The sequence below is a fragment of the Lepus europaeus genome, chromosome 7 (assembly GCF_033115175.1).
Source record: "Lepus europaeus isolate LE1 chromosome 7, mLepTim1.pri, whole genome shotgun sequence".
Taxonomy (NCBI): domain Eukaryota; kingdom Metazoa; phylum Chordata; class Mammalia; order Lagomorpha; family Leporidae; genus Lepus; species Lepus europaeus.
The window spans coordinates 98,614,120-98,758,298 of NC_084833.1; the positions used below are offsets into that span (position 1 = coordinate 98,614,120).

The 144,179-nt window shown below is 42.8% G+C and overlaps 2 protein-coding genes across 3 annotated transcripts; one reads left to right on the top strand and one right to left on the bottom strand.

Moving 5' to 3' along the window:
• Positions 1 to 540: 540 nt before the first annotated feature.
• Positions 541 to 65,000, bottom strand: RDX (radixin). Of its 2 annotated transcripts, none has more exons than XM_062196972.1 (14): positions 64,882 to 65,000; positions 48,973 to 49,048; positions 39,126 to 39,209; positions 34,914 to 35,009; positions 34,162 to 34,436; positions 29,000 to 29,083; positions 28,710 to 28,856; positions 25,320 to 25,416; positions 24,218 to 24,381; positions 15,425 to 15,555; positions 9,037 to 9,197; positions 7,291 to 7,383; positions 3,761 to 4,003; positions 541 to 2,942 (listed from the first exon to the last, which is right to left on the bottom strand). In XM_062196972.1, exons 2-14 carry the CDS (start codon positions 48,982 to 48,984, stop codon positions 2,778 to 2,780), a joined length of 1,752 nt encoding a protein of 583 aa, XP_062052956.1. In that variant the 5' UTR covers positions 48,985 to 49,048; positions 64,882 to 65,000; the 3' UTR covers positions 541 to 2,777. The 2 variants fall into 2 exon arrangements, with proteins under 2 accessions (XP_062052956.1, XP_062052957.1); XM_062196973.1 differs by lacking the exon at positions 64,882 to 65,000 and adding an exon at positions 49,268 to 49,286.
• On the top strand, positions 52,480 to 53,997 carry LOC133763399 (non-histone chromosomal protein HMG-14-like). The gene is made up of 2 exons (XM_062196974.1): positions 52,480 to 52,629; positions 53,305 to 53,997. Exons 1-2 carry the CDS (start codon positions 52,480 to 52,482, stop codon positions 53,461 to 53,463), a joined length of 309 nt encoding a protein of 102 aa, XP_062052958.1. The 3' UTR covers positions 53,464 to 53,997.
• Positions 65,001 to 144,179: the final 79,179 nt, after the last annotated feature.

The window sequence follows — 144,179 nt, forward strand, 5'->3', positions numbered from 1 at the left end:
AACAGAAATCAGGTGACAGTTGAGTATTATAAACTGAGAAGACACAGGGCTTTTTCTCTTTTTAGAATTGATGTATCACTTGTTTAAGAACTGATAATAATTAGTAAGCAAGCTTCTTAAAAGGCAGTTAATCTACAGACTTATAGTAACTGCTGTAATGTAGGTTGAAAACAATATACATTAAATAAATGCACTTCGCATCCAGTTCCTTAAGAATATTAGAATTTTAGAGCGAAATGAATTTGTCTTGATGCAGATGCAGTTTCACTATCAAACTAAACACTGTGACTTAAAAGCCATAATTAGAAACCCTAAATCACCATCAGTTGACAAAGAATCAATTCTTCCACAGAATTAATCACTGTTACTTCCAAACCAAAGGGTTTTCATTTGGGGGTACGTGTCAATCTACTACTACTATAAATTTTCCTATCCACTTCTTAGACTTCAGAAGTGATGATGCATGGCTCTGACATGACTATAATTTTCAGGAAACATAGAAAAATCCATGTAAAATAACAACAGTGGACCTTTAAGGCATGAGTTTTTGTCACTTTATTGTTAACCAATGAATATTATCCAAAATTAGAGATGTAATTTAATTGTACAACACAAAATTATGCTAATGGTAAAAGCCTATTGGAATTTGCCAAATACTCATTAGTGTATATTTTTTACATTGTTATATAAACATGTGCTCAACTGCTAATGATAAAAATTATAGTTGATTTTTAGTCACTACGAAAACCATATTGCAAATGGTTGTTTCTGTTTGGAAAAATTCACACAGCTTTAAAAATGGATTTAATCCATTTTAATCCTAATCTACAAATAGATTATAAACAGCAAATATAACTGGTAATTTTTCAACACTGTATCAAAGTGGTGTAGCAGTGGTAGTGCACATAATTCAAAACGAAGAAAATGAAAGTCCAGGTTTTCACCTATTATGGCAATTTTTAATGCTTTGGAAAAGTGAAACTTAAGTTTCAAAGCCTGGAGAGTGGGCTCCACCATCAGGTCCCGATTCTTGCCCACAGTTTTGAAGCATGTGTATAACCATTGAGCAACAGCCACTTCAAGTTAACCAGTTATCTTTTGTCCTACAAAGTCAAAAAAATATATTAAATGCAGCCTTTTCCTTTTCATGTCTGCCCAGATTAATCCTTTTAAAGTCAGCAAAATAAAGCACGAGATATTTTCAGACACAAAGTCAACTGACTGTGCATGAAAAAATGTTTAATAAAATGGCAATTTTAACAGATAAATGTAAATTTGAGTGCATAATACCAAATGGAAAGTAGCTGAACCACACAGAGAAAACAAGGCTCTCCATAGCTTCAAATCTAGGTGTTTTCCAAACTGTATCACAACGTTTTTTTCTCTAACTGGGAGGATTTCTTCAGTAACTCATAACAAATTAATGTAATCTAAAATAGGATTAACCAAAATTTAGGATAAAAAATAAGCACAGTGATTTAGAAACCAAGTATGATTATGTTAACTATGATACCAAGAGATGAAGGTACAGACATTCTTCATATGCTACAAGGGTAATTTCTCTTTCTCTCTCAAACACACACACACCCCACACTCCTCCAGGAAGATAGTATACCAGTGAAAGCTTTGAATTTTAATACAAATCAGAGTCCCACAGTTCAATTCAACAATAAGGCAGTTAATTTAGCACTCAGGTATTCAGAAAGAAAATGAAATCTCGAAAGTATTCCTTCATGATTAAGACTATCACATAATATTATACAATGTACAGCTTACACACTCCATCGGGTTGGAACAACCAGTCACCGCAGGTGTAACAGTGAGGTAGTATTCTTGTCCCCTTCTTGGGACTGATGTTTTCAGATGCTGCCCTTCCAGAAAGGTCCAGGATTTTTGTTTTAGTGAATAAAATAAACTACCAACAAATCTGTATTTTATTTTATTAAACATTTGATTTTCTTAAAAAAAAAATCTATGAAAAACTTTTCAAATCTTTCAGACAACTCATTTGCAAGTAATATTTCATCAAGAAACTGTCCTAAAAAATTTGTTGTCTATATCTCTGAAGCGGCAGGCAACAAAAAACATAAATGGACTCCAGGAGATGAAACGCCAACCAGTTTAGCTGTTAAAGATGACTGTGATTAAGCAAACACCCAATACTGCAAATTAAACGGGGAATAGCTGCACTGTAGCACTAAACATTCTAATTCCTTTTATTATTCATAGACACCTCCTACGCAATGATCAAAGACTATCCACTCTGCTACTACCATCATTTCCAATGATCTGTGTCATGGCAGAATTATGGATGTGGCAGGACATGAGAAGGGCACACTGAAAAAATGCAAGTGTGAGAGAATGTGAAAATGCATGCAGATTAAATATAGAAGGGGCAAGGGGAAACAGAGCGCTCTAAACATCCATTAAAATCTCACCAATTATGCTTTAAAATGTAGAAAGTGCTCAAACCACACATACACATTCATCAGACATGATAATTAGTGTTAATTTTCAACAGAAAAATGGAAAATGGACAATGTGAAAGGAGGTGACAGATCACTGTTCTCCATTCCCTGGCCCAAAAGAAAACCAAACACAACATCACACTGCCTTAATGTTGAAGAGTTCCCCTTAAATTTTTCATTTAGCCACCACAGTCAAACTGGTGTTAAGTGCTTTGGCAAGGTGGGCTGCATTCCATCACATCTGCAAAGGCCTGCTTTTCTCTGATGGTGGTTCAGCTTATGAAGAACATGTATGCAAAGGAACAGTTCTCACATTGCTTCAAACTCATCAATACGCTGCTTTGTATTGCCTTGTCGAATCTGTCGCAGAGTCTTGTACTTATCACGGCCTGCTTTAACATTCTCAGCATGAAGAACGTCATTTTGTGTTTTCTTGGTCTCATCTCTGGCTTGGGCTAATTCTGAACTTAATGCCTATATTTAAAAAACAACAAATATAACTATTTCTTAGATTTTTTAAAAAAATTCATGAAAACTTTAAAGTTACAAAAATACACATATGAAAATTTTTTAATGGATTAAAACTTTCAGTGTGAAATTTTTCTTTATCAAGTATGTAGGTTTTTTTACTTTCCCTAATTGTGCTGGTAGTGGTTAGGGAGGAATAGCATGGCCCTTCATTTCTGCTTTTATCAACCATGGTATCTGTTGATTATTGTAAATTTCTTTGCTTTCTTATCCAATACTTGAAATGACTTAAACATTCAAAATAGATTTTTTGTTGCTATTATTCTAAAATTTACATCATGAGGAAGGCTTTCTCCAAGTCTTAATAAACATATTGCAACTGTCAGTTCATTTTCTTAAAGACTTTACCAATTAAAAAACAAAGCTTTCAGAAATACTCTCATTAAAATTTACTATTCTGACCTCATGTACATTTCCAAATCTGAAGAATAATTCAAATTACATAGCCTCTTACAGGTAGTCAAATGTTACCATCATTCAATGCATATTTCACTGTTTTAAAACTACATTTATCTTTTAACACATTAATGGGTCAAGCTATAATTAACCAACTCACTAATTAAGGCCTCATTAAACAAAGCTAACAAGTATTTGCTAATGAGGTCATGCAATGGACAAAAAAAACATGACAACAGGACATACCAATCACAAGGCCAGCCAGTGTTAGACTTTTAAATAAGAATTTTGTAAGAAGAAAAGTATGTGTTCAGTGCAGAAAACACAAACAATGTTCTAAATGTGCACACAACAGTAATTCTAAATACCTGGAGTTGTTTTTTAACACGCTCATTTTTCTGTGTTTCTGTTACGCGTTCTTCCTCACTTCTGTGGTTCATTACCCCTTCATTTGATAATTCAGCACTAGCCTCAGCATTATTCTCATCATGTTCATCATGCTCATTTTCTGTTGGAGCAATGACTGGTGGTGGTGGAGGGGGAGGGGGAGCAGACATCACAGTTTTTAACTCTTCTTTGGTTTTTTCCAAGTCTTCCTGGGCTGCAAAAGCCTGAATATTAAAAACAAATTGAAAACTGCTCATTAAAAAAATCAAATTATCTTCATAACAGACAATTTCAGAGTAATGAAAACAGGCCCTATCAATGAAAGGTCTGTTATCAGAAAAATGATATAATGTAAAAGACAATTTTTAAATTACCATTTTGCAAACCTAATAAAATTCTGCCAAAGATTATAAATTGCTGCTAAAACTGTTAGTTGATAGGACACTGATATTCATATAAAAATGCCACATTTAAGGGCAGATGTTGTGGTGCAGCAGGTTAAGCCACCCAGCTGCTCCACTTCTGAGCTGGCTCCCTGCTACTGCACTGGGATGACAGCAGAGGATGCCCCAAGTGTCTGGGTTCCTCCCAACCATGTAGGAGACCCAGATTCTAGCTTTGACCTGGCCCTGCCCTGGCCATTGTGACCATTTGGGGGAGTGAACCAACAGATGGAAGATCTGTCTATCTCCTTCTCTGACTTTCAAATATAAATATTAAAAAAAAAAAAATCATTAGATTACATAAGTGCAACTAGAGGAAAAATATAACCAGACAATAGTGGAATAAATTGCCACTACTGTAATCCAATGATTGATTAAAACTGCTATAAGTGGGTTACTGACATAAGTATCTTCAGATATGATACAAATACCCAACAACACCAATTACCTCAGTAATCACATTATCCCTGTTTGCCTAGTACAGTCCTGTGCTTACTGCTGTCCTGGTGTAATGATTAATAACACTCCCTTATACTTTCACAAATGCTCCAGTTTGGATAATAAATTATATGGAAGTCTTATCTATAATATACTCCAGCTAAAACTTTCATTTAAATTCTTTAAATTTCTAGTGTAAATTATTACAGTTTACAGGAAATTCTAGGGACTAAAGGGACAAGCTGAATGACATCGTAAGTAACCTAATGCAGAAAGGACATTCTGCAGTTCCCTTTAATAAAGCCACTTCAAAAAAAGATGACTGTCACACAGTAAGACAAAGAGCAAAGCCCTACTCTGAACACTGGTCTGAAAAATTAGCTAAAAAAGAGTTTTGGATAAATTGACTCATTCTGAGTATAATCTAGTATTAGATGAAATGTAAATTGACAAAGACCAGCATGAATGTACATGGATTTCTACATTGTTTGTAATAATGCATTTTTTCCATCAACATTTTGAATTACTCTTATCTATACATATACATTTTCTTTTTTTTAAATATTTATTTCGAAGGCAGAAAAGTAGAGGCAGAGAGAGATAGGTCTTCCATCTGCTGGGTCGCTCCCTCCCAAATGGCCACAATGGATGGAGCTGGACGGAGCCAGGAGCTTCTTCCAAGTCTCCCATGCAGGTTCTGGGACCTGAGGATTTGGGCCATCTTCTTACCGCTTTCCCAGGCCACAGCAGAGAGCTGGGTCGGAAGTGGAGCAACCAGGACTCGAACCAGTGCCCACATGGGATGCCAGATCTGCAAGCGGCAGCTTTACCAGCTTTGCCCCAGTGCCAGCCCCTATACATGATTTTCATGTACTAAAAAACTTTATAGCAATTTAAATTGTATTATAAAAAAAATGTAAGACTGAAAGAAAGCCATTTTCTTTGGTAAGCACATTTTACTGCAGCATTAATCATATACATATGTATGATCTGTGAGTGTAAAAATTTTCTAGTGAACTCTGATTATCTTATATGCCCCATTCCTGCAACTAAAGCCTGATTTAGGGCACCGTTGGTTAAGCCAAGGCCTGAAACTCCAGCATTACATATGGGCACTGGTTCAAGTCCCAGCTGCACCACTTCTGCTCCAGCTGCCTCCCTGCTAATGCACCTGGAAAAAGCAGCAGCTAAAGGCCCAAGCTCCTGGCACCGGCCTGACCCAGCCCCAGCGATTACAGCCACTTAGAGAATGAACCAAGGGATAGAAGATCTCGTCTCTCCCTTTGTCTATAACTCTGCCTTTCAAATAAATAAATAAATCCTTAGCATCATTAATTGCACCCCTCTAATTCACATTTAATCATCTACTGCCACACTCTTCTAAGAATATCATAAAATGTCTCAACTCTTCGTGTTACTCTATATTCTCATTTTCATGTCTGTAGTTTGGGTATTTTAAGAATCCACTATCATAATCTGTTCTTCATACTGACTACTGAGCTTTTTTTATAAAATCATACTTAACTTGGTTACGATCTGTTTTAAAATCTTCAGGAACTCTTTTGTCTCCAGATACTCCTTGCTGCCTTGCTTTGGCAGGGAATTTACTTAAAACCTTTCTCAACTTAATTCACAATTGTCTAACTTACCAACCCCCTCTCCCAACATTTTTTTCTTAAGACTAAGTCATTTATTTGAAAGGTGAAGTTAGTAGGACAATCTTCTATCCACCAGTTCACTCCAAGGCCACAACAGTGGGGGCTAAGCCAGGCTGAAGTCAGGAGCCTGGAACTCCATTCAGGTCTCCCACATGGCTGGCAGGGGCCCCAAGTACTTTGGCCATCTTCTAGAAGCTGTTTCCCAGGCACAGTTGCACGAAGCTGGACTGGAAGCCAATCAGCCGGGACTCCAATCAACACTCACGGGGTGATACCAGCAGCTTAGCCTGCTGCACCACAAAGCCACCCCCAACAGCTCTAAGCCTGAAGTTCTAGTTATTTGATGGCTGTCCTGACATCTACCATGGATATTCATATTCCCTGTACTCACTGAGTCTGTTGTCTGGAATGTTCAGTCCCTCAAAATACATCAGTGAAGACCAGTTTAAATATGTATGGGTTTCCCAACCTTTGCCATATTTTCAAAGAAATTAATCACCTCTTCTGTGCTCCCACAATACTTAGCTTACATTCATTTTACATTTGTTCTTCTCTACAAGTCAGCATATGGCTGAAAACAAAATAACCATTAAATAAAAGATACTAAATGAGCTGGCACCGCAGCTCAACAGGCTAATCCTCCACCTGCGGCACCGGCACACCAGGTTCTAGTCCCGGTCGGGGCGCCGGATTCTGTCCCGGTTGCCCCTCTTCCAGGCCAGCTCTCTGCTGTGGCCCAGGAGTGCAGTGGAGGATGGCCCAAGTGCTTGGGCCCTGCACCCCGTGGGAGACCAGGAAAAGCACCTGGCTCCTGCCTTCGGATCAGCTCAGTGCGCCGGCTACAGCGCGGCAGCCATTGGAGGGCGAACCAAGGGCAAAGGAAGACCTTTCTCTGTTTCTCTCTCTCTCTCCGTCCACTCTGCCTGTCAAAAAAAAAAAAAAAAGATACTAAATGAACAAACAGATGATTACTTTGTGCTGCCACTCAGTAGCTTCCTCTTCCTTCTTCTTCTTGGCTTCTTCTAGAAGTGCAATCTTGGCAGTGAATTCAGCAAGTTCTGCTGCCTAAAATGAACAATGCAGTTACTAACATGACATGTTGAGCCAACAAAACTTTAACATACATGCTTGGGCTTTTTAATATATTTTTAAATTTTTACTTGGGAGGGAAGAAATGCTGGACAGAAGGGGAAAGAGATAGTGAAGGAACTCCTATTTGCTGGTACACTATCCAAATGGTTGCAAAGCCCCGGGGCCAGGAGCTGGGAACTTAATCCAAGTTCCCAGTAAGGGTGGAAGGAACCCAACCACTTAAGCTGCCTTCCTGGGTACACATTAGCAGAAAGGCAGAATTGGGATTAGAGCCGGGATGTGAATCCAGGCACTCTGCTATGAGATGCAGGTGTCTAAGTAGAATCTAACTGGTAAGCCAACCACCTGCCCCCTACTTGAGCTACTATACATGTTTTCTGAGATAAAGATACTGGCTTTTTTAACATGGAAAGTTAAGATCTTAGAAGGTCCTGAGATAATAGCTAATAGGGACACAAAGTAAAAGGATTTTTATTCCATAGATCAGTTAACCCTAATTCAGTTGAAGGAATTTAAAATGTGAAAGTTAGCTACTCATCACTTTTTTTTTTTAAGGGAAAGTGTTTTTTGGGGGAACCCAACAGATCGGAAGGAAGTGAAGAAGGAAAAGAGAGAAGGAAAGCTAGAGAGAGAGAGAGAAAGAGAGCGAGCACCACGTGTTCAGGAACAGTTCCTCTTAAACCTTTGCCGGGGTCGGGCAGGGAAGTAGCAGCAAATCCCATTAGGGTGGTGTTGGAGCTGACACCAGTGGTTGGGCCATGTGGCCACCTGGCTTCCAGCCACGGCAGCTGGGGCTTGAGCCTAGGATGGTGTCCAGGATGTAGATCGTGCCATAGATAAGACTGCCTGATTTTACTAACCTTCCCCCCTTTTGCTTTTTATAAAGCAGGAGATGTATATGATTACATTAGTCCCAAAAGTCCAGGAGGGGTAGAGGGACGATGAACTGGCTTTAGAGCTACTTCCTGCTGACATGGGGTGACGAAGTACTCTGCTGGCATGGGGCCAGCTACTCATCACTTTTATCAACAAACAAGCCACTTGCTAAAATCTACAAAAGAAGAAATTACACTGACATAGTGCTTTATAATTAAAGAGCACTTTGTCAAAATAATGTCACCTGATTGTGCAATAATCCCATAAGGAATATCATCGCTCTTTTCAAGGGCAGGGCACTGAGTCTAAAAAGACCCAAAGCAAGTAGATGCCTGAGCTTATATTTAATTCCAGGATCTTCCAAGTGTCCGGCATCCTCAAGATTTCCAAGTCCACTAAATGAACAAAACCCCAGCCAAGTCTGATGTCTACTTCTCTTTTTAGGAAACAAAACATACTGTGTCAGTTTATCTAAAGCAAAACACTCCAGTTGGCTTACTGCTGAACCTGTCCAAGGTCCGAGTAAATCTTCTGTTGCCAACAGGCTCCATATATAAAATGTAGAAAAACAGCTCTTAAGAATTTTATTTTTAGAGTTTTGGGGACAAGAATATACTTTTTAGGTTTATTTCTACTCTGTTACTAAGCTGTATCTTTGGTTTGCTTTCCAGAAGGTGTATCAACATAGTTTTACGAACGTTCACTGCGTGCATGTATTTTTTCACTCCAAGAACTAGGCCCGTTCCTTACCAGCTGTTCCTGATTCTTCATCTGGTCAGCAGCCTGTTTTGCTATGGCTGACTTGGCCTCTTCAGCAGCTCGACGCTCTTTTTCAAGTCGTTCTGCTTCTTCTTTCGCTCGCTTTCGTTCCTGATCCAGCTCTAGAGCTTTTCGAGTCTGTTCTTCTAGTTCTGTCAAATAGAAGTGCCACCCCCCGCCCCCAAGAATGATTAATTCCAATGATTCTCCTTATCAAAAAAGCTAAAGTAGTGTAAGGACTCTCATCTATACAACTTTCAAAATTTAGCACATGCGTAACTGCATATATAACCTCATTTGTAACTTGGCAAAAGCCTAGAAATTTTCACAAAGCTGTTAAACAATTTCAAAATGCCAAGAAATGAAAATCTTTAAGTTCTAGCACAGGTTTGAAGCACATACTTCCTCATAAAATAAAAAACTCTCCATTTAAAGTTGTGACAAATTGTCATGTTCCAGAAATCTATAAAATAACACATTCTAAAACTCAGGTAAATCCTTACTTAGCCAGATTAATACAGATTAAATATCCCTTATCCAAAATACCTGTGACCATAAGCATTTTGGACTTTGGATTTTAGAGTATTTGCACATACATACATAATATGTTATGTAGGGGACAGCACCCAAGTCTCAATGCAGAATTCTTTTATACATGTAGTCTGAAGGAAATTGTATACAATTATTTTAGTAGCATTGTGTTTAGACTGTAATCTAAACTTGAGGTCAGATGCAGAATTCTTCACTTATGCATATTGGGATTTTTGGATTAGGGAAACTCAATCTGTATTAGATAAGTAAATATAAAAATCTGGAAAAAAAAATACCCCAAATAGTAATGTTATTGAAAATTTTGAGTCACTGAAACAAAAAATGGCACTTTGATGAAAGCTACTGATAAAATAACACAAATTCTGGGTGCTTTTGGCTATAAAGATGAAATGTGTATAACACTGGATGTTACCACAGTTAAACCCAAGGATTTTTCATTTTAAAATTCACCGTTTAAAATCTGAACAATCAAGCCAACCAATAATAAACTTTTCTTAGGATCAATCTTTCCACCTGGTTGACTGATATGTAAAACAATTGAAAGCATGGTCTCTAGAGACATTTGTAGGGCCTGTCAGTGAGGCACAACAGGTTAAGCCGCCCACCCCACATGGGTGATGGTTCCAGTCCCAGAGTTCCGCTTCCCATCCAGCTCCTTGCTAATGGCCTGGGAAAAGCCGCAGAAGGCGGTGCACTGTTTGGACCCCTTCTTCCACACGGGAGACCCAGGTGAGTTCCAGGCTCTTGGCTTCAACCTGGCCCAGTCCCAGCTGTTATAGTCATTTGGGGAATGAACCAGCGGATAGGTCTCCTTCTCTGTAACTCTGCTTTTCAAAGAAATATTTTTTAAAAGATACATGTACACCCAGATTCATGGCAGCATTACTGACAACAACAAAAATGTACAAGTAACTTAAGTGTCTACTGACAAATGAATAGAGAAGCAAAATGTGGTATATACATACAAAGGAGTATTATTCAGTCGCAAAGGAAGGAAATTCTGATATAGGCTCCAACATGAACAAACCTTATAGCGAGTAAAATAAGCCAGTCACAAAAAGACAAACATTATATGATTTCCCTTATCTTAGGATAGTTAAAATCAGTGACAGAAAGTAGAATGGTGGTTGTTGGGACGGGATGGGGGGAATGAAGGAGTTAGTTTCAAGGCAAGAGACTTTGTTTTTAAAGATGAAAAGAATGACATTTTGAGTGTATTTATTATCACAGTGTATATTTAAAAATGGTTAAGATGTTAAATTTTTGAGTTATGTATATTTTACAACAAAAGCAAAATGTTTTTTCTCTAACAATACAAATTCTTCTGTACTAAGACAAAAAATTGAAATAGTTTGGGTTACAAAGTTAAATTTTGAAATTCTAAAATTCATTATTTTCTAACACCTCTTTGTTGTAAAAGTCAAGTTGAAAAATGGCAAATAAGGCTATTTTGGGACATTTTACCTATTTTTTTTTTTTTTAATAAACTCTGAAAACTTCAATTCCAGTGTCTTCCAGGATGCAAGGTTTTAAATATTCATAAATGATTCCCTTGATTCTTTGCAGTTGACTGAGTTAGAACAGGGGTTAGCAAACCATGGTATGGCCCAAGTGAAAGGTAGAGCAACAGAGACAGGGGAAAGATAGATCTTCCAATCATTTGATTCACTGCCCAAATGGCAACAACCAGGGCTGGGCCAGGTCATACTAGGAGCTTCATCCAGGTCTCCCACGTGGATGGCTGGGGTCCAAGCAGTTGGGCCATCTTCTACTGCCTTCCCAGGCACATTAGTAGGAAGCTGGATCAGGAACAGAGTAGCTAGCTGGGACTCAAATCTGCACTTCAATACAGGATGCTGACTTTGCAAGCAGTAGATTAACCCACTGTACCATAATGCCAGCTTTTTTTTATCAGTTAAATGAAATTTATCAGAACAGTCACCTTCACCCCTTAAGGTATAAGAAAAAGCTACTTTCACACTGCAATAGCACAGCTGAGTAGCTGGCACAGAGACCATGTAGAGTTTGATATTTACTATTTAGTCCTTTGTAGAAAAATATTTGTGAATACACAAGGTAGACTATTTCTAAATTATTTTTAAAAGTTTTATTTTATTTGAAAGGGAGACAAAGGGAAACAAATCTATCCACTAGTACATTCTGCAAAAGCCCATAACCAAGCCACTCTGTAAAAATTCATTGAGCTTTACACCTAAGAGGTATGCATTATTTATCTGTAATTCAATGAAAAAGTAGCTTTTTCTATTTTTAAATACAACTGTTTGGGTGGGTGGTTAAGCCACAAATTTGGATGCTTGCAACCCATATGCGAGTATCCGGTTTGAGTCCTGGCTCCACTCTTGATTCCAGCTTCCTGCCTGTGTGCACCCTGGGAGAGAGCACAAGTGATGGCTCAAGTACCTGGGAAATATAGGGTTTCCAGCTCCTCAAATTAGGCAACAGACCAGCAGGTGGGAACTCTCAAATTTAATAAATTTTTTTAAAACTCAGGACACAAAATTAGGAATTATTTCTATTTTAGCAACTAGGAACATAAGGAAATTGAAGTTTAAAATGATTTGTGGGGCCCGCACTGTGGTGTAGCAAGTAAAGCCACCGCCTGCAGTGCCAGAACACACATGGGCACTGGTTTGAGTCCCGGCTGTTTCACTTCCAATCCAGCTCTGTGCTATGGCCTGGGAAAGCAGTAGAGGATGGCCCAAGTCCTTAGGCCCCTGCACACATGTGGGAGACCTGGAAGAAGCTCCTGGTTCCTTTCTTGGGATCAGAGCAGCTCTGGCTGTTGCAGCCAATTGGGGAGTGAACCAGCGGATGGAAGACCTCTCTCTCCCTCTCTACCTCTCCTTCTCTATGTAACTCTGACTTTCAAATAAATAAATAAATCTTTAAAAAAATAAAATGATCTGCATCTAGCCGTACTCTAAATCACTGTCTTCCTTCACTAAGAGTTAAGGTCCATGAAAGCAAGGACCTTATCTGTTCAATACTACATCCCCAATACCTAGAACACTGTAAGTACACACAAGATACTAAAGTATTCAAAATAAATCATTAAATCTCAACTCTTTTTTCTGAATATGGGAATCCATTTTAAAATTGGTTGGAATAGTAAACAAAACCAAGTCTGTATCTCAAATATCACCAACATATCTTCAAAATGGTTATAAATATGGGCACCAGTATGAGTCAGGCTGCTCCACTTCTGATCCAGCTCCCTGTTAATGGCCCAGGAAAAGCCAAAGATGGCCCAAGTGTTTGGTCCGCTCCCACATATGTGGAAGACCCACATGAAGTTCTTGGCTTTAGCCTGGCCCAGCATTAGCCATTGCTGCCATCTAGGGAGTGAACCAGCAAATGGATGATAAAACAATCTCTCTAACTCTGCCTTTCAAATAGATAAATTTTAAAAATATTTTTAAATGGTCACAAATGATAAATATAAATAATTTAACAATGACACTATGGAAATGTAAAATGGAGGAAGTGTGAAATAACAGACTCAGTTTAAAAATTACAAGAAAATAATGAAGTCTAAAAATGTGTTTTCTTAAATAAAAAACATAGGTTATATCATTACTTATATCTGGCCAAAATTAATGCATTTGAATGAGAAGGCAGCACAAATTATAAGACAATCATACAGACTTTAGGACAGCCTGGGAAAGGCTTTATTAGAAAACAAAAATTAGACCTCCTCTGCCATAAGATGACTGATTTGAAATTGTCTTGATAGGGATGTTCTACGGCCTTTATGTTCTATCTTTCCCATTTTATATCCTAAATAAATGAGATTAAAGATTTAGTAAATAGCTATTCTCCCAGAAATGAAGACAGGTCAAAGTGCTATGACTCAAATCTTTTCTTTAAATAATGTTTGTAAACATTCCTTTTTAAACATTTTAATATAATCCAGCTTTTATTTACAGCGGTCTTCCTCTAAAAGTATTATATTATTCACATATTACTTTGTACAGATCTTTCACTGTATTAATATTTTGCTGCATTTCTTAAACTATATATTTATATTTCTAGAACACAACACAAAACAGGCATGTCAGCCTCTGATGGATGAAAAAGGTACCTAATGGGGCCAGCACAGTAGGTAAAGCCACTGCCTGCAGTGCCAGCATCACATATAGGCACCACTTTGAGTCCCAGCTGCTGCGCTTCCTATCCAGCTCCCGGCGAAAGCAGTGGAATGTTGTCCAAGTCCTTGGGCCCCCTGTACCCATGTGGGAGACCTGGAAGAAGCTCCTGCCTCCTGGCTTTGGATCAGCCCAGCTATGGCCATTGCAGCCATCTGGGGAGTAAACCAGTGGATAGAAGACCATTCTGTCTCTGTCTCTCCCTCTCTCTACCTTTCAAATAAATAAACAACAAAAGAAAACCTTAAAGGTGAAAATCCTTAAAAATTAAAGAAAGAAAAAGGTATACCCAGAATGCCAGAAACAGCATCAAGATGCAATTCAGGAAACCAGTTCTACCCTTGAATTGTAGCCTATAAACAAATACTTTACTACACTTGGTCTTTGAATCACATCTGTTTCTAGGTCTTTGACAGCCATGAGAAGTCAGGCTTCTAATGAACTAGAACAACACCCAACAGCCAGTGCTGTGGCTCAATAGGCTAATCCTCCGCCTTGCGGCGCCGGCACACTGGGTTCTAGTCCCAGTCGGGGCACCGGATTCTGTCCCGGTTGCCCCTCTTCCAGGCCAGCTCTCTGCTGTGGCCCGAGAGTGCAGTGGAGGATGGCCCAAGTCCTTGGGCCCTGTACCCGCATGGGAGACCAGGAGAAGCACCTGGCTCCTGCCTTCGGGTCAGCGTGGTGCGCCGGCCACGGCGGCCATTGGAGGGTGAACCAACGGCAAAGGAAGACCTTTCTCTCTGTCTCTCTCTCACTATCCACTCTGCCTGTCCAAAAATAAATAAATAAATTTAAAAAATTTTAAAAATAAAAGAAAAATAGAACACCCAGGATTTTTGTCTTATAACAGTATTCAATTTTTTTTCTTTTATAATAGTATTCCACTTCAGAGGGATTGCTATAAATCTGGAAGCTGATTCATCCCAATCTTTTTGACTTTTCCCCTAACTACCCACTGTTCAAGAGCATCTCCCTACCACAGGAAGCTGGTGTATGGAATGAAAAGACATCTCAAATAGGTAAGACTGCTCACTATTTCCAAGGGAACCGAATGGCAATTTCTACTAGTTGTTAGGAGAGCAGGTATTAGATCTAATTTTATAAGCAATACAGATTTCACATTACTCCCTGAGATCCTACTGCTTAGGAAGCAATACAATACTTTGGCTCAATAATTATTCTATCTGTTGTGGGAAATTAGTATATGCTAGAGTTAACTAACAGAAATCACATATTTTATACCTAATGTACCATTCTGGTTACATTGTGTCTAAGAAGTAAGTTCTTCTGTTTAGAAGAACTTCTGTCTATGTGTTGTCTATTTTCTGACACTGAAATGAAATCTTTCTTATGGGTTGAGCTCCAAAAGTTAGAACTGAAAATGCATTCAAATAATTAAATGCCTCAAAATACTTAATATGATTTTTGTTTATATAGCCCGAAAGAGTAATAGGTATAAATTGATGCATACAATCATTTACAAAATGTGAGTACAAATGAGAAATATTTGTACATCCAATTAAATGACAAAATTGTTTACAATATGATTCCATGAATTATTGATTTGGCAATTGAATGCACAAACAAGATTTAATAGCAGCAAAGAAATACTATCTGACAGCAGAGTAATTGCAAATTCACTGTCAAAAAGAAACTTGTACCTTTTTGGGCTTTCATTGTCTGTTCTTCAATTTGCCTTAGACGTTCCATTAGTTCCTCCTTCTCACGTTCTATTCTTTCCTTTTCCTTTTCTGCTATTTCTCTTTTCTTCTTTTCATTCTCTAATTGCGCTCTTAAAAGAGATTACAATGTTAAAAATTAATTGAAATGTTATTTATGTGAAATCCAAGTACTAACTATGAACCAACTAAGAAACTGCAGCACATTTTTTTTTTTTTTAAAGATTTACTTTATTTATTCGAAAGGCACAGCTAGAGGGAGAAACAGAGAAAGAAGCCAGGAGCTTCTTCAGAGACTGCCACATGGGTGTAGGGGCCTGAGGACTTGGGCCATCTTCTACAGCTTTCTCAGACATATTAACAGTAAGCAGTATCAGAAGTAGAGTGCCCACTGTGTCTGGCGCTAAGGCGCAGTGGGTTAAAGCCCTGGTCTGCAGTGCCAGAATCCCATATGGGTGCTGGTTCAAGTCCTGGCTGCTCCACTTCCAATCCGGCTCTCTGTTATGGCCTGGGAAAGCAGCAGAAAATGGCTCAAGTCCTTGGGGCTTTGCACCCAGATGGGAGATCCAGAAGAAGCCTCTGACTCCAGATCGGCACAGCTCTGGCCGTTGCAGCCATCCAGGGAGTGAACTAGCAGATGGAAGACCTGAGTGGCCAGGACTCAAACCAGCACCTCTATGGGATGCCAACATTGCAAGTGGTGGCCTAATCTGTTATGCCAGAGTTTTCTTTATATTTACATATGTTCAAACTATATGGTTAAAAATACAAGACTATATATACATTATACTATATACATTATACTTATATACACTCATGTGTATGCAAACATGCTGCATTTCAATGTATGTCTTACTGGAGTTATAAAAGAATTGATTATGTAAAAAAAAATACTAAAAATCAGACTTTCGGAAGAGTTATAAAGAATATACAAGGAATATACTTAAGGCAGATCTGAGTGGAGAGAAAAGACATCAGGATTCTTACCATTTCCATTCAGGACAAATTGCATGTCAGCCCTTAATAATAAACTGGACAGTTACCATACCTTAAGAAATGCATTCTTTACATTAGCAGTAACCCTGCCCTGGGAGATAACTATGGCTTGAAGGAAGCGCACAGGAAAACAACCTGGAGAGTGACAATTCTCCACCACTAAAGTAAAATCATGCCAGTTTAATTTCTCTGGTAGTACCCATTTACATCTAGATTACAAGGTGACATGTCAGTTTTATCCCTTTTGAAAATTCCATTAGAATGACAGTAGGGTCTTGGTGGGAAAGAATGCCTTGATCACATAGCTGCATCTGCCATGGGCCTGTAAGATTGTTTCTTTTAAAAACAGTAAATTCACTCATCAAACATATATCGAGAGAGTACCCTGCGTCAGATTCTGTTGGTTGGGAGCAAGGGAAAAAAAACTGAATGAAGAACTTAACAGATAATATACTATTTCCTAGTTAATAAGTTTAATCAATATTCAAACCACTACTTCAATGAAAATAATTTTTTGGTTTAATAAAACAATTGTAATTTCAGCTCTGACACTTACTGAGTATGCTTTTATGTTCCACAAAAACAAATAACTGCACGGGAGCCAGCATTGTGGTGTGGAATGTGAAGCCACCACCTGCGACACTATCATCCCATACGGGCACTGGTTCCAGTCCCAGCTCCCTGCTAATGGACCTGGGAAAAGCATCAAAAGATGGCCCAAGTGCCTGAGCCTCTGTACCCACCTGGGAGACCAGAATAAAGCTCCAGGCTACTGGCTTTGGCCTGCCACAGCCATTTGGGGAGTGAGTTCCTGTCTAACTCTGCCTTTCAAATAAATAAACCTTTGAAATCACTGCCAGGCCAGCATTGTCGAGTGGCAGGTAAGGACATGACTACAATGCCAGCATCCCATACAGAAACTGGTTCATGTCCTGGTTGCTTAATTTTTGATCTAGCTCCCTGCTAGTGGCCTGGGAAAAGCAGCAGATGGCCCAGGCGTTTGGACCTCTATACCTATGTGGGAGACCCATACAAAGCTCCTGGCTTCTGCCTGGCCCAGCTCTGGGTTTTCTGGCAATCTGGGAAGTCAACCAGTAGATGCAATCTCTCTCTCCAACTTTTTTTTTTTTTTTTTAAAGAAATCGCTGCCATCTGGTGTCCATTCTGAATTATAGGCACAAAACCAGTTATTCAAATTCTAATTTCTGAACAACAGTTTTCTTTATTTTCTAAACTTAAAATAAATCTTCAAAAGAAATCTATTTATTTGAAAGGCAGAGTTACAGAGAGAAAGGTCTGCCATCTACTTGTTCATGCCCCAAATGATCACAGTGGCCCTGGCTGGGCCAAGCTGAAGCCAGGCGCTTCATCCAGGTCTCCCACAACGGTGCAGGGGCTCAAGCACTTGGACCATCTGCTGCTGCTTTCCCGGGTGCATTAGAGCAGGGAACTGGACCAGGAGTCGGGCAGCTGGGACTAAACCAGCAACAAATGGGAAGCCAGTATTGTAGGTAGCAGCTTAACACACTATGCCAGCTCCAAAAACCTACATGTTAGTATTATTGCAATTCTTAGGTTCCCATCTCCATCTAACAGAGTCCTGCCTGAGGGCAAACAGATATAACTGTCAATACAGCAGGAGGCAAGACAGACAATGAGGGTAACTTTCTAGTGTACCCAGCAAAAACAGGAAGTTTAAGGGTCCCCATGCTTCCCTGCTGATTTAATGAATCCTCAAATCATTTAAAATCTGAAGACTTGTAAGTTCATTCATACTAGGGAAGATCAATTTCTCTCTGAGGTTCCCTACAAGGTATTTTTTCAGTAGCCAATGAGAAAAGCCAAAAACTATATATACCCCACCACCCCCCGACAGTACCTTCAACTCTTTCTCCTTATTCTATTTCAAGCTAAAAAGCATACAAAGCCAACGGAATTGAAGGAGTTGGGAACTTCTACCCCTGTAGAAGATCATAACTGATAGAGACTGGGAATATTTGTGTTTCCCAATTTTCTTGGACAAAAGAAGGGTCTGGTGGAAGCCTAGCAGGCTACTGCCTTGTGCTTTTAGGTAGCAGAAATATCAGGCAATATTAAAAAAAAAAAAAAAACAGTACTTTTCAAGTAATTGCTAGTATGGCCAAGAGCCGCTCTTTTTCTGTTATGTTGGGATGTTGATTAACAAACCCCAATGAGAAACCCCATTCTCTGTGCAATCACATTCAGTGCTGCCACAGTTCCCTCAAGATAGCTATCTAAGGCCACATGAAGACTCATGCTGCAAACCAGATCTGAAGGCTACAAGCATACTCCATCAACTCAGAACCTTTCAAGTTCAACTCTAGCAACATGGCCCTCACTGAGGATGCATGCTGGTTTTACTTGGCTATTTCTCTATTGATATTTTGTTGTTGTTCTTCAGGGATGAAGTGAAAAGATAGGGGAACAGAAAAGGAGACTGAAAGTAACCTAACCACATGTAACTTGGGTAAAAAAAAAAAAAAAAAAAAAAAAAAAAAACTCTCCTAAGTATATAGCAGACAAATAATCTATTTGAAAGTCAGAGTTACACAGAGAGAAGGAGAAAGAGAAGTCCTCCATCCATTGGTTCACTCCCCAATTGGCCGTAATGGCCAGAGCTGTGCCAATCCGAAGACAGGAGCTTCTTCCGGGTCTCCCATGTGGGTGCAAGGGCCCATGGACTTGGGTCATCTTGTATGGCTTTCCCAGGCCATAGCAGAGAGCTGTATCGGAACTGGAGTAGCTGGAACTTGAACCGGTGCCCATATGGGATGCCAGCACTGCAGGTGGCAGCTCCTGATTATAATTTTTAAAGTACTTTGCTGTACTCTATGAGGCTCATATCTCACATATAAGAATCCTCCCCTGGGGCCAGCATGGTGGCAGAGTTAGTTAAGATTCAGCCTGCAATGCCAGCATCCCATATGGGTGCCAGTTCAAGTCCCAGCTATGCCACTTCTGATCCAGCTCCCTGATGATACACCCAAGGAAGCAGCGGAGGATGGCCCAAGTTCTCAGGACCCTGCAGCCACACGTGAGAGAGACCCAGAAGAAGCTCCTGGCTTTGGCATGAGCCAGCCCTGGCCATTACAGGCCATTTGGGGAGAGAACCCTGTTTCTTTCCTCTTTCTAATTCGCTTTTCAAGTACATTTTTCTTAGAAAAAACAAAACAAAACAAAAAAACGAATCTTCCCTTGACTTCAGCCATCACTAGCTAACTCTTCATTCAACTAATATACATGCCTTTGGCTCTCCACATAACTGAGTGAAACCCAATTTTTGCAGGAAACTAAAAATTTCTGACTCATCTCTAAACATCATTCACTTGGGATAACTTACCTGCTGCACTCAGTCTGCCCTAGGTACACCACACACCTTCTCACTACACATTTGTTGATGTTGGCATCCTCTTCTGTCTCTCCCCTTCCCCATCTAAAAAAGGCCTTCAAACCTGAGTCACATCACCCTTGCCCTAAAAAGCCTCTATGATTACTCTAACCATGGATGGTAGGTAGACTCATTTTGACCTAGTTGGTCTATGTCAAGTGGATAAATAACTGACTATTCTGTAATATCCTTTTTGAAGAGTAGCACAGCAAGTTAAGCTATGGCCTGTAGCACCAGCATCCCATATGGGCGCCAGTTTGAGTTCAGCTACTCCACTTCCAATCCCTGCCAATGCACCTGGGAATGCAGCAGAAAATGGCCCAACTGCTAGGTTCGGGTCCCTGGTCCAGCCCTGGCTGTTGTAGCCATTAGACAGAAGACCTCTGTCTCCCTCTAACTCTGCCTTTAAAATAAAGAATATCAAATGTGTTTAGTTACATATTCTCAGGAATATTTATAATTATATTCAACTTAAACTATGTATTAAATACTGGCTATTATAATAACTTTTAGTACTTTGCTAAATGCCTGCCTACCAGTGTCACTACTTCTTAAGACAAACCCTTGAAAATTAAACTATTTTTATATTAAGAGTAAGGAACATAGGCTTAGAAGTTATCTGATTAAAATTCAAACTCAGAAAGCCTGCATCCTTTGATGTAATACCTAGTGATATATGTGCCAGCTCGAAAGATTCCCAAAGCTAACTAACCTTGACTACAAACTCGACGCTCTCAGGTTTTAAATCTGGTAACAATTATGGTAAATGGTAAGAACAACAACAGGAAACAATCATCCATAGTAAAAATTTTCATGACTAAAAAAAAGTAATGAGAGTTATGGGGAGGAAAAATGGTCACGTGCAAATGTAAGAAGACAATGAAAGCAAAGAGGCTTCTGTGCTGCCCTTTCCCAACTCTAATTCTAGCAGCCCAGCTCTTAGAACTTCCCCAGGTTTATCTGTTGGCTGCTTGGCCAGTGGACTTGAACAAAGCGGTTTCTGAATATTTAGCTACTATTTCTCTGTCTGGCATGTAAAGCAGGAAATAAGACTTGACATGCCACTTCTAAAAGATCGACAATCTCCAGGTGTCTATAATAATGCAAAACATCCTCTAAGCGTTCAGATGAATTAAATACTGACTGAATTCCTACTGTGTATAAGGCAAATCTGTCAATGTTTACTAATCAAAGTTGTAAAATTTATACAAGAAAGGAACCATAGATATCTTCTGCTTCCATCTTAGGCCTTAAAGTAACTAAAATATAGCACAATCACCAAATGGCACTTATTAAACGTCCTACACATACCAGAAAGCAATATAGCACTCCACTCCATGTGCCAAAGAAACAAAGGACACATAGACAAGAGGGTAAATAAGAGGAGCCAGCATCCAGCTGAATGCTAATACACCTGGAAAAGCACTGCAAGATGGATGGCCCAAGTCCTTGGACCCCTGGACCCACGCGGGAGACCCACAAGTTCCAGGATTTGGATTTGGCGGAGCTCTGGCCATTGCGGCTATCTGGGGAGTGAACCAGCGGGTGGAAGACTTTCTCTCTCTGCCTCTCTGTAACTCTGCCTTTTAAATAAATAAACCTATGGGTGGAAAATCTATGCCTTTCACATAAATAAAAACAAACTTTTTTTTAAAAAAGGGGGTAAATATAACAACATGGGCTAGCAGAAACTTTAGACATAATATGGCAAGATGAATACTAGTTGCAGAAACTGTACATAAAGTAAATTCATATTTAACTCATGATAGAAGATATTCAAGAGACTAGGTCAAAGATGGTTTTTAAAAAATTAACACTGTAAATAGCTTTTGAAAGGCTATGATGCCTAAGAATATAAAGAAAGTAAAGCACAACCAAGAATATTTTAAGTGTGTAAGACTAGAACCACAATGTAAGTAAGCTAAAGGCAAAGCAGAGTAGAAATCAAGACAGAGCTGGGGCTGGCACTGTGGTGCAGTGGGTTAATGCCCTGGCCTTCAGTGTCAGCATCCCATATGGGCGCCAGTTCAAGACCCGGCTGCTCCACTTCCTATCCAGCTCTCTGCTATGGCCTGGGAAAGCAACAGAAGATGACCCAAGTCCTTGGGCCCCTGCACCCACGTGGGAGACCTGGAAGAAGCTCCTGGCTTCAGATCGGTACAGCTCTGGCTGTTGAGGCCAATTGGGGAGTGAACCACCGAATGGAAGACCTCTCCCTCTCTCTCTGCCTCTGACTCTCCTTCTCTGTGTAACTCTTTCACATAATAAATCCTTTAAAAAAAAAAAAAAATCAAGACAGCTATACATGACAGTCCCCATTACACCTTTAAAGGTAAGATCAGGAATTACTGAAGAGCTGAATGATTACAGCTCAATTTTTTTAGACCTAGGGTAATACTTTTCTTTTTTTTTTTTTTTTTTTTTTTTTTTTTTTTTTTTTTTTTTTTTTTGACAGGCAGAGTGGACAGTGAGAGACAGAGACAGAAAGAAAGGTCTTCCTTTTGCCGTTGGTTCACCCTCCAATGGCCGCCGCGGTAGCGCGCTGCGGCCGGCGCACCGCGCTGATCCGATGGCAGGAGCCAGGTGTTTATCCTGGTCTCCCATGGGGTGCAGGGCCCAAGGGCTTGGGCCATCCTCCACTGCACTCCCTGGCCACAGCAGAGAGCTGGCCTGGAAGAGGGGCAACCGGGACAGGATCGGTGCCCCGACCGGGACTAGAACCCGGTGTGCCGGCGCCGCTAGGCGGAGGATTAGCCTATTGAGCCGCGGCGCCGGCGGTAATACTGTTCTAAGTCCTCCTCAGTAGAGGCTAACTTTAGTTTTGTCTTAAAATTTTTTCAAACCTTAAGTCTAAAAATTCATCTAGAATTGAGTGTTATGTTACTGATTAATCTGGTTTGCATTCAATATCATCCAATCAAATAATTTTCAACCTAACATTCTAAATAAAATCAGCGTCCTTAAGAAGTATTAGTGTTTTACTACTACACACGGCAACTTTTTAGGTGAAATCTACAATGTGACTAATACTGTTTCAAAGTTAAGATTCTCAGCACATTCTTACCCTGAAATATTTTTTAAAGATTTATTTATTTAGCCGGCGCCGCAGCTCAATAGGCTAATCCTCCGCCTTGTGGCGTGGGCACACCGGGTTCTAGCCCCGGTCGGGGCGCCGGATTCTATCCTGTTTTTTGCCCCTCTTCCAGGCCAGCTCTCTGCTGTGGCCAGGGAGTGCAGTGGAGGATGGCCCAAGTGTTTGGGCCCTGCACCCCATGGGAGACCAGGAGAAGCACCTGGCTCCTGCCATCGGATCGGCGCGGTGCGCCGGCCATTGGAGGGTTAACCAACGGCAAAAGGAAGACCTTTCTCTCTGTCTCTCTCTCACTATCCACTCTGCCTGTCAAAAATAAAAAAATAAAAAAATAAAAAAGATTTATTTATTTGAAAGTCAGAGTTACACAGAGGAGAGGCAGAAGGGCGGGGGTGGGTCTTCCATCCGATGGTTCACTCTCCAATTGGCTGCAACAGCCGGAGCTGCACCAATCTGAAGCCAGGAGCCAGGAACTTCTTCCAGCTCTCCCACACAGGTGCAGGGGCCCAAGGACTTGGGCCATCTTCTACTGCTTTCCCAGGCCATAGCAGAGTTGGACCAGAAGTGGAACAGCCTGGTCTCAAACCCGTGCCCATATGGGATGCTGGCACTTTAGGCCAGGGCGTTAACCTGCTGCGCCACAGCGCCAGCGCCAGCCTGAAATATTAATTAACTCAGAAGCAAAAAGAAAATTTTAAAATTTCAAATGACTAGTGAAAAGCAAGAACAATAAAAAAAAGTCATGTACATAAAATCATGAAAAGCTATTTTCACAAAAATATCTGCCAAATATTTTGAAATTACACATCCTCATTTCTAAAAAGAAAGTGGTTATCTTTTTATACACTGAAAAGCAGGTGAAAGTCTGCATTTTAAGAAACTGCAGTCCTGGGGCAAGCATTGTGGTACAGTAGGTTAAGCCTGTGACTGCAGCACTGGAATCCCACATGGGTGCTGGCTTGTGTCCCAGATGCTCCTCTTTGAATCCAGCTCCCTGCTAATGGCCTGAGAAAGCAGTGGAAAATGGCCCAAGTGCTTGGGCCCCTGCATCCACATGGAGACCCAGAAGAAGCCCCTGGCTCATGGCTTCGGATCGGCACAGCTCCAGCCAATGCAGCCATTTGGGAAGTATACCGGCGGATCAAAGACCTTCCCCGGTCTCCACACTCTTTGTCTGTAACTGCCTTGCAATATAAATAAATAAAAATAATAAAAATATCCTGCAGAATCTTAAGTCTAAGATCTGTCAATTACCAATGATAGGCTGTAAATTCCATACCTTTCCAACTGCTTCTGGTGTTTCTCCTCTCTAGCCTGAGCCTTCATCTGCTGTACTTCAATAGTATCAGGTTTCCTTCTTCGCATGTACAGTTCATGGTTTCCCATACATAAGGCCAAAATCCGCTTATTGATTCTCAAACGAGGTGCATAAAAAACAAAATCCTGAAATAAAGTACAATGAATTTAAAACTTTGCTGAAGGATACAATGCTCTGTATGAAATTTCATTATGAGGTATGAATTTTTTTTTTCTTTTTTTTTTTTTTGACAGGCAGAGTGGATAGTGAGAGAGAGACAGAGAGAAAGGTCTTCCTTTGCCGTTGGTTCACCCTCCAATGGCCGCTGCAGCTGGCGCATCTAGCTGATCCGAAGCCAGGAGCCAGGTGCTTCTCCTGGTCTCCCATGCGGGTGCAGGACCCAAGGACTTAGGCCATCCTCCACTGCCTTCCCGGGCCATAGCAGAGAGCTGGCCTGGAAGAGGGGCAACCGGGATAGAATCCAGCGCCCCAACCAGGACTAGAACCCGGTGTGCTGGCGCCGCAAGGAGGAGGATTAGCCTGTTAAGCCATGGCGCCGGCCAAGGTATGAATTCTAAGGTCATAATACAGTTAGTGTAGAAATCATGACTCTTTTCTCCTAACCAGTTCCTCATCTTTTCATGCCCCACCAGTCTCTAAAGTTATTAAAGAGACTAATCATTCTTAATTTTCAATATTAAATGGTCATTTATTCTTTTTCCTTCTCCAAAGATGTAAATTCCTTACATCTTGGAAGAGGAATTAACCTTTGGGATTGCATTTTGCCATTAATGTAAAAACTGGCCCAGTGTTCACGGCCATTAAGTATTTACTCTAGCAAAGTTTTCCTTTTCTCTTTTCTGTAACAGAGTTAGAACACTAGAATTTTAAGAATCTATTTAAATAAAAAATATTTCTCAAGTTAAAGGCTTCAAGTTATGAACAAAGTTCACAGAACAAAACTCCATAAGCAGAAATGACTAAGGAAAGACGATGCTCCTCAAAAACATGAACAACTCTATTTAAATACAGACATTAAAAGAAGTAATACAGAAAACAGAAGAAAAAAAATTTTTTTACTTACAGGTGCCTTTTTGTCAATTGGTTTTATAACAAACTTTTTGTCATTAAATGAAATATTTCTGATTTCACTCCAGGGAAAACCGATTTTAGGTGTTAACCTTAAAAAAAAAAAAAAAAAAAGAGAGAGAACATTCCTTTAATTAAAGGCAGGAACAACAGAAAAAAATTCCTAACATTCTGGGCCATTTTCTATGTTTTCAAAATGTGGATCTTACATATTTAACCTTATCCTATAGAAAGGAAATATGATATTTAAATCACATAAAATTAACTATCCAAAGATTTCATTAGTGTGTATGAACTTTAAAGTATTATAGTGTCTTTCTAAAATTATCTACAGAAAACTGCCTAGTGTAAGAGTGTGGTACTAGTTTCTTGGGATTTGCAATAGTTTCTTTTAGTTTTTTTTTGTTTGGTCTCAAGCTACTACAACTATCAGTTTATATATGTTTAAGAAGGAAGAGGGGGGAAATAAGGCTTTTTATAGCTTCTCATGTGATTTATAAGTTACTGAACACTAAAAAATATAATTTTTAAATGTTTGGATATTTGTAAGCAAACATTAAAACCACAAATTCCAGTAAATTTCTTTAAAGGACTGATTTTAAGGTATGTGAATTAGGTCTCAAAATTTTAAACACACTGACGCTTGGGTGAATGACAGACCTAGAAATCAATCTCCAAGAGTACACAACAGCTGCTCCCCTTTTGACCAGTCTTTATAAAGATATAGGTAATCAGATGTGAATAAGTAATTTTTCGGACTTCCATCAGGTACATCACTGTCGGAGCCAGTGTTGTAACACAGTGAGTTACACAGAAAGTTAAGTTGGTACTTGCCCACGTACCGTATCAAAGGGTCACTTTGAGTGCCGACTGCTCTGCTTCCCATCCAGCTCCCTACTGGTGCACCAGAGAAAGCAGCAGCAGATGACTCAAGTACTTTGGACCCTACCAATCATATGAGAGACCTGGATGGAGTTCCAAGATGCTGGCTTCATCCTGGCCCAGCCTGGAGCCACTGCAGCCATTTGGGGAAAAAACCAGCAAACCTAAGATATCTTTTTCGCTCTAGTGACTCTGCCTTTCAAAGAAACAAGGAAATCTCTTTTTTTCTTTTTTTTAAAAGATGTATTTATTTATTTATTTGAAAGTTACACAGAGAGAGAAGGAAAGGCAGAGAGAAGTCTTCCATCTGCCGGTTCACTCCCCAGTTGCAGTGGCCGGAGCTGTGCCGATCTGAAGCCAGGAGCCAGGAGCTTCCTCCAGCTCTCCCATACGGGTACAGGGGCCCAAGCACTTGGGCCATCTTGTACTGCTTTCCCAGGCCACAGCAGAAAGCTGGATTGGGATTGGAGCAGCCAGGACTTGAACCAGTGCTCATATGGGATGCTGACATTGCAGGCAGCAAATTTACCCACTATGCCACAGTGCCAGCCCAAAGGAAATCTCTTTTTTAGATCACTTTTTTTTGTAATAACAGAAAGTGAGAAATGACAAGTGACACCTATGCTGAGCAAAAGACATGTCTTAGTCAGGCTTCATTTGACAACACAACAGAGCAGGAATTTCTACCTACCTATATTCCTTTTAATTCTTAGGAAAGACAAGGCACTTATCACAGAGCACAGCATTTTTTTTTCTACACATTTTTATTCAATATGCATGTGTTGAACTGCCCTCTTATGGCCATTAAGATAAGTCAAAGCAAACTGCTTAAAAAGGAAGCTGCAGGAATACAGGTAAGACTATACACTTATGTGCTACTTTGAAAAATTCTAAAGCCCTCACTTCAAGTAACTTTTTACAATCTTGGAAGGTAAGCCTGAAAACTATTAGAATAATTTTGAACAGAAAAACAAGATCTGGTCCCTAAAGAAATCTTAGTCACTTCTGTTTTTCAAAAACTGCAAAATATTCTCTTCATTATAATATAAACTTGCTCTGTAATAAAACTTAAGAAAATACTGGAGTAAAATGTACTCATTTGGATTATTCTTTGAAATGTGTATTTCATTTAATATCAATAACAAAAACTACAACTCTAAAGTGACCTAGACTAAATAATAATGGTATAGGAGAAGGCATTACTAGCATGTACCTGGGTGTTCATGTGGTACGATAAACTAAAAGACAATTGCACATATTATCCCTAAAAAGTGCAATAAAAATCTGATATAAGTATTTCATATTATATACACAATATATGTGTTCTACATACCTATTATGTATGAATCATATTTACATATAGGTATACTGTAATAAGTACCTGATCAAAATAAAAATATAATTACACTGTTCACTGTGCATAATATAGGTGTTCTTTTAACGATGTTCAAAAATATTCAAAGTTTGGGCTGGCGCTGTGGCGTAGCAGGTAAAGCCACCGCCTGCAGTGCCAGCATCCCATGTGGGCGCCAGTTTGAATCCCAGGTGTTCTTCCACTTCTAATCCAGCTCTCTGCTATGGCCTGGGAAAGCAGCAAAAGATGGCTCAAGTCCTTGGGCTTCTGCACTCAGTGGGAGACCCAGAGGAAGCTCCTGGCTTCAGATCAGTGCAGTTCTGGCAGTTGTGGCCAACTGGGCAGTAAACCTCCTCTCTGTGTAACTCTTTCAAATAAATAAATAAATCTTTTAAAAAAATTCAAAGCAGCTCCTACAGATAAATATTCACAAAAAATGTGTTCTAAAATACAATAAACATAAACTTCCTTCTCTCATCGCCCCAGGTTTCTTACACATGTTCATTTCAATTTCAACCTATTTGCTATGCTTAACATTTACATTGTGATTCTACTGAGTGACAAATTTTAAATCATTACAGACTTATTACAAAAGATAAAGATCTAAGGCCAGCACCACGGCTCACTAGGCTAATCCTCCGCCTTGCAGCACCGGCACACCGGGTTCTAGTCCCGGTCGGGGCGCCGGATTCTGTCCCAGTTGCCCCTCTTCCAGGCCAGCTCTCTGCTGTGGCCAGGGAGTACAGTGGAGGATGGCCCAAGTGTTTGGGCCCTGCACCCCATGGGAGACCAGGAGAAGCACCTGGCTCCTGCCATCGGATCAGCGCGGTGCACCGGCCACAGCGGCCATTGGAGGGTGAACCAACGGCAAAGGAAGACCTTTCTCTCTGTCTCTCTCTCACTATCCACTCTGCCTGTCAAAAAAAAAAAAAAAAGATCTAGACATCAAATAAAAGTAAATCAGATCATCTGATAAAACAGGAAAGCAGCAAAGTCGGCAGCACTAACCAACCTCTTAGTTTAAAAAAAAAAAAAAAAAAACGGAAAGTCAAGGTAATGGAGAAGAAACAACTTTTACAAGACGTAAGATATAAACCACTTAAGACCACTGACATGATGACTAATTCACCATGCAGCTAATTTACTTACTTGTCATCATGCTCATAAATATTCAGACCCAGGGCATCAACACCTAGCCACAGCTCAGTTCCCTTTTTATTTTTTATTTCAAAATAATTGACTCCATACATTTCTAGATCTTGTGCAATCTTCAGGTATTCCATCATAGAATCTTCCCTGTTGAAATAAAGCTAAATGTAATACATTTAGGTAGGAATGCCTAAAATCAAACAAAATCTAAAAATACCTTGAATAAAAATTTAGTGCTTTGTATTTATTCATAGAAAACAAAAAGACATAGAAGATAGCCACCCAACTACCTTAGCATTCCTCGATGTTCTTCATGCCAGTTCTGTATTCTTTCTTCCCACTGTTCTTTTGTCAGTTTGTGTTGTTCCAAAACACTAGAAGGGGGAAAAAAAAAAAAACCTGTGATGTCTTTACATGTCAAAAATCAATATCCTTTTCAAAATCTAGAATCTTTTTAGTGACTTGACTGTAATGTTGTCATACAAAATACATGTGATTAAACTGTACAGAACTAAATTCATACATACACAGAAAAGTGCATGTAAAACTAATGAAATCTGAATGAGGTGAGTGGACTGTATCCATGTAATCATCTTGACTGTGATACTGTACTACAGTCGCACAAGATTTTACCATCAGGGAAGGCTGGGAGAAGAATACATGGAATTTATTATTTTTCACAATTGCATCTGAATCTATAATTATCTCAAAATAAATTTTCCAGGAATCTTAAATTATTTTAAATCATACATGCTTTAACAATACCTATGGTCATGTGTTCAGAGTTCTAAGTGAGAAGGAAAGAATCCACCTCTAGCACACAGGCTGCTGCCTCTGTGTGTGCTTGAAGAAAAGGTAGAATACAATTTGCTCGGCAAAACTCTTTTTTTTTCTTTCATGTGACTTAGTGGTTATTTTTTAATCCCATCTTGATTAAAATGTTTGTCTAAAGGGATCTACTGGGGCCAGTGCTGTGGCGCAGCAGGTTAAAACTCTGGCCTGAAGCGCTGGCATCCCACCGGGGCGCCGGTTCTAGTCCCAGCTGCTCCACTTCCGATCCAGCTCTCTGCTATGGCCTGGGAAAGCAGTAGAAGATGGCCCAAGTCCTTGGACTCCTGCACCCACATGGGAGATCCAGAGGAAGCTCCTGGTTTCTGATCTGTTCTGCTCTGGCTGTTGTGGCCAATTGGGGAGTGAACCGTCGGATGAAGACCTCTCTCTCTCTGAATCTTCTGCCTCTTTCAAATAAAAAATAAATAAATAAGAATTATTTTATTTCTTTGGAAGGCAGAGTTGCAGAGAGACATAGTGATCTTCCGTAGTTGGTTCACCTTCCAAATGGCCTCAATGAGTACCCCAAGTGGGTAGATGGGCCCAAATACTTGAGCCATTTTCTGCTGCTTTTCCAGGAGCATCAGCAGAGAGCTGGTGGGAAGCAGAGCAGCTAGGACTCGAACAAGCGCCCATATGGGATGCCAGCATGCCAGGCGTCAGCTCAACCAGCTATGCCGCAATGCTGGCCCCACAAGTTTTTATGTCTCTTCTGTATACTTCTAGTGTTCCTTATTTTGATATACAAAAATATAAAAAAGCATTTTAACACCAAATCACACAAGCCAACATAATCTACCTATTATGCATACATAATGATTTTTATTTCCTTTGGGTCATACAGTTAACTATCCATCTTTCTTTATTGGTGACTTCGCAGATCCCTTTTTACTGACAGCAAAATCTGCAGTGTAAAAACATTGTTTCACCACTGCAGCTGGTGTGTGCCACAGCAGACTACGCTGTCAACTGCTAAGTTGGCATAGATATTAGAGTTCCCAGCTACTTCACTTCCAATCCAACGTTCTGCTAGCGTACCTTGGAAGGCAGCAGAAGGTGGCCCACGTACTTGTACACCTGCCACTCATGTCGAAGACCATGGCTCCAGGCTTCTCCAGCCTGACTGAGCAACAGCTACTGTAGTCATTTGGGGAGTGAAACAGCAGATGCAAGATGGCTCTCTGTCTCTCCCTCTCTGTTGCTCTGCTCTTCAAATAGTTTTTGTTGTTGTTGTTGTTTAAAGATTTATTTTATTTATTTGAAAGGCAGAGTTAGAGAGAGAAAGGGAATGATGCAGAGAGATCTTCCGTATGCTGGTTCACTCCCCAAATGGCTGCAATAGCTAGGGCTGGGACTGGACCAGGCTGAAGCCAGAAGCTTAATCTGGGTCTCCCAGGTGGGTGCCAGGCCCAAGGACTTGGACCATCTTCCACTGCCTTCCCAGGCACACCAGCAGGGAGTTGGATCAGAAGTTGAACAGCCAAGACTCGAACTGGCACCAACTGGGATGCCAGCATTGCAGGCAGTGGCTCAACCCACTACGCCACAATGCCAGTATGCAAATAAATTTTTAAAAAATACTTACTATGAAAAAAATTGCATAAAACTCAGATTTCTTGGGAAATGATTTTTTAAAAGATTTTATTTATTTTATTTGAAAGGTAGAGTTACAGACAGTGAGAAGGAGAGACAAAGACAAAGGTCTTCCTTCCATTGGTTCACTCCCCAAATGGCCGCATGGCCAGAGTGTGCCAATCCGGAGCCAGGAGCCAGCAGCTTCCTCCCAGTCTCCCAAATGGGTGCAGGGGCCCAAGCACCTGGGCCATCTTCTATGCTTTCCCACGCCATAACGGTGAGCTGAATCAGAAGAAGAGCAGCCAGGACTAGAACTGGCACCCATATGGGATGCCAGCGCCGCAGGCAGAGGATTAACCTACTGCGCCACAGTGCCAACCCCTAGATTATTCTTTTGAAAGTGAGAGACCAGGAAGAAGCTCCTGGCTCCTGGCTGCAGACTGGCTCAGTGGCTCAGCTCCAGCCATTGTGATCATTTGGGAAGTGAACCAGAGGATGGAAGACCGCTCTGTCTCACCTCTTGCTGTCTAACTATTTCTCAAATAAATAAAAAATATTCTTAAAAAGTTAATAATCTAGGTTAAACCTAAGAAAAAAATCAGGCTTATTCATTTATGAACATTTAAGAAATATCTAAGGGCAACTTTTATAAAATTGTATCATATGTACTAACCCAATCTCTGCATTTTAATATATATTAAGTTCTATCTCAATTAAAAACAAAAACTAATCCTTAAAATTCCACTGTACTAGTCAATTAGTTACTCAGGACTTAAACAAATCTAAACAAAGATTGGTGTTGCAGTAACTAACTAGGAAAATACTGCCATGGTCTGAATACTGCCAATGTCTGCAACAGAACTCATACTGAGGTTTGGTCACCAATGTATTGGTGTTGAGTTTTTAAAGAGGGATTAATGCTCTTCCACACAACTGGATTACTTCTCATGGGAATGCACTAGTTCTCCAGAGTAGGCTGTTAGAAAGCACCTGGCCCCCTTTGTCCTCTCCTCTCTTCTTCATTTGCCCGACTCCCTTCCGCTTTACAGCCATAATGCAAGCCCCTACCACAAGCCAACCAGAGGCAGCTGCGCAATCTTGACAGTGTCCAGAAACATGAAAAAAACCTCTTTTCTTTATAAATTACCCAGTCTCGTGTGTTCTGTTACAGCAACAGAAAACAGACCCGAAAAAAACAAACAGTTGTCTTTCCTGATTCATCTGGTAACAACACACATTCTGCCTTCTTCTAAGATGTTATTGCTGTAATTATTAACTGATAGAACTTAGTAACATTTAATAATCAAATCTTAAAGCAATTATACTTATGGTGCCTCAGTATTACTAAGTGCTACTAAGGTATTATATTTATTACCCAAAAATAATAGATGGGAGCCAGTATTGTGGCACAGTGATATAAAGATGCCACCTGTGGCCGGCGCCGCGGCTCAATAGGCTAATCCTCCACCTGCGGCACCAGCACACCAGGTTCTAGTCCCGGTTGGGGCGCCGGATTCTGTCCCGGTTGCCCCTCTTCCAGTCCAGCTCTCTGCTGTGACCCAGGAGTGTAGTGGAGGATGGCCCAAGTGCTTGGGCCCTGCACCCACATGGGAGACCAGGAAAAGCACCTGGCTCCTGGCTTCAGATCAGCGCGGTGTGCCAGCCGCAGCGGCCATTGGTGGGTGAACCAACAGAAAAAAGGAAGACCTTTCCCTCTGTCTCTCTCTGTCCACTCTGCCTGTCAAAAAAAAAAAAAAAAAAATGCCACCTGCAACACTGGCATGCCATCCTGGAGAGAGAGAATACTGGCTGTTCTGCTTCAGATCCTGCTACCTGCTAATGTGCCTGGGAAAGCAGCAGAAGCTGGCCTAAGTGCTTAAGCTTCTGCCACCTACACGGAAGACCTGGATGTAATTTCAGGCTCCTAGCTTCATTCTAGCCCAACCCTAGCCATCGCAGCCATTTGGGGAGTGAACCAGTGAATCTGTCATTCTACCTTTCAGGAAAAAAAAAATTTAAGTAATAAATAGATAATATGTTAATCAAAAATAAATTTCAAAGCCCATGATCAAAGGAAACCTAATAAAATGAACAGAAAGGAGTTTTGTCTTTCTACATATTTACTTGTTATGAAAAAGAAACTATACTACAAGGAAAAACTGAAATTTTAAGTTAACAATATATTTTTGCATTTAAATAGAAATTTTGAAATTCAAGAATTTTACTAAGAAACAAAACTCTTTCCAAATTGTAAAAGAAAGATCTCAATATACCTTCAACTATCAGGAACATGTGAGCTACCAAAATAAAAAAACAGATATTTAAAAGTAATGTCTGACCCTGCATTTTTCTAAGATCTCATAAATACTACTGCTGAATAACACTGTGTCATAGTTTACAATTTAAAGTGTAAACCACAGATTCATGAACTGTAATCATAAATTGGAGGAAAAGCAGAGAATTATTATGCCCACTCTGCATTTAGATATCGAGGCTCAGACATTTAGGCTGTGAACTTAACATTACATAAATAGCAAAGAATATAATCTGCAGTCAAAAGTCTAGGTCTTGTAATTTTTTTCCATATTTCAAAACAACTGTTACAGGGGAAGAATGATATTGCAGATAAGAATAGAGTACTAACTTAGGAGTCTGAAAAACCTAGTTTAAAAATCCTTTTTTTAAAGTTAGAACCTTGAGCCTATAGAGGAAACATAGACAGCTACTATTTATTCTCAAAAGCACTTAGTAAGCATCTATCTGCAGGTGCTAGAATTTTTACTAAGTAGCAACAGCTACCTCCTTTCCCCAAAACCAAATTATCACTGCCTCCATTTATTATCTATGTTAGGGAATGAGGAGGCATGAGGTAGACCAACTCCAAGTAATTACAAAACATATATAAGTACTGACTGCTAGGTCATAATTTTTTTAAAGTATACACTCTGATGCAGCTGGCAACTTAAAAATCTCAAAAACTATTTGACTTACAAACTTATAGAACATAATCCTCACAGAATGTAACACGAAGGCACATTTCACTTACCGCTGAGGTAGGAGTCTATCATTAGCCAAGTAGCCCGGCTTATGAATCTCTTTATTATAATCTCCATACTTGGCTTGGACAGCATAGGAAGCTAAAAGAACTGCAGTTTCTGGTGGGCAATATATCTCATCGTTTAAGATGGCCTCTTTAACTTGCAAGAAGAAAAGTCTCTGGGTTATTTCTTGAATTAATTCCTCAGAAACATCTTCAGGGAAGAATTTAGCTCTAAACTTGAACTGTAAAGGATTCTCTTTTTTAACATCTTGCTGGGTCACCTGCAATAGTAATTTCAAGTATAATCAACCAAAACATTTCACAATAATAGAACCTAGTTTTGGGAAATACAAGATTTCTAAGAAGTATATAAACAAATATATGTTAAAAAAAAAAAAAGTCTACACTAGTGAACATGACTTGTAACTACATATCCTAACCAATAACCACAATGAAAACTTCTCTTCATATTTTTGAGAAGCTGATTCTGCAGATGTTCAAATTCAAGTCTAAGTACCGAGATATACCACAGGTAATGTTTGCTTTAAAATAGTATTTTTGTGATAAATTTTCAAATAGGACAGGTGTTTCATTTCTTAGGCTATGAAGTAATGGTACCTAATTGTATTAAAAGACATGTACCTTTTAATGACTGACAGAAGTAACTGCAAAGAAAGGCTTGCAATCAGTAAAACCCTTAAGCTTTTCCAGCATAAACCAATTTAAGTATTACCTTAATATCATCATACACATTTTACCTTCTTATTTAGTTTCAGCCATGTAGAATAACCTTTGCTGTCTACGTACTGCAGCCCAAAAAACCAGACCTCACGCAAACCAACTGTTTTCACCACCTACCAAAAAAAAAAAGTCAATTTCAGTTCAACATTCACATTACAACTAAATGACACTATAATTCAAAAGAACAAAATTGTATGAGTTTAGGTGTATTCCTTTGCTACAGTAAAAGGTCTTTCCTCATTTTAAATTTCCTTTTTACATTCAATTTTGTAGTTACTTCAATCTTCTTATTAATCTATTTAGTAAAGATTTATTTATTTATTTGCTCTCTGCTATGGCCTGGGAAAGCAGTGGAAGATGGCCCAAGTCCTTGGGCTCCTGCACCAGTGCAGGAGACCAGGTAGAAGCTTCTGGTTCCTGGCTCCTGGTTTCTGATTGGCTCAGCTCAGGCCATTGGAGCCATATGGGGAGTGAACCAGAAGACGTAAGACCTCTCTCTGTCTCTGCCTCAGCCTCTCTATAACTCTGCCTTCCAAATAAATAAATCTTAAAAAAGAAAAAAGCCTTTTAAAGATAGATATCGTTTGGCAGCTCATGACAAGAGCCTCGGGTGATTACTGACGTCATAAAGAAGAGTATCAATTGTTAAATCAACAAGAGACACTGTGCACCTACTCCCCACGTAGGATCTCTGTCCTTAATGTGTTGTACTATGAGAATTAACGGTAAAACTACTACTAAAACAGTACCTTATATTTTGTGTGTGTGGGTGCAGTCTGTTGAAATCTTTACTTTGTATATACTAAGTTGATTTTCTGTATATAAAGACAATTGAAAATCAATCTTGATGAAGAATGGGATGGGAGAGGGAGTGGGAGATGGGATGGTTGAGATGGGAGGGAGGTTATAGGGGGAAAAGCAACTATAATCCAAAAGTTGTACTTTCAAAATTTATATTTATTAAATAAAAGTTTAAAAAATATCATTTATTCATCTTAATATCCATGTCATCTTGTAGAATCATCAGCCTGTGGTAGGTATTCAAAATTATTTGAGCAAATAAACTAGTGGAGCTAAAATACACACCTAGGATTGTACTCAAGCTTAACAAAGTACGTCCTTGAAATATGTACATTTAAAGTGAAATAAGGAAAATGATGCAGAGGAGGCGACATTTTTAAAACTTTACAGAAAGATTTTACAGCAGTTTGTCACTGTGCTTTGTTTTTAAGACAGAGCTCTCATATGCTGGTTGGCTCCCCTGAATACCAAGGCCAAAGCTGGGAACTGGAGACATAAACCAGATCTCCTACGTGGGTGGCAAGAATCCAATTATTTGAGCCATCACTGCTGCCTCTCAGGGTCTGCACGGTCAGGCAGCTGCAGTCAAGAACCAGAGCTGGGAATCAAAGCCAGGGACTCCCAACATGAGATGCGAGAGTCTTACCACTAAACTAAGCACTTGTTCAACATCAAATCCTAAGCAACTTTTTTTTTTTTTTTTAAGATTTTATTTATTTATTTGAGAGGTAGAATTACAGACAGTGAGAGACAGGGAGAGACCTTCCATCCATCGGCTCACTCCCCAAATGGCCCCAACAGCTGATCCGAAGTCAAGAGTATCTTCCAGGTCTCCCACGTGGGTGCAGGGGCCTGAGGACTTGAGCCATCTTCTACTGCTTTCCCAGGCCACAGCAGAGAGCTAGATCAGAATAGGAGCAACCAGGACTAGAACCAGCACCAATATGGGATGCCAATGCTGCAGGTGGAGGATCAACCTACTGTGCCACAGAACTGGCCCCAACAAACTTTTTTTTAAGATTTATTTATTTGAAAGGTGGAGTTACAGAGAGGCAGAAACAGAGAAAGAGAAAATCTTCCATCTGCTGGTTCACTTCCCAGATGGCTGCAATGGCCAGAGCTGAGCTGATTTGAAGCCAGGAGCTTCTTGCCAGTCTCCCACGTGGGTGCAGGGACCCAAGGACTCGGGCCATCTTCCACTGCTTTCCCAGGCCACAGCAGAGAGCTGGATCGGAAGTAGAGCAACTGAGACTTGAACCCACACCTAGCCAGCACCACAGGCAGCGGCTTTACCTGCCATGCCACAATGCCGGCCTGGACATTTTTAAAATAATATTAAAAGAGTCTAGGCTTTTGGTCTTAAGACAGAAAACTACTCAATTTAATGTTCATCTCCTGAAGAGTTTCGCTGGAAAGATAAACATAAAAGCATTAAAAATAAGAAAACTTATTTAGCTCGGTAAGGAAATAGGAAAGGTTACTAACATAAAAAGCACAAATACTGAGAAATTTCTGGAGGGTAAAAAATTCATACTAACAATGCAAAAGTTGGTAAATGCCAAACAAAAAAATAGGAGAAAAAGAGACCCCAAATAATTTTTAACTTTGGCAAAAGAGAAGTTGCTCGAGCAAAGCCACAGAAAGCATCCATGTTCACAGCGACAGGAGGAGGAAATGACAGGTGAAGAGCAGCCAAGAGTAGCAAATAGCAGAGTACCTGGTCTCGGCGTTTGCATCCATGCTTTGTGAGATTCACATTACTGGTTGAGTAGAAGGGGGAAGTACCACAGTGGGCACAAGGGTAGGGCCTGAACTATTTTAGACTACCTCAGAAACACCAAGAGGAACAGGAGAGCTCAGGTGTAAAATCCCCTCACAAATTCAAACTCCCCCCGTGACTCTTGCCCTGCTGCTTTTGGAGGTGCTATCAGAAACTTCCGATCACACAACTTGCTAAGTAAAAAGTACTCAGACATATAACTACAGTTCATACATACGTGTGACAGATCACTTCAAAAAGTTCACAGACAAGTAGAATTAAATGGTTAAGTTTATTTTGGTGCAAAAAAATTTTAATTCTTGCATATGAAGGTCAAATAGCTCATGAAAAATACATATTATGCAAAAACAATCTGAAAAGGTACTGAGGCTGAAGAGCTTCTTTGTGGGCCAGGTAAGGACGGACTCCAGGGGCCTCACTGTGGCATGGCAGGTTAAGCGGCCACATGTAATCCCATGTGAGCACAGGTTGGACTCTACTTCCAATCTAGTTCCCTGCAATGTGCCTAGAAAGCAGAGGAAGAAGGCCCAAATATGGAGGCCCTTGCCACTCACATGGGATACCCAGATGAAGCTCGTGGCTATAACTCTCTGTAACTCTGCCTTTCAAATAAATAAATCTTTTAAAAAGAAAAAAAAACAAGGCTGTTGCCCCCCCCAAAAAATTATGCATGGATTTCAAAATATATTTTTAATGTCTGAAGAACCTTACATTTATTTATAAATTGCATACTACTATCATGCTAATACATTAAAAATCATGTATTTTAAAATTCAGGAAAAAAAATAAAAATGTAAGCATTTCAAGTATTTCTTACACCCTAGTACATCTTCTTGAGTACTCCTTGGTTGGCATGAACAACTACACACTCTCATTGAGAGGACCCAGTCTGCTCACAGCTTACAAGCTCATACCAGATACTCCTTACACTCAAGGTATAGTGGAGTTTTAGATCCTTGCATTTGGGCTCAAAAGAAGTTGTCAGAAAAAAGAACAACAAAGTAAGGAACTGCTGAGAGGAGTCCATACAAGTTAACAACACTCAATAATCTAGCCCTTCGTTTACAGTATGATTTATATACATGCATATATAAAATTACCAGGTAATGATCATGCACTTTACACATTCCACTCACAGACTATGTACAGTAACTTTGAATGCTTTCAGTCACCATCATAATGATTTTCCTAACAGATACTAAATACACACTGTTAACTGCTTTCAAAAGCTCTATCAGACAAATGTAGGAATGAGAAGGAATTGAAAAATATCCCTCGAGTTATTCAAGACATATGAATAGATACTGTGGAAAAATTCCAAGTGACACATTTGCTGCATTAGCAATAAACATCTAAGAACATACAAAGTACTGAGGACATCCCATATGGGCTGCTCCACTTCCGATCCGGCTTCTGCTATGGCCTGGGATAGTAACAGAAGATGGTCCAAGTCCCTAAGCCCCTGCACCCGTATGGGAGACCCAGAAGAAACTCCTGGCTTTGGACTTCAGATGGGCACAGGTCCGGCCATTACCATCACCTAGGGAGTTAACTTTCTCTCTCTGCCTCTCTGTAACTCTGCCTTTCAAATAAAATAAATAAATCTGGAGGAAAAAAAAGTTGCATACTTCATGAAGTTAAATGATACCTGGTCAAAAAGTTGTTTGCCAGTTGTATTCGGCTGGATGGCAAATTCCAGCTCAGCATCCATTGTAGTTACTCTCACATTAATCTACAATAAAAACAAAAAGGATAATCAGTAAGAAAGAGAATACATTTGACAAAACTTTTATATGATTTATATTTTCTTAGATACAGTGATAAAGTTTGATTTTACTCACAAAAAAAATCTCAATTCTATTTGAAATACAACCAACTGGGGCCAATGTTGTAGTATAGTGGGTAAAGAAGCCACCTGTGACACTGGCAATCCCATATGGGCGCCGGTTCATGACCCAACTGCTCCACTTCTGATCTATCGCCCTGCAAATGACCTGAGAAAGCAGCAGAGGATGGCCCAGATGCTTGGGCCCCTGTATCCATATGGGAGACCCAGATGAAGCTCCTGGCTCCTGACTTCGGCCTGGCCCAGCCTCAACCATTGCAGCCATCTGAGGAGTGAAACCAGCAGATGGGACATCTCTCGTTCTCTGTCTCTCCCTCTCTTAGTTTTTATAAATAAAATAAATAAACCTTTTTTTTAAAAAAAAAAAAGATTTTATTTATTTTTATTTGAGAGGTACAGTTACAGACAGTGAGCGGGAGAGGCAGAGAGAAAGGTCTTCCTTCCACTGGTTCACTCCCCAAATGGCCGCAATGGCTGGAGCTACACCAATCCGAGCCAGGTATCTCCTCCCGGTCTCCTATATGGGCCCAGGAGCTCAAGAACTTGGGCCATCCTCCACTGCTTTCCCAGACCATAGCAAAGAGCTGAATGGGAAGAGGAGCAGCTGGGACTAGAACCGGCACCCATATGGGTTGCCAGTGCCGCAAGCGGAGGATTAACCTACTGCATCACAGTGCCAGCCCCAAATAAACCTTTTAAAAAAAAATACAAAGAACTTACGAAATACTCACTTAAAAACATCTACTGAAAACTTATATGCATACTGGGTGCTAGACCATTGGCTTTTTCATATGACTCTTATAACAATACTGGGAGATCCTATGTTCATTTCTATGGAAATTCAAAGAGTTTTCATTACTTGCCCAAGAACACAGTGACCTGAAACAGCCAAACGGATTTAAACTGAGGTCTAACTCCTAATTTTTTTACTATAAAAGAATTCTCACTATAATTCTCACTATCCCATATGCCTTTCAACACAAAAAAAAAAACCGATACTTTTATTCATAGTGCAAATGTATCCTTTACTTTATAAAAAACATTCCTCTACACACCTTTATTTGCCAAACTCCATTTTATTTACTTATTTATTTGAAAGGCAGAGACACAGAGACAGACAAACAGGCATCTCTCATCTGTTGATTCACTCCCTATATGTATGCAAGAGCTGGAGCCAGGACAGGAACCCAATATGGGTTTTCCACATCAGGGACAAGGATCCAATTACTTGACCTATTGCAACTGGAACTGGAAGTAGAGCCAGAACTCAAAACCCAGGCACTCCAATAACAGGATGCAGGCATCCCAGGCAGCATCTTAACCACTGTACCAAACGTCCACCTCAGACTCCATTTTAGATACCAATTTTCTTAGGTAAATAACTTTCTTATCAAGTATCTCAAAAAATTAACAAGGCTTATTGCTATAGTTTAGATATTAGCTTGGATGCCTTCCAAAGGCCCAGAGCAATTAAGACTAGGTCCACAAAGTCTTACAATAATACTTAATAGATTAAACTTAGAGACTGAGAGGCTGGCACTGTGGCTTAGTGAGCTAAGCTGCTGTCTGAATCACAGGCATCTCATTATGGGCACTAGTTCAATTCCCGGATGCTCCACTTCCAATCCAACTCCCTGCTAACATGGCTGGGGAAAGTAGCAGAAAATGGCTCAAGTGCTTTAGGGTCCTGAACCCTCGTGGGAGACCCAGAAGCAGCTCTTGGCTTCGGTCCAGACCAGGCCTGGCCATTGTGGCCATTTGGAGAGTGAATCATCGGATCAAAGCACTCTCTCTCTGGGTACCCCCTCTCTGCCATTCAAAATAAAAAATAAATAATCCTTTAAAGAAAATGGAATCTAGGAGGCAGGCCTAGTGGAAAATCTTTATGTCATGAAGGTATGCCCATGAAAAGTAGTTCTTACAAGAGGGCTGGTTTCTAAAAGCCAAACTGGGCCTAACTGCTCCTCGGAGGCTTCCTAGCTCATCATGTGATCCCTGCTCTGCATCCATTCTCTATCTACTGCCCTCATCAGATGCCAGACAAATGGGGCCACCCAATCTTGGGCTGTAAAGCCAAAATAAGCCTCCTTCTTCCTAAGCTGCTTCTCTCAGGTATCTGGTATACTGATGGAAAGCTGACTAGTTCAGTCAGGGCTGGGCCAAGATGAAACCAAGAGACCAGAAATCCCATCTGGGTCTCCCACATGAGTGGCAGCAGCCCGAGCACTTTAGCCATCATCCAGCAGAAAGCTGGACAGGAAGCAAAGAAGCTAGAACTGAAATTTCACAATGGAACATAATTTGTTGGGCACTGGGACTGAATTCCAGATTCTTGGCTTTGGCCTTCTCCAGCCCTGCCATTGCAGGCATTTGAGAGAATCAGTGGATGGAAGACTTGCCTGTCTCTGCATTTCAAATAAAATAAAATTTTAAGCTTCTTCATTTCATCCTAACAATAATTTTTTGAGCTAATTAAAGGGCTTGTTATTGTATCAACTGTACTTTCAAATAAAAAAAAAAAAACAGGCTTGCTGCAGTGATGACTTGATCAAGGTTACTTATTTACTAAGTGTAAACTGGGCCAACAACATCAATGTCAAACATGAAGATCAAATTAAACTTCTTCAAGCTTTGTGTTTTGAAAAAACACTATTTTTCTTTTTAGAGGAAGGGGAGAGAAGTGACTATACTCTGATCTAGAAAGTTTAAAGGAAATTTTTTTTACTTATTAAAAATACTTTCTTCTAAATTTTCAATGCATTTATAATACACTAACTGATATACAACTATATACAATTTTGACTCTTTACAAAATAACTACAAGTTCTCCACTCAATTGAACTGGCAAAGTAGTTGTAAACTTTCACATTCCCACTGAAGTCATGAGTTAGAGTTGCTTCACATACCTACCTACACTGAAACAGAACACCCGCAGTCTCCTGTCTGTCCCCCATAGCCCTAAGTGTCCTTGCCTGTCCTTTATTAAAAGGAATTCACTTACTTAACACAGTGATCCAGCTGGCCTTACAAGGTTCTAATCACAAGACTTAAGGAGTCATTTGCATCCACAATAGGTAAGAACCTTGACAACCAGTACCATCCTGGAGTGGTTTGTAGGGGAATTCCAGGTTTGGGCAGAATGTACCTGCCACCTTTATGTAACCCCCAGAGCAACTGGAGCCCACCTGGCCATCATAAATTGAAGCGCATAGTGTGCACTGACCAGCCAAAGGAAGGTCAGAAGTTCCATTGGCCAACCACATACTTCACGCAACTCTCAGCCCCAATTTCAATCTCTAAGAACCTTCACTCCTAACTCTTTGGAGTGCTCAGGAATTAACCAATAGCTACTCGGCTCCTTGCTCTGCCTTTGCAATAAATACTTTCTTCCAACACCCAGATGTCTGTGATTGGCTTTCTGCACATCAGGCGAGCTGACCCAGCTTGAGGGCTCTACAACACCTCCAACTAGTTTGGGGTGTTGTTTGGCAACAATACTTGATGTTATCAGATGTTAAAGTTAGCCCTTCCAGTCACTATAAATTATCTATCTCACTGTAGGTTTTTTGGTTTTGTTTTGTTTTAAGATTTTATTGATTTATTTGAGAGGTTGAGTTACAGACAGTGAGAGGGAGAGAGAGAGAGAAAGGTCTTCCTTCCGTTGGTTCACTCCTCAAATGGCTGCAACGGCCAGATCTGCACAGATCCGAAGCCAGGAGCCAGGTGCTTCTTCCCAGTCTCCCATGTGGGTGCAGGGGCCAAAGGACTTGGGCCATCTTCTACTGCTTTCCCAGGCCACAGGAGAGAACTGGGTTGGAAGAGGAGCAACCAGGACTAGAACTGGCGCCCATATGGGATGCCGGCACTACAGGCAGAGGATTAACCTACTGTACCAAGGCTCCAGCCCCCTCGCTGGTAATTTTAATGTGCATTTCCTTGACAACTAAAAATACTGAGGTCCCTTTCATATGTTTATTAGCTATTAATGTAGCTTCTTTAGAGGACTGTGCTGTGGTATAGAAGGTTAAGCCTTTGCCTGCAATGCCAGCATCCCACATGGGCACCGGTTCAAGACTCAGCTGCTCCACTTCCAATCCAGCTCCTTGCTAATGTGCCTAGGAAGGCAGCAGAAGATGGCCCAAGTACTCGGGCCCCTGTAGTCACATAGGAGACACAGAAGAAGCTTCAGTCTCCAGAATTCTGCAAGGCCCAGTCTGGGCCATTGCAGCCATTTGGGGAGTGAACCAGCAGATGGAATATCTCTGTTTCTCCCTCTCTCTCTTTTTCTCTGTATCTTTGACTTTCAAATAAATAAATAAGTATGTATACAGCTTCTACGTGAAGATTCTGTTCAAACTGTTTGCCCTTTGCAAAATTTTTTTAAAATTTTATTTTACATGAAGACATTTATTTATTTGAAAGCCGTTATAGGGAGAGAGAAAGATATGTTCCATCTGCTGGATCGGAAGCAGAGTAGCCAGGACACAAACTGGCATCCATATGGGATACTCGTGTCACAGGTGGCAGCTTAACCCTTTATGACCAATGCTGGCCCTTCTATGCTTAGAAAAAATTATTTATTTATTTGAAAGGCAGAGTTACGGAGAGGGAGAGGGAGAGAGAGAGGGAGAGGGAGAGGGAGAGGGAGAGGGAGAGGGAGAGGGAGAGGGAGAGGGAGAGGGAGAGAGAGAGAGAGAGATCGTCCATCCGCTGGTTCACTCCCCAAATAGCTCCAACAGCCAGTGCTGGGCCAATCTGAAGCCAGGAGCCAGGAGCCTCCTCTGGGTCTCTCATGTGGTTGCAGGAGGCCCAAGGACTTGGGCCATCTTCCAATGTTTTCCCAAGCTAGATTGGAAGTGGAGGAGCCAGGACTAGAACTGGTGTCTATATCAGATGCCAGCACTGCAGGCAGTGGCTTCACCTACTACACCACAGCACCAACCCCTTCTATGCTTTTTAAAAACTGAGTTGTTTATTACTGAACTATAAGAGAAGTTTATATTGCAATTATTTTTTCTCATTCTGTCTTTTCTTTCTTATTGCTGTATTTCACAGAGCAAAAGTTCTTAACTTTTATTTTATTAACTAAGAAATTTTGCCTACCCTAAGGCTGCAGATTTTTTTTCCTATGGTTTCTTCTAGAAATTTTGTAGTTTGGGCTTTTGTATTTTATTATGATCCATTAAAAAAGTTAATATTTCCATAAACTGGAGACAAAAGTCAATGTTCATGTTTTTCTGTATATATAACTCTTCATTCCAACATCATCTGTTAAAAAGAATTAGATTTCCTCATTGAATTATGTGACAGCTTTTAAAAAATCTATTGAGGGGCTACTGTTGTGGCATAAGTAAAGCTGCCACTTGCAAAGCCAACATATTATATGGGCGCCAGTTCAAGTCTCAGCTGCTCCACTTCCAATCCAGTTCCCTACTAATGCACTTGGGAAAGCAGCGGAAGATGGCCCTAGTGCTTGGGACCCTGTACCTGATGGGAGACCTGGAAAAAGCTGCCGGCTCTTGGCTTGGCCATTTGGGAAGTGAACCAGTTGATACAAGATCTTTCTTTCCGTAACTCTGCCTTTCAATTAAGTAAACAAATGTCTAAGCAAAAATCTAATGAATACATTATATCTATAGGTATATTTCTGTTCCACTGATTCTACTATGGATCCTTTCTCAATACCACAATACCTTGTTTTGGCAGCTTGAAAATAAGTATTGAAATCCAGTAATATATATTTCTCAACTGTATTTCAAAGTCTGTACATGTTCACTACAGAATCATTTTTTTTTTAATTTAAAGATTTACTTATTTGAAAGGCAAAGTTACAGAGTCAGGGTGCAGGGACGGGGGAGAGAGAAACACAAAGAGAGAGAGACACACAGAGACAGAAGAATCTTCTGGCTCAATCCCCAACTAGATGGAACTGGGCAGGGCCAAAGTAAGGAACCTGGAACTCCATCCAAGTCTCATACTTGGGTGTAGGGGTCCAAGCATCAGGCTCATCCTCCACTGCTTTCCAAGGCACAATAGCAGGGAGATGGATGAGAAGTGGAACAGTTGAGACTCAAACTGCTACTCATATAGTATCCCAAAATTCCAGGCTGCAAATTAACCTGCTGAACTACAATGTGGTCCTCAACTTTAATTTCTTGGTTTTTTTTTTTTTAATTGATTTAGCTATTCTATATAAATTTTGTTGTTTCGATACACACTTTGAATCAACTCATCAATTTTAACCAAAGAAACCTACTGGGACTCAATTCATTGGAAATGAATTAAATCTACCCATACATCTAGGCAGAACTGACATCTTAATAACAATTTATAAATGTGTTTATAAACATTGAATTCTTCTCATTTAGTCTCTAATTCTTAAAAAAAATATTTCTTTTCATCTACTTGAAAGGCAGATTAGAGACAGAGAGAGAGACAGAGAGAGAGAGAGAGAATGAATATGAAGGAATCGTCTATTGGCTGATTCACTCTTCAAATACCTGCAAAGGCCAGGGCTGGGTCAGGCCAAAGCCAGGAGCCCAATACTTCATCTGAGTCTCCTACATGGGTGGCTAGGGCCCAAGTCCTTGGGCTATCATCTGCTGCTTTCCAGGAAGCTGGATCAGGAGTAGAGTAGCTAGGACTCAAACCAACACAGTAACAAGGAATGCCAGCACACCAAGCAGCACTTAACCTGCTGTGCCACAACACCCACCTGAGAGTTCTAATTTTATACAGCAAGTGTTGAGTGTAGAGGTCTTAAACAGCACTTGCATATTTATTCCTAAGTATTTTATGGTATTGACACTGTTGCCAATGTTACCAATGCTGTCAGTTCGTTTTTCAAGCTTTGCTACTCCTCTGTAAAAAAGACCTTGATCTTTTCTAATATAACCTTACATCTGCTGGCGCCGTGGCTTAACAGACTAATCCTCCGCCTTGCGGCGCCAGCACACCAGATTCTAGTCCCGGTTGGGGCGCCGGATTCTGTCCTGGTTGCCCCTCTTCCAGGCCAGCTCTCTGCTATGGCCCGGGAAGGCAATGGAGGATGGCCCAAGTGCTTGGGCCCTGCACCCACATGGGAGACCAGGAGAAGCACCTGGCTCCTGGCTTCGGATCAGCGTGATGCGCCGGCCGCAGCAGCCATTGGAGGGTGAACCAACGGCAAAAAGGAAGATCTTTCTCTCTGTCTCTCTCTCTCACTATCCACTCTGCCTGTCAAAAAAAAAAAATTTATTTAAAAAAAATTATAAAAAAAAATAACCTTACATCTGATAATCCTGCTAAATTTAGTTATGAGTTCTAGTAGTTTTGTTGATTTGTGAGGCTTTTCTACATAAACCAGGTCAACTGCAAACAGAAAATTTCACTTCTTGCTTCATGATCTTTGTGCCTTTTATTAATTTAATTTTATTCTTTCTCCACCAATGCATACTTTGTTACTAAACAAATATTTAAAGTCATTCCAAAGTGATTATCCATGCCAGAAAACTCCAATAACAATAACCAACAATTTATTTAAAAATAGGCCAAAAGAAACATCACTGAGGGGCCAGCATTATGGTGCAGCGGGTTAGGCCACTGCCTGCAACACTGGCATCCCATATGAGCACCAGTTCATATCCCAACTGCTCCACTTCCAATCCAACTCCTTGCTGGGGAGACCCAGAAGCTCCTGGCTCCTGTGTGACCCAGCCCTGGCCATTGTGGACCCCAGGGGAGTGAACAAGTAGACAAAGATCTCTCTCTCTCGCCAACTCTGACTTTCAAATAAACAAATTTTTCAAAAAACCTTAAAAATCACTGAAAAATGTCTTTTTAAAAGATTTTTTATTTGAAAAGCATTGAGAGAGAGAGAGAAAGGGGTAGTAATAGAGGGAGGGAGGGAGGGAGGGAGGGAAAGAGGAGGGGGAAGGAGAGATGGATCTTCCATCTACTGGTTCACTCCCCAAATGGCTCCAATGGCCAGGGCTGAGCCAGGCCAAAGCCAGAAGCCAGGAAGTCCTTCTGTACCACGTCTCCAATGTGAGTGCAGGGGCCCAAGCACTTGGGCCATCTTCCACTACTTTTTTAATTCTAAAACTAAGTAAAATGATCACTAGTATACAAACTTAAGTCTGTGTCATATCAGTATCACTATCTTGAATGTGAAAACTAGAATTATAAAAAAATTAGTAATGCATGGATCTTCCTGACTTATTAATTCCTGTTGTTTAACAGTAAGTTACCCTTTATGGAGCATTGAATGTGTAACAGATTCCTCTAATCCTCACCAAATCTCCTTAAATGATTACTAATTATATCCTCAGTCTATACATGAGGAAATTAAGAAGTGAACAAACTGAACCAAATCAACAAACGTCACCTGGATTAACTATATGAGCCAGGACAAACACTAAGTCGGTTTGACCCTCAGAACCCATAACTTTTTTTTAAAGGTTTATTTACCTTATTATTTGATAGAGTTAAAAAGAGAAAGGGAAACAGAGAGAAGGATTTATTTACCTTATTTTATTATTTATTTGAAAGGCAGCAATACAGAGAGAGAAGGGGAGGAAGGGAGATATAATCCCTCCACTGGTTCACTCCCCTAATGGCCAACACAGCCAGGGGATGGGCCAGGAGCTTAGAAGTCCATCTAGGTCTCCCATATGGGTGGCAGGGGTCCTAGCAGCTGGGCCATTGTCCACTACTTTCTCAGGCACATAAGCAGGGAGCTGGATCAGAAGTGGAGCCACCACGACTCCAACAAGCACTGCTATGATACCCTGGCATCACAGGCAATGGCTGAACCCACTGTACCACAACACCAGCCCCAGAACTCATAACTCTTAACCCTAACTGCACGATGACCTTCAGTGCTACGCTTGAGCATTAATCTAAAATAAATAACAGTGGAGTGGACATTTGGCACAGCAATTAAGACACCATTTGAGATGTCAGCATTCCATGTTTTAGTGCCTGGGTTTGAGTCCCCACTTGGCTTCCAGCTTCCTGTCAACGCACAGCTTAGGAAGGCAGCAGCAAGAGCTTAACTAGTTGGGTCCCTGCCATCCACATCAGATGACTCAGACTGAGTGCTCACCTCCTGGCTTCAGCTTGGCCCAGGCATTTGAGAAGTGAACCAGTAGACCAGAGTTCTCTATGTATGTCTCTCTCCCCACCTTTCAAATCATGGAAATAACTCTTAAAAACAGTAGTAAGGGGCTGGCACTGTGGCCTAGCAGGTAAAGCTGCCACCTGCAGTGCCGGCATCCAATAGGGGCACCAGTTCAAGACCTGGCTACTCCTCTTCTGATCCAGCTCTCTGCTATGGCCTGGGAAAGCAGAACAAGGTCCAAGTCCTTGGGTCCCTGTACCCACATGGGAGACCCAGAAACTCCTGGATCCTGGCTTCGAATTGGCACAGCTCTGGCCGTTGTGGCCATGTAGGGCGAGAACCAGTGGATGAAAGACCCTCCTCTCTCTCTGCCTCTCTGTAACTCTTTCAAATGAAAAAAAAAAAAAAAAAAAGAGTAGTAAAATAAATTATGGAAATAGTAGTATATTTTTCTTCCAACAACTCTACCTTAATACCTTGCCTTGTTCCACAAAGACCTTCATGTTAATATCTTACTACGTCATATCAAAAGTAAGAAAACACACTTACTGGTTTCGGCATTTTCCTTCTCTTTTTGTTACTGTCTTTAAAAATTCTTCACTTATATGAATTCTACTGTCACCTCCTGTTAAAAAGAAAATATAATTTATTATCCTTCATTTAAGGTTTTTATTAACTAAGTTGTACAAAGTTAAAACATTTTAAAATGTGTTTAAAGTAACATGGAAGTCATTTATTTTATTCTAATTTCAATGTTTCTAGCATTTCACATGCCCTAAAATATCTGTAATCTAGGATTTAAAATATCAGACAACTCAAGTAACATATCATAAAACATGCTGACCTACTAAATGTTTTAACTTCATCACAGACAACACAGAGCAAGAAAACATGACTGCTAAAGGTTGAAAGGCTATCTTCTTGAGTCGAGCTCAGTCCTGCACCTAGCCCTGTTGACAAAGGGGACAACAAAAGTGAGGTTAGACGGATTCAGACTAAAGAGATAAGCTCAGGAATACTTTGCAGCCTCTTTTTGGTACTACCACAAAGGGAATTCTGCTAACACAGTCTACAAATAGACTTTAAAAAACAAACAAAAAAAATTACTTCCCCCCTGCTTTTCAAAGCTTGACAATCTGAAGAGAAAAATAAGTGAACTGCTTATTCATTTAAGGTATATAAAATAGACATAACCCTGCACACTAACAATCTCCATGCTATTCATTAGCAAGCTGGTGGCCTTCCCTGGAATTTAGAACTGCCTCTGAGACCAATGTTAAATTGTATCTTCTCATCCTAAGAACAAATCTGAATCAAGGAAAATCACACAGGTAAATGTTCCTACTAAGAATATCTAGGGGGGAGTCGGCACCGTGGAGTCGGCGCTGTGGCGTAGCAGGTAAAGCCATGGTCTGCAGTGCCAGCATCCCATATGGGTGCCAGTGCGAGTCCCAGCTACTCTGCTTCTGATCCAGCTCTGCTACAGCCTGGGAAAGCAGTAGAAAATGGCTCCAAGTCCTGGGGCCCCTGCACTTGCACGGGCTTCAGATAGGCCCAGCTCCACCAGCCACTGCAGCCATTTGGGGAGTGAACCAGCAAATGGAAGACCTCTCTTTGCCTCTTTGTAACTCTGCCTTTCGAATAAATAAATAAATAAATAAAAGAGGGGGAGGGGGATGAGAGGGAAGGAAAGGAAAAGAAAAGAAGTATCTAGGTGCTGGCACTGTGGTGCAATGGGTAAAGCTACCTCCTGGAACACCAGCATCCCACATGGGTGCCAATTCGTGTCCCAGATGCCTCACTTCAGATCCAGCTCCCTAATGGCCTGAGAAAAGCAGCTCAAAACGGCCCAAGCACTTAGGCCCCTGCTACCTACGTGGGATAACCGGAAGATGCTCCTGGCTTCAGTCTAACCCAGCCCTGCAGTTGTGGCAATTTGGCAGTATACCAGAGAATGTTAGATTATTCTTTCTTTCTCCTTGTCTCTCTCTCCCTCTCTGTGACTTTCAAATAAAAAAAAAAAATCTTTTTTTAAAGCATCTAAATTGCATTCCCTCCTTATAAATGGCCAAAAAATCTAAAATTCTTAATCATTATTCGTTGCCCAGAAAAAAATATATTCCATCTTGAAAACCTACAATAAGTGCTTTGTTAATTTGTTACTGAGAATAAGTTTATCTCAGTAACATCTCTGTCAAGAAACTATTGATTATAGTAAACTACTATACAATTCATTTTGTGCTTTAAAATTATATTATCAGTTGCTTCTTAAAATCCCATAATTAAGCCGGCGCCGCGGCTCACTAGGCTAATCCTCCGCCTTGCGGCGCCGGCACACCGGGTTCTAGTCCCGGTCGGGGCACCGATCCTGTCCCGGTTGCCCCTCTTCCAGGCCAGCTCTCTGCTGTGGCCCCGGAGTGCAGTGGAGGATGGCCCAAGTCCTTGGGCCCTACACCCCATGGGAGACCAGGATAAGCACCTGGCTCCTGCCATCGGATCAGCACGGTGCGCCGGCCGCAGCGCCGGCCGCAGCGCGCTACCGCGGCGGCCATTGGAGGGTGAACCAACGGCAAAAGGAAGACCTTTCTCTCTGTCTCTCTCTCACTGTCCACTCTGCCTGTCAAAAAAAAAAAATCCCATAATTAATAAAAGTGAAAATGCGCCATATTGAAATAAAAATGAAACACTGAAGTAATTTCACTTCCCTGCATTTTACTCAATCATAGCCAATTATCTTCTTTATAGAAGAACTTCCTTAGATATTTAACTGAATCTCTCAATCTTTTCCAGGCTATCCCAATCTACATTCACCTATTTTTATGAATTAAATGTACTTCAGTCCAACTTTTTAAATTCTGTACCCTCTTTTCATTCCAACTACCACTGCCTTCATTCAGCTCTTACCACTTCACATCTTGATTAAAACAACCTCCAAACTGACCTGCTTTCCACACCATTTATAAGCTGGTAATCCCCAAATCTCTATCTCCACACCTGCTTGGCTAATTTGACTTGCTCAACATCTAAATGATTATCTCAAACATAACAAGGCCAAAATACTTAAATCCCCATCCCATAGCTTTTCTACCAGGCTGGATGATTTATATGATTTTCTGAAGTTGTTTACGGTATCCACATTCACCCATAATTTTTCTCTATTGAATCTGAAGTCATGACCCTCTTTTTATTCCCAATACTATGTGCTGAAAGTTTATCAATTTTATTGGTGTAAAAATCAATTTCTGGTTTTGTTGACCTGGTTCTTTCATTTTTCCCTCTTGTGAATTTCTGTCATTTTCCTAAATATTTTTCGTCTCACTAGTTGCTCTGGTTTACTCTCAAGCATTTTCTAATACCCAACATAGATTACCTAACTAATTTCTAAGGGCCGGCGCCGTGGCTCACTTGGTTAATCCTCTGCCTTGTGGCCCGGCATCCCATATGGGCACCGGGTTCTAGTCCTGGCTGCTCCTCTTCCACTCCAGCTCTCTGCTGTGGCCCGGGAGGGCAGTGGAGGATGGCCCAAGTGCTTGGGCCCTGCACCCGCATGGGAGAACAAGAGGAAGCACCTGGCACCTGGCTCTTGGCTTCAGATTGGCGCAGCGCACACTGTGGCGGCCATTTGGGGAGTGAACCAACAGAAGGAAGACCTTTCTCTGTCTCTCTCTCTGTCTATAACTGTCAGATAAATAAATAAAATTTTAAAAAAAAGAAGCATCTAACTAATTGCTAGTCTTTTTTCTTTACTAACTCATGTATTAGGATCATAAACTAAATATGTCCAAAAATAAAGCAGCTCCAAATATAAAGTAATCTGCCTAATTTGCCAGTGAAAATACTTAAAATACACTTTATTATTTACATAAAATCAAATGCATATTTGTAACAAATTTTAAAAGCACATGGTCTAGATCTGGTCCTCCCACCGCCCCCACCGCAGGTCCCAGCAGCTCAGGCAGCGGGAGGAACGGCAGCGGCCAGGCAGCCCAGCTCCGCGAAGGCTCTCGGCACACCGCGGCCCGCAGGCACCCGGCACGCGCCCTCTGCGCCGCCAGGATGCCCAAGAGGAAGGTCAGCTCTGCCGAGGGGTCGGCCAAGGAGGAGCCCAAGAGGAGGTCGGAGCGCTTGTCGGCAAAGCCCGCCCCCGCGAAGGTGGAAGCGAAGCCCAAGAAGGCCGACGGGAAGGATAAGTCATCAGACAAGAAAGTGCATAGGTTAAACAACGCAGAGGAGATGATCCTAATGAAGTTAAGAGTGAATCAAGAAGTGAGCCAATCAGATGTTGCTGCGGTTACTGCCTAGCTCATGGATGGGATCCATCGGAGAATGCTAGGATAGGAATGGATTACGACAGAGTCAATTTAAGCATAATCTCTATTTTACTGTTCTTGCTAGCAATTTTATACAGTAGAACACTATGCTAAGATAGACTTGTATACCAATAATCTTGATGACCTATGATATTAGTTGTAATTCTTTCTCTTCCTACCTTGGTACCAGTGATTTATATGGAATCTGTAGTTTGAATGTATTTGAATGACTCAATATCATTTAGTTTTTTTGTCTTTCTGGTTTGACTCAGAGAAACCAATAAGTTACATGTATTCCCATGTGTTTCAGAAGACTAAAGGCAGTGAGATGAAACTCAGCACCAAGAGCTGTGCAAAGTGACTTGTGGGAAAGGAATGTAAAGAAAACATTGGATGTTTTGTCTAGAGCATGATTAGGACAAATAATTAGAGATGTTCTGGTTTTCAAATGTTTGAATTGCAATAAAAGAAAATTTTGATGTGCTGTTTCAATTTTCAGTAGTAGATAAATGTGTACATAGAAGAACTAATTAAAATTGACCCATTTGGGTTTTGAAAAAAAAAGAAAAAGAAAGTGCAAGCAAAGGGGAAGAGAGGAGCAAAGGGAAAACAGGCCGAGGTGGCTAACCAAGAAGCTAAAGAAGACTTGCCTGCAGAAAACAGAGAAACGAAAAACGAGGAGAGTCCTGCCTCTGATGAAGCAGAAGAGAAAGAAGCCAAGTCCGATTAATACCATACACCATGTGTTACAGTGGTCCCTGTCTCCCTTGTACAATCCAGAGGAATATTTTTATCAACTATTTTGTAAATGCAAGTTTTTTAGTAGCTCTAGAAACATTTTTAAGAAGGAAGGAAGCCCACCTCATCCCATTTTTTAAGTGTAAATGATTTTTTTAAGAGGTGAAATCATTTGCTGGTTGTTTATTTTTTGGTACAACCAGAAAATAGTGGCATATTGAATTCTGGGAGGCTTTGACTGTCTTGGGTGTCAGCTTAACATTCCATATGTGGGGGTGGTTTTTATATCCTACAGTACAACGCATACTAAATGGCAATTTGGAGTCTCAATTGTGCATTTAATCTGTCTCGAATATTTTGTTACTTCTCCCGTGTTTTGTAGAATTGTTTCCTACAGAAAACCACTCCTTGTTCTGTCAGAACCATGTGCACTCTGTAACATCTTTGGTTGTGGTAGTCCAGTTTTCCTAATGATTTTGTTAATGTGCTGTGAAAGATTGAAAATTCGAGTGTCTTGTATATGCTATTCTATAGTGAATGGTGGGATTTATGTAACTGCAACATTTGAAGATAGTTGTACTTGGTAGCCTCTTAAGGAAGGGTTGCCTCCAAATTTGAAGCTGGAAAGTCACTGGAATAACTTTTAAAAAAAAAAGAATGAAATTCATGGCTTTTTAGATTTTTGGTATGTATGTTAAGAATTGTGTACAAATTTAAATGTGTGTGCCGATTCTCAACACCAATAAATCTCAATTATGAACCAAAAAAAGCACATGGTCTAAAAAAATTGATAAAGAAATGCTCTTTGTATCATTTCCTAGAACAATTTTAATCAAACTCCTTGAACATACATGAAATAAGAGAGTCAATGTCAAAATTTTGCCCACTTTTTGAATCACAATAGTTTTCTGGATTACAGAAGCACTTTTTAATTGATATATTATACAACCACTAAAATTACTATTCCAGAGGCCAGTGTTGTGGCACAGCGGGTTAAGCTGCCGCCAGCAACCACATAGGCCATGTTTTATTTGAGTACTGGCTTTCAGAACTGTTCTACTGAGGCCAGGTTGTGGCGCAGCAGGGAAAGCCAAAACCTGTGATGCCAGCATCCCTTATGGATTCCAATTTGAGCCCTAGCTGCTCTGCTTCCAATCCAGCTCCCTATTCGGCCTCCATGTCTGGGCCCCTGCCACCCATGTGGGATACCCAGATGAAACTCCTGGCTTCAGCCTGGCTCAGCACAGGCTGTTGCAGCCATCAGGGGAGTTAATTCATGGATGAAGACCTGTTCTTGCCTCCCCTCTCACCCCTCTGTAACTTTCAAATAAATCTAAAACAGAAACTGCTTTACCTTCCCAATAATTCCTTTATTCATCAGATAATTTTGATGAATTCTATGATGATCATAAATAATTCGAAGACGATCATTCCCTCAACATCCCAAAGAAATTTAGGGGCCAGCACTGTGGTACAGTAGGCTAAGCCTCTTCCTGCGGCGCCAGCATCCCACACAGGTACCAGTTCGGTTCATGTCCCAGCTGCTCCTCTTTCTGATCCAGCTCTCTGCTAACAGCCTGGGAAGGTAGTGGATGACAGCCCAAGTGTTTGGGCCTCTGCACCCACATGAGAGACCCAAAGGAAGCTCTTAGTTTCGGATTAGCTCAGTTCGGGCCACTGCAACCATTTGGGGGAATGAACCTGTGGACAGAAGACCTTTTACTGTGTCTCTCCTCTATCTGTCTGTAACTCTACCTCTCAAAGAAATAAGTAAAATCTTTCCCCTTCCCTCATAACTGTTGAGGCAAAATGTCCTCCCTCTGCCTTCAGTTTTCATATACTGAATTTGTAAGCTTATGAAATTAATTTTCTGAGTTTCCCCCTAAGTCTTAATTTTCTCACCACTATTAAAATATTTCAAAAGGAGTCTTCCCTACCTCTTTCCTAAACTGACTTCCCCAGAAGCAGTGAAATGCCAACAACATACCCTGCAGGTAGTCTAAAGAAATGCAACCAGCATACATGTCTCCCATTTCTACATTACCCATGTGAATATGTACTCAAATACAGGGCTACAGATTACAGACAAGACATCCATAAAAAAAAATTCTTTTTGTCCTGTAACTCTGAGAGTGACCCTAAAACAACCTCCTCTCCACCTCATACAAGGGAAAAACAGTTGGACTCTGTCAACTGCTCAACAGACTGGCCACCTGCCAGGTGGTAAAATAGACACTGTTAAGGGCAGTCCACACTGAGCCTACACTGAGGCTTCAATAATTAAAACAAGACTGCATAATTTTATGTTTAAAATATTCTTCTCCCCAAGCTTAAATGTAATTATTTTCCACCTTTTGGGACTCAGAAACAATGTCTAAATACAACTCTGATCTCTCCAGAGGAAAAAATTCCAGGGGAACTCCCCTGCCAATTTACTGGGAGGTTGGAAAGCAGTACAGCAAAGTATAAACCAAATTAATAAGGTAACTTACATATTTTCAAATATGTAAGTCAAACCAACACAGGGACAGCATGCACAAAGGAATTTTAGTTGGGTTTTGTTTTCCCCTTGCATACAGCACTCCTAGATAATTTTTTTTTTTTGACAGGCAGAGTTAGACAGTGAGAGAGAGAAAGACAGAGAGAAAGGTCTTCTGTCCATTGGTTCACCCCCAAAATGGCCACTATGGCCATCACACTGCGCCGATCCGAAGGCAGGAGCCAGGTGCTTCCTCCTGGTCTCCTATGCGGATGCAGGGCCCAAGCACTTGGGCCATCCTCCACTGCACTCCTGGGCCACAGCAGAGAGCTAGACTGGAAGAGGAGCAACCGGGACAGAATCCAGCGCCCTGACCGGGACTAGAACCCTGGTAAGCCGTGGTGCTGGCCAGAAATTTTTTTTTTTTTTTTTTTTTTTTTTACAGGCAGAGTGGATAGTGAGAGAGAGAGACAGAGAGAAAGGTCTTCCTTTTTGCCGTCGGTTCACTCTCCAATGGCCACTGCGGCCAGCGCATCTCGCTGATCCGAAGCCAGGAGCCAGGTGCTTCTCCTGGTCTCCCATGCGGGTGCAGGGCCCAAGGACTTGGGCCATTCTCCACTGCCTTCCCGGGCCATAGCAGAGAGCTGGCCTGGAAGAGGGGCAACTGGGATAGAATCCGGCGCCCTGACCGGGACTAGAACCCGGTGTGCTGGCACCGCAAGGTGGAGGATTAGCCTGTTAAGCCACGGCGCTAGCCAAAAATTTTTTAAATATATAATACATAAAATCCCAAAGAAACCAATTATAATTGAAGATATTATTAAAATAAGACACAAATGTATGATATAATAATACTTACACTTTGTGTTACTTTATTAATATATATTAAATAAGTATCTACTAACAGATCTAATAACTATAAAGTAATGATAAATATAAATGTCATTTTGGGATAACTGTAATATATTACAAAAATACATGCAAGCGAGGCCAGCACTGTGGCATAGCGGGTAAAGCCACCACCTGTGGTGCCAGAATCGCATATGGGCACCGGTTTGAGTCCCACTTCCGATCTAGCTCTCTGCTATGGCCTGGGAAAGCAGTAGAGGATGGCCAAAGTCCTTGGGCCCCTGCACCCACGTAGGAGACACAGAGGAAGCTCCTGGTTCCTGGCTTCAAATCGGCACAGCTCCAGCCTTTTCGGCCATTTGGGGAGTGAACCAACTGATAGAAGACGTCTCTAACTCTTTCAGATAAATAAATAAATCTTTAAAAAAATGCATGCAATCTATTAGAAACAGTATCTGGTACTGCTAATGCTTCTACTGCCTACATGCATAACAGAAAATATGTAAAAACAGATTTAATATTTCCCTATCCAAGTTTACAAATTTTCAGGTTTAAATTTTCTAATGAAGAACTATGCTGAGGGTTGGCGCTGTGGCACAGAGAGTAGAGCCGCCACCTGTAGTGCCAGCATTCTATATGGGTGCCAGTTCTAGTCCCGGCTGCTCTACTTCCGATCCAGCTCTCTGCTATGGCCTGGGAAAGCAGTAGAAAATGGCCCAAGTCCTTGGGCCCCTGCACCCACGTGGGAGACCAGGAGGAAGCTTCTGGCTCCTGGCTTCGGATCAGCCCAGCTCCAGCCACTGTGGCTATCTGGGGAGTGAACCAGAGGATAGAAGACCTCTCTCTCTGCCTCTGCGCTCTGCCTTTCAAATAAATAAATCTTTAAAAAAAAAAAAACTATGCTTATTTCATCTCAGTGTTAATACTAAATTTTTTTTAAATTTTTTTTTAATTTTTTTTTTTAGACAGGCAGAGTGGAGAGTGAGAGAGAGAGAGACAGAGAGAAAGGTCTTCCTTTTTGCCGTTGGTTCACCCTCCAATGGCCGCCGCGGTAGGCGCGCTGCGGCCAGCGCACCGCGCTGATCCGATGGCAGGAGCCAGGTGCTTCTCCTGGTCTCCCATGGGGTGCAGGACCCAAGCACTTGGGCCATCCTCCACTGCACTCCCTGGCCACAGCAGAGAGCTGGCCTGGAAGAGGGGCAACCGGGACAGGATCGGTGCCCCGACCGGGACTAGAACCCGGTGTGCCGGCGCCGCAAGGCGGAGGATTAGCCTAGTGAGCCGCGGCACCGGCCGTTAATACTAAATTTAGGGCTGGCATTATGACATAGCAGGTTCAGCTTCTGCCTACAGCACTGGCATCCCATATGGGTGCCAGTTTGAGCCCCAGCTGCTCCATTTCCAATCCAGCTGCCTACTCAATGTGCCTGAGGAAGTAGCAGAAGATGGCCAAGTGCTTGGAGACCTGGACCCACATGGAAGACCCAAAAGAAGCTCCTGGCTCCTAGTTTTGGTCTGGTTCCGGCGATTGCAGCCATTTGAAGAGTGAACCGGTAAATGGAAAACCCTGCTCTCTCTTTCAAGTAAATAAATTTCCAAAAAAGTTAAATTAATAGCAATAATAATGTACTTTTTCCTAAATAATTCCATGTAATGCATATATGTTTAGAAATGGAAAAACAGAGCTGGCAGTGTGGCACAGCCAGTTAAGCCACTATCTCCAACACTGGCATCTGATGTAAGTACTGGTTCCAAGACCCAGCTGCTCTACGGATCCAGCTCCCTGCTATCACATCCTGGAAAGACAGCAGAAGATGGTTCAAGTGTTTGGGCCCCTGCTACTAACGATGTAGACCCAGATAGCGATCCAGGCTTCTGGCTTCTGATTGGCTCAGCCCTGGCTGTGGTGGTCATTTAGGGAGTGAATTAGATGGAAGCTCTCTCTCTTGTCTCTCGTTCTCTCTGTGTAATTATGCCTTAAATAAATAAACCTTTTAAAAAATGAAAAACAAATATTTATGTAAGTCACTCAGGGAACAGGAAAGAAGCAAAGACTCAACACAATGAATTCTCCCAAAATAATTCTGTATTTCATGTACTTCAAAACAGCATAAATAAAGGGCCGGCCCCGTGGCGCAGGCATCCCATATGGGCACCAGTTCTAGTCCCGGCTGCTGCTCTTCCAATCCAGCTCTCTCTATGGCCTGGGAAAGCAGTAGAAGATGGCCCAAGTGGGTGGGCCCCTGCACCCGCGTGGGAGACTCGGAAGAAGCTCCTGGTTCCTGGCTCCAGCCATTGCAGCCAATTGGGGAGTGAACCAACAGAAGGAAGACCTTTCTCTGTCTCTTCCTCTCACTGTCTGAAACTCTACCTCTCAAATAAATAAAATCTTTAAAATAAATAAAATAGCATATATTCTAGTAGCTTCTTTATAAAACAGAACAAACATACTTCTTATTTAAATATCTTCAGATAATATTCTCTCATGCAGTCAACACACCTGCATGGTAGTACTGTTTTACTATAAAAACCATTTATAGTATCCAATCATAGATGTGTAAGCAATTTAATTGTGATGTGTTAAAGTAAAACTTTATTTACAAAAACTGGAAGGAGGCTGGATTTAACCTACAAACCATATTTTATCAAGAATTTTAGGGGCTGGTGCTGTGAAATTAAGCCTCTGCCTGCTGGCCGGCACCCCTTATGGGCACTGGTTTGTGTCCAGGCTGCTTTGCTTTCCCAGCTGGCCTGGGAAATCTTTGGGTCCCTACACCCACCTGGGAGACCCGGAAGAAGATCTTGGCTCCTGGTTTTGGATCGGCTCGGCTCCAGCCATTGCAGCCATTTGGGGAGTGAACCAGCAGATGGAAGACCTCTCTCTCTCTAACTCTGCCTCTCAAATAAATAAATCTTAAAAAAAAAAAATTTCAATAAGTATCAATACTTTCAATACCATAATTAACTAAAACTGTCCCCAAGATGCCACAAACCCATTCTCCCTAAACTAACCGTGAATGTTTACATATGACAGATCAATCTTGGATCCAATTTTGGGTGCCAGCAAGAGAGAGCCAAGACAAATAATCTAATAGGAACAGAGTTGGCAGAAAGCACCACTCCATACCTATACCAGTGACTGGTAAGGTACGAATGTGCCCCAATCCTGGCCAATGAGACATCTGCTGGAGTGAGGCGGAGGGCAGACTTCCAGAGGAGAGGCAGCCCCTCTTATACCTTTGCATATTGGATGCTGGTACTTACAGCAGGCAAACTGGTACACAGGGAAGGCAGTCTCAGCATGAAGCTGATGGGAAGATCACAGGACAGAACTGTACACAGAATGGGTCCTGGATGCCATACCTGTGCCATTCTTGGGCCTTTGGACTTTATTATATAATGTTACATCTCTTTACTATTTAAGTAAATTCAATAATATTTATCTGTTATTTGCAACCAAAGAATCTTAAATGATATAAGGGCTCAAAACTGGAGATTTGCTCACTTCAAAGTCACCTACAGCTAATCCTATTTAACAAATTATTCACAAAGACACACTGAAGGTCCAGAAAACCCATAAAGATTACCTAAAACTCAGGGGGAAAAGTTTGCATCAATCACTGTTAAAGAAGTTCATTACCTTACAACTTTTATAATCTTGGGTAAATAATAAATAATGCAGTACCTCATTCCTGGATACTGTATCTAAAATATTCTTTCACTAAGATGGTTTTCTGCAAATTACGAGTTGGCAAACTTTGAGAGTAAATATTAAAGTATTTATGTATGGGAGTGGGCACTGTGGTGCACCCAGTTAGGCCGTGGATTAGGATGCCCACATCACATACCAGAGTACCAGTTTGAGCCTGAGCTCCTCCACTTCTGACCCAGGTTCCTGTTAACGCACCTGGGAAAGGAGAGGGTGAAGACTCAAGTACTTGGGATCCTGCCACCCAGTGGGAGACTGTGATGAAGTTCCTGACTCCCAGCTTCTACCTAGCTCAGCCCTTGCTGTTCTAAGCATTTGGGGAGTCAAACAGCAGATGAAAAAAATATCTCTTTCTCCCTCTGACATTGCCTTTCAAAGAAAAATAAATCTTTAAAAAAAAATTTTATGATTTTTCTGAACCATATATACTGCCATTATAGCTCAAAAGCAACCACACAAACATGTAAATAAATGAGCTTTCTGAACCATATATACTGCCATTATAGCTCAAAAGCAACCACACAAGTAAATAAATGGGCTTGTATGAGTAAGCTTTCCAATAAAACTTTTATCTACAAAAACAAGCAAGCAGGCTGGATTTGGCTCACCAGTCTACAGGGCACTGACCCTTGCTCTAAATGGTTAACAGTAATTAAATTATCTTTCTCAAATTGAGTGTACTACAACTCCAAAACTGCCCCTTATTTCAAATGCATATAAATTACACAGAAAAGTAACTAGCATTTCTTTATCATTAGAACATTAGCTACTAGATTAACATATAAATTAGAACTTAAAATATATAATTTAGAATTACACTATAACAGGTTGCCAATATTGCAGTAGAAAAATATAAAACCTTTATACAAATTTATATTCTCTACCTATTAAGTAAAAATATCTCAAATTAGTGAACCTGCAAGGACTTCTACACACAATTGCTGTTCAATGAAAAAAAGAAGCCCTACACAAGCCCTAACCTGTATGAACCTATTTCAAGGAGTAGACACACTAGAGCTCACAATTAAATGGAATGAAGAAATAAAAGGAGTGAAATCATATTAACAATCCCGTTTAAAAATACACAAATCTAAGCACTCTATGGACATTTCAATTCCATAGATGTCATTTTCTCAAATGACTTTTTTTTTTTTTTTTTTTAACAGGCAGAGTGGACAATGAGAGAGAGACAGAGAGAAAGGTCTTCCTTTTGCCGTTGGTTCACCCTCCAATGGCTGCTGCGGCCGGCTGCGGCCCGTGCATTGCACTGATCCAAAGCCAGGAGCCAGGTGCTTCTCCTGGTCTCCCATGCGGGTGCAGGGCCCAAGCACTTGGGCCATCCTCCACTGCACTCCGGGGCCACAGCAGAGAGCTGGCCTGGAAGAGGGGCAACCAGGACAGAATCCGGTGCCCCGACCAGGACTAGAACCCGGTGTGCTGGCGCCGCAAGGCAGAGGATTAGACTACTGAGCCGCGGCGCCGGCCCAAATGACATCATTTATCACTGATATTTAAACACTACACAATCCAGAAAATGAAAAGTGAACATCACATTCAATCACTAATCAAGAAAATCTATTTAGGTATACACACCATTTTGAGAATTAGAACAGGAAATTCCATTGTGCTTTCATTCAAATGATGAAAATCTGAGAAGTATGATTTGCTCAATGTTTAATACAAGCAATAAATGCCCATTCAATATGTTACAATATAACCTTATTTTAACAAACTAAAAATCACAAATAAGGGATACAAAGTATGTTTACCCTTGCTTGCTCCTTGTCATTTTCTATACCCAAGGAATTGCTAACAGCAATTACCTATGATAAACAAGACTGGGCAAAAGGAAGGGATGGGGCATTCTGAGGAATAAGGACTTTTTCCTTTTTCCTTTACAACCTTCTGGATTTTTTTACTTTATTACTTTCGTTGTTTTAAAATACAGACTCAATATGAATGCTGCAAAATACACTAGATCTTAAATGACTAGGAAGCATGGGCTTTCTCTAAAATAGACTAGAAACCTAGGGATTCCCTGGGGGTCACACTGGACACCTCCACAGCCAAAGAACTCAGAAAAGTTCCGTCAACAGCCTTTAGGCAATCAGCAAAGCCAGCCTCTTAAGGGGAGACTCCACAGCAACCCAATCCAGCTCCAATGAATCCTGTACTCCACGGGGTACTCTCAGGGTAAGTAGGCAGAGCTCTCCAACTCTTGGTCTGCAGAGAGCACCAAGCCGTCCAAGAGACAGGGACTTCCCTGACTTCCTGGCACCGACATCAAACTCCACTAGCTGTACCCTACAGAAATGTTCCACCCGCATAATGCAGGCTTCACAACACTAACAGAACATAACTTGTTCTGTTGCCAAACGGGAAATATTTGTTAGGATTTGCCCCCATTTTTTAATAGAGTAAGTTAAAATGCATTAAATTAAAAATGGATTAAAACCCATCATTTCAACACTCCAGACTATTACATTATATCACATGTAGTATATAAAATATTAAGAAATGAAATGTAAAATTTAAAAAAAAGATTTTCATTTCAAGAGCCTGTGAGAGATAAAATTGAATAATGAAACCCAACTCTGCTTTGGGGAATGGGAAAGCACAGAGAAAATAACCCTCGTTCCCCATCTCCGAGACTGAAAGTTAGCAAGGTGAAGACCAAAGGCTGACATTTCCTACCACCACAAGAAAAAACATCCAACTAAGTTCCATTTGAGCAACCATAACTTGCAAAACAGACTCAATGTATTTCCCCTACACCAAAACAAATTCAATCTATTCTACAAGTATTTCTGAGCCTCCGCTACCTTCTCCTCCATGTGAAGCAATACAGCAATGCCAAAACAATGTGTATCACCCCTAAGCCTGAGAGAATTAGATACTATTTCATACCCAAATGCTGCTTCACTCAAAGAGAGCCTTCAAAGTCTTGTTTATGTATTCACTCCTTACTAAGGATATATCGACTGTTGGTTACATTCCATAATTAAAAAAAAAAAGAGCAGCTAAGCAAAGAAAACAAGGTCAGTGCACTCCTTTTTGCAACACACTACTAACTTCAAAGAGAGCGTCCTGCATTTTGTGGTATTTGGAGTAAATTAGTGTGTCTGACAGATAAAACACACTAGGGAAACCAAAGAAATCCTTAAGTTATAAAACTAATCCTGATTTTCAGTCTCTCTTCTCAAATCCAATCATGCTGTTTTGGCAAACGGATTAAGCCATTATTTATCTAGCCAAATGAACAGGGCAATTGTTTGTTCTGAGCGCCGTCCATCATATAAAAGAATGTTTGGTGTTCTAAAAAAAAAATGTATGCTCCGTCAACAATAGATTGTAATGTCTATGTCAAAGTACTCGTTTGTCAAATAAGCCCTTATTATCTCAGCCTTCTTCATTTACATCACGCCGGTCTCAGGGCCATGAGACTGCTAGGGAGCAAACACTCCTTCCCAAACAGCAACTGTGTTCTAAAACCCATTTACAACCAAGTGGCTTTTTCACACATTTTCAATCTCATTAAGAGAAAAACAAACACTGCGAGCGCTTAAGGACACCTATCTGTACAGGAACTGGTGCGCTCTATTCAAACTCGAATAACGCACTGCCGCCTTTCAAAGTTCGCCCGGGAAGCGAGCCTGCAGCCCTTTAAATAGCGATGGGGGGGACTGTAATGCACTGAACTTGTCTGGTGGGGTCTGAGCTCCTAGACGCGGGGCCCTGGGCTGCGGGAGAAAGTTCAGGGCTGCGGGGCCCCGCGGCGGCGGCGGCGGCAGCAGCAGGTAGCGCGCGGCTCGGCGGCCCGGCCTCGCGCGTGCGGCCGGCGGGAGCGGCTGCCGCCCCAAACCCTGTAATGCAACATCCCTCTGCCAGTAGGGCGGAACGCACGCTCTCTAGTAATTCAACACCCCCTGACTTTCCAACGCAAGGCCCAAGTCCCTATAAATGCCTTTCCCGCACTGCAAAATAACAATTCTGCCCTCGCTCAATGGGAGCTGCCTTTTCCAAGTAGCCTGGGGACCGCGCCAGCCCGAGCCGGGGCCCAGTCCCGGCGGCGGGAACAGACCCAGGCCGACGCCGACGCCGACGCCCGACTCCACGCCCCGCCGGAGCAGAAACGTGCGGCCGCGGGGCGACTCCGGCCCGGTCCCGGCACGTTCGGGCTGGGCCTCGGGGCTCCCGCCTGCCCCGGGAGCGGCCTGACCGGCCCGGCAGCCCGAACGGCGGCGGCTCGGCCGGCGGGGCGCGCCACAGGCCCTGGCGGCGGCGCGGGCCCCGCAACTTCTCGCCGCCACCTCAGCGCCTCCGGCCGAGCCCGGGAGCGGGCAGTGGGGGAAGGGAAAGCACCGGCGGCTTACCCCGAGAGGGAGCGGCTCCCGGCCGCCCGGCGTGGAGGTGAGCGCCCCCGCGGCGTGCCGACGGCAGAGAAGCGGAGACAGCGGTCCGAGCGCTGGGCCGCGGAGGAGAAGAGGCGCCGCCGCCGCCACCGCAGACAGCTCCGCAATATGGCCGCCCGGCGCCTCCTCGGGGGAAAGGCGGGGCTGCCCCGCGCCCCCCGCCTCCCCCTGCCGGCCGCCCGGCCCCGCGCCGCGCGGCCTGAGAACCGACGCCGCCGCCGCCGCGCGCGCGGGCCGCCCCGCCCCGCCCCGCCCCTCGGCCCCGAGCCCGAGGCCTCGCGCGGGGCGGTGCCGCGGGGGTCGCGGGCCCGGGAGGCGGGGAAACGCGAGGGGGCAAAGCGCTGGGCCTGGGAGCCCCCGAGGGGAGCGGGCGAGCGCGCAGGAGGGGAGAGCCCTTGGCAGGGAGGGCCGGGCGTGGGCGAAGCCTGCGGCTCAGGGCAGCGGAGCGCCCAGCCCCGAGCTCGGAGTGCGCCCGCCGCCTCCCCCGCGAGTGGAAACTTGAAACTCCCGCTGGTGCCAGCCGCCTCGCTGAGGGCGGTGCCATCGCCCCGAGCGGGAGTTCTTCTTCCCTGGGGAGTCGGGGCGCAGCTCGGGCGTGTCTGTTGGCCCCGCAGAGCCTGCGCTGGGAGAGCGGGCCGGGCCTACCTGCGTGGAACCGGTGTTTTGCGACGCAGAGCGTTTAAATTGTGTTGGCAGGTTTTAACTAACCAGAAAAACTCGCTTTTTCAGGGGCAGGCTTTGAACCCCACCCAAGTCTCCCCGGGTATAGCCCCAATCGGGAGTACGAATTTTGAGCCAAGCAAGGATGGTGTGTGATGATTTATTTACCCACAACATTCTTGGGCGGTGGGAAGGAGGGCCCCCAAGGAGCAGACAAACCTAAATGATTCCAGACCGGGAGGGTCCTGCGGTCATGGTGGGAACCCCTCGCTGCAGTTGCGGTCTGGGGCTAGATAGAAAGCTCCCGAGCTGTGGCTCAGGGTCCTGCCACCTACTCCAGTCCTGCTGCCTCCTCTCCGTGTTTTCTGTTAGGATTCGAAGAGCAAGCAAAACTTGCAGAGCAGGTACCAACAGCAATGCACAAAACCTGATTAGCGCTGCTCTCCCTGTTTGCAACAATTTATTTAAGTGTATATTTTGTTAACAAACTTTACATTCAAATAGCAAAACTTCAAGAGCACACTTAATTTTACAGAGCAAATAATTCATCTCCTTTCTGCCTTCGCATTTGCCTTCGCTGAGATGGTGGCTTCTCCAGGAACCCTCTCTGCAAATGACTTACACTAAGCTTTCTCTTGAGTGTCCACCGTTGCCCTTGGAGACCTCTCCTAACAATTAAACGCCCCTAGGGACTCACGGGTTAACCTCAAAGACCTTTCAATTGCAAATTCCTCAAGGATGAAAACCAGGTGTGTGCTTTGTAACCAAACAGGTTTATGTAGTTGTTTTTTATTATTGTTATGCGGTTTTTAGAGACCACCAAGAAGTTACTCCCTGGCCTCTCTCAGTGCTCCCCACCCCACCCCCTGCATCAGGTTCTTGCACATCTGGTTGCAGGCATAAAGAGTCAAAATGTAAATTCCTAAACAGAACACTAATCAGACAAAAGTATGTAAAGGCACTTCTACAACCGGAAAAAGTCACTATGGTTGGGCACTCGCCAGGCACTGATGTGAAACTTTAAAAAAAAAAAAATTGATCGATTGATTGATTGATTGATTTAAAAGAGTTATAGAGAGAGAGGAAGAGACAGAGAGAGATCTCCCAACAGCGGTTGACTCCCCAAATGGCCGCAACCCAGACTGGGCCAGGCCGAAGCTAGGAGTTTCGTCTGGGTCTCCTACGGGGTGGCAGGAGCTCAAACACTTGGGCACCTTGCGCTTCCTTGCCCAGGGAGCTGAAGTGGAGCAGCCAGGACAGGCACTGATGTCCATGTGGGCTGCCGGCATCAGACGCTGGCCCCTGAAATACTTTTTCCTACAATCTCTTTTAATGATTACAACAATCCAGTATCTGCAGTAAACACTGTTACTGATTTTTCTTATTTAAACCAATGAATAATGAGAGCTTCAAAATGGTTAATTTGCCCAATGTAACATAGCTAGGAAGTGGCAGAGCTATGGCTAACCCCAAACATACTTGACTGGAAAGCTTTGATTTTATCCTGTACTCTGCAGCAGCACACAGACCACAATTGTATCTCAGGCAACCATGATATGGATAAATATTTTAAAAAAAGATAATATTCAAAACTGGTGAGATTAAAAGGGTACACTCAGACATTGTGAATGGGACTGTGAACTGAAATAACCTTTAGAAAGTGATTTGGCATTGTGGTTCAATCTTTAAGAATTCATAAATCTTGGAATCCACAATCCTATATCTGCAATTCTTTCTGAAGGAGATAATCGGAAATAGAACAAAGGCTTTATTCATAAACTGAGCATCACAGTATTACTTATAAATGCAAAATTTGAAATATCTAGACGCTAAATGTCTACAAATTATATCAGTAGCATTTTTTTGGTAACAAATGTTTATGTAGTATATATAACAACATGGCAAGCCTTTATAGTGTTAAGTGAGGAGAACAAATTATGGAACTGTCTATGCAGTATGATCATAGCTGTTTTTCTTTTTAAAGATTTATTATTTATTTGAAAGAGTTACACAGAGAGAGAAGGAGAGGCAGAGAGAGAGTAAAGTCTTCTATCTGCTGGTTCACTCCCCAGTTGGCCACAACAGCCAGAGCTGCACTGATCTGGAGCCAGGAGCTTCTTCTGGGTCTCCCACGCGGGTGCAGGGCAGGGCCCCAAGGCCTTGGGCTATCCTCCAATGCTTTCCCAGGCCATAGCAAAGAGCCGGATCAGAAGAGGAACAGCTGGGACTCAAACCAGCAGCCATATGGGATGCTGGCACTGCAGATGGCAGCTTTTACCCATTACGCTTCTATGTTTCTACAGGCATTTATTTGTCTTTGTTCCAGTCTTCGTGCTTTCAACTAAACTACTTTCATAGTGTTAAAAATAAATTGTTAAGTAGAGTTGTACTGCAATATAGGTCACCAATTACACTAACGCAACACCGCCATTGTTTCCTAAGTAGAATTGTTGGTGAATTCTTGTGCTCATGGTCAGGTGTTTTTTTTTTTTTTTTTTTTTAAGATTTATTTATTTTTTTACTTGAGAGTCAGAGTTACACAGAGAGAGGAGAGGCAGAGAGAGAGAAAGAGGTCTTCCATCAGATGATTCACTCCCCAATTGGCCTCAACGGCCAGATCTGCGCCAATCCGAAGCCAGGAGCCAGAAGCTTCCTCCAGGTCTCCCACACGGGTGCAGGGGCCCAAGGACCTGGGCCATCCTCCACTGCTATCCCAGGCCATAGCAGAGAGCTGGATCAGAAGTGGAGCAGCCAGGACAAGAAGCAGTGCCCATATGGGATGCCGGCACCACAGGCCAGGGTGTTAACCCGCTGCACCACAGCGCTGGCCCCAGGTTTGTTGTTGATTGTAAATGTAATATACACACATACACCCACACCACTGGCTTAGTTTTTCCTTCTATCAAGTATATGCACATTTACATGAAATACTGGAGATTTAATTGCAAATTTTCTTTCTCATTTTTATTCCAAAACAGATTTCAAATGGGGAAAAATTCACACATATTTGCTAAAACTTTTTTTCAAAAAGAAAATCTCACAATAGTTATAAGAAATCTTTTTATATACCCCATAATATGTTTTAAAAAGAAAAACCCAAATCAATCTATTGCTATAGTCTTTCTCTACTTCAGCACTATAAATTGGTTAGTTCTGAGTTCTGAAATTCCAGTGATTGTTACAAAGCATTTATCTCACTAGCATGTATAAAAGTACTTGAAAATGAAGAAGTGGCTGGTGCTCTGGCACAGAGTGCCACATCCCTACAGTGCCAGCATCCCAGATAGGCTGTTCCACTTTAGATCCTGCTTCCTGCTAATGTGCCTGGGAAAACAGCGGAAGATGGCCCAACTATTTGGGCCCCTGTACCCACATGGGAGACTCCAATGAAGCTCTTAGCTTTGACCTGGCCCATCCCTGGCCGTTGTGGCCATTTGGAGAGTGAACTAGAAGATGAAAGGTATTTCTCTCTCTCTCTCTCTCTCTTTCTCTGACTGTGCCTTTCAAGTGAAGAAATCTGTAAAGAAAAAGAAAATGAAGAAATTTCATTTTTGCAAGAATGGTTTGTTGGCCAGCACCGTGGCTCACTTGGCTAATCCTCCACCTGTGGCACCGGCACCCCGGGTTCTAGTCCTGATTGGGGCGCCGGGTACTAGTCCGGTTGCTCCTCTTCCAGTCCAGCTCTCTGCTGTGGCCCGGAAGAGAAGAGGAGGATGGCCCAAGTGCTTGGGCCCTGCACCTGCATGGGAGACCAGGAGGAAGCACCTGGCTCCTGGCTTCAGATCGGCACAGCATGAGCCGTGGTGGCCATTAGGGGAGTGAACCATCGGTAGGAAGACCTTTCTCTCTGTCTCTCTTTCACTGTCTATAACTGTCTCTCTCGCTCACTGTCTAACTCTGCCTGTCAAAAAAAAAAAAAAAAAAAGAATGGTTTGTAAATGGAAGTCTTTTGATCTAGAACACCAAGTTTCAGGTCCCTTGCTAGTTTGAATAAGACTTGCGCTCTGCCCTTTAGTTCAGTAATGGGAAAGGTAGATAAACAGGGCTGTAGAATGCCAGCTGCTATAAAAATAGAAGTGTAATATCAAGGGAGACAGAGAAGAGAGCAATTAACTCCACCAAGAGAGAGAGAGGACCACATGGAGGAGGGCCAGCAAAGGGATGAACAGAAAGAAGTTCTTTAGGGCCGGTTTTGTGGCATAGCAGGTAAAGCCGCCTACAGTGCCAGCATCCCATATGGACGCTGGTTCAAGTCCCAGTGCTCCATTTCCAATCCAGCTCTCTGCTGTGAACTGCGAAAGCAGTAGAGGATGGCTCAAGTCCTTGGGCCCCTGCACCCATGTGGGAGACCTGGAAGAAGCTCCTGGCTCCTGTCTTCGGATCCGCCCAGCTCCGGCCATTGGAGTGGATGGAAGATCTCTCCCTCCTCCCTCTCTGCAACTTTGCCTTTCAAATAAATAAATAAATCTTGAAAGAGAGAGAGAGAGGCCTAGGATAGCAGTAGAAGATGGCCCAAGTCCTTGGGCCCCTACACCTGCGTGGGAGACCCAGAAAAAGCTCCTGGCTCCTGGCTTCAGATCAGCTCAGCTCCAGCCATTGCTACCAATTGAGGAGTGAACCAACAGATGGACGACCTCTCTCTCTCTCTCTCTCTCTGCCTCCCCTTCTCTCTCTGTGTAACTCTGACTTTCAAATAAATAATCTTAAAAAAAATAAGAATATTTATAACCAGAGTTTTCAGAGAGGTAAGTTGAGATCCATTTGGGAGAGTAGAATCTGTCTTCCATCTTTGAAGAAATAGGAATCCATCCATAAGAAATATTAGGAAAAGGAATAATATAATGCAATTTTCTTTTAGTAGATAACTGGCAGTCATATGGATTGCCTGATTCCATGACCGGGAGAGTGGATGGTGAGCCCACCTGGGATGTCTAAACAGTTCTGCTTTTAAGGGGTCTGCAGGAGAGGATGAAGTTGTGATCTTGGGAGGTGTGAAGATGAAGAAGAAAAGTAGAATCTGTTAAAAGATTTGGAGATATACTTTGAGGAAGAGAAAAGGAGATGTGAAAATGATTTCAGGATTTCCGATGAGTACCATCAAGGTAAATGGAAGTGTAAAAACAGAGACAGCAAACGTTGTGTCTGTGGGCAACATTTGTGGGAACAAAGGTGTATTCAGTGACTGAACTATGTGAGCTATAAGAACCATGTCAGATAAGCCAGTCAATAAGTCCTTATTAAATAAAGGAGCATAGATAACATGCTGAACTGGGCCTTTCATTTCCAACTATTTCTTTGGAAAATATAATTTGTTCAAGACAGGATTTCATAACAGCATTCTATATTAAATTAATATAAAACATTGTAGTATACTGAAATAGTTTTTTTCATCAAAATAATTATTCTGTTTTTAAAAAGCTACAACAATGGAGAATCACAACTATTTTTAAAATCTAAACATTGGGGCCAGCACTGTGGTACAACAGATTAAGCCGCCACCTGCATTACCATCATTCCACATACGTGCCGATTAGCATCTTGGCTGCTCCTCTTCCGATCCAGCTCCCTGCTGATGGCCTGGAAAGGCAATGGAGGATGGCCCAAGTGCTTGAGCCCCTGTACCCACATAGGAGACATGGAAAAAGCTCCTGGCTCCTGGCTTCAGCCTGGCCCAACCCCAGCAGTTGCAGCCATTTGGGGAGTGAACCAACAAATAGATGATATTCTCTCTCTCTCTCTCTCTCCCTCTCTCTCTCTCTCTCCCTCTCTCTCTCTCTGGCTCTGACTTTCAAATAAATGAATAAATATTTAAAAAAAAAACTAAACATTGAAGTACAACAGACTTTGCTATTATGGACCATGATATTTGATACTGTTCATACTATCTTGCTTGTTTAAGAATATATACACAGGGCAGACATACAGCACAGCAGGTTAAGTCTCTACCTGTGATCCCAGAATCCCATATGAGCACCAGTTCGAGTCCTGACTACTCTGTTTCTGCCCCAGCTCCCTGATACCTGGGAAAGCAGCAGAAGATGGCCCAAGTTCTTGGGCCCCTACCACCTACATGGGAGACCCAAAGAAAGTTACAGACTTCTGGCATTGGCCTCACCCAGCCCAATGTGGGCACTGGAAGAATGAACCAGTAGATGAAAGATTTTTCTCTGTCTCTCCTTTCTTCCCTCTCTAATTCTGTCTTTCAAATAAACAAATCTTTGGGGAAGAAAGAACATATTCACAATGTGTTCACCAATATAATAGCCCTCAGTGAAAATAGACAAAGTAAATATAGCTATCTTATCATTTACTTTGTATGTCTAGTAAGTCATACAAATTTAACTGCTGATATGGGCTATACAATTTCAGTGCAGTCAATAGAGATTTGATGGCTACTGTACCTAAACTAAGTCAGGAAACCACAGGTCTACTCCTGCTTTTATTCTCTTCCTATCTAAGATCAAATTGCCTAAGTACATAATTCATAATGTGTTCAAAGATAGGAGCATATTAGTCTTCATCAGAGACTAGGTGAAAGTTATTACTTAATCCTCTCTGCTTACATAACAAAGCCAATTTAGTTTGTGATAAGCAGCAATAAAATTTCAGAGGTAAGTAATAAACAGATCAGAAAGAATCTAAATAAGGGAATCTATATCCTTGGCTGTATTCCAAGTCGAGCAAGTTACTGGGTGATCTTGAATGATCTTATGGGTTATTCTGTAACTTATTTACAAACCATGTTAAAACAGGGAGAACATTACACCTATGGTGCCTTGCCTAGATATTGTTTAAAGACATCATAGATTTTTTCAGGACCAGAAGAAACCCTAAAAGACCCCCTGAGTCTGTTCTCCAACATTATCACCATGCCATCAACAGTAGTTTCTTGCCACAAATTGTTGTGACAATTTTGGGAAAATCTTTATCTGTAGGTGTGGACTCCAAGTTGTCACATGTATTAAATGATGGGCATGGAATAGACCATCTGTAAGCTTTCTTCAAGCTCTAAAATCCAAATCTGGCACTGATTCACATATAAAATCTGATTCTCAGGCTAGGCCTTTGGTGCAGAAGTTTAGCCACTGCTTGGGAGGTGCACATTCCATCTGGGAGTGCCTGGATTTGGTTCCTGGCTTACCTCTCAATTCCAGCTAACTGCTAATGTGCACCCTGGGAGATGGCAGGTGATGGCTCAAGTAGTTAGGTCCCTGCCACTCACATGGGAGACTTGACTGATTTCCAGGTTCCTGACTCACTTTCACAGCTCAGATGTTGCGGGCATTTGGGAAGTGAACCTGTAGAGGGAAGCTCACTGTCTGTCTTTCAATTAAATAAATTGTGGAATAAATTTAAATGAAGTATTTTATACATAACTGTAATTTATAAAATGCATTGCATGAAGAAAGCATGTTTGTAGAATCACTGAGATTTCATAATTACACACTTAAATGTATGACCTTCAAACTTTAATGATTTTTTTTGAGATTTATTTATTTGAAAGACAGAGTACAAAGGTAGCAGCAGAGAGAGAGGTCTTCCATCTGTTGATTCACCACCCAGATGACTGCAATGGCTGGAGCTAAGCCGATCCAAAGCCAGGAGCCTGGAGCTTCCTCCAGGTCTCCTATGTGGATATAGGGGCCTAAGTACTTGGACCATCTTCTACTGCTTTCCCAGGCCATAGCAGAGAGCTGGATCGGAAGTGGAGCAGCTGGAACTCGAACTGGCACCCAATGGGATGGCGACGCTGCAGGCAGCTATGCCACATCCCCCGGTCCCAGTAACCAACTATTGACCCAAGACAATAAAAATCACTGCAGCTTCCCCTTCATTGGCTCTTTCTGGGTCACTTGCTTTGGGACAAGTAGATAGCATGTCATGAGCATATTCAACTAACCTGTGGGAATGGGATGCCCATGTGGTCTACTGCCATCAGTGAGGACTTGAGGCCTTGTGCAGCAGCCACTGGGGAAGCAGATGGATCTTCTGTCCCCAGACAAGCTTCAACTGACTTTAAGAGCCCCAGCCAGGGGCCAGCGTCGTGGCGCAGTGGGTTAATCTTCCGACTACAGCGCCAGCATCCCACATGGGTGACAGTTCAAGTCCCAGCTGCCCCTCTTCCAATCCAGTTCTCTACTATGGCCTGGAAAAGCAGTAGAATATAGCCCAAGTGCTTGGGCCCCTGCACCCACATAGGAGACCCGGAAGAATCTCCTGGCTCCTGGCCTCGGATTGGCGCTGTTGAACCATCTGGGGAGTGTCTCTCCCTCTCACTGTCTGTAACTATACTCTCAAATAAATAAATAAAAATCTTTAAAAAAAAAAAAAAAAGCCCCAACTAACAATTTGAAAACCAGTCTCAGGAGACAATAAACCAGAACCACCCACTACATTGCTACTAAATTCCTGTCCAACAAAACTTTGGGAATAATATTTGTTGTTTTATATCACTAAGGTCTAAGATGATTTTAATGTAACAATAGTACCCTAAAAATAATATGTACACATATATAAATCCATCAGGAATTAACATGGAAGTTAAGTCACTCATTATTTTTGAAACATGGTTGAATTATATAACACAATCATACAATTTTAGAATGAGAAAGGACTTCATGGAGAGGTTTGCCTCTTTGTTGAAGCAAAAATTGCCTCCTCAAACCTGATCTTCTTTTGTTGCCTATCTCAGAAATGTAGGGCTCACTTTTTACAGAGAAGGAGAGAGAGAGACCCTCCATGCATTGGTTCACTCCCCAAAAGGCTGCAACAGCTGGGACTGGGCTGTGCGGAAGCCAGGAGTCAGGAACTTCTGGGTCTCCCACATGGGTGCAGGAATCCAAGGATTTAGGCCATTTTTTGCTGCTTTCCCTGGTGCATTAGCAGGGAGTTGGATTGGAAATGGAGCAGCCAGGACTCAAACCAGCACTCATATAGGATGCTGGCATTGCAAGCAACCACTTAACCTGCTATACATCAACTGATGGCCCCAATAGGGCTCAACTTTAACAACTTCCTCTTCCTCTCCAATCCAATATCCAGGCAGTTACTTAATTCTATTGATTTTACTTCCTCTTGCCTCTGTCTCCTTTCTTACTTTTGTATCACCTGCAATCAGGCCACACTCTTACCTCTTGACTTTAGCAGTAGCCTTCTAACTGGTCTCATGTCAAACTGTGGTCCCTACAATTAGTCCTCAATACTGCGCCCAAAGGTGAGTTGTTGAATACAATTATGACTATCTCAGATTTCCTTCCCATCCTCCTCCCCACCCCCAGACTCATTTTTTTGACTGTCCATGGCTAGTCATTGGTTTGTACTTGTTGTCCAAGTGATTCAGGCCTTCTATGACTCCTAGAATCCACCTGCTACCACATCCAGGCCTGTACGATTCTGCATGAACGGTTTCCTCAGCCCCACTTACCTACTTGGTAGATAATCCCCCTTCACATCTGAATCATAACTGAGGCTTGTACTAACATCCCTGATACAATCAACATTCATTTTTTTGATATCTGTCCTTATTAGAAAATAAGTCTGTAAGTGTACAAACTTCATACAATTTATATTTTATACTCTTGGATTCTATCACTTAGCAACTGTCCAGGGCATTATAAGATGTTCAATAAACATTTGTTAAATGAGGGAGTGAATGAATCAAATTACCCAAGAAGTTAGTGTAGGACTAAACCTAGTCTTCCAGACTGCAAATGTCATGGTATTTACAATGGACCTGCTGCTCTCCATTTAGTGTACTCAGCTCTAAGTATCATCATAATTCATCGATTAAGTGCAAAGAAAATCATGGATATTCCTCAAATATTGTGTTTTGCACCACTTGTGAATTCAGTTTCTGGGTATTCTGCATTTAAGAGGCAGGGTTGTGCTATGGGCTTGTTGCTTTGTGACTCTGCCATTTATTTCCTGAAACACCACCAGGACTTAAATCAAGAGTGACCTATTATTTCAGAATAGATTGCTTGTTGCAATTTGAGATTTATTAAGTCAGTAACTATACAAGAGATTTTTAGCATGAGAAGTTAATATATAATGACTATAGTTAAAATTGGAGGGACTGTCTGAATCAGAGTTGGCTCTTATATTAATAAGTATTTAGGAACTCTGTGTGATGAATGGTAGCAAAGTCTAAGTTCCATGCAAACCTACCTGAGTCCTTGACCTAGTCTGGTGGTTTGTCCCTAGAGTCTTTTTCAAGGCACTGGGCTTGACCTCTGTTTCCTTCCTCCAGACTCCTTCTTTAGACTGAGTAGTGAACTGATTCCAAAAGAGAGTGAGAGTGACCAAGGTGGCACTGAGGCATTGAGGTATTGGTCACCCAATGCCTTGTATCTCTTTGGTGACCTGTCAGTCACACTGTAGACATGTTGGTTTCCAGCAAGCATGTCCATGGGTTATGGTAAGTTCTTTTTAAAAATGTTTATTTATTTTTAGTAAGTTCTTTAGGCAACAGATGAAGGTTCAAGTGTTTGAGTCCCTGCCACTCATATGGGAGATCTTGATAGGATTCCCAGTTCACAGTAACTGCCTGGCCCAGCCCAGGCTGTTGCAAGCATTTGGGGAGTGAATCAGCATGAGATGGATGATATGGGGCTGGTGCTATGGCGTAGCAGGTGAAGATGCTAGTTGAAGTGTGGGCATCCCATACAGATAGATGCTGGTTGAAGTCTCAGCTGCTCTACTTCCCATGAAGTTTCCTGCTAATGCATCTGGAAAAGCAGTGGAAGATGGCCCACGTGGGATACCTGGATGAAGCTCCTGGATCCTGGCTTCAGCCTAACCCAGCTCTGGCCGTTGCAACCATTTGGAGACTGAACCAGTGGATGGAAGATTCATCTTCTCTCTCTCTTTCTCTCCCTCCCTCCCTCTCTCTCCCTGACTGCCTCTGCCTCTTCTCTGTAGCTCTGACTTTCAAATAAATAAATAAATCTTTAAAAAAAGATGGTTTATGTCTCCCTGTCTATATGTCTGTATCTATCACTAAACAAAATAAAAAACCAAAAATTTTTTTTAAAATGTAGATGGTACGGTGCAACTGAGATGTATAGCCATTTTTCAATGGAAATACATACTGGAGTTTCAATTTGAGAAGACAAAAGTGTGTTTCTTTTTTGAGTGATTGAATTTCATTCATTTATTCATTTTATCTATCAATTGGTTGCAGACTGTATGCTAGGTGCTAGGAATACCTAGCAGAATTACTTGTCTCTAGAGAAACTTGGTCAGCTCTGACAAACCAAAAATTACAAAATCACACCAGAGAATCTGAGCCTGTCTCCGGAGCTCCTAGTTCATAGTCATTTCTTTCTAGACTTCTCTAGCTAGTATGCAGAAATATCTTAAATTCAACATGAGACCATAATCCTCTCCACTAAACCCCAGCCAGCCCCGCCCCCACACCATATATATTCCATCTCAGTTTGAGAAACCATCTTCTAACCAATCGTCCATCTTAGAAACCTGGGAGAAATCATGAACTTGTTCAGGTTTCCCTTTCCATCAGTCACCCGGTCCTACTGATCTTATTATCAAAGTCTTCCATTCTGCAACCTGTCATTGCCTTGGCCAGGATGGCTGGTGGGCATACTAACTAGACCGCAGCCCTATGTTCAGGCCCTCTCAAACCGATCTTTCATAGGATGCCCTTTCTTTAGGCTTTTTGAGAGGTCTGCCTAGAAAGTTTAGCACAGGATGGCAGTCAACGCTATGATAATCAGCAGCATGTGTTAATGCCAGTGTGAAACCCTGACAGGCCAAGCGGCTGTTCAGCCGGTGTTGCATTTGCTTTTGCTACACTACTGTGGAATGTCAATATTGTATTAACCCAAGTATGATCAAGTCACAGGATATCTGGCTTATATAATTGACATTTATGAGAGATAGATAGTATAATATAATGATAAAAATATTGACCCCGGGGCCGGTACTGTGGCATGGTGGGTGAAGCTGCCACCTGCAGTGCTGGAGTCCCAGCTGCTCCACTTCCCATCCAGCTCTCTGATGTGGCCTGAGAGTGGTAGAGGATGTCCCAGGCTCTTGGGCCCCTGCGCCTGCATGGGAGACCCGGAAGAAGCCCTGGGCTCCTGGGTTTGGACCGGTACAGCTCTGGCTGTTGCAGCCATTTGGAGAGTGAACCAGCAGATGGAGGACCTCTCTCTCTCTCTCTCTCTCTCTCTCTCTCTCTCTGCCTCTGCTTCACTGTAGCTCTGCCTTTCAAGTAAATAAATAAATCTTTAGAAAAAATATTGTGCTACCATGTGAAATGCCACATAATGACACTCGATGCTATTTTTCTTCCTTTCCACTCACTTTATTCTCTCTCTCTCTAAGATTTATTTAACTGAAAGGCAGAGTTACAGAGGGAGGTGGAGAAAGACAGAGAGATCTTCCATCGGCTGGCTCATGGCCCAAATTTTTCATGAGCATTTTGAAGTGAGAGAAGCAGTGCAGAAGGGAAAAGCCAGTATCAGGATCTTCACTGAGCTGACCATCACTTGATATCAAGCACCACTGACCACTTAATTTGCTAGGATAGTCTTCAGACAGGAGTGTGGCCAGTCATGTAAGTGAGAAGTGGGGAGGAATTAAGCTACTTGTACCTATCTCCTGTAGGTTCAAGGTTACTCTACCGGGCATTCATCTGCTTAAATTCCAGTGGTGCATATGTGGGGCACTGAGCAGCACGTGTGGGATTTCCTGTTTCAGCACCAACCGGGATGAATCCCAGGGGATCAGTAGGTGTGTGACACAAGCACCAGGAGAGACACCGTCACACAACATCTGCCTGAAATCTTGTACAAAGTTGGTCCCTACCGCTGGGACAAAACAAGAAGCAGAAGCCCTGGAGGGAACCAAGGTTGAAAGATGTGAAGCAGCACCCAAGAGCTATCTCATGCAGTGAACTTCCCGCAGTCTTGGTGGCAATCCTCTGGGTTAACTGCACACTGACAGAGCCAATGAGCCCTTAGCACTCCAGGTCTGATAGTGAGATACTTGCACAACTGAATTAGTAACATTCGGCTGGCGCTGCGGCTCACTAGACTAATCCTCCGCCTTGCAGCGCCGGCACACCAGGTTCTAGTCCCGGTCGGGGCGCCGGATTCTTACCCGGTTGCCCCTCTTCCAGGCCAGCTCTCTGCTATGGCCCGGGAGTGCAGTGGAGGATGGCCCAAGTGCTTGGGCCCTGCACCCCATGGGAGACCAGGAGAAGTACCTGGCTCCAGGCTTTGGATCACAACCAACAGCAAAAGGAAGACCTTTCTCTCTGTCTCTCTCTCTCTCACTGTCCACTCTGCCTGTCAAAAAAAAAAAGAATTAGTAACATTAACAGCAGCATCATTTAGTAACCACCTGTTCCAGGCAAGGTAGTCAGGTAAAAGCTCTTTTTTTTTTTTTAATTTTTTTTGATTTTTGACAGGCAGAGTGGACAGTGAGAGAGAGAGAGACAGAGAGAAAGGTCTTTTTTTGCCGTTGGTTCACCCTCCAATGGCCACCGTGGCTGGTGCGCTGCGGCCGGCGCACCGCGCTAATCCGAAGGCAGGAGCCAGGTGCTTCTCCTGATCTCCCATGCGGGTGCAGGGCCCAAGGACTTGGGCCATCCTCCACTGCACTCCCTGGCCACAGCAGAGAGCTGGCCTGGAAGAGGGGCAACCGGGACAGGATCGGTGCCCCGACCGGGACTAGAACCCGGTGTGCCGGCGCCACAAGGCAGAGGATTAGCCTGTTGAGCCACAGCGCCGGCAGGTAAAAGCTCTTTAGGCACCACTTCATTTAACCTCATAGCAAACCCAAGTGGAAGGTACCATTTTCTCTCTCTCTTTCTCCCTCTCCTTCCTTCTGATTCAAGTTTCACTAAGAATAAACAAATAGAGACGCTGGCATGGCTGGAAATCTGTGGGCCAGGGGTTTACACTTCAGTAACCATCTGAAACTTGTATGCTGCTCTGCTGGGGGCCATTACCATGAGAAACCTGCAAAGTCAGTGTGGGATTACAAGGAGGCATTTTTGGGAAAGGAAACTTTATGATGTTACAGAACACATCAGTACCTGACAGAAGAGCTACTATTCCTTTTCTTCTTCTTTTTTTAAGATTTATTTATTTATTTGAAAGGTAGAGTTGCAGAGAGAGAGACAGAGACAGAGATCTTCCATCTGCTGGCTCACTCTCCAAATGGCTACAATGGCCAGAGCTGGCCTGGTCCAAAGTCAGGAGCCAGAAGCTTCTTCAGGGTCTCCCACGTGGGTACAGGGGCCCAAAGACTAAGCCCATCCTCTACTGCCCTCCCAGGCACACCAGCAGGGAGCTGGGTTGGAAGTGAAACAGCCTGGACTTGTGTTGTCACCTATAGAGGATGCTAGCGCCTCAGGCAGGGGCTTACAAGCTACGGCACAGTGCTGGCCCCACGGTCTTTTGTTTTCCACTATAGAGATGGTACACCAGTGATTCTCACATAGAAAATAGGAGGTGCTTTTGTTGGCACAGTTCCCGAGTTGTGCAAATGCCTGAGGACATGTCGATGACCCAGGCTGCCTTCTTTATTCCTCCTTTCCTCCCAGAGGATCCAAGTCTGACCCTTGTTTGTTTCAGCATCACCCCCGCATGCCCAGCCTGAGCTTTCTTCCCTCTTTGACTCTAAAAGCAATGTCCTTGCTTTTTCCCTCCCTTCCTATGCCATAAAATGACCCTATTTGAGTGTATCTGAAAAATTGCACAACTCACAAAAAAAGAAAAGCATGGGTGAGGATTAAAATAACATCACAGTGAAATTTCAAACTTGTAAGGACCTTGAAAAGTTTGGTAGTTACACTACTCATTCACTTTTTCCCTGGAATGTCAATGTAAGTAGGTCAGGCTTTTTGAGGTTCCCTTTTCTCTCTGACCCATCATTTTGATAAAAATTGGATCCAGGCAATCTAATTCCTTGATCTTTAATTTACTCCCAGGGCTGGAGCCTTTTCAACCTGTTTCCTTTGATAAGGAAGGCATCATTCTTCCTGCCCCAGCTGATCTCCTCTAAAAGTCTGTATGGGAAAGGACAAAAACACTGGAGAGAAGCGTGATTTATTTACATTTCAAAGGAAGCCCAGATTGCTCATCTTCATGTCTTCATTCTTCACCCACAAAATCACCTAAGGTTATTCTGAGAGTCACATCCAAATCCAAGGTCTCTTTTCTTTGTTGAAGTTCTTTAGTTCCCCACTTTTTTCCCTGCATTCCTAGATAACAACTGTTTGTTCACCCAGCAAACTCTTGTTATCACCTAAAAGCACCTAGCACCATCACTGGTAACATCCTTGCCCTGACCATTTCATTATCTAGCCTCACCATTTCAACACATTTCTTGACCTACTACAATATCTAAATCACATTTTAGACTATTTCTTTCTGAACAGGTTCCTGTAGGCCTCATTCACAGCATTGTTACTCACTCTGAGTTCAGATAGTGTAAGATTTTGAATGCTTCTTTACCATTTTTCTTTCCAAATATCTCACTGAAAGCTGATGCAACATTGGGCCTGTGGACTGTGACCTGAAGGGCCACAGGCTTGGACCTCACATGCCATCTGACACTAACTCATTCAATTGGTGCTAGACCAGCCAAGGACACATCAGTCACTTGGGGGGAAGTCAGAATTATCTAATAAAGACCCAAAAGATTCAGGCTTCCATAAGTAAATATAAATGAAGATGCGCTTGGCCTGCGTCTTAGTTTTGTCCCTGAATGAAAGTTAAACACAGAAAATCTGTCTAGGCTGTAGACCTTAGAGTGACTCTTCACAGTTTTAGCTATTCATAGTCTATAAAAGTAAGTGATATTTGTAGCTGAATGATTGTCAGTTCTTATGAAATGGCCATTTCTACTGGAAATCTATAGTAAAACATTAAGCTAAAAAGAAAAATGAATTGACCATTTATTTCACAAGCTATGCCTTAAAAAATCTCACACAGTTTTTACCAGGTTGTTTACCAGAGGTTATTTATAGCAGAGAATTTGTATATTAGGAGAACAAAAAAGTATTAACATGCTTATGAAACAGCAAAGAAAGAAGACTTATAGTGTAGTTCAGTGTTGAGGAATATGGCACTACTTCACTCAAAACTCATGCTTCAGTTCTTACTTTTCCATAAAGCTGACTCATCTTTTTCAAGATGTCATCAAAATAATAACTTCCTTCAAGAAAATTCCTTGTTTCCTTAAACAGGGAGGGAAAAAAAAGAGGTAAAACTTAAAAGCTCCGTGACATTTAATACTTTGAAAAATACAGTGATACAGTTTGCACATATTCTTTTATATGTCTCCCAAAAACAAATGTTAAATAAATTACAATACACAATGTATACAGTAATGTAATAATACACATAATAGATGTCATATTATTTGGTCAAATCCAACCATAAGTATTTTATATTTTGAAAATATTATAGGCCAGCGCCGTGGCTCAATAGGCTAATCCTCCGCCTGTGGCGCCGGCACACCAGGTTCTAGTCCCAGTCAGGGCACCGGATTCTGTTCTAGTTGCTCCCTTCCAGTCCAGCTCTCTGCTGTGGCCCGGGAGTGCAGTGGAGGATGGCCCAAGTGCTTGAGCCCTGCACCCCCGCATGGAGACCAGAAGGAAGCACCTGGCTCCTGGCTTCAGATCAGCGTGGTGCACCAGCTGCGCCGGCCACAGTGGCCATTGGTGGGGTGAACCAACGGCAAAAAGGAAGACCTTTCTCTCTGTCTCTCTCTCTCTCACTGTCCACTCAGCCTGTCAAAAAATAAAAAAAAGAAAATATCATAAATAATATTGCTTTGTTTCTCCTATTTGAAAGGTAGAGTGGCAGAGAAGGAGAGAGAGAAAGAGGGCTATCTTCTGTCTGTTGGTTCACTTTCCAAAAGTCTGCCACAGCCAGGATTGTGTCACTCCAAAGGCAGGAGTCAGGAACTCCATCCTGGTTCCCCACATGGGCGGCAGGAACCCAAGTATTGGGCCATCATTTGCTGCCTCCCAGGTCCCTTAGCAGGGAGGTGGATCTGAAGCAGAGGAAGGACTTGATCCTAGGCATTCTAATATGGGATGTGGGTTTCCCAAGCAGCTTAACCTCAATTTTTTTTTTTACCACAATATTTTTTTTTAATTGCAAGTTCAGAAATATGGTAGATTTTTATATGTCAAACTTATATCTTGCATCATTAGTAAATTCAACCTCTAGCTTTTTCTGTGTGAGTGTGTGGAATATCTGTAGGCTACCATTTTGCCTATAGAAAAATAGATTCAGTTTTCCTTTCCAAGCAGTGCGTCTTTTTTTCTTGCTTTATTGTAGAAGATATCCAGTACAATCTCAAATAAAAGTATCAACAGCAGGTACCTTTGCATCACTTTCAATATTAGGGGAAATGTATTCAGTCTTTACCATTAAGTATAATGCTAATGATAAGATTTTTCTTGGCACCCTCTATTGGATTGAAGGAATTGCCTACTATTCATATTTTGCTGAGAGTTTTTTGTTGACAGTGGATTTCTTTAGATCATTATTTGAAGTTTTAGCAATTATTTTAACATAATTTTTAAAAACTTTACCAAAAACAGTAAGATCGTGTTTTACTTTTATTTGAAGATTTATCAGTGGATCTATTTCCAATTAATAAAGCTAAAAATCCTTTATTAATATTAAGCTCAAATTTTTGGCTACTTTATGACAGTTTCAACACTAAATAGGATCAGATTATTTGAGTTTGAGGACTATTTTCTCTTCAGAACCAATAGTTCAGATTTTGGTTGCATTTATTCTGACAATTGGGATAGCAGCTAAACTTGGAAATGTGTTAACTAAGCAGCAGTTACTACAGTGTGCTAATAAATACAGATATCTGGCTACAAAGATGTGTGTGAACCCTCAAGTTACATGCTGTAGGCAGTGATTGGGTACCAGTGATAGCTGCCTGTGCTGCTCTCCTGTGAATGAGTGGAGACTAGATTGCTAAACGCACAAAGTGGAACACCGTATTCATTATTGTGTGGTATCAAAAGCACATGTTTCAGGGGGTTTGGGCTGAGGCAAAGTCAGTTCTGATGTAGGTTAACAAAGTCCAAAGAAAACCATTGAAAACAAAATTCTCCAGCCACCTCCAAAGCACAAAGCTGATACCAAAATCCCATTGTTTCTCTTCTGTTTGTTTCTTATCATAGGTGCATGTTGTACCCTTTTGTAAAAATATACAAAGATATTATCATAACTTCTAGACAGAGTGTCAGGAAATCCTTTGACTTAAAAAAGAGAGAGAGAGAGAAAGAGAGAGAGAGAAAAACCACACCTAATTTACTATTATTTGGAAAAATCCATGGGTTTGTGTGACAAACACTGAAATAGACTGATTGTACGTCTGGCGGGTGGCCAGGTTGTTCTTCTGTGAACCCTGAGATAATGGACGTTCATTGTTCTGTTTGTTGTCACTGCCAATTCCCGTCAGATTGGCCCTTAGCAGTTATGTCGGCTTCTGCCATTTATCAAAACTCTGGCTTAAAACCTCTCTCTCCACTTGTCTAAAAATAACAATTTATTTCTTAAACACACTTTTCATGAAATTTCCAAGGTTGACATGGGACTGGTAAACTTCCACTATTTATAAAGTAAGGAACTCTGTAAAAAACCATATTAGCTTAGAAAAAATTATTCTATCTTTGGTATAGCTATCTTCATTCTTTGATTAAAGGGGTCCTTTCAGGTTTCATTAAAAATAAGAATTTTCTGTTATGTAAAGGGATTCATGTTTACAAAAACACATGCTAACAACAATCTCCAGCAGACAGAGTTAAGGACAGTGTTATGTAACATGATCTCACTTTACAGCAAGAAAGGACCTGGTTTCATTTAGAAATCAACTCTCATACAATTCCAGTGCCAGCTTTGTTCCTCTAGAGGTGAGGATTTCACTGTCTCTTGACTGTCCTGTAGCTAATTCCTACACCACACAGGTTTGCAAATTTCTTTTGCCAAGATTTGTTTGCATTTTAATTATAAAATCCTGCAGTTCTGTCTTTTCTGAACTGGACATTATTTCCACAATTAGTCTCCAAACCTGTTAAACTGCATTTTTATAAGTCTCCAAATGTGGGTTAATGATATGAAGACAGCATCAGCTCAGACATTATCCTATATAAACTTATGACTGTGTTTGCTTTTGGTTTCGGTATGTGAGTGTATTACAGACAAGGCTGCAAAGACCAGTGACAATAGGAGGACAAAGACATAAAGCAAGCATTCTGTTCCGAAATTCACCTTGGAAAGCTATTTTGAAAAATAAGCAACAGAAATGAGAAAGGGAACCCAGGAAGCAGGATTGTAAAGTATTTACTTATTAGGCAGAGAAAATAATAGTGAATTGTTGCTAATGTCATTTTATTTGCATAGATTCTGCAGAAGAGATGAAGAAAGATGATGTACAAAATCTTTTTTTAAAGATCTATTTATTTATTAGTTGAAAGGCAGAGTTACAGAGAGGCAGAGGCAGAGATAGGTCTTCCATCTGCTGGTTCATTCCCCACATGGCTGCAACAGTGGGAGACCAGGAGGAAGCTCCGGCTGATGCGGCCAATTAGGGAGTGAACCAGTGGATGGAAGACCTCTCTCTCTCTTTCTCTCTCTCTCTCTCTGCCTCTGCCTCTCTATAATTCTGCCTTTCAAATAATAAATAAATACATCTTTAAAAAATACACATCACAATTTTTTTAAAGATGTATTTATTTATTTGAAAGTCAGAGTTGCACAGACAGAGTGGAGAGAGAGAGAAAGAGAGAGGTCTTCCATCCGCTGGTTCACTCCCCAGATGGCCGCAATGGCTGGAACTGCACCGATCTGAAGCCAGAAGCCAGGTCTCCCACATGGGTGCAGGGGCCCAAGGACTTGGGCCATCTTCTACTGCTTTCCCAGGCCATAGCAGAGAGCTGGATCGGAAGTGGAGCAGCCGGGACTAGAACCGGCACCCATATGGGATGCCAGCACTTCAGGCCAGGGTGTTAACCCGCTGCGCCACAGCACCAGCCCCACACATCACAATTTTAAAAATAGATAAATAAAAACGAGGAATCAGGTTTTAAAAAGTCCCTCAATTTCTGGGCAATTTCAAGGTTGTGAGAGCAGTTGTTCCCCATAAGGGTGTCCCGTCCCTTTCCATCAGTAGGACTGGGTGAGTGAGAAGGCCAGCCAGGTGGCACTAGCCTTGCCTTGCTCTGGCTCTAGAACACCCTAGGAGTTCCATTTCTCAACTCTGGGGCTGGCCTCCGAAGCTGGAGGCTCGCGGCTGGAGCATGAGACATCCTGCTTCCTGGAAGGGGTGGGGGAGGAAAGGACAGGGCAGCAGCCGGGGCAGGGATCAGGCGGGAGGGCTTGGGTCCAGGGCCATTGTAACAATCGGAGCCGCTGTGGGGACTGGTTTAGCACTTAGCCCCTGGCCCGGGATGGGTGCGCACAGACAGGTCATCGGCTTGTCCGGCCTTTTACAGTAAGGCAGTGGATAATACTGACATCAGGAGGAGCCCAACGATAAGATGACAGGATTTCCCCTCGGGAGAGGACAAATGCTTTTCTTGAAGATAATAAACATTCCACAACTCCATAGAGCCAATCCTTTATTTGTTCCTCCGGGCCCTGACAATGGGAAGTCCAACAGCCTCTTTCACCTCCTGGCCAGAACCAAGCTGCGCAAGCAAGCCTGGACTTCACGAAGATAAGGTAGGAATCCCTGGGGAGGAAGGTATTGGCCTGCCCCATCCTACTCCCTCCCTTTCCTCTCAGCCTCACATTCCCCACCTTTATCTGCCCTGAGCTATTATTTATCCTGATTGAGATGTGGGAATTCAGTTTTCCTGTCAGTTCATCTGGAACTAAGTTGGAATTAAAAAAAAAAAAAAAATGAGGGAAGGAAAGCAAGATGAGAGCACAGAAATGGACAGGTCTACAAAGCCCAGATTCTTCATTTATTCTGTAGTCCCAGTCTCACCACGGTCTCGTTTTCCCCTGGTTGGATTGGCACCATCTGTCATCGACCCAGCTCCAGGTATTTTTCCTGGCCTCCACACTGTCGGGGCCGATAGGGCGGTGGCTGGACTCAGCTCCTCCAATTTCTGCCTCAGTAAGACTTTGCAACGAGTGATCTGGGCTGGAATTTCTGGAAGGAGTTTCAGTCCCTTCTGTATCCATTCCCTGAGAGTTGTCCTTAGCTCCTTTTAGCTCCTTAGTTTTTTTTTTCTGCTTCTCACAGATCCCTGACTCTTTTGGCTTAGGTTTGTTCCTCTATGATTCTTAAAAATAAATAAATAAATAAAAAATAAAAGGCAGTTTTCTCCCTGCTCTATGCGGATTCTGCCCTGGTCTTCAGACATCTGGATCCAGCACTGACATGCCTGTTGTCTCTGCGGCTTGTGCTCCCTGGGAACACAGGAGCATACTTTTGTTCTAATCCATGTCTTTCCTACTGGATCACTTTGTCTAATGAGGATTCTGGAGTGACTTCTTAGGGCTGTGTTTACCATGTGGGTGTAAGAGCACGGATTCTTCATTTCACTCTAAACCTCATCCAGGTTTGTCTCACGGAGCTCAGCCGTCCACTGTCCCCCTCGGCTTGTCTCTGTCGAATGACGAGCAGCAGCCACCTCCTCAATTTCTGTTTGCAAACATACAGCCTGTGCTGCACAGTCCAATTTCCTATTTGATGACACTCACCAACACACACACAAGAGTCTCACTCAAGGAAAGAGGAGCTAGACTTTACCAGTTCCTGGTTTTCCCAACTCTAAATTTCTTTTCCACAAGGTTTTTTTTTTTTTTTTTTGATTTATTTATTTATCTGAAAGTCAGAGCTACACAGAGAGAGAAGGAGAGGAAGAGAAAGAGAGAGGTCTTCCATCCACTAGTTCACTCCTGAATTGGCCGCAACGGCCAGAGCTGCGCGGATTCGAAGCCATAAGCCAGGAGCTTCTTCTGGGTCTCCCATGTGGGTGCAGGGGCCCAAGGACTTGGGCCATCTTCTACTGCTTTCCCAGGCCATAGCAGAGAGCTGGATGGGAAGTGGAGCAGTCTGGACTTGAATCAGCGCCCATATGGCGGCACCACAGGCGGCGGCTGCACCACAGTGCTGGCCCCTCCACAAAGGTTTAAAACCTCTGACTGAAGAATTCTGAAGCTCTGGTTACAATTTTCACATTAAACATACCGTGTAGAGGATGAGGTATTTATTTATTTCTGTATTTATTCATTTAAAATTTATTTATTTATTTGAGAGACAGAGTTACAGACAGGGAGAGGGAGAGACAGAAAGAGATCTTCCATTTTCTGGTTCACTCCTCAAAGGGCTGCAACTACCAGAACTGGGCAGATCAGGAGCCAGGAGCTTCTTCTGGGTCTTCCATACAGATGCAGGGGCCCAAGATCTTGAACCGTCTTCCACTGCTTTCCCAGGCCATAGCGGAGAACTGGTTTGGAAGTGAAGAAGCCAGGACTAGAACCAGTACCCATATGAGATGCTGGCACTGCAGGTGGAGGCTTAGCCTACTTCACCACAGTGCCGGCCCCAGAGAGTGTGTTATTAAGAGGTCAAGTATATAGGCTTTGGAGGCAGATGGTTGGATTTTTTTTTTTTTTTTTTTGACAGGAAGAGTGGACAGTGAGAGAGAGAGAGAGACAGAGACAAAGGTCTTCCTTTACCGTTGGTTCACCCTCCAATGGCCGCTGTGGCCGGCGCACCGCGCCAATCTGAAGCCAGGAGCCAGGTGCTTCTACTGGTCTCCCATGCGGGTGCAGGGCCCAAGGACTTGAGCCATCCTCCACTGCACTCCCGGGCCACAGCAGAGAGCTGGCCTGGAAGAGGGGCAACCGGGACAGAATCCGGTGCCCCGGCGGGGACTAGAACCCTGTGTGCAGGCGCTGCAAGGCGGAGGATTAGCCTATTGAGCTGCAGCGCCGGAAGATGGTTGGATTTTTTAAAAATTATTTATTTGTTTATTTAAAATGCAGATTTATGAGAGAGAGAGGGAATGGCGTTGTGGTGCAGCAGGCTATAGCCACTGCCTGCAGCACTGGCATCCCATATGGGAGGTGGTTTGAGTCCCAGCTGCTCCACTGCCAATCCAACTCCCTGCTAATGCACCTGGGAAAGTAACAGATGGTCCAAGTCCTAGGACTCTTGCTCCCATGTGGGGGACCCAGAAGAAGCTCCTGGCTCCTGGTTTCGGAGTGGCCTAAACCTGGTTGTTGCAGCCATTTAGGGAGTGAACCAGCAGATTGTGGGGTTATGTCACAGCATGTTAAGCTGCCGCTTGAGACACCAGCATCCCATATTGAAGTGGTGGTTCAAGTCCTGGCTGGTCTGCTTCCAGTTCAGTTTCCTGCTAATGTACCTAGGAAGAAGATAGCTGGCTCCGGATTGTTGTATTTTAACCCTTGCCTTGCTGCCTATTAGCAACTTACCTCTTGGTAAATTACTTATGTTCTATGTGCCTTGATTGTCTCATTTGAAATTTGAAGGTCAGCAATAGCGACTACTTCGCCTAATGTGACAGTTTCACCAATACATATGGGGAACATGCAGCAGGTCTGGTAAATTGTGAGTACTCATTAAATGTTCACCAACCTTTTTCCACTGCACAGGTCTCTTGGACAGGTATTATTTTAAAACGTTGTGATTAGTATAGTGGTTTTAGCAGTAGGATTGAAACTAAAATTTAGATTACTTAAGGGTGACCACAACGCTTCCTGCAATAATAGATGAGTGAGGCCAGTGAACACGGCCTGTGGAAGAGGATTGTTACTGGGAATGTTAAACAACTGGGTGTCTGTTGTCGGGTAGAAACCATACAGCACCTCTGCCGTATTTGTATTTGTGCTGGTCTTCACATGTCTAGGCAAACACACACCAGGGTCATGTGTGTGTCATGTGTGTGTATGACAAGTTCTCCATGAAGGCAGAGGCCGCCTAACGTGGTGCTGTAGAACTTGTTTGCTGCCTGGTGTCAGCTGAGCATGTAAATGGCTGGGCTATTTTAGCACTCAGGACCCTGAAATGTTGATGTAAGATGATTCAAGTCCTAATAACTTTATGGATACATCAGGCAGTCTTTTTAACTCTCCTCCAAAATAAATCCAAATATGTCCTCCATCAAAAAAGACTATTTCTAAATCACCAGTCACTTTAGAAATCCAAATGGGGTGCCAGCACTGTGGTGTAGCCGGTAAAGCCAACACCTGTAATGCCAACATCCCATATGGGCGGCAGCTTGAATACTGGCTGCTCCACTTCCCATCCAGCTCTCAGCTAATGTGCCTGGGAAAGCAGCAGAGGATGACCCAAGTGCTTGGGCCCCTGTACCCATGTGGGAGACCTAGAAGAAGCTCCTGGCTCCTGGTTTCTGGTCAGCCCAGCTCCAGCCATTGTGGCCATTTGTGGAATGAACCAGCAAATGAAAGATCTCGCTCTGACTCTCCCCACCTCCCCCCACCAACTCTGCCTTTCAAATAAATAAATAAATCTTTTTTTAAAAAAAGAAATTCAAATTCACTTGCTTTATTTGAGTAGATCTTAATTCAGCTGGGTTAATAATTGTGCCAATCAAGTTCCAAAACAAACACACCAACCGAACTATAGTGGCAGATACACATTGATGCACATAGAACTAGTGTCTTTCTCATTACCACAGCCATTCTAAATATAAAACACTTCTTTATTTTTTCTCCGCCCCCCCCTTTTAAAAAATATTTATTTTTTATTTATTTGAAAGATAGAGTTACAGAGAGAGGCAGAGAAAAAGAGAGAAAGAGAGAGAGGTTTTCCATCTGCTGCTTTACTCCCCAGATGGCCGCATCAGCCAGAGCTGCACTGATATAAAGCCAGGAGCTTCTTCCAGGTCTCCCATGTGGGTGCGGGGGCCAAAGGACTTGGGCCATCTTCCACTGCTATCCCAGGCCATAGCAGAGAGCTGGATTGGAAGTGGAGCAGCCAGGACTCAAACCGGCACCCATATGGGATGCCAGCGCTTCAGGCCAAGGCTTTAACCCATTGCACCACAGGGCCAGCCCTTCTTTCCTCCCTTTTTTACCTTTCCTCTTTTCTTTCCTTTCCCCTCCCTTCCTTCCTCCCCCCTAACTTCCTCTTTGCAAACATATGACTTTTAGGGTGAAAACATTTAGTCTGTTGCCATTTAGTATCATGTCAATTGTATTGTGTTAAAGTTTTATTTATTTGTGCAGCAGGAGTGGAGGGGGGAGGAGAGGTGTTGACAGACAGTTCCTGTCTCTAGTGGGCCAGAGGACTTGCCTGGCCATTTTTAACTTCCTAAGATGTACACATACATTATTAATTTTGAATTTTCCTTCCTTTGAAATGAACACATATAAAGCAAAAAATTCCCTCCAAGCCTGCCTGAGCTGCATCTTACAATTTTGACACATGTATTATTTTTTAAAAAGATTTATTTATTTATTTGAAAGTCAGAGTTACACAGAGAGAGAAGGAGAGGCAGACAGAGAGAGAGAGAGGTCCTCCATCCGCTGGTTCACTCCCCACTTGGCCGCAACGACTGGAGCTGCGCCAATCCGAAGCCAGGAGCCAAGAGTGTCTTCTGAGTCTCCCACGTGGGTTCAGGGGTCCAAGGGCTTGGGCCGTCTTCTGCTGCTTTCCCAGGCCATAGCTGAGAGCTGGATAGGAAGTGGAGTAGCCAGGACTAAAACCAGTGCCCATATGGGATGCCAGCCCTGCAGGCGGTGGCTTTACCCGCTATGCCACAGTGCCGGACCCCTTGTCTTCATTTTTATTCAATTGCATATATTTTCTATATGATGATTTCTTCTGTGACTCATTATTTACTTAAAAGTACGTTGCTTAATTTCTGAGTCTTATGAGATTTCCTGAAGTTATTTCTGTTACTAATTTTAATTTGATTTCTTTGTGGTTAAACAGCATACTCGGGGTCAGCATTCGCCTGTAGTGCTGGCATCCGGTGTGAATGTTGGTTCAATCCCTGCTGCCTCACTTCCAATCCAGCTTCCTGCCAGTGTGCCTGGGAAAGCAGTGGAGGATGGCCCAAGTGCTTAGGACCTGGCACCCATGTGGAGACCTGGAAGAAGCTCCTAGGTTTGGCTTAGCCCTGGGCATTGTTGTCATTTGAGGAGTGAACCAGTAAATGGACAATCTCTCTCTCTCTCCACTCTCTCTGTGTCTCTGCTTTTCAAACAAGTAAATAAATATTTAAAAAACAGCTTCATCTGGGTCTTCCACATGGGCCCATGCACTTGAACCATCTTCTGCTGCTTTTCCTGGCCATTATCAGGGAGTTGGATCAGAAGTAGAGCAGCCAGGACATTAACTGGTGGCCATATGGGATGCTGCCGCACCAGAATACCAGTCCCCATACATGTATCTCTTAAAATGTTAGGCTTAGCTTATCGTATTATGACCTAGTTGCCCACACACGAAGTCAAATTTTTTCTGCATGACATAAAGTATCCTTTAGGACCTGACCCCTTATTTTCATATTCCATATCAGTTTATACTTTCCATCTGTTTTCATATTTCTATACAGTCTCACATTTTATTTCCTGTGCCTCAATGACTTCCTCCCATCTTTTAAGAGCCAGAGAAAACTTACAATTTTTCTGATAGCATTTCTGATTCATGAAGGCTAAAGTTTACCCTACTCCCATGCGCATTACAAGCAAGAAGAAAGGAAAGGATACTCATTAAATACGGGGTTTGAGGCTTGCTCTGGTATTGAGTGATATCCAGCTCATATCCTCATCTCCATTCACACACACAAATAAATATTTGATACACAAAAGATGGAAGTTCAAATGGTAAAGAATAGGAAAAAACAAGAGTGACTTTTGAGTAAATATGATAGACTGAGCACCTACACTCTCTCTCCCTTCTCCTTAAATCCTATCTTAAACATGAACTAAGTACCTACATGGGAAAAATAACAAGAAGCAAAATGGTTTCTTGAGTTCCAGAAATACTTAGGCATGTAGCCCTCAGCAGCCTTTTAAGACTGAAAACAGGAGGATTGGTTGAAAGTTGCAATTCATGCACCCAAATCTCTTCCTCTCTACCCTATAACCCTCTCTCATTCTGCAGATTACTGGAGTAAAGTACTCTCTTTGGAGACCCTGGTCCAGAGGTGCTTTGAACACTGTAACACCAGGCATAGTGGGAGTGAAGAGGTATGCATACCATGTCGAAGTCCTAATAATAATGGGATCTCCCAGAATTCCAAGAGGTAAGCTTATATCAAATCTTTTAGACAAAATTGGAGGTTTTCTTTTTTTTCTTTTTTTGTGAAACTGACCAGCCCCAAACAAAGGAGTTGAGTTTTCTATACTGATTTATAAAAGTTGCCCAAAGAAACGTTAAGGTGTTGTGGCACAGAAGGTTAAGATGCAGCCTGCAAAGCCAGCATCACATATGGGCACCGGTTCAAATCCCTGCTGCTCCACTTCTGATCCAGCTCCCTGCAGTTGTGCCTGGGAAAGAAATAGAAGATGGCCCAAGTGCTTGGGCCCCCCGGCCATCCACATGGGAGACCCAGATGGAGTGTCAGGATCCTGGCTTCAACCTGGCCAGCCCCAGTCGTTGTGGCCATTTGGAGAGTGAACCAGAGGATGGAAGACCTCTTCCTCTCTCTGTCTTTCCTTCTCTCCATGTAACTTTTAACTTTGTGTTTCAAATAAACAAAGAAATCTTTAAAAATAATTAAATAAATAAAAAGGAAAGAAATAGAAGAAACAACTGCACTCCTACAAAAGTAATCTATTGTAAAGTCCATCCATTGAAAAATCCTGCTCCTACATGTAGGATGCCAATCAACCATTTATTTCCCTTCCTTTAGAAGTTATCCTTAGGACCAGCATTGTGGCATAGTGGGCTAAGCTGTTGCCTGCAGTGCCAGCATCCCATATGAGTGCTTGTTCGAGTCCCAGCTGCTCTACTTCTGATCCAAGTCCCTGTTAATATGCCTGGGAAAGCAGCAGAAGATGGCCCAGGTGCTTGGGCCTCTGCACCCATGTGGGAGACCCAGATGAAGCTCCTGTGTTTTGGCTTCAGCCTGGCCCAGCACTGGCTATTGCAGCCATTTGAGGAGTGAACCACAGTTGGAAGATCTCTCTCTCTCACTTTCTCTCTCTGTTCTACTAAAACATGGGCAGCAGACACTGAAAGCTGTGCAGATGACCGTGCAGGCTCATGATGGGCCAGCCGCCGGCAGGACACGTGACTGCTACTGAGACAGCGGTAGATGCGATCACAGGAGACTTGACGTCTACTGAGGCAGAGATGGCAGACGATGGTGACAGCCTGAGTGACAGACGCTGTCCATGGGATCTGTCTATGGGGAATCCAGTGGCAACGGCAGCCAAGGTTGCTGTGCTCCAAGGATAACAGGCCTTATGGGTGATAGGAGGGCAGCAGCTGCCAGTGAGGTGGAAACAACAAAATTGATGTGGTCACAGTAGCTGGAGATAGGACATAACTGGGTTTTGTTTTGTTTTGTTTTTTCACTAAACAATGAGATCTCTTCTGTCCCAAGGGAAATGTGAGGGCAAGCAGAAAGCCAAACCACTGACAAGCTACAGGCATAGCTGTTTCTCATGGTTCTCAATTCTGCACTGAGCTACACACCAAGTTCAAGAGACACAGGGCGGTTACCTCTAAGGTGTTTATAAGGGAATTATCTCTTTTGTGGCCCAGGAAGATGAGAAAATGGACAGAAACAAGTAGCTGCTCATTAGAAACAAGAACCGCAGCACTGTAAGTCACCTCAACATCAGAGCTCCAAACTGTGGGTTCAGTTTCCTATCCCAGACTTCCACGGGTATAACTGAAATCCCTGTCCACTTCAGACGAGGCATAACGAGGTGTCTAGAGAGACTGTTAATGGGGACTGGTGACTGTGAGCAGGGCCATGGGGCTCGGAAGAGGCTGATCTCTTCCACACACTCTCTGGTATTTTGCACTCCTTTCTCTGTGTCATAGACCCGACTCAGTGAGAACAAACCCTAACAGGAAATGAAAACAGAATAAATAACTGTCTTTTCAATCACTCACACACACATTTTGCCTAAATATTTATGAAACTGAAAATTAGTTTAATTTAGAGCAGAATGGCTTTCGTTTTTACTACATGGATAAATTTTTAACTACAAGTAATAAAATACAATAAAGTAATACTTTATCACACACCCATTAGGATGACTACTATCTAAGCAAACAAACAAAACAGGAAAAAACAAGTATTGGTGAACATGGAAACCCTTGTACAGTAAGTGGGAATATAAAATAATAGCAGTATGGAAAACAGGATAGTGATTCCTCAAAAAGTTAAAAGTAGAATTACTATATAATCCTATATTTCCATCCCTAGATACATAGCTAAAGGAATTGAAAATAGAATTTTGAAGACTTATTTGGACACCAGTGGTCATAGCAGTGTTATACTCACATTATCCAGACAGTAGAAAAAAGCCAAGGGCCTATGGACAGATAACTGGGTAAACAAAATATATACATACGAAGGAATATAATTCAGGACAGAATTGTTGTTTGGTAAATTATTTATGTATTTGAAAGGCAGAAATTCAGAGAGAGAGAGAGATCTTCCATCCACTGGTTCACTTTCCAAATGGCCTTATCAACTAGTTTTGTGCCAGGCCTGTGCCAGAAGCCAGGAGCTGTTCAGTGGTCCAAGCTCTTGGGCCATCTCCCGCTGCTTTCCCGACACATTAGCAGGGAGTTGGATCAGAAGTGGAGCAGCTGGGACTTGAACCACTACTCTATGGGATGCAGACACTGCAGGCAAAGGCTTAACTTTCTACGCCACAGCACTATCCCAAAAAGGAAGGAAATGTTACATCCTGCAACACACAGATGAACTTTGGGACATTAAGCTAAATGAAGTAAACCAGTTGCAAGAAGGGAAATGCTGTAGGATTCTACTTTTATGAGCCATATAGAGCAGTCAGATCCATAGAGACAGAAAGTAGAATGTTGATTGCCTGGGGCTAGGGGTTGGGGGAAATGAGAAGTTGCTTAATAGATACACAATTTCAGTTTTGCAAGGTGAACCAGTTCCAGGAATTGTTGCACAACAATGTGAGTGTACTTAACACTACTAGATTTCACACTTAGAAATGGCTAAGATAGTGTATTTTATGTTTTGTATATTTACCACTGTTAAAGACAGAAATTACATAAACAATACTTCAAACAACTTGTCAAATAGGAGCCTGGATGTGCGTTTATGAGTGTGTTGTTTCTAGTTTGTTTCATACTTTGGGTATGGAGCTGATGATATAAACAACTTCTCACACATGCACAGCAAGCTGACTCCTATGGAGTCCTATGTTCTCATGACACTACTGTATTTACTTGGATTAGCTGTCTATTCCTGTACAACTTGTCCCCAAAGTTAGAGCTTAAAACAGCAATAAATAATTATTATCGCAGTTTCTGTGAGTCAGGAATTAGGGAGAGGCTTAGCTGGGTGGTTGTGGCCTAGGGCACCTCCTGCAGTTGGAGCCCGGGTTTCAGCAGGAGTTGTGGTCATCACAGGTTTGGTTAGTGCCAGCGGATCTGCTCCGAGGTGACTCACACAGTGCTGACCAGTGGCTTGAGGCCTCTGTGCCTTCCTACGTGGCTTCTAAGTATCCTTATGGCACACTGGCTGGCTTCCCAAAGAACAAGTGATGAAAGTGGCAGTGCTTTTTGTGTCTTTGCATGGGAAGCCACACTGTCACATTCATCATGTTCTGTTAGGAAAAATCAAGTCCAACCTGCATGGGAGGGAAGAGGAATTAAGCATCACCTTTCAAAAGGAGGTGTCAGCTCTATGAGGACACATTTTAAAGCTACCAAAAATACTGATGATAAAGGACTATTTCCTCCTTAGATATTTTATATCTAAGATCTTTTTTTCTCTTCAAGGTAGACACATTTTCTCTTCAAATCCAAGGCTCACCCTTAGTTTTCTTGAGGAAGAGAATAATTAAGGGAAATGTAAATTATTGTATGTAGTGGATGATCACTCTCATTTTAACTGTAAAGTCTGATTGTTCGGTCATTTGTACTGGCCAATCTGAATTATTGACTTGAAGACAATGTGATATCAAAAGTTAATTTAAAAATTGCTACAGTGTATTTAGTAACAAAACTTGAAAGTAGAATAAATACATGAATATGGTTATTTTTAGAAGTGCCTGTCATCAATGTATCATCTCTTAGCTCAAAAAATCTATTTTTTCCCCCACTTCTACAGACCATCTCTGCTACACCCACCTCTTCCAGGGACGGTGTCACTTCTGTTAAGTTCAGGCCCAAGCCCTCCTGGTAAGTTGCTTTGCTATAGGCAGGGTGGGCATTTCTGTGGCAGCTTTGCCCTCTCTGAAAACGTCCGATCTAAGAGACTCCCCTAAGTCCCTTGTTCCATCATCATTTACTCTTCTCCCGTTCACAGGCAGTAGCTTCATTTCGTACTCGCTGTGTATGAACACTTTCAAGTCCCTTTTTGTCCCTCTTAGCAGTTAAATGAATTTTATCTACAATGAACAATCATTTCTTTGAAATTCCTTCAGTTCAAATTGCTGACATGAGTTCTGTCTCCTGGTTGGGCCCTGACTGCTGCAGAACTGGTATCCGAGATTGAGCAGAATGCTGAGCTTCTTGCTAATGGGAATTACATGCTAGCAACCCATGCACATAGCAACATTTCAATTAAGTTTCACCTATGGTTAATTGCAATTTAATGCCAATTAAGTAAGTGTTGAGGGAGCCCATGCAGCTGCTGCACTTGAACATTCTGGACTCTTCCCAGGACACTGGAGCATGTAGAGAAAGAAAATGACAAACTCTGGTCTGTAAACTTTTATCCAGAATCTTAGAATCAACAGACTTGTTGGGGCCGACGCTGTGGCTCACTTGGTTAATCCTCCGCCTGCAGCGCTGGCATCCCATATGGACACCAGGCTCTAGTCCCAGTTGCTCTTCTTCCAGGCCAGCTCTCTGCTGTGGCCTGGGAGGGCAGTGGAGGATGGCCCAAGTGCTTGGGCCCTGCACCCGCATGGGAGACCAGGAGAAGCACCTGGCTCCTGGCTTCGGATCGGTGTAGCACTGGCTGTAGTGGCCATTTGGGGAGTGAGCCAACGGAAGGAAGACCTTTCTCTCTGTCTCTCTCTCTCACTGTCTATAACTCTACCTGTCAAATAATAAAAGAAAGAATCACAGACTTGTTAGATCAGCTTTAAAATCATCTCATTTCTCACAGCCACCACGATACTGGTCGTGGAAGGGGGATGGTTGCCAGAGTAGATTCTTTTCTTCAGCTTAGTATAGAATTAAAAAGCACTGGGGCCATTTTCTGCTGCCTTCCCAGGTGCATTAGCAGGGAGTTGGATCAGAAGTAGAGCAGCAGGGATTGAACCATTGCTCATTTGGGAAGCAGGCATCCTAGGCAGCAGCTTAATCAGCTGCACCATGATGCCAGCCACATGAAGACATGTATATTAAAACCTAGGGAAATCCTCCACCTCTGGCGCTGGCACTCCGGGTTCTAGTCCCAGTCGGGGCGATGGTTCTGTCCCGGTTGCTCCTCTGTCCCAGTCCAGCTCTCTGCTGTGGCCTGGGAAGGCAGTGGAGGATAGCCCAAGTCCTTGGGCCCTGCACCCGCATGGGAGACCAGGAGGAAGCACCTGGCTCCTGGCTTCGGATCGGCGCAGCGCACCAGCCATAGGGGCCATTTGGGGGGTGAACCAACGGAAGGAAGACCTTTCTCTCTGTCTCTCTCTCTCACTGTCTAACTGCCTGTCAAAAACAAAAAAAGCAAAAAAAAAAACCACCTAGGGAAAGCACTAAGGATTTTAAAAAATATGGTGCAAATAGTAAATCAGTAGGGGAGATAAAAAAGAATCATAAAAATATTTGAGTAATTCAAAATAACACAGAGAAAGAGGCAAAAAGGAACAAAGAACAGAAGGAACAAACAGAAAACAGTTTTTAGGGCAGTGTGGTTGAGCCTGTTTGGGAGTGAACCAGTGGATGGAAGATCTCTGGTTATAACTCTGCCTTTCAGATAAATAAATAAATAAATGTTTTTAAAAAGTTAAAAAGAGGTAGATTTTCATTTAACCACATAGCTAATATATAAATAACATATGAATATAATATATGTAAACTAATTATCTATACAATCTAAATATACAATGTCCACAGTCAACATCACATTGAATGGGGATAGCTGGAAGTATTTCCACTAAGACCCACACAAGGGTGTTCACTCTCACCACTTTTATTCAGTAAAGTTCTGGAAGTTATAGTCAGGGCCATCAGGCAAGAGAAAGAAATACAAGGTATACAAAAAGCAAGGAGGAAATCAAACTATTTCTACTTGCAGATATTGTTGTTCTATACACAGGGATTTAAAACACTCCACCAAGAGACTATTAGAATTGATAAAATAATTCTGCAAAGTTGCAGGGTACAAAATCAATGTGCAAACATCAGTAGTGGTTTTTATACCTCAACAATAGTCTTGCTGAGAAAGAACTTGTAAGATCAATCCCATTCACAGTAACAACAAAAATATTAAACACCTTGAGATAAATTTAACCTAAGATGTGAAGGACCTCTATAATGAAAATTACAAAATTCTAATAAAAGCAATAGAAAAAGGCACAGAAAACTGGAAAGAACTCTCATGTTCATGGACCAGAAGAATTAATATTATCAAAATGTCAATACTACCCAAAGCGATTTATAGATTCAGTGTAATCCCTCTCAAAATACCAACATTATTCTTCACAGAATTAGACAAAACAATCCCAAAATTCACAGAGGAACACAAAAGACCTGGAATACCCAAAGCAATCTTGAACAATAAAAGAAACAAAACTTGAGGTATCACAATAGTTGATTTCAGAACATACTGCAGGGCTATAACAACCAAAACAGCATAGTCCTGGCTCAAAAATAGACAATGGTACAAGAACAGGAAGAACAATGGTACAAAACAGAAGCCCCAGAATAAATTTATGCATCTACAACCAACTTGTATTTGACAAAAGTGCTAAAATATTCCCTGCAGAAAGGACAGTCTCCTTAATCAATGGTGTTGGAAAAATTGGATTTCCACATAAACAAGTTTAAAACTGTACACTCTATGCAAAAATCAACTTAAAATGGATCAAGGAGCTAAATGGAAGATCAGAAACTATGAAAATACTGGAGGAAAACATAGGAGAAACACTCCAAGAGATTGGTATAGGCAATAAACTTTTTGGATAAGACCCTAAAATCACAAGCAATAAAAATAAAACTAGAAAAAATGGGATTACATCAAACTAAGAAGCTTCTGGATAGCAAAGGAAACACTGGACATAATGACAAGCCAACCAAGAGAATGGAACAAAATGTTGGCAAACTATGCATCTGATAAAGGCTAATACCCGGAATACACAAGGAGCACAAAAACTTCAACAGCAAGACAAACAATCCAGTTAAGAAATGGGAAAACATTTGGAATAGACATATTTCAAAAAAGGAATGCAATTGGCAAAGAAACATGTGAGAAGATGCTCAGGATCACTAGCCATCAGAGAAACGCAAATAAAATCTACAATGCAATTAGAATGGCTATTACCCAAAAGTCAGAAGATAACAGACCCTGGTAAGGATGAGGATAAAAGGGAACTTCAACACACTATTGTTGGGAATGCAAATTAATACAGCCATTATGGAAAAACAGTATGGAGACTCCCCAAGTGACCACAACACCCAGGGCTGGGCCAGACTGAAGCAAGCAAAACAAAAGAAAACCCACAAAATTGCCTTTCCACGATAACCAAGAAGTTCGAGCCTTTAAGGGGATCTCTGGTGTCGTGAAAAGGAAATAACTGTGCACCAGGTAAGATCGTCACTGACCTGAAAATAACAGAAAAACCCACTACCGTCACTTAAGAAGAGCGAGGTTGATTTTTCTCACTTAACAGGAGGTCTCTCTAGATGGCTGCGGGCCTTGGTTCTCAGACTTAGTGGTATCAGGGTCCATTTATCTGTCCTTTTGACCCTTCTGTCATGGTTACAAGGTGGCACTTCAGATCCAGCCATCAACTCTGTGTTCAAAAGAGAAGGAAAGAGCTAGAGGGGAAGGGACACCATCAGTCTTGTCCGTTTAGTTCTTCAGCGAAGGAGAAGCTTTTTCTGGAATCCTCCCTCTTTGACTAGCGAGCTTCGACTATGTCCCACGGGCCAGAACTGCGGCCCTAGGCCATCCTGTATCTACAAAGAGAAATGGAAAAAACAAATATTTTGCTTTCAGGCTGAATAAATGATAGATGGATAAGAGGTTTGGGAATAGCTCTTGGTAGCCACTCAACCTTATCTTCTCATTGTTTTCTGGTGAATTGAAAATAAGGCAGAGTTAATTTCTCAGATTTGGTATTTGGGTACTTGTGTTATAGCAGCTTGGTGCATAATTACCATATCCAGACAGTGAAGCCAAGAGCCAGGGCATCCCAGTAAGTCACAGGCAAGAGAGGCATGCTGTGGCTAAGAAATAAATAGGAGGAAAGGAGCCATAGGTTAAGAAATGCTGGAAGAAATAGGCGTGCAGGGGAAAGCAGACTGACACAGGGCAGATAAACAAAACTGGCCTGAGGACCTAGGACTCACAACACCCCAAAGGTGAAGGTGCACAAAGGAAGACACTTCCTAGGCTGTGCTGCAGTGGGAGAGGCAGCACACTCGTGAACTGCCCACACCCGACATACAGAATTTGAGGAATGACCAGCTGCAAGTCCAGTGGCTTCCACTCTGCTTCTGTTATTTTGGACTTAACAAATGCCTGGACAACACGAGTTGCTCAATTAAATCTCATGCATCCATGATGCTGCATTTGACAGATCTAATTCCTCTGTACTTTTTTTTTTTTTTTTTTTTTTGGACAGGCAGAGTTAGTGAGAGAGAGAGAGACAGAGAGCAAAGTCTTCCTTTCTGTTGGTTCACCCCCAAATGGCCACCATGGCCGGCGCGCCACGCCGATCTGAAGCCAGGAGCCAGGTACTTCTCCTGGTCTCCCATGCGGGTGCAGGGCCCAAGCACTTGGGCCATCCTCCACTGCCTTCCCAGGCCACAGCAGAGAGCTGGCCTGGAAGAGGAGCAGCCGGCACAGAATCCGGCGCCCCGACTGGGACTAGAACCAGGGGTGCCGGCGCCGCAGGCAGAGGATTAGCCTAGTGAGCCATGGCACCGACCCCTCTGTACTTTTAAAGAAAAACAAACTTTACCTAAACAAGAACCACCTAAGGTAGAGAGCAAACACCCAGAGGCCACAGAAAAGACAGTAATTTCTCCACTAAATTCCGTAAGTTACAATTCTTTTTATGCTAACCACTAAATCCCTTTTCTTCACATAGGAGGAAATTATTAGACTTGAGCTGTGTGCATGTGTTAATAAGGTAAGTCTTCAAAAAGTTCATAGATCTGTACATTATGGAAAAATTATGCACCAAAATAAAGTCATCTTTTTAAAATTTTTATTTTATTTTATTTTAAATTTTTGACAGGCAGAGTGGACAGTGAGAGAGAGAGAAACAGAGAGAAAGGTCTTCCTTTGCCATTGGTTCACCCTCCAATGGCCGCCGCGCTACAGCCGGCGCACCGCGCCGATCCGATGGCAGGAGCCAGGTGCCTATCCTGGTTTCCCATGGGGTGCAGGGCCCAAGGACCTGGACCATCCTCCACTGCACTCCCGGGCCACAGCAGAGAGCTGGCCTGGAAGAGGGGCAACCAGGACAGAATCCGGTGCCCCGACTGGGACTAGAACCCGGTGTGCCGGCGCCGCAGGCGGAGGATTAGCCTGTTGAGCCACGGCGCCGGCCCAAAGTCATCTTTTAATTCCCTTTTCCACAAACTTTTTTTGAATTACTTCATACATACACGCATACACACAACAAAACTTTCTTTACTGGGGCCAGAGTTGTGGCTTAGTAGGTTAAGCTGCCACTTGCAGTGCCGCCATCCCACATGGGTGCTGGTTTGAGGGCTGGCTGCTCCACTTCCCATCCAGCTCCTGCTAATGCACCTGAGAAAGCAGCACAAGATGGTTCAAGTAGTTGGACTCCTGCCACCCAGGTGAGAGTCCCAGATGAGGTTCCTGGCTTTTGGCTTTGGTCTGGCCCAGCCTACACTGTTGCAGCAATTTAGGAAGCAAACCAATGAATAGAGGATCTCTCTCTCTCTATCACACTGCCTTTCAAACAAAGGAAATAAATTTTTTTAAAAGATGATCCGTGTGTGTGTCTCCCTATCTCTGTTGTCCTGCTTTACAAATAGTAAATCTTTTTTTTTTTTAAATAACCTTCTTCCTTGTCCCCTTTTGTCGTACCAACATGTTAACCTTTCAACAGCATTTATTGAACAGCCAGCCTTTCCTTCCACACCTTTGCTACTTCTTACACTTTGCAGAGCTTAGGGGAGTCATGGTCAGAAGTTTAGGTGATGGCTAGACTTGAGAAGCTATGAGAGAAAGCACATCTACTCTAGGTAGATAGGCAGAGACTTATCTCTTTTTTTCCCTCCTCCTATCTTTGATCCTGGAAGCAGAGGTCAGTGATAAGTTAGGAAGATCAATTACGCATTGAGCTCCATCACTATCACAGTGGGTATGTCACAAGGCTTCTCTATTTCATTGCCTTTTTTCTAAGACAAAACTGGTTTTATTCCTTCCCCTTTCAACTCTCTTGTCCAAAGATTTAGCATATCTGTTACATAGATAAATGGAGATATTGCTGGTCACATTTCTCTGGGAAAAAGCAAAACCAAATCATACATGGAAAACCATTTTTCTTCAATGGAGCTCCTAAGCCTGCCACCAATGGGTTAACTCAGAAGGAGGGATATGCAGCTCTCTTGCTAGTGTTACAGAACTCTCCTATCTACATTTGTTTTTGTTTGTTTGTTTGTTTTGTTTTTTTGTTTTTTTTTGACAGGCAGAGTGGACAGTGAGAGAGAGAGAGAGAGACAGAGAGAAAGGTCCTCCTTTTCCGTTGGTTCATCCCCCAATGGCTGCTGTGGCCGGCGCACCACACTGATGCGAAGCCAGGAGCCAGGCGCTTCTCCTGGTCTCCCATGCAGGTGCAGGGCCCAAGGACCTGGACCATCCTCCACTGCACTCCCTGGCCACAGCAGAGAGCTGGACTGGAAGAGGAGCAACCGGGACAGATTCTGGCACACCAACCGGGACTAGAACCTGGTGTGCCGGCGCTGCAAGGTGGAGGATTAGCCTATTGAGCCGCGGCGCCGGCCGTCCTGTCTACATTTGTGTGGCTGTCTTTTTATTTAGAGAAGTTAACCAGAACACATACCTCCCTCAATCCTCAGTCCCTGTCTAATATCTTATTGTAATTTTCCTGTATATTATTGCCATATTCGTTTAGGCAGCCAATTTTTGATGAATGCCTAAAATGTGCCAGGCACTCATTGTTCTAAGCACTGAGGGTACAAGAGCAAACGAGACAAAGGTTCTGACACTCTTGACTCTTATATCCTAAGAGGAGAGACACACAAAAGACACACACACACACACACACGACACAAAGTCAGAGGGCACCAAGACCTACAAGGGAAATAAAGCATGCCAAGAGGGTAGAGAGGAAGCAGTAGGAAGAGACCAGGTAGCAAGGGGAGGTCTCTCTGGTGAGGTGATATTTGAGTGGAGACATATATAAACTGAAGGAGGGAGCCGTGGTGATATCCAGGCACACCACATTCTAGCCAGAGAGACACAAGTGCTGAGATTCCAAGGTGCAAATGTGCAGAGAAAACTCAAAGAATAGCATGAAGGATGGGAGGGAAGGTGATTAGAGAGGCAGGCAAAGGCCAGATCATGGGAAGTCTTATGTGCCAAGGTAAGAATTTTATTCTCAGTATCTTGGGAAGACATTGAAAACATATAAATAAGAAATGACATGACCTGATTTACAAGGCTCTCTCTGTTTTATAGAGAATAGAACAAAAGACCAGAACCAAAGAGATCTGTTCGGAATCTATTGAAAGATCAGGATGATAGAAAGGGTGTCCAGAACTGACACAGTGTGACGAAGTAAGTGGTAGAAGATGGTAAAATTGTGGTGTAGGCTGGAAATAAATCCAACAGGATTTCCTGGTAAACTGAATGTGGGATATGAAGGAAAGAAAATCAAAGGACAATTTCAAGATTTTTATCCTAACTGGATTAATAGGGTTCCCAGGGACTGGCATTGTGGTGCAGTTGGTTAATCCTACACTTATGTGGCCAGCATCCCATATTGGAAAAGTGGTTTGAGTCCCAGCTGCTCCACTTCCAATCCTGCTTCCTGCTAGTACACCTAGGAAAGCAGCAAGTAATTGGCTTTTGCCACCCATGTTAGAGACCTAAATGGAATTCCAGGTTCCTGGTTTCAGCTGGAGTGAGCCTGGCTGTTGAGGCCATTTGGAGAGTGAACCAGCAGATGGAAGGTAATTATATAGAGATTTATTTACATCAGTTTCTCCAACTTTTTTATACATTTCATGAAAGTGAGGGTGATGTTACTTTTTACATCATTTCATCTGGGTTGTCTGGCCCAGTGCCTGGCACATACTGAATGTTCAGTAGATACTTCGGAACATTCCATCATGTGTAGAGATAATTTCAAAGAGATTGCAATGATTCTTTTGGGTTTCCCTTGAGGTTGTAGAGTGTGTGGGTGATTGATAAAGTCATAAAAGGATAGCTTTTATTTTTTTTGTTTGTTTGTTTAGTTTTTAGAATTATTTTATTTGAAAGAGAGAGTTACAGACAGAGGTAGAGCCAGAGAGAAAGAGAAAGAGAGGTCTTCCATTCCACTGGTTCACTCCCCAGATGAGCACAATGGCTGAGTTGATCCAAAGCCAAGAGCCAAGAGCTTCTTCTAGGTCTCCCCTGTGGATACAGGGGCCCAAGGACTTGGGCCATATTCTACTACTTTCTCAGGCCATAGCAGAGAGCTGGATCAGAAGTGGAGCAGCCGGGACTTGAACCTGCGGCCATATGGGATGCTGGCACCGCAGGCAGAGCCTTCAACCCGCTGTACCACAGAACCAGCCACAAGGATCTCTTATTTTGAGAAGTATTGACTTGCTAAGTTTCAAATGACAAACACGTCTCAAAACTGCAATGTGTTGGATACTTGGTAATCTCCATGTTAGAAGTACATGTATATTATAACTATTACTAGGTTTTTAAAAAATCTATTCTGAGAGAAGTCATGAGATGGAAATAGCATTCCCCTTTAGGTTCTTTTCTTGAGAGGATCCTGAAGATTTCAGTGTTTAGAGAGCTCGGCCTGTGCCTTTAAGCTCATTTCCTACATTAGCTCTTGTGGTTAGGCAATAGTATTGATTTTAAGGCAGGTAAGTGTCAGATTATCAGTTTGTTCACATCAGCTCAGGTCTCCCCCACTCTGCCTAACTTCTTGGAAGCAAATTAAACACCATAGGAGAAGCAGCAATTTTTCTCTCAGATCACTAAGGCACATTTGGTAAATTACTGCTTTAGTACATAAAAGAGCTTCTGTCATTCCAAAAGCTCTGCTGTAGCTTCCCTTTAGTACCTAAGGTGCTCAGAGTATGTGACTTAAAAACGTAGCTCAGTGTAGAAGCTAGATATGAGTAGCCCCATCCCAGTGGAGTCACAAACACAATTAGACAGGCCAACCAGATACGAAGATGATTAGAATAAGCTCAGGAGGAAACAAGGGCTGGATGGAGAGGTCCCTTCTGCAATGACGGAGGATTAAAAATGGACCTCCTGGAAAAAAAAAAAAAAAGCTTTGAGAAAACAGAAGGAAATGTAAATTTCCTAGAATTCACATGCTATTAGTGTGTAGAGTGTTTACCAAGCAAATACTACTCAGGGAAACATGTTAGAGAAAGGAGAAAGAAAGGACTGCTTTGTGATAAAAGTAGAAACAGCGGTTGTGCATCCTCCTCTTGTCCTTAGAGCAGAAAAGAGGACAGTCACAGAACCCTGACCAAATAGAGAATGGTTGATTGGGTTTATCCTGAGCTTTTTGGACCTCCAGGCCTGGAAACTGGCCAGACTTTTCCTCCTTTAATATTGAGTCTCAAAAATGGTTATGTTTTATGTGTTCCAGAGGATGGAATTAGCTCTGGCTCCCTCTAGCTACTTGCGGATATAAGCTTTAGTTATTTAGGGTGGTGTAAACTTAGAGTGACATTTGCTCCACTTAAAGTTTGTGGCTGAAATTTTATTCATTCTTGACATTACTGCTGCCTCCAACACTGCTGATTTGTTAGTTTAGTCCACAAGCATCACTGAGCATCTCCCGTGTTCAAAACTTTGGGATCTTTGTATTTAAAGATTTATTTGAAAGGCCGAGTGATAGAAACAGAGCTAGAGAGAGCTTCCATCTGTTGGTTCACTGCCCAAATGATAATAACAGCTGAGGATGGGCCAGGCCAAAACCAGGAGCCTGGAGCTCCATCTGGGTTGCCAATGTATTTGGCAAGGTCCCAAGCACTGGGGCCATTTTCTGCTGCTTTCTCAAATGCATTAGCAGGGAGCTGGATCAGAAACTGAGCAGCTGAGACTCAAACTGGTGTTCACAGAGGATGGCAGTGTTGCAGGTGGTAGCTTCAAGAGGTGCATCAGAACACTGGCCCCAAACTCTGGGATCTCAGATAAACCAATAGTGCCAATCATGTATTCCAGGTACAGTTGTCTCTTGGTATCCATAGGGCATTGGTTCTAGGCTTCCCTCTCCCTGTAAATACCAAAATCTAAGGATGCCCAAGTTACTTACATAAAATGATGTAGTATTTATGCATAGCTTGTGAACATCCTCCCATACATTTTAAACTATATCTATGTTATTTACGGTACTGAATACCATGTAAATACTGTATAAGTAATTGCTGTACTGTATTGTTTAGAGACTAATGACAAGCAGAGAAAGTCTGTTCATGTTCATTATATTTGTTTTTCAAACAGTATTTCCGATCTGTGGTTGGTTGGGTCTGCAGACATGGTACTAGAGGATGCATAGGGCTGACCTGTGGAGCAGGAGGTGGTTGATCCTGTTGGATGTGAGGCTTCAGACAGAACTGTTAGTGGGAGCTTAAATAGGTGAGTGGCCATGGCAGGAGGGGACTGAGAAAGAGCTCAAGGTGCAAGTGCATTGAGGGGTGAAATATCTGGTGAACTGGGGTAGTAGGAATGGTGGAGGATCCTAGAGCAGAAGCAGAGAGAGTAGGAGAGAGTCCCAAGGGTCAGGAGGCAGGGGATGAGGGAGGCTGAAGAAAGAGCAAGAGGAAAAACAGCAGATGATAGACTTCCACTGCAGACTGTTGATAAACAGGAAGCTGTGTCTCTGAAATCTAAACAGACCTGTGCTTAAAATCGGGATATATTCATATTGATAAGTTAAAATTAACCTATCCGCTTCTTCTTGGATTCATAAGCCCAAACACTTGCATATTATCTTTGAATCAACAGAAGTGATTCTTTGTTCTCAATTTGTTCTGTAGCTGGATGGGGTTCTTTGCTTGTTGGGCTGATCCCAACTCTCATTTCTAAGGGGACAGAGCCCTCCGCAGCACTGCCTGTGTTATGCTGGCGTCCACGCCTGACCTTAACCTTGATCATGGAGCAAGAGGCAGTGTCTCCCGGTATCACTCCCCTCTCCTGCTGTGCTGCATTGCAGTCAGAATTAATCCCCAAGACTGCACTCAAACCTTTTTTCTGTTTGCCAAGAAATGGCAAAGTAAGCGTTTCACTTTCCACTTCAGGGGAATTGTGCATGTGGCCCTAAACAGAAAGCTTTTTCTCTTGGATTTTAAATCCTAAGGCCCTTTCTCCTTCAAGCAAGGGAAGTGGGCCTCAAGGTCACCCTGAGTGGTGGACTACGCAGCCACATGAAGCCTGGTAGTGTCAGTATATTGCAGAAGAACCATCTGAGCTCCAAACTTGAATATTTCCTTCTTTCACGAGCAAGTCACTGGGGCATTCCCCACAAGGCCGTGTGTGTAGGAGGGACATGGATCTGCTCCAGCCCCCAGGGGCAGTGTGCTGTGTCTTGGCAAGGCCACGCTCAGTGGGGAATCTGATGCTTGCACAATCAAATGTCAGGCTGCAAGTCCTCCTACACTTAAAAATTATAAAAGTACGCATCTAGGAGCAGGCACTTTGTCTAGCAGTTAATGTGCTTGTGTCTCTGGGGCCAGTGCTGTGGTACAGCAGGTAAAGCCACTGCCTGCAGCGCGGTATGGATGTCAGTGCAAGTCCCGGCTGCTCCACTTCTGATCCAGCTCCCCGCTAATGTGCCTGGGAAAACAGTGGAAGATGCCCTAAGTCCTAGGGCACCTTCACCCACGTGGGAAACCCAGAAGAAGCTCCTGGTTCCTGGTGGAAGAAGCTCCTGGCTCCTGGCTTTAGATTGGCCCGTGTCCAGCCGTTATGGCCATTTGGGACATGAACCAGCATTTGGAAGACCATTCAAATTAATTAATTAATTTAAAAAAAGATGTTGTGTCTTACATTGCAGTATTTGGGTTGAATTTTTGGCACTGACTTTTCTTTTGACTCCAACTTCCTGCTCACACAGACCCTGGGAGGCCATGGTGATACACGTGGAGGCCTGCATTGTGTTCCTGGCTCCTGGATGGTCCCCTATGCAGTTCCAGCCATTGTGAGTGTTTAAATGGTTGACAATGTCTTCCCTAATACTATTTGGTCTTTAGGATCTTTTCACTTATTCTTGCTTGTTTTTTTAAAGATTTATTTATTTATTTGGAAGAGAGAGAAGAAGCAGAGAGAAAGAAGCGTTCTATCCGCTGGTTCACTTACCCAATTAGCCGCAACGGCCAGAACTGTGCCAATCCAAAGCCAAGAGCCAGGAGCTTCCTCCAGGTCTCCCACAAAGGTGCAGGGGTCCAAGGACTTGGGTCATCTTCCACTGCTTTCCCAGGCCATAGCAGAGAGCTGGATCGGAAGTGGAGCAGCCGGGACTTGAGCCTGCGCCCATATGGCATGTCAGCACTACAGGCGGCAGCTTTCCCCATACACCACAGTGCCAGCCCCGCTTTTTTTTATTCTTCCAGAAATTGTTTAATTTTTTTTGTCAAATTCCAAAAAGAATTTGTCAGAATTTTTATTTACGATAAATTTGTAGATTAGTTTTAGGGAAAACTGACATATTTACAATGGGTGTCTTTCAAGCAATAAATATGATATGTCTCTTTAATTATAAAAGTGCTCTTCCTCAGCGGACCCTGATTCTTGGTGCTATGAACTAGTTTCTTCTCAGGAGACATTTTTGCTATCAATCCTGATATGAGAAGCAAGATCAGCAAAATGTAATTACTTCATTTTGGGTCACCAAGGACTCTAGACTATTAGCATAAACCTATGGGGATATTACTGAAAACTGTGTTGTAATGATTAACTCTCCAAGATCCCAGTTTGGGAATTTTTTTTTTTAACTGACTATACAGGTTCTGTCTGTTGAAAAAGCTGCTTGGAAAATTTACAGCATTCAGAAACCAGCAATGTGTGTAATTTTCCTAGGAAGGAGGTCATTTATCAAAACCCTGTCTTTATTCCTGAGCAGTATTTCTGCACAGAGGCTATAACATTATCATGGTTGCATATTTGTGGCGCATCTGAGAATTATTTGCATAAATGCACTGGCAAGAAGCCACATCTGCTGGTTCAAAAATCCATTCTAATGTTGACAAGACAATACAGAAGACTAGTAGAGGCCAGCGTTCCAGCGTAGCAAGTTAAGCCACCACCTGTGATGCTGGCAAACCATGTGAGCGTCGGTTTGAGTCCCAGCTGCTTCGCTTCTGGGGAAGCTCCAGATGGCTGGAGTGCTTGGGTCCCTGTCACTTATGTGGGAGACCCGAATGGAGTTCCAGGCTCCTGGCTTTGGCCTAGCCCAGCCCTGGTGGTTGTGATCATTTGGGGAGTGTACCAGTGGACGGAATCTCTCTCTCCCTACCACTCCCGTAATGCTACATTTTCGAATAAATCTTTGAGAAGGGGATGGGGTATGGGGCTGGTGTTGTGCAGTGGTTAAAAATCTACCTGCTAAGTTATTTAATGAAGCTTGCCAAGGAGGATGTGATGGTTGCTTTCCCCTTCCATGTGTACCCAGTGACTAACATTATGCCTGGCACGTAGTTGTTGGCCAACCGTTGATTGAAGGGATGAACGGAGCTGTCAGCCAGGATTCCTATGTATGCTTACAAAAGTGAAAACCTGAAGGGTGTGGTTATTGTCAGGCTGGCTGACCACCACCAATGTCTCTGCTTCCATGGCACTGCCAGCAACTTCTGGATTGGCAGCTGACTATTAACAACTTCCCTCCCACCGCCCCGCCCCATGCTCACCACATAACCTTCTCTGGGCTTGCCTTTGTAGCTTGGTCACTTCTTCCCAGGTCATCTTCCATTTCCAGTGGTGGAGGGTCCCAAAGATTAAACTTGTGGTCTCCTTCCCACCGCCCTTCTTTTACCGAAGATCCTTTGTGCCTCCCAGTCATCCAAGTCACAAAACCTTGAATTTTGTTGTGGGTACCATCATCAGAGGCTATCGGGCTATAATTTGAGTTTTGGAAGAATCACTTGAATGACAGATTTCTCCTGGCTTCCTATGGTAGGGCTAGAATGAGTCAATCATGAACAGAATGGGACATTGAAAATAGTTTTTACCCTCAGATGCAGGTATGAGGAGTTTATGAATAAGAATGGTGTTAGAGAGAGAATGTAGGAAATGAAAGAGAAACAAGTGCATCTAGATAATTGAAGAAAAACAGTCTGCACCCAGTATTAAGAACAGGAATAGAAAGCCAAGGGACTGAAGAACAGAGAATATTGGATATAACCAAGATAACTGCAGCCAAAAGATGAGCTTTTATGTACTCTCATAGGCACACGGCATGGATGGTCTAAATTTATATAAATGTCCAAGATGCAGTAGACATAATGGAGAATGATTGTCTAAAGAGGTAGTCATAAATGTTATGGGGCTATTGTACCTAAATGAGAGTTATTGAGAGTAGGAGTCACAGTGGGAACAGAAAGGCCAGGAACAGATTCTACCACTTCAGAAATAGAACTAATGGAAATGAATGACTGTATGGCTGAAATTCAGGAATTATGAAGGCATTAATCAAGACATGGAAGAAAACACGAAAAAAATTGAAATAATAGAACACAGTCCTTAAAGATTGTGAAAATTCAGGTAGTGCGATAGTCACTGTCATGGATCTTTCAAAATCTTGACTGTTTAAGTTGCATCACATTTATTGTGTATGATTGCTCTGTAAGACTAACACCCTTCAGAATTACCTCCATATTAGTAAACTTGAAAGTGATTTGCCCAAGGTTGCACAGGAGCTTGGAGGCATAGCTGTTTCAACAAACTTAGGGCTTCTAATATTTGTATTAGAATTACCGAGGGAAAATGATCTCATAGGATACACAGGCAGCCCTCCTAGCCACAGGTTCCATATCTCCAGGTTCAGCCAACCACAGATGGGGAATACTCAGAAAAAATTAGGGGCAGCCTTCGTGTTTGCTGTTAAAAGGCCCACGTTCATATGGGAGTACATGGGTTTGAAATCAACTCCAGCTCCTGACTCCAGCTTTGGACTAATGCAGACTGAGGAGGCAGCGGTCATGATCCAAATGATTTGGTTCCTGCCACCCACATGGGATGTCTGGATTGAGATCCTGGGTCCAGTTTAGGCCTGACCCAGCCCTGGCCATTGCAGGCATTTGGGGAGTAAGCCAGTGGATGGGAACTCTCTCTGTCTCTGTCTCTTTCTCTGTCTCAGCCTCTAAAATTGAGAAAAAAAGAACCCCAAATTCTATCTATTGACTGCTTTTTTTCAGTCTTTCTTTAAAAAAAAAAAAGATTTATTTATTTATTTAAAAGAGTTAGAGAAAGAAGGAGGGGCAGAGAGAGAGAAACAGAAAGGTCTTCCATACGCTGGTTCCCTCCACAATTGGCTGCAACGGCCGGACGTGCCAATCCGAAGCCAGGAGCCAGGAACTTCCTCCAGGTTTCCTATGTGGGTGCAAGGGCCTAAGGACTTGGGCCATCTTCTACTGCTTCCCCAGGCCATAGCAGAGAGCTGGATGGGAAGTGGAGCAGCCTGGACTTGAACCGGCCCCTATATGGGATGTCAGCACTGCAGGCGGCAGCTTTACTCCCTATGCTACAGCGCTGCTCCCAGCCCTTCTTTCTTAAATAATGCAACAACCATTTGCATAGCATTAATATTACATTAGTTATTACATGTAATATACATGATTTAAAGTAGGATGTAACCAGGTAATGTGCAAATACTTTGCTGTTTATATAAGAGACTTTAGCCTCTATGGATCTTGGTATTCAGGGTTACTGAAACCGGTCTCCACGGATACTGAAGGATGCCTGTATAGAAATATATGCAAGATGAAATTCGTTATGGGCGTTGTCTCACATTTAGGAAGCTGAGAAGTTCCACGACAGTCACCTGCAAGTTGGAGAACTGGGAAAGCTGATGGCGTCATTCAGTCTGAGTCCAAAGTCTTGAGAACCAGGAGCACCAATGTTCCAGGACAGCAGAAGACTCAAAAACAGAGAGCCAATTCCCGCTTCCTTCATAGGTTTGCTGCATCTGGCTCCTCCAGGGATTAGCGGCTTCTCCTCCACAGGGCTGAGGGTGGGGCTTGTTTACTCAGACCAGTGACCCAAATGCTCATCTCTTTCAGAAACACCCTCACAGACACACCCAGAAATAGTGGTGCATCAGCTACCCGGGCATCCCTTAGCCCAGTCAAGTTGACACATACAATTAGCCATCACCGTCTCCATGTCCTGATGCTGAACTCCCCCAATCTGACGTTCATGGCCCAAGTCTAAAACTCATTTTCTATTCTCTCTGCCTGCTCCTTCTCTCTTAAAATGTAATATGATTTCTAAGACTAAAACGGGAGACAGTTGTCTATGGTCAATACTTCCATGGAGATATGCAGATATATAAATAAAAGTATAGATGGAAATTGCTCAAATATTTTTGTGCTAATGAAGCTGACGAGACTGTTATAGCAGTTTCAAGAACTCTTGAATGATAAGCAAGACCACCGATCTCCCTCCCTCCTTCTTCTCTCCTTCCCTTGCTTTCTTGCTCCCTTCCTGTTTTCTTCTTCCTTCCAAGTTTAGTGCCGTGAACTCTGGAATGTTAACACCACGTCAGCTCATGCCTAGCTCTGAGGGAGCCAAAGATAAAAAGCAGGGTGTTTTAACCTCTAGGAGAGGGGGGGGTCACATTTGCAAGAGCCTCCCCACCCAGGAAAAATCAAGGGTGCCTGAGGGGCATTGGAGTCCCGAAGGGCCAGGACTCAGCAGGATGCAGCAGGACAAAGACTGTCCCAGGCCTGGGAGAGAAGCCCAGCTGGGGGAAGGCAGCCAAAGCAGGTGCCTCCCCGCGGGACATGCGCCAGGGCCAGCGGGCAGGGACAAGCTTACAACAGAGGGCTGTGTGGCACAGACGGGCAGCCAGCCTCTCCGCATGGACCCAGCACATGGGACCTGGGACTCTGAAGAGTCGGTGACTACCTTTGGCAGCCCCAGGGCGATGCCGCCTGTTAGAGGCCCGTGTTGTGAAACAGGCTGAGGGAGCTGTCCCACTTACGGAGGCAATGTCCCTTTGGGTAGTGGAAAGAGCTGGAGCTTTTAGTAACACTGGTAAGTGGGGTGGGGGGGAGCTTAATGTGAAGATGAGTTGAGGAAGTGCTGAGTGGCATGGCGGAAAGCGCTGAATGAGGAGAACCGCCGTTCCGCTTGAAGGACCCTTATGGGGGGAGGGACAAGAAACTAGGCCTGGGCAAATATCAGGGGCTTCTTAAGAGGTTAGATGTTCCCCAGAGTCCAGCGGGCAGGACGTTCTCTGGGAAGGAAAAGTCAATCCCCTTCAGAGAATCTCTAGGCACGCCCAGAGCAGAGCTGCCCCTCCCCTTCGGAGAGTCTCTAGGCGCGCACTTATGATGTCACTGCGACCGGCCAATCCTGTAACACCTCAGCACTCTCCCTCAGCACTCTCCCTCAGCATTCTCCGGTATGCTAATTGTCCCTCCGAACCAGCCAATCCCATGCCACCTCTGCATTTTCCACCAGCACTCTCCACCAGCATTCTTCGCCAGCATTCTCCCATATGCTAATGGTCCCTCTGAACTGACCAATCCTACACATGCGCATTAGGAATATGCTAATTCGTTGCCCATATAACCTGTGTGAAACTGCCGCTCAGGGCTTCTCACTATCTGAGGTGGGGGGCCCGTTTGCGCAAACGTTCAATAAAAACCTCGTGCTTTTTGCATCAACTCGTCTGGAGTCTGGATCTTTGGGCATCCTCCCGAGCAAGTGGGCATCTCTGCAACTGAGAGGTCCAACACGTTTTGGCTCTACCATTTACGAGCTAAATGATCCTGGACAAGCGCTCGCTGAGGGCTCTGGTTTCTCCATCCATGAAAGGACCAAGCGGTAACAATGAGTGGTCCCACTTGGAGCATTGTGTGAGGTGCATTTCAATCCTCAGAGCCATCTTACACGCTAACAATCGTTATTGTTCCCTTAATACAGAGGTGGAGACGGAAGCCTACGGAATGTGAATACATTTTCAAATGTTATGTCTCTAGGAATAGGTGAACCTGGACTTTGAACCCGTGACTGCTTGATTTAAACTCCGTGTTCTGGGGCAGGCATTTAGCCTAGCAGTCCAAACTTCCACATCAGAGAACCTGAGTTTGATTCCTGTTTCCTAACTCCAGCTCCCTGCTAAGGTACACCCCGGATGGCTCAAGCTCTTGGGTTTCTGCCTGCCTCACCCGTGGGAAACCTGCATTGCATGTTCAGCTCCTGGCTTTTGCCCAGACCTGTCCCAGCTGGTCTGCTGAGGGCATTTGGAGAGTGAACCAGCAGCCGGGAGTGTGCTCTCTCTCTCTCTCTGCTTCTCAAATTAATTAATTTTTTAAAAGCCCATATTATTAACTGTTTATAATCTTCTGCCTCTCCTCCAAGGGTCTTCATTAAGGACTAAATAATACCAAGTTTTACTGAAACATTGATAAATTAATTTGACCGAGTACCTAATCGATACTTAAAATCTTAGCTTTGTTTAGAGAACAGACTTGAATGTGCATATTGATATTATTTTTTCAATCATTATTACTTTCTAAGTTTTAATTTAAGAGGTTTTTCCTTTATTTTTATATTTTTGCTGTTTATTTCATTGCGTAATTGCTTTTGGAGGAGCAACAAATTTTTTCAACATAAAAAATACTAAAATACTTTGTGCAATCTTGTGAGGACTATATACACCTTTATTAACTATGCTTACCCAAAAGTGGCTGTTCTTTTCTTGTTTCAATAATGACCTGGGAAAGGATTGTTTGCCTGAAAATCTGGGGATCCAAGTTCTAATCCAAGGTCTGAGTTCATTGCCCTGTATTTATTTTAGGCCAGTCATCCTCTTTGGGTGCTATTGCTTCATGTTTAAAACAGAGGATTAGAGGAGATGATTGGCAAAGTCCCTCCCAGAATGAATGGATCACGATTCTTTGTAATTTTAGAAGAGGACAAAGTTCAGAATCATGTACTTTAAATCAATTACAGCTGTAAGACTAATAATATATGGAGCAGCTCTGAGCAAGTAATAGACCATGAAAAAGGAATTGGGAACTAGATGATCTGACTAGATAATTTCCAACTTTGAAATGCTCTGATCCAAGTAATACTACACTGTAATCTCATAATACTTTGTAATAGTTCAGAGGACTTCCTTGTGATTTGTCTTCTCACAGGGAAGATATGAGTGCTGAGGAGGCTTGTTCTATCCCCGCTCTGCAAATGAAGCGCCTGGAGGCTGGGGGGTGGCCCGTGGCCACTGGACTGGCTGGGGACGGTGTATCCCAGCAGCCTTCCTGACTTGTCCGCTAAGGTCTGTGATGCTGCATTCCCAGCCTCTGTAAATATCAACTGCTGAAGAAGGTCGCCTGAAACAAAACCACATTTTATTCTAGTTTGACAGATGAGTAATCCTCAATGACAAATTCCTGTTCTGAAAAGTCCGAAGTCTTTGGCTGAACCGTATGGAGTTCTTTGTGGAGTCAAAAAGGTTAGAACGCACAGTGTCTGAAAACTTTTCCATTAACTCAAAATCAGAAAGAAGATTTTGAGAGGGTTTCACCTTCTCATTTCAACTTAAAATTGTAATTAATATGCTGATTGCTCTTTAGCCTAAGACATATTCTCTAAGCATTATGAGCCTTTGGCTAAATATTGAGGACCTTTAGCAGCTAAGTCTAAGAAACTCTTCTTCCAGAGCTGGGTGGGGTTGATGCCAGGGGCCCAGAACCCAATCCAGGTCTCCCATGGGGACGCCTGGGACCCCAGTACTTGATTAAACACCTGCTGTACATTAGCAGGCACTCTGATAAAGGATGCAGGAATACCAAGTTGTATCTTAACCATTGTGACAAACTTCTACCAATGGAATTTTTTTTAAAGATTTATTCATTTATTATTTGAAATGCAGAGTTACAGAGTGGCAGAGGCAAAGAGAGAAAGAGAGCGAGAGCGAGAGCGAGAGAGAGAGAGAGAGAGAGAAGTCTTCCATTCGCTTTTCACTCCCTAAATGGCCACAACAGCCAGAGCTGAGCCAGTCTGAAGCCAGGAACCTGGAGCTTCTTCCAGGTCCCCTACTTGGGTGCAGGGCTCAAGGATTTGGGGCATCTTCCACTGCTTTCCAAGGCCATAGTGGAGAGCAGATCGGAAGAGGAGCAGCTGAGACTTGAACCGGCACCAATATGGGATGCCAGCACCGCAGGAGGAGGCCTTACTTGCTAGACCACAGCACCAGCCCCTAGATGGAATCTTTTGATTCCCATTGGCGTATATATGTGAATATATCCCTATAAAATAATATTTCCACCCTATTCCTGTTCAGGCTGGCTCTTCAGAAATATGTACTGTTCTAAGAGCTACTGCTAACATTGTGTGTGTGTGTGTACATATGTGTGTATGTACACATATGTATGTATCTATATATATATACATACAGACATACACAATTGAAAGGTATATAATCTCATAATACATATTATATATAGTATGAATTTGTATATATAAATGGCTTATTAACATTGCATTCTAATTATAATTAAGTCTTCTGTACAAGAAAAATGATAGCCCCTATACAACATTCAGCACAGTACTAGGTACATAGATGCTCTATAGATGCCAGTAATTTTCAACTGAGTGGTGTGGATAGACCCTCATTCGGAAGAAAATGTAATCTTATTTAATCGAAAATTTGCAGCTCAGATGACATTCTTCTAAACTGCAAGTTTTAATGGTTTCTCCCTCCACCTTTCCACCTCCCCTCCCTATCTCCTACCTTCCTTCTTTCCCTCCTTTTCTGGATTCTGCACTTCTTATGGATCACAATCAGATGACATCATTTTTGTTTTCTTTTTTGGATTTTAAATTTTTTGGTATAATTATTTGAATTTTTGTTTTGTATAAAAAGTAATGTCTGAATTCTTAAAAACTGAAGTATTAGCTCACATTTGATTTATAGCATTTCCCAGGCTTAGAATTCCAAGATCCACGTTCCCTCCTGCGGTGGTTGGAGACATTCTCCCAGTTAAGAATATATGATCAGGGACAGGTACTGTGGCACACAAAGTTAAACCACCACCTGCAATGCAGGCATTCATATGGGTGCTTTTCAAGTCCTGGCTGCTCCACTTCCAATCCAGTTGGCTGCTAATGTGCGTGGGAGAGCAGTGGAAGATGGCCCAAAACTTGGGCCTCTGCACTGATGTGGGAGACCAGATGGAGGTCCTGGATCCTGTTTTTTGGCTTGGCCCAGCCCCAGCCATTGCAGTCACTTGGGGAGTGAACAAGCAGATGGAAGATACTCTCTCCCCCTCTCTTTAATTGCCTTTCAAGTAAATAAATGAATCATTAAAAAATAAAATAAAAAAGAATGTACAATCAAGAGAACAAGATTTTTGTCTGTGATTCCAGATGTATCCCCAAAGACCAAAAGCAACGTCTAGCACACAATATGCATTCAATGTACATTGACTAATGCTATATCTCCTAGTGCTTAGCATTACTGAAAAGAAATAGAATGACAATTTGACTATTATTCTCTCTGTTTTTTAAAAGATTTATTTATTTATTTATTTGAAAGTCAGAGCTACAAAGAAAGAGAGAGACAGAGAGATCTTCCATTAGCTGGTTCACTCCCCAGGTGGCTGCACCTAAGCAGGAGCCAGGAGCTTCTTCCAGGTCTTTCACAGGGTTACAGGGGCCCACACATCTGTGCCATTTCTGTTGCTTTCCCCAGGCCATTAGCAGGGAGCTGGATCAAAAGTGAAGCAGCTGGGATACGAATGGTGCCCAAATGGGATGCCAGCGTCACAGGTGGCAGCTTTACCTGCTATGCTTTAACTCCAGTCCCTCTTTTTTATTTTTTAAATATTTGTTTATTTATTTGAAAATCATGGTTACAGAGACAGAGGGAGAGGTAGAGTAATCTCTTTTTTACAACATTTATTTATATGAAAGGCAGAATTATAGAGAAGGAGGAGAGAGAGAGAGAGAGAGAGAGAGAGAGAGAGAGACCTTCCATCTGCTGGTTTACTTCACAAATGGTTACAATGACCTGGGATAGGCCAGGCCAAAGCCAGGAGTCTGGAACTCCATCTAGGTCTCCCACATGAGTGCAGGGGCCCAAGCCCTTAGGCCATCCTCCGCTGCTTTCCCAGGTGCATTAGCAGGGAGCTGGATTGGAAGTGGAGCAGCTGGGACTCAAACTGGCACTCATAAGTGATGCTAGCCTTACAGGCCACAGGTTAACCTGCTGTGTCACAATGCTAGCATCTGTTCTTTTTCTGTTTCCTAGAATTTTCTTCTTGCTCTTGTAATTCCAAATTTTCACCAGGATATCTAGATGTGTAAGGGTGTCTTTTTTTCCTCTTTCTTAATAACTGATGGAATTTTCAGTCATCTAAGCGTTCTTTAGTGCAAGGAAATTTTACTATTTGTTGGATTCTTGCTTTGCTCCATAGTCCCCTATGCCTTCTAAAACCACTTTTTAAAGTAGGTATGAGATTTCTCAGACTTAGCTTCTGTGTGTCTTAATTTTCCCTTACATTTTTTGTTATTTTAACCTTTTTACTTTGGGACAGGCGCTGTGGCGTAGTGGGTAAAGCTGCTGCCTGCAGTGCCAGCATCCCTTGCGGGCATTGGTTTGTAACCTAGCTGTTCCACTTCCAATCCAGTTCTCTGCAATGGCCTGGGAAAGCAGAAGATGGTTCAAGTCTTTGGGCCCCTGCACCTGCATGAGAGTCCTGGAAGAAGTGCCTGGCTCCTGGCTTCAGATCGGCACAGCTCCAGCCGTTGCAGCCATTTAGGGAGTCAATCAATGGATGGAAGACTTCTCTCTCTGCCTCTGCCTCTCTGTAACTCTGCCTTTCAAATAAATAAATAAATCTTAAAAAAAAAAAGGAGAAAAAGTGTATTTCTAAAAAAAAAATCCTTTTACTTTATCTTCCAAATAACCAAATTGATTTTCAGTTGTGTCTACATTATCATTTACCAATCCCTTCAATATCTTTGTTTTCAGTTTTCAAAAACTCTTTCAGGTTCTCTGATTGCTCCTTTCCCCAGCAAACTGTAACTTTCTTAGGATTGTACTAAATTATAAATTCCTCTGATAAGCCTAATTAGCATTTTTTACTGCTATTATTTTAGACATCACCTTTCTTCAGATGGGCATTGTGGTGCAGTGAGTTGAGCTGCCGCTTATGACACCCCGATACTATAGCAGAGTGTTGTTTGAGATCCAGGCTGCTCCACAGTTCCACTCCAGCCTTCCCTATGATACACCTAGCAGGCAGCAGATGACTGCTCAAGTACTTGGGTTCTGGTCACTCACGTAGGAGACCCAGACGGAGTTCCTGGCTCCTAACTTTGGTCTGGCATGGTACTGGCTGTTGTGTAAATTCGAGGAGTGAAATAGTAGATAAAAGATCCCTCTCTTTCTCTGTGACTTTGCCTTTCAGGTAAATACTAAATACATCTTTTAAAAAATAACTTTTTTTTTTTTGACAGGCAGAGTGGACAGTGAGAGAGAGAGAGACAGAGAGAAAGGTCTTCCTTCCATTGGTTCACCCTCCAATGGCCACTGTGGCCGGCGTACCACACTGATCCGAAGCCAGGAGCCAGGTGCTTCTCCTGGTCTACCATGCAGGTGCAGGGCCCAAGGACTTGGGCCATCCTCCACTGCACTCCTGGGCCACAGCAGAGAGCTGGCCTGGAAGAGGGGCAACCAGGACAGAATCCGGCGCCCCGACCGGGACTAGAACCCGGTGTGCCGGCGCCGCAGGTGGAGGATTAGCCTATTGAGCCGCGGCGCCGGCCAAAAAAAATAACTTCTTAATTGGTGTTAGGAATGTGATCGATTTGTGTGTGATTGATCAGATTTTAAAAAAACTTCTCAGGGGCCAGCATGATAGCATAGCCAGTAAAGCCACCACCTGCCATGCAGGCACTGGATAAGTGTCCTAGCTTCTCCACTTCTGATCCAACTCCCTGCTAATGGCCTGGGGAAAGCAGCAGAATGTGGCCAAGTGTTTGGGTCCTTGCCATCCTTGTGAGAGACCCAGATAGAGAGTTCCAGTACCCTGGATTTGTCTTGACCCATCCTTGGCTGTTGCAGCCATTTTGGTAGTGAACTATCAGATGGAAGATCTCTCTCCATTTGTTTGTACCTCTGACTTTCAAATAAATAAAGAAATCTTAAAAAAAAAAAATCTCAGAACTGGAGTTGTGTCCCAGTGGATTAAACTATAGCTTACAATGCAGGCATCCCATATGAGAGCAAAGATTTGAGCCTGGCTGCTCTGCTTCAGATCCAGCTGCTTGTTAATGTGCCTGAGCAGACTGCAAAAGATGGCCCAAGTACTTGGGATCCTGCAACACAGGAGACCCAGCAAGAGTTCCTGGCTCCTTGCTTTGGCCTTATCCAGACCTGGCTGTTGCAACAAATGGAAGATCTTGCTCTCTCCCTTCCACCCTCCCTCCCTATCCCTCTGCTTTTTGAATAAACAATCATTTAAAAATAAGTATAAAAATTCTCTCCCTCTGTTTGGATAACCTTTTTAAATATGGGGTCAGTTCTATTTGTATAAAGGTTTCACTTTTGTATTTTTTTCACAGGTCTTTTGTTCCCTATTGTCCATTCATATGAATGAATGAAGAACTAAACACACTTTGCTTTAGTATAAGTAATGTGTGTGGGTTTTGTCTTCAACTGTTTATGTTTGCTTCTCCAGGAAGTTTTCTCCTTGGCTGGAATGACTGGCAGGATTTCTGTATTAAGTGGGCGGGACTTGTGCACAGGAAGGCTTCCCTGTAGGATTTCCTGTGGGAAAGGAGTGGGCAAGCAGGCTGGGGAACCCCAAGGGTCCAGGTGGAGGGAGTGGAGATGGAGAGGCATTCTGAATTTTTTTGACTGTTTCCCTGTGAGCTCATTAGAAAGATTCAAGGTTTCTTCAAAATCTCCCCTTAGGCCACCAGCCCCTGTCTAGGAAGCCTCTCGTGCTGTCTAAAAGCAGTGCCCTGAGTGGTAGCTGGAGGGCAAACGTCCCATTCTGTTTACACAGGACACAGGAAAGGGGCCCAGCCGTCCCAAGGCACTGAATCCTGGTCTTTCATGAGACTACTGGTGATTGTGGAGAGCCCTTCCTGGCCCTGCTGATGGAGTGTGGGACTACCCTGGTCTGCGCTGTCTGCGGTACTTCCTCTTCAGGCCCTCCCTCAGCTCTGTGTCCTTCAGAAATGTCTCAAAACAGGTGGTGAGCCCACGGCCCCCTTTCGTTTCCTATTGCTGTGCTGATCTCATTTTCCTTAAGGAGTCTTCTCTGTCGCTTTGGAATGTGACAGTAGGAGAGGCCAATGTGCATGCTCGCTCACCCGTCAGTTTGTGGTTGTGCAGGCCTAGGCACAAACACATACTTGAGAAGTAAACACACTAAGGGATCCGGCCCAGCCTTGGGGGAAGGTGGATTTCTGTTAATCACCTGGATTTCTCAGTTGCCTAATTTATGCTTCTTTACAAAGATTAATGCTGAGTAATGGTCGGGAGTAACAGTGATAAAGTTTGAGAAAATTTAAAGCGGCATTTTTCAAATTGCTCTAGAGGATTATGTGAATCTGAAAAGACAAATTTGCTCACTGCTGCTCGTTGCTTTTCCAGCTCTTCCCTCAGGATTTGGACTTCAGGACTCCAGTTCCACGGTAGCTGTGAGGGGCCGCTTGCCAAGCTGTTTTCTGTAAGAAGTGTTACACAACGCGTACAGTCTCCAGGCACATAAACGTCACTTCACTTCTCCTACTTCTGATGTCTGTTCCTAGGAATTGCTTCAACAAGTACTCAGCTTAAAGACAAAACCAATGACAAGCACTTTGATTATATCAAACAGAGCCCAAGCTTCATGATGAACAAAAGCAATGGGGGGGTGGGCAGCTGTGGCATAGTGGGTAAAGCCACCGCCTGCAGTGCCTGCTCCCATATGGGCACCAGTTCGAGTCCCGGCTGCTCTACTTCCAATCCAGCCCTCTGCTGTGGCCTGGGAAAGCAGTAGAAGATGGCCCAAGTCCTTGGGCCCCTGCACCCGTGTGGGAGACCTGGAAGAAGCTCCTGGCTCCTGGCTTTGGATCAGCACAGCTCTGGCCATTGCAGCCAATTGGAGATTGAATCAGTGGATGGACGACCTCTCTCTCTTCCTCTCCTTCTCTCTCTGTGTAACTCTTTCAAATAAATAAATAAATAAATAAATAAATCTTTAGGAAAAAAAGAAAAGCAACGAATGGTGTGCTCTGCAGTTAGTAAACCCCAGGTCATGTCTGGCTGTGCCACTTACTAACCTGGTGGCCTTGGTCAAAACATTTGGATTTTCTAAACTTGTGTTGAGGCTTAAAATGATCATCATAATAGCGCCTCCCTCATAATGTGGTTTTGAAAATTAAAATAATGAATATGAATCTCTTGGCACAGTTCCTGGAAGACAGTGAGAGCCCAGGTAGCTGTTAGCACTTATTATTTACACTTGGAAATAATTCACATCTATATTATGGAACAATTCTGGAGTAAACATCCAATTTTAATGCTATCTCATTAAGACATCGACAAAATACAGAGAAATATTCGGTGCTTCCTGGTCACCCCTAGATACTCTCTTTGTCTCTTTCTCTCTCTCTCTCTCGCTCTCTTTTTTTTTTTTTTTTTTTGACAGGCAGAGTTAGACAGTGAGAGAGAGAGAGAGACAGAGAGAAAGGTCTTCCTTTTCCGTTGGTTCACCCCCCAAATGGCAGCCACGGCCGGTGCACTGCACCGATCCGAAGCCAGGAGCTGTTGTGGTTTTATTTTTTAATTGTAGTACAATACACAAAACATAACACTTGCCATGTTGGCCGTTTTTAAGTGTCCAGTTCAGTGACATTAAGTGCATTCACACTGTTGTGCAACCATCACCACTGTCCATATCCAGGATTCTTTTCCACTTGCAAAACTGAAACTCTGAACAGTGACTGCCCAGTCCCTTCCCCCAGCCGCTGACAACCACCGTTCTACTTCCTGACTCTGTGGATCTGCTGACTCCAGGTAGCTCACAGCGTTGGTCTTGTGACTGGCTTACTCCACCCAGTAGAATGTCTGTGAAGCCCTAGTAGCATGTGTCATCTTTTCATTGCTTTTAAAGACTGAATAATATCCCATTGTATTTATGTACTGGGATTTTGCTCATCCTTTCACCTGTCTGTGGACTGTTGGGTTGCTTCCACCTTTGGGCTATTATGAACATGGGCGTGCAGGTATCTGTTCAAGTCTCTGTTTTTATTTCTTTGAGAATCTGCCCAAAAGGGGAATTGCCAGATCACAAAACACCTGGTCTTAAAATTCTTATTCTTATCATTGGGAGTCCCATGCCAGTTTGCCATGCCTGTTTGAGGGATTTAGAAATCACACACCGTATTTGTTTTCTTCTGTTACACAGATAAATCTGCTGATGCATCTTTTCAAAGAGGGGAGGCAGAGTCCTTTTCCTCAACCTGGAACGGAACCATCCTTTGCTGTATCCCTGTGATAACCTGGCAAGAGCCACTCTCAGGGTCCAAGGGCTGTTTGGGGACTGTTTATGTAAGATAGGTGCACCGTTTCCATTAGGCACTGGGGAGTTCTTCAAGAACATTCTCTCAACTACTCTAAATAAGGAGAAAGGGAGCCCTTCGCTTCCGTGGAAACCCACTTCCGCTCCACAGCTCCACAAATGCTCTGGAACACCTGAATCGTGGTGCCAGGGGTGTGGTAGGCACAGGGGCACAAGACTGTGTGAGGCTTGGTCCCCTGGACTGAGGGTCTTCGGTTTGGTGGAACTCATAGGCATCCCCCAATACTTCCTTAAAGCGTGGATTAGAATTAGGTCATCTGGCACCAAGATATTTTAGAAGTCATCAGTTTTTTTGGTGTTTTGGCAATAGCAGATCTGAGTTTGGTACGATCTGAAGCTGGAAAATTTGTGGGCCACCTAAGAAAAATAATACAAAATTATGAATTCAAAATTAGGCATAAAGTTTTGAAAGGGATCAGCACAAATGTGTGGAGTAGGTGTGGGGTAGGGGTGTGTGTGTTCCTAGAGTAAAATATTTACTTACTGCATGGTAAATCCACTTTTGATTTGAGGAATAATAAAAAGATCCTTCATCCCAAATCTCTCCCTGAAAAGCCCTACCATGTCTTAGCATTTTTATCATTGTTTTCCTTCCATAGTTACAAGATTAAAAGGCTAGGGGTGGGCATGGTGACACAGCAGGTTGAGCTGCCATTTGTGATGTCCACAACCCATAATGGAGCACTTGTTCAAGATCTAGTTACTCCATTTCTGATCCAGCTTCATGTTAATGTGCCTTGGAAGATGGCCCAAGTTCTTGGATTCCTGCCACCCATGTGAGAGACCTGAATAAAGTTCCTGGCTCCTGCCTTCAGCCTGGCCCAGCGCTGGCTGTTGTGGGCAATTGAGAAGTGAACCAGTGGATGGAAGAGCTCCCTGTCTGTGTCTCTCCCTCTCTGTCACTCTGCTTTTCAAATAAATAAAGTTAATAACTCATTTTGCTAAAAAGATATGTGTGTGTGTGTGTGTGTGTAAAAAGAAATTAAAAGGCATGGTAATGGAACAATTTGGGTGCCAGATATTACTTAAGCCTATACTATCTTCAATTATCCAAGGACAAAGAACACTTAAATGGCAAAGATAAAGAATGGAGGATGAACAAGGTGTTTTATTTTATTTTTTTCCAAAAGTAACCTTTTATTTAAGGAGTACACATTGCATAAGTACAACTTTAGGAATATAGTGATTCTTCCCACCACACCTACCTTCCCACCCCCACACTCACCACACCTCTTCCTCCCTCTCCCTTTCCCAGTCCCATTCTACATTAAGATTCATTTTAAATTAAATTTACACACAGAAGACCAACTCTATACTAAATAAAGGTTTCAACAATTTGCATGAACACACACACACACACATGCACACATACAAACTGAGAACAAGTATCACAGTTAATTCTCTTAATACAACTCATTGAGGACAGAGATCCTGCATGAGAAGTTAGTGCCCAGTGACTCCTGTTGTCAATTTAACAATTAACACTCTTGTGTATGATGTCAGTGATCACCCAAGGCATTTGACATGCGCTGCCAAGGCTATGGAAGCCTTTTGAAGCCATAGTCTCTGTCAGTATTTATACAAGGCCACAAGCAAAGTATAAATTCTCTTCCCCCTTCCATCCTTCTTAGATGGCTGCTTCTTTCCACTGGGGTCTCACAGCAATCCTTCCTGTAGGACATTTTTTGTCACAGTGTCTTGGCTTTTCATGCCTGAAATGCTCTCATGGGCTTTCCAGCCAGACCAGAATGCCTAAAGGCTGATTTTGAGGTCAGAGTGTTACTTAAAGCAATTGTCATTCTATGAGTCTGCTGTGTGGACTGCTTCCCATGTTGGAACATTCTCTCCTTTTTAATTCTACCTATTATTAGAAGGTGTTTTAAGATACCCCATTTATTGTAGAGAATTTGAAAAAGCACAGAAAGCAAAACAAATTCATTTGCTGATAATTGTTGCCAGCATTTGGGCAAAATGTCATCACAATCTGTTTTATATTCCCTGAATTTATAACTTGCTTGTTGTTTTGCCTAATAATACTCATGAGCATTTCTGGGCCAAGTATTTTGTAAATATATATTTAGCAATTTTAAGGAACTTTTTCTTATGAGAAGGAAAAATAAGACAATAGTATTGTTGATCTGATCACAAAGGCTACTTCGCTGGATATAACAACAAAATGCAGTTGCTGCCATCTAAAGGAAAAATGTTAAAAACACTGAAATGACATTTTAAGATAAATGCTATATTAAACTGAGATACTAAATCTGTGTTTTTTTCCTTTCCTTTACCCTGTTGCTTTTTGTTCCTTTAAAAAGTTATCATTTCACTGAATAATACATTCTTAAATGAAAACAATGAAGACACATATGTTTGCCTGTAACAAGTATAAACATATTATGAAAAGAGAGTAGAAAGATTCAATTTTGGAAAATTGAATGTGCGCAGGGAACAGCAGGCCTTCTTCAGGGTCACTCCCCATCTGACAACAATACCCCAGCCCTGGGCACCAGGCTGGAATGCTGCAGGCCCTGAGTGTTACTCCTGCAGACAAACAAGCATGGAAAGACTGTGTGGGTTTGGGAAGGACACCCTGACACTCCTCCCCGCCCCTCCCAGCCTTAAAAAGCTGGGCAGGCTCCAAGACCTACAATCATCTCACTGCAGTGTAGTGCATGCAGTGGGAGGAAAGAAGACAAAGCAAGCTAGGTCCCTAATCACATTTCCCAGGGACCACAGGTCTGGCTGCTCTTCAAACTGAGCTGGAAAGAGGGCAAAATGTTCAAGTTTTCACCCTGTTTCTGGCACACCCCGAGGCAAATGGCCAACTGCTTTCATGGTGATTTTCTGTGCAGGCTTTGAATAAGGACTGGAATAAAAAATATCTCCGCCTTCCTTTCAGGGATTGAAGGACACTGTGAGGATGCCAGGGTAACCGCTTTGTTCTAAAGCACCGTCATTTCTTTCCTCCTTTCTCAGTCTTCTACTTGTGAGTCACTTTCTGCTGCAGTGCTAAGAGAGGCAAATAGCAAAAGATTATTTTTGAAAACTTGAGATTTCAATCTGGGTCTTCGATTTCTGTTCCCTCCTTAGCTTTATTCTTAATCGTGACCTTCATATGATTAAAAGAATGAATCCCATTTTTGTCCTGGATTTCACAGCCTACTTCTTTCACATAGGGGTCATTTTCATTTGGTTTGTTCTCTGCCACTCTTAGATTTGTTGTCTCCTACTCCCATCCGCACACAGGTCTCTGGAAGTCTCCATCTTTCTTTATAAGTCATCTCCATTTTTGTGTGTTCTATTTTGCTACTTTCATACCTTCCTGTACTCCTCTTTCTATACTCATCCAACACCAGCTCGTTCTGGTCGTTCTACAGTAACTTGCTTCTCCGTCTCAATGTTGGTTTTCTTTTCTGAAGGGAAAAGAGAGGAGCTAGCGAGAAGAAAGCAGTGGGCACAGTGAGAAGAGGGAGGAATGGGCTGGCAAAGTAGTGGCTCTAGAGCAGAGATCTTGCACACTCTCTTTCTTTAGCATTTTACCTCCGGGGTAAGTGTTTGGCCTAGCAGTTAAGCCACCAGCTCCCACACTGGAGTACCTGGGTTCGATACCTGGCTCCAGCACCTTATTTCAGCTTCCTGCTGATGCAGACCCCAGGAGGCAGCAGGTGAAAGCTCAAGTAGTTGGGTCCTTGTTTCTCCTGTGGGAGGCCCGGGTGGAGCTTCTGGTTCCTGGCTCTTGGCTTCAGCCTGGCCCAGTCTCAGCCGCTGTAGGCATTTGGGGAATGAGCCAGCAGATAGGAATTGTCTCTCTCTCAAATTAAAAACAATGAAAGGGGCCAGCACTGCAGCTCAGCAGGTTAAGCCGCTGCCTGCAGTGCCGCCATTTCATATGGGCGCTGGTTCAAGTCCCAGCTGTTACACTTCCGATCCAACTCTCTGCTATGGCCTGGGAAAGCAGTAGAAGATGGCCCACATCCTCAGGCCCCTGCACCTGCATGGGAGACATGGAAGAAGCTCCTGGCTCCTGGCTTCAGATCAGTGCAGTTTTGGCTGTTGTGGCCATTTGGGGAGTGAACCAGCGAATTGAAGACCTCTCTCTCTGCCTCTGCCTCTTTGTATAACTCTACCTTTCAAACAAAATAAATAGATCTTTTAAAAAATGAAAAAGTTAATAAAAATATTTGAACCCAGAATCAGAAAGTACTTTTATTTTGAGCAAGGGGGGGGGGGGGGTACCTGACATGAACCAGTTCAGAGCAGTAACAGAAATTAGCATCCCCGCCCTTCTTGCCTCTCCTCCTTTTTTCTTTGGCTTCCTTGTGACAGCCTTAGCACCAATGTGCTGTTCCTGGTTCACGAAATGTTTACTTGTTCCTAAAAGTTGCTTAAGTGAGAGAGGATTTCAGAATCAGAAAGACTTGGTTTCCAATCTTGGCTTGGCTCTGACCTTGGATAAATCATTCAGCTTCCTTACGCTTTAGCTTTCCCGCAGTGCATGCTTAGCTCATGAGAGGTAAATGAGAAAATGGGTACAAAAATCTTAGCATAGTGTCTGGCACTTCAAACAGCCTAGATTATCAATTAAGTCACTGTGAGACCTGGCTGAGCATTTACTGAGTGCTGGGTTGTCTGCCAGATGCTAAGAAGGCTGTTGGGATGAACGCCACCTAGAAGATTCCTGATCTGGTGGGGCTCACATTCTCTGGGGGAAAGACAAAAACAGTAAACATGTCAACAAAATAAGAAAGTACCTACGGATGGTGAGAGGCCCAGGAAGGAAATGAACAGGGTGCGTGGCAGGGCGCAGGGAGGAGGGCCTGTGAGAGCTGGGGGAGTCGCGAAGGCTTCCCCACAGCCTTGAGGGTGAAAATGAGCCAGCAGCGCCGAGAGCAGTTCAAGGCAGCAAAAATTGGGTCAGTGGCTTAGGAGGAGATTGGGTTTTACTTGCTGTCAGAGGCCAGCAGTACCAGGTTCCACCTTGCCTTCTTAAGACCTGTGTCCTCTCGTAGCCCTGGCCAGCGAGAGCGTGCCCTGACAGTGACCCCGCCATCCGTCCTCATCAATCTCCTTCCCCGACTTACTGTCTCCACTTTGAAAGGACCATAAACTCCCTCATCCAGCCCACAGCACTGACCCAGCCAAAGCCCAGCCATGGGTAAATCCAGCAGCCGCTCTTTTCCATGGCTGCGCCCAGAAGGTATAGCAGAGGGACAGCCTGCAAGCTCATCGACCATTGCTGCGGTCTGTGTGTTGGTGGTCCCCATGGGGAGCGGCCCTTTAGCCTCTCCAATTCATCCTTAGCATGAAAAGCATACAGAGGTGGGGGTTTGGGGATGTGCTTATGTGACGAGAGACATCCATGAAGGAGACGCCCTGATGGAAGAGGTGGAAGAGGACAGGTTTGCCCCCTGCTACCTTTGCACCATGTAAGGACCAAGCAAGAGGTGCCATCTACAGAGAGTGTGTCCTCGCCAGACAGCACGTCTACTGGTGCCTTGACCTTGGCCTCCCCAGCCTCCAGAGCTGGAAGCAGTAAACTATTGTTGCTTCTCAGTTCCTCAGTGTAAGATCTAAGTCCACAGCAGCCTAAACAAACTAAGACAACTGATCTCGTTGGGCTTTCATGGAAGTCCTTATGCATCCCAGAAAGGAGTCCCCTGGGCCTTCTCCTACTCCAGGTTGGAGAGAGGGGAGACAGCGTCATTATGTGGGACCCTTCTATCAGGTGGGAAAGAGAGAGGCAGCCCCATGAATGCAAGCCCACCTAGCCCCGGCTCCCACCCCTGCACACTCTCTCCACCCACAGTATGACAGTCCACTCTGGAAAGCACAGCTTAGCTCTCTCAGAAAGGGGTTCTTATGCAGTCAAACCCCAGAAACCTGTTTAAGGAATAGAGGAATAGTTGTGAGGAACTGCCATGAAGACACACATACTACAAGGTGATATTTTACTAGGTGATGGGCAAATCACTTTTTCCCCTGAGATTTGCTCTGATGAAGATATGGGAGAACATTTTAAAAGTGATAGAAGGGTAAATGTTTAGCTTAGCAATTAAGACTCTTGCCGGCGCCACGGCTCAATAGGCTAATCCTCCGCCTGCGGCGCTGGCACCCCGGGTTCTAGTCCCGGTCGGGGCACCGGATTCTGTCCCGGTTGCCCCTCTTCCAGGCCAGCTCTCTGCTATGGCCCGGAGTGCAGTGGAGGATGGCCCAAGTGCTTGGGCCCTGCACCCCATGGGAAACCAGGAGAAGCACCTGGCTCCTGCCTTTGGATTAGTGCGGTGCGCCAGCCGCAGCGCACCGACCGCAGCGGCCATTGGAGGGTGAACCAACGGCAAAGGAAGACCTTTCTCTCTGTCTCTCTCTCACTGTCCACTCTGCCTGTAAGAAAAAAAACAGACACCTGTTAAGGCAGGTGCATTCCTTATCAGCCTGGGTCTGATACCTGGCTACATGGCTACCTGGCTCCTGCTCCTGAATCCAGCTTCCTGCTAATGTAGACCCTGGTGGGCCGTGATGGTGTCTCAAGTAGTTGTGTTCCTGCCATCCACGTGGGAGACCTGGATGGAGTTCTGGCTTCCTGCTTTGGCCTGGCCTAGCCTCAGCTGTTGCTGGTAGGTGGGGAGTGAATCAGCAGTTGGGCATTCTCTTTGTCTCTCCATCTCTCAAAAAAGGAAAGAAAAGTGATGGAGCACTAAACACATCCATGAAGCAGAATTCAATGTATTTAATTCACTAAATTTTGTTAGCCTCACAATGATCAATTTTTGCAGAAACTCTGCTCCATATGCCTGATTAGTAATCAGTTACAGGCATCTAGGGAATTATAAACCTTTATTTTTATGATTTCTCTTTCTCAAATACATATTGGCTTTCCATGAAACCATTATTAATGTTTATTTATAATCCAGAGCATCACAAATCCACACTCAACCTTCCTTATTTGCTAAAGTTCAAAGTTTTGTACATTTGCAAAAAACAAACACTTGGGGTTCAGATGAAAATCCAATTTGTTGTTCTTTCTGTCGCTGTTGCTTCGCTCTGCTGTGTACTTTGTGAGTTTGTTTCATGTGCCTTCCCCTTCCCTCACTCCCACTGGCTGGGGAGAACTCTGGCGGGCTGCCCAGTGGGCTCAGGGTTTGGAAGCCACAGTGGACTCCCAGTTTGAATCTGCCTTTGGACCATGCTGCAACCTGCCCGATCGTTTCCTTTCTTCTCTGGCTCCATCTAGTGGATTAAAGTGACCAGCGCTCTGTTATGGCTCCGTGTGCATTCTGCAGATCCCCGGGCGGGGGGCGGGCGAGGAATCTGATATATCCTCCCTTAACATTGCTGTCTTCAGCTTGCAGGCTGTTAGAACAAGATACTATAAACTGGACCACCTATACACAACAGAAATTTATTTCTTACATTCTGGAGGCTCCGGCCGATTCAACGCAGGGCGAGGGCACCCGTTCTGGCTTACAGCTGGCTCCTTCTAGCTGTGTCCTCACGTGGTGGAGGGAGCAGAGGAACTCCCTTGAGCCTGTTTCATGAAACAATCCAACTCACAGGTTCCACCCCCATGACCTAGTCACCATCCAAAGTTCCCCCTCCCCCAATACTTTGCTCAGGGGGTTAGGATTTCAAGATACGAATGGGAGTAGAGGCACAATCACTCAGTTGCTAATGGTCGTACCTATTTTTTTTTTTTTTTTGCCCCTTTCAAGCTCTCTGCTCTATTGTTGGACACAGCAGATTTAAATCATTTTGTAAAAAGACTTATTTATTTAATTTAAAGAGTGACAGAGAGAGGAGAAGCAGAGAAAGAGTGGGAAATTTTGAGATTTTTCCATCTGCTGGCTCACTCCCCAAAATGACACAACAGCCAAGGCTAGGCCAGGCTGAAGCCAGGAGCCAGGAATTGCATTTGAGCCTTCTATATGGAGCCTGAGTAATTAGGGGCCCGAGTAATTAGGGGCCCGAGTAATTAGGCCAGGATGTGCCATCTCCCAGGTGCATTACCAGGAAGCTGCATAGGCAGAACAGACCTGGGACTGGGTGTATGGGAGGGCCTGGGCATTGTAAATCATTGCCTGATTCACTGCACCACGAGGCCCGCCCTTTAAATTTTTTTTTTTTTTAGATTTATTTTTATTTATTTGGAAGAGCTAAAGAGAGAGGTCTTCCATCCTCTGGTTCACTCCCCAGATGGCTGCAATGGCGAGAGCTGTCCCAGGCCGCAACACCAGTCCCCTGCCCTTGGCAAGATTGTTGATCTTACCTCTGCACACATTCTCTTCCTTGGAGGAAAGTTCCAACGTCCCTAATGGTAGTGAACTTTCTTGGGCTGGTGGAGAATTTTGGAAGCTGGAACCTCCCTATTCAGTACTCAACAGCGGCCTCTCTGAAAGACTTTGCTTAGATCATGTTTACCTCTGGGATCACAGGAACTGACCTGGATGCCGGGAACTAAGTGAACACATTTTGCTCCTACAGCTATAACTTAATAACACTTACACAAACGTTATTATCATGCACCATATAGATATATGGATACAGTTTACCTCTGGGACATCTGGCCCACCAGATAATCCACAAATCCCTGACACTTGGAACTGCTTTGCTGACTCTCATTTCACTTCTACTGTTGAGTTTGCGAGTGAGTTTCTTTAGTTCATTAATTCACTCCTCTGATGTTTCTTGAATGCTGACTGTCTCTGATGTAGGCTTCAGGATACATTGAAGTTGCCACCCTTCTGGGGCATGCATTCTGGGAGGAAGGGGGAAGGGTTGATATGGGAACAGAAAACACCCAAATGAGTAAGTGCAATGCACATGAGATGGCTGGTAATAGAGAACAGTGCAGCAAGGGCAGTAGGGAGAAGGGTGAGAGGCTGCTATCTTAGGATTTGCAAAGGTCTCACAAATAAGTGACACTTGAGAAGGCACCTAAAGAAAGTGCAGGAGGGAAACATGTGACTCTCTGGGGGAAGAGCATTGTAGGCAAAAGGAAGAGCAAGTCAAAGGCCCTGAGACAGAAGATTTTTAAGACTGGAAAGAAACAGATGAAGGGTAGGGAATAGGATCAGAGAAGCAGGAAGAAGCAGATTGCATGGGGCTTTGTAAATCACTATAAGGCTTTTCCCTCTGCACTGCGTAAGATGGGATTATTTATCGATTACTTTGAAGAGAGGAGTTCACTGCCCAGGAGCTGAGAATTCATTTCAGATCTCTCAAGTGATAGCAGGGATGAAATACTTGAGCCGTCATCTTTTGCCTCCTAGATTCTCAGGAAGCTGGAATCTGGGACAGGAGTCAGGACTTGAATCCAGGCACTCCAATATAGGATACGGATATATCGTGTGGCAGCTTAACCGTTGCACCAAATGTCTACCCCAGGAGAGTTTGTTGATGGATTGGCTGTGGGATAAGAGATAACGAGAGGTTTCAAGAACTATTGCTAGGTTTCGGATCTAAGAAAACCAGAGAGGGGAGTTGCCATTTGTTGAGACAGAGCAGACACGGAGAGGAGGACCAACTCCGCTCATCCCCACAGGGATGACACAAAACCCAGTAATTCTGGGGCCAGCACTGTGGTACAGTGGGTTAACTCCCTGGCCTGAAGTGCCAGCATCCCATATGGGCACCAGTTCTAGTCCTGGCTGCTCCTCTTCCGATCCAGTTCTCTGCTGTGGCCTGGGGAAGCAGTGGAGGATGGCCCAGGTCCTTGGGCCCCTGCACCAGTGTGGGAGACCTGGAGGAAGCTCCTGGCTCCTGGTTTCGAATCGGTGCAGCTCCGCCCATTGTGGCCATCTGAGGAGTGAACCAGTGAATGGAAGACTTCTCTCTCTCTCTGCCTCTCTTCTCTCTAAGTAACTCTGACTTTCAAATAAATAAATAAATCTTAAAAAACAAACAAACAGTAATTCTGTTGTGCATATGTTAACATGCGATAGCTGTTGGACATCCAATTTCAGATGTTGAGTAGGAAACTGGAAAATCAGATTTGGAATTTGGAGGAGGCCAGAAGTAAAGATACAAATTTGTTTCAGCACCATGTAGGCACACAGACTAATTTTAAAGTCCAGAGCCTGCATGGCAGTGCCCAACAGAAAGAGGAAATAAAGAAGTTTGAGAAATGATACTTGGGGTACACCAGCATTCAGAGCTGGGGTTGTGAGGGAAAACCCAGCAAGGGAGACCGAGCAGCAGCAGCAGTCACCCTGACAGAGACAGAACCAAGAACTGAGTCCTGCAAGACAATGGCAGGAAAGGCAGGTGCACCCAGCACATGATGATGGACAGACAGGGTCCCGTAAGGTTGTAATGGAGCTGAGACAGTCCTATGGTCTAGTTACAGTGACGTCATGGTCATCTTATCATCTGAACACAACCTGTTTCTCACATCCTTGTGAAGCTGGTATAAACAAACCTGCAGTGCTGCCAGCTCTATAAAGGTATAGCACAAGCAAGTACATGCTTGCCTAACACTTGATAATAAGAATAAAAAACCATGTTGCTGGATTATGCATTTGCCGTACTGTTTAGTGTTGGTTAGGAATGTAGTTCTACTTATGAAAAATAATTCACTGAAAATAGCCTCAGATGGGTCCTTCCAGGAGGATCCAGAAGAAGATGTTGTTTGTTACTAAAGGAGATGGCAGCCCCGTGGGTGCTGGTGCCCGTGCCAGCCTTCCAGTCGGCTCCGTGCAGGAGCATACTGATAAGCCTGGCCCTATGTCGACCTAGGCTAATGTGGGTGTTTGTGCCTTAACATAAAGTTTGAAAAGTAGAAAAAATACCAAAAAGTTAAATGGGAAAAAACATAAATAAGGATATGAAAAGAGAAAATATATTTGTACCATTGTACAGCATATTTGTGGGTTTTTAAAAAATTTATTTGAGAGAGAGAGAGAGAGAGAGAGAGAGAGAGAGAGAGAGAGATCTTCCATGTGCTGGTTCAATCCCCAAATGGCCACAATGGCCAGGCCTGGGCCAGGCTGGAGCCAGGGCCAGGAGCTTCAGCTGGGTCTACCATGTGAGTGCAGGACTCAAGCACTTGGACCACCTTCAGTTGCTTTCCAAGGTGCGTTAGCAGGGAGCTGGATGAGAAGTGGAGCAGCCAGGACTTGAATGGGCACCCATATTGGATTCTAGCACTGCAGACAGTGGCTTAACCCACTGTGTCACAGTGCTGGTCCCAGCATATGTGTGTGTTTTAACTGAAGTGTTATTACAAATAACCAAAAAGGAAAAAAAAATTAAGTTTATAAGATCAAAGAGTTAGAGTAAGCTAAGGCTACTGTATTTTTAAAGAAAAAAAATGCTGCTTTAAATTCAATGTAGACATAGTATGCGGTGTTTATAAAGACCACAGTAGTGTGTAGTGGGATCCTAGACCTGCTCACTTACTCAGTACTCACTCATTACTCACTGGGGCAACTACTGGTCTTCAAGACCCATTCATGGTAAGTGTGCTAGACAGGTGAACCAATTTCTACCTTTTATACTGTATTTCATACTGTACCTTCTCCATGTGTAGGTATGTTTAGGTGAACAAATGCTCACCTTTGAGTTACTGCTGCCCACAGCACTCAGTACAGTAAAATGCTATGTGGGATTGTTGCCTAGAAGCAGTGGCTGTATCATGCAGTCTGCATATATAGTAGTTATAAAATTGAGGTTTGGGTACATTCACGCTATAAGGTTCTCACACAATGAAATTGCTTAACAACACATTCTTCAGAATGTGTCCCACTGGTAAGTGGTGCCTGATAGCTCTCAGCGACATGGCAAATGCTGCTGAGCATCAAGTGAAACAAGAGCTGAATAGTGACCGTGACATTTAGCTACGTGGCAATCGCTGACGACCTTGACTGGGACAACTTTCGCAAAGAGATGACATGAAAGTCTGAAGATAATGGTTAAAAGAGAGAATAGGAGGAGATAAGCAGAGGATGGAATATGTATGTCTTTTTAGAATAGAAATAACCATCCAAACTAGAAACAACTCGACTGTTCCATTAATAGGTAAATACATAATCAAATCATGTAGGTTCACCCACAAATGAGCAATAAAAAACAATGAGCTGAGAATAAGTCCCACAGGAACCGCCTAAAAAAACCACAGTGCTGAGAAGCCAGATAAAGAGAATGATGGGGGGAAAAATGGAAGGCAGAGTACATACAATTATTCTGATTTTTTCTTTTTCTTTTTTTCCCAAAGAAACATTTTATTAAGAGAATAAAATTCATAAGTACAACTTTAGGTGTATTGTGATTCTTCCCACCATACCCACCCTACCACCCCCAAACCCACCCAATCTCCTCCTCCCTCTCCCATTTCCAGTCCCACCTTCCATTAAGATTCATTTTCTTTTTTAAAAGATTATTTATTTATATAAAGACAGAGTTACAGACAGAGAGAAGGAGAGGCAGAGAGAGAGAGAGAGAGGGAGAGAGAGGTCTTCCATCCACTGGTTCACTCCCCAACTGACTGTAATGGCCAGAGCTGGGCCAATGCAAAGCCGGGACCCAGAAGCTTCTTCTGGGTCTTCCCATGTGGGTGCAGGGGCCCAAAGACTTTGACCATCTTGCACTGCTTTCCCAGACCATAGCAGAGAGTTGGATTGGAAGTGTAGCAGCCAGGACTGAAACTGGTGCCCATATGGAATGCCAGCACTGCAGGCAGTGGTTTAACCCGCTATGCCACAGTGCCGGCCCCAAGATTCATTTTCAATTGACTTTACACACAGAGACCAACTCTATACTAAGTAAAGATTTCAACAATTTGCACACGCATACACATACACACACACAAAACTGTTTGAGAACAAGTTTTACAGTTAATTCTCTTAAGACAAGTCATTGAAGACATAAGTCCTGCATGGGAAGTTAGTGCACAGTGACTCCTGTTGTCAATTTAACAATTAACACTCTTATTCGATGTCAGTGATGACCCAAGGCTCTTGACATGAGCTTCCAAGGCTATGGAAGCCTTTTGAATCCACAATCTCCATTAGTATTTAGACAGGGTCATAAGCAAAGTATAAATTCTCTTCCCCTTCAGAGAAAAGTACATCCTTTTTTGATGGCCACTTATTTCCACTGGGGTCTCACAGAAATCCTTCATGTAGGACATTTTTTGCCCCAGTGTCTTGGCTTTTCATGCCTTAAATGCTCTCATGGGCTTTTCAGCCAGACCAGGAAGACTTAAGGGCTGTTGTGAGGTCAGAATGTTATTTAAAATGATTGTCATTCTACAAGTCTGCTGTGTGGACTGTTTCTCATGTTGGAACATTCTCTCCTTTTTAATTCTATCTATTATTGTTGCCAGTCACTTGATCTTATTTATATGATCCCTTTAACACTTAATTCTATCAGTATTTTCACTAACATTTAATATGATCACTTTATTTTTTAACATTTTATTTATTTGAGAGGTAGAGTTACAGACAATGAGAAGAAGAGACAGAGAGAAAGGTCTTCCAACCACTGGTTCACTCCCCAAATAGCCACAACAGCCAGAGCTGTGCCAATCTGAAGCCAGGGGCCAGGAGCTTCTTCCAGTTCTCCCACATGGGTGCAGGAGCCCAAGTACTTGAGCTATCTTCTACTACTTTCCCAGGCCATAGCAGAGAGCTGGATAGGAAGTGGAGCAGCCAGGACTAGAACTGGCACCCATATAGGATGCCAGTGCCATAAGTGGAGTATTAACCTACTGTGTAACAGTGCTGGCCCTATATGATCACTTTAACACTTATTATGGCACTTTTACCAAGCAGCTTAATGGGATTTGGGGTACCACGGCAAGTTTTTAAACTGTACCCTTAGAAGTAAGTCTGTAGGAATGTATGCAGAACTATACAGCTTTACAGTTATAAACTTCCTCCTCCCTCTCTTATTCCCACTCTTATTTTTTTACTGAGATCCATTTCAATTGACTTTATACAATATGATTAACTCTATGTTAAGTAAAGAGTTCAATAAATAGTATGAAGAAAAAGAAGAAAAAAAAATTTGTTCCTTGAAAGTGGAGACAAGGTGTTAAAGTCATTGCTTTTCAAAATGTCAATTTCACTTCTACAGATTTCCTTTTATGTGCTCTATTAATTACCACAGATCAGGGAAAACATATGGTATTTGTCCTTTTGGGACTGGCTTATTTCACTAAATATGATGTTTTCCAGATTCATCCATTTTGTTGCAAATGACCAGATTTCTTTTTTTTACTGCAGTGTAGTATTCCATAGTGTACATATCTCATAATTTCTTTATCCAGTATTCGGTTGATGGGCATTTAGGTTGATTCCATGTCTTAGCTATTGTGAATTGATCTGCAATAAACATGGAGGTGCAGATAACTCTTTTATTTACTGATTTCATTTCCGCTGGATAAATTTCCAGAAGTGGAATGGCTGGGTCATTTCCTTACTTTCTGGCACTAAGAGATGCTCATTTTGTATATTTTCTGCCCAGTCTTAGAATTTACCATTTGCTCAGGAATTCCTGTTTCTTTTTTTTTTTGATATTATAAAATGGTATTAGATGTCAAAGTCTATATAGTTAACTTTTTTTGTATGAGTCATATTGCCCACATCAGGAATAAAAGAGAGGATATTATTATGGATCCAATAAACACTTAAATGATAATAAGGGAATATTACAAGCAACTGCCTGCCAATAAGTTTGATAACTTAGATAAATTTGATTAATTCTCTAAAATATACAAGTTTCCAAAACTGAGGAATAAATAGAAAATCTGAGTATGTAAACCTATATGCATATATAAATCTATATCTGTCTATATAACTGATTTATCAAAAACATTTCGAACTTTAGGCTATTAAGAAGTAGGGCCTTATCCTATCTACTCACCATGCTCTAACTTCTGTTGCCAGATTTTTATATTCCTGATTACCCAGTGCCTGTGGGACTCTCCCTCCTCTGGCGTAAGTGCATACTTTGCAGACCCTGCTAAACTACATAAAGGGAACAAAACACCAGAGCTGAAAGCAGTAATTTATCTGAGTGGGAATAAAACTTTAGAATAGAAAGGATCTTCTGATTTAGGCTCAGAATTCACAGCATGAGGATTGAGCCTTTTATTTCTTTCTACTTGCGATTTATTTTCTTAGCCTTGAAATTGACCCATATTGCATCACCTCATGTTCTTCACCTTGCTCCTTATGTCATCATGGGTGACTCCTGTTGTGGACTTTGCCTCTTTGCCTTAATAGATAATAATCTCTGATCCTATGTCAACTATCACCTGCTTGGAACTTTAGAATCTGCCAGAACTGATAACCTAAAATCTAGTTCTTTTCTGGTTAATCTGATAGCGACATGGCATATAAATCATACTCCAAGGCTATTTCTGAACATTATATTCTGAAATCAAAATGATTCTTGATGGGGCTGGCCCTGTGGGGTGGCGGGTAAAGCCTCTGCCTGTGATGCTGGCACCCGATATGGGCACTGGTTTGAGTCCTGGTTGCTTCACTTATGATCCAGCTCCCTGCTAATGGCTTGGGAAAGCAGTGGAAAATGGCCAATGTGCTGGGCCCTGGCCACTCACATGGGAGACCTGGAAGAAGCTTCTGGCTCCTGGCTTCAGATTGCCATTTTGGGAGTGAACCAGCCGACGGAAGAACTCCACCTGTCTCTCCCTCTCTCTCTCTAACTGTTCTTCAAATAAATAAACAAATCTTAGAAAAAAATGATTCTGGATATCTTGGCTCCAGACTCCCGGTTACACATTCATTGTATACATGTTTATGTACCCTTCTTAATCTTAGGGTCTGAGATGTCACTGTCCAGGGATTGCATTTCTTTTTTATTAAAGACTTATTTTTCGTTTATTTGAAAGGCAGAGTTATGGGGGGAGGAGAGAGAGAGAAAGTGAGAGATCCATCTTCTATCCATTGGTTTACTCCCCAAGTGTCCTCAATGGCCAGGGCTGGGCTAGGCTGAAGCCAAGAGCCCAGAGCTTCTTCCAGGTCTTCCATGTGGGTGCAGGTACCCAAGTACTTGGGCTACTTCTACTGCTTTCCCAGCCATTAGCAGGGAGCTGGATCAGAAGAACAGCTGGGATTGGAGCTGGTGCCCATGTGGGATGCCAGTGTCACTGGCATAGTCTTAACCTGGTATGCCACAACATTGGCTCCACTATTCTTGCATTTCAATTGGGGGATGAAAGCCATAGCATTTGCCAGACCAGAAAATGCAACAGGATTTAGTGCGTCTAGGTCAGAGTGGCTTGCTGCCTCTATTGCTGAATACAGACAACTCTGTTATAAGATTTTTTTCATTGTACCTCACCAGGCAACCAAGTTGTACCCTGTAATATGAATCATCCCCACCCCCACGTTGTTGTCAATGCTGCATAAAGAAAGGTTTATAAATATCAGGATACACACATCAGAGATCAGCAACATAAGAACAAGACAAAAGAGCTTGGAGCATAGAGAGAAGATGAAACCCAATCACTTTTTCTAATAGTCATTTGAGAAGAAGCACAAGAGACATGAATAGTGTTGGCAAAATGAGGGCATTAAAAAGGCAAGACCTTGGAGGACAAAAAAGGAGATTACAGCTATGTGATACATGTGACTATTATCTACATGTAATATGTGAATGTTATGTCTCATAAAAATCGTATATAATTACACACATATATAGTTATGGATATATATTTATACATTTAGTATTATCTGGATAAAATTTGTTTCTTTATATGAGGAAATTTTTTCATACTAGCAATTAGATGTCAGTTCAGATGTTAGTATACAGTGTCAGTATGTGCAAAATAATAAATACTTGCTTATTGTAATCTGTTGGATTATGTGATAACAGCAAAAAGAAAATCTGATTGCATACAAGAGAGATTTTTTTTTCCTTTTCCTTCATCCATATGTATCATGCCATTTTCTTTTCTGTAAAAAGGCCCAAATTGACTGAATTGCAATCCAAAGTAGAAGAATTACTGCAATGAGTTAGAGGAAAATATGTATATTATGTATACTTTTATATATGGAGAGAATATATGGAGAGAATATGATTTTTTAATATTCCAATCTTAGATGCATATTTTAATTATTTATAAATAATATTTATTTTTATAAGTTCTAATTATAAAATTCCATTTATACAGATGAGAGATGTTAACAAGCTTTATATAAAGCCAATTACAAAGAATGAAAGTAGCACACAGATGGATACACACATATTGCCACCAACAATTGTGAGATCATATGAGTAGAATGAATGGGAATTAAGAAGAAAAGCTATAAAAATGGTTTGTAACAATGTTTTCTAAAATTATTTATAGACTGGGGAATTTTTGTATGTTTTTTTTACTTTTATTTAATGAATATAATTTCCAAAGTACAGCTTATGCATTACAATGGCTTCCCCCCCCCATAACTTCCTTCTCACCCCCCGCTCTCTCTCCCCTTCCATTCACATCAAAATTCATTTTCAATTCTCTTTATATACAGAAGATCAGTTTAGTATATATTAAGTAAAGATTTCAACAGTTTGCACCCACACAGAAACACAAAGTGAAACATACTGTTTGAGTACTAGTTATACCATTAAATCACAATGTACAGCACATTAAGGACAGAGATCCTACATGAGGAGTAAGTGCACAGTGACTCATGTTGTTGACTTAACAAATTGACACTCTTGTTTATGGCATCAGTAATCACCCTAGGCTCTTGTCATGAGTTGCCAAGGCTATGGAAGCCTTTTGAGTTCGCCAACCTTGATCATATTTGGACAAGGTCATAGTCAAAGTGGAAGTTCTCTCCTCCCTTCAGAGAAAGGTACTTCCTTCTTTGATGACCTGTTCTTTCCACTGGGATCTCAGTCGTGGAGATCTTTCATTTAGGATTTTTTTTTTTTTTGCCAGAGTGTCTTGGCTTTCCATGCCTGAAATATTCTCATGGGCTTTTCAGCCGGATCCAAATGCCTTAAAGGCTGATTCTGAGGCCAGAGTGCTGTTTAAGACATCTGCTAGAGAATATGATTTTTTTTGACTTTTTGTTTTAATTTCAAAAGTGTTTACACACACACACACACACACAGAGAGAGAGAGAGAGAGAGAGAGAGAGAGAGAGAGAAAATGAAATCTTCTGTCTGCTGGTTCTCTACCCGAATGGCTGCAAATGCCAGAGCTGGGCCAGGCTGAAGCCAGGAAGCAGAAATTCCAACCTAGTCTCTCATGTGGGTGCCAAGGCCCAAGCACTTGAGCCATCATCTGCTGCTTTTCCAGGCACATTAGCAGGAAAGTGAATCAGAAATGGAGCAGTGGGGACTGGAACCAGTGCTCCAATATGATATGACAGAGTTACAAATGGTGGCTTAACCTGCTGTGCCACAACATCAGCCCCTGTCTCAGATTTTAAAATAAGAAAACCTTTTAAAGTTCTATTTATTTGAAAGGAGAGAGACAGAGACAGCCAGACTGAGATCTCCAATCTGCTGGTTTACTTCCCAAATACCTATAACACCCAAGGTTAGGCCAGGCTGAAGCCAGGGGCCAGGAACTCAATCTGGGTTTCCCAAGGGGAGGGTGACAAGCTAACTATTTGAGCCACTACCACAGCCTCCCAGAGTGTGTATTAGCAGGGAGCTGGAATTGGGAGTAGAGCCAGAACCTCAATTCAGGCATCACAAGGTTACAGGCATCATGCAAACAGTGGTTTAACTGCTGACCCCCATGCCTGCCCCATAGTTGAGTTCTTGAGTCACTACTTGTACACTCTGTGTCCTTGGGTAAGATTTTAAACCATTCCCCAAATCTCAGTTTTTCATCTATAAAACAAAAACAATGACAATAATAACACCCAGGGAACACATACTAGCTCCAGGCCAAGTCCTTTATGTGCAATACCTCATTTTGTCCTTACATGAACCCTTTGAGGTAGATATTGTTATATGCTCAGCTTAGAGATGAGGAAACTAAGGTTTTTTAAAAATAAAATATTTGTTTGTTTGAAAGGTAGAGTAGAGTAGAGAGAGAGAAAGAGAATCACCCATCACTGGTTCACTCTCCAAATGTCCACAATGGTCAGGGCTGGGCCAGGCCAAAACCAGGATCCTGGAGCCCAGAACTCCATCTAGGTCTCCCACATGGTGGGTAGCAAGGGCCCAAATACTAGTACCATCACCTGCTGCCTCCCAGGCACATGAGCAGGTAGCTGAATCAGAAGTGGAGTAGCTCACATCTAACCTGGCACACTGACATGGGATGGGGGTGTCTGGAGCAG

What these genes read in the sequence shown, in the direction of transcription:
- RDX (XM_062196972.1), bottom strand. An exon ending in CAATTGACAAAAAGGCACCT is followed by an intron (nt 24,382 to 25,319) that starts GTAAGTAAAAAA and finishes ACTTTATTTCAG; the next exon opens with GATTTTGTTTTTTATGCACC. An exon ending in GTGTTAAAAAACAACTCCAG is followed by an intron (nt 2,943 to 3,760) that starts GTATTTAGAATT and finishes TTTTAAATATAG; the next exon opens with GCATTAAGTTCAGAATTAGC.
- LOC133763399 (XM_062196974.1), top strand. Translation starts at nt 52,480, where the DNA reads ATGCCCAAGAGGAAGGTCAGCTCTGCCGAGGGGTCGGCCAAGGAGGAG. An exon ending in ATAAGTCATCAGACAAGAAA is followed by an intron (nt 52,630 to 53,304) that starts GTGCATAGGTTA and finishes AAAAAGAAAAAG; the next exon opens with AAAGTGCAAGCAAAGGGGAA.